Source organism: Bactrocera dorsalis, chromosome 5 (genome assembly GCF_023373825.1).
Source record: "Bactrocera dorsalis isolate Fly_Bdor chromosome 5, ASM2337382v1, whole genome shotgun sequence".
NCBI classification, from domain to species: domain Eukaryota; kingdom Metazoa; phylum Arthropoda; class Insecta; order Diptera; family Tephritidae; genus Bactrocera; species Bactrocera dorsalis.
The window spans coordinates 51,131,740-51,275,918 of NC_064307.1; the positions used below are offsets into that span (position 1 = coordinate 51,131,740).

The 144,179-nt window shown below is 37.3% G+C and overlaps 6 protein-coding genes across 7 annotated transcripts; 2 read left to right on the plus strand and 4 right to left on the minus strand.

The window, feature by feature from the left end:
- Nucleotides 1–5,441: 5,441 nt before the first annotated feature.
- On the plus strand, nucleotides 5,442–6,515 carry LOC105228894 (pyridoxal phosphate phosphatase PHOSPHO2). Its single transcript, XM_011208901.4, has one exon. It carries the CDS (start codon nucleotides 5,580–5,582, stop codon nucleotides 6,357–6,359), a length of 780 nt encoding a protein of 259 aa, XP_011207203.2. The 5' UTR covers nucleotides 5,442–5,579; the 3' UTR covers nucleotides 6,360–6,515.
- A 7,816-nt stretch (nucleotides 6,516–14,331) lies between these two features.
- Nucleotides 14,332–15,060, minus strand: LOC125779011 (uncharacterized). The gene is made up of 2 exons (XM_049459316.1): nucleotides 14,736–15,060; nucleotides 14,332–14,677 (listed from the first exon to the last, which is right to left on the minus strand). Exons 1-2 carry the CDS (start codon nucleotides 15,043–15,045, stop codon nucleotides 14,376–14,378), a joined length of 612 nt encoding a protein of 203 aa, XP_049315273.1. The 5' UTR covers nucleotides 15,046–15,060; the 3' UTR covers nucleotides 14,332–14,375.
- A 20,176-nt stretch (nucleotides 15,061–35,236) lies between these two features.
- On the minus strand, nucleotides 35,237–59,086 carry LOC105228905 (uncharacterized). Its single transcript, XM_049459304.1, has 5 exons — nucleotides 58,085–59,086; nucleotides 57,342–57,976; nucleotides 57,070–57,288; nucleotides 56,071–56,991; nucleotides 35,237–39,154 (listed from the first exon to the last, which is right to left on the minus strand). The coding sequence occupies exons 1-5, from the start codon at nucleotides 58,275–58,277 to the stop codon at nucleotides 38,429–38,431; spliced, it is 2,694 nt and encodes an 897-aa protein (XP_049315261.1). The 5' UTR covers nucleotides 58,278–59,086; the 3' UTR covers nucleotides 35,237–38,428.
- Nucleotides 59,087–67,238: 8,152 nt separating this feature from the next.
- LOC105228911 (uncharacterized) lies at nucleotides 67,239–68,096 on the minus strand. The gene has a single exon (XM_011208927.4). The coding sequence runs from the start codon at nucleotides 67,994–67,996 to the stop codon at nucleotides 67,298–67,300; it is 699 nt and encodes a 232-aa protein (XP_011207229.2). The 5' UTR covers nucleotides 67,997–68,096; the 3' UTR covers nucleotides 67,239–67,297.
- A 769-nt stretch (nucleotides 68,097–68,865) lies between these two features.
- LOC105228919 (alpha-1,3-mannosyl-glycoprotein 4-beta-N-acetylglucosaminyltransferase B) lies at nucleotides 68,866–76,662 on the plus strand. Its single transcript, XM_011208946.4, has 4 exons — nucleotides 68,866–69,265; nucleotides 70,134–70,238; nucleotides 70,290–71,512; nucleotides 71,926–76,662. The coding sequence occupies exons 3-4, from the start codon at nucleotides 70,579–70,581 to the stop codon at nucleotides 72,837–72,839; spliced, it is 1,848 nt and encodes a 615-aa protein (XP_011207248.2). The 5' UTR covers nucleotides 68,866–69,265; nucleotides 70,134–70,238; nucleotides 70,290–70,578; the 3' UTR covers nucleotides 72,840–76,662.
- LOC105228953 (tyrosine-protein phosphatase non-receptor type 23) lies at nucleotides 76,469–83,821 on the minus strand. 2 transcript variants are annotated; one of them, XM_011208983.4, is made up of 12 exons: nucleotides 83,569–83,821; nucleotides 82,287–83,036; nucleotides 81,006–82,227; nucleotides 79,920–80,881; nucleotides 79,194–79,844; nucleotides 78,528–79,136; nucleotides 77,882–78,475; nucleotides 77,690–77,818; nucleotides 77,444–77,625; nucleotides 77,186–77,373; nucleotides 76,992–77,111; nucleotides 76,469–76,929 (listed from the first exon to the last, which is right to left on the minus strand). In XM_011208983.4, exons 1-12 carry the CDS (start codon nucleotides 83,650–83,652, stop codon nucleotides 76,817–76,819), a joined length of 5,604 nt encoding a protein of 1,867 aa, XP_011207285.2. In that variant the 5' UTR covers nucleotides 83,653–83,821; the 3' UTR covers nucleotides 76,469–76,816. The 2 variants fall into 2 exon arrangements, with proteins under 2 accessions (XP_011207285.2, XP_049315260.1); XM_049459303.1 differs by having other exon boundaries at nucleotides 83,555–83,767.
- Between the last annotated feature and the right edge of the window lie 60,358 nt (nucleotides 83,822–144,179).

Here is a 144,179-nt window from a genome sequence, read left to right on the forward strand (position 1 = left end):
GTTTCTAGAGCTGAGCAGTTTTAGATCCCGACGCTTAAAAAACTCTCTTACGAAAAGAGGTTAATTGTTGGGTTTTATATTTTATGTATTGTATGTGTGAAAAATTTGTGGAGCCCCCGAAACTACACGAGACAACCTACGATTTGGAAACAGTAAAAATTAATTAAGGAAGCGTGGGGAGTGTTTCAACTTGAAGGGTCATTAAAATGTACTATTTCTAAGAATATACTTCTTGAGTGAAGTTAAATTTTTGAAGCGTTTTGCTCTTCAGTCATTTGTGTTCTATCTATTTTCAAAAAACTGGTGTTCATCACATTTAAAAACTTTTGATATAAAATATATATATTATTGATAACTATCTACAGCAAGGAAACGTAGACTTCGTGCTAATCAACTAATTAAAAAAATACTTCCCTTTTTTAAACGAAAATAACTTATGAATTTGCAACAAACCTTATTTAAAAGCCATTTAATTATCATTAAATCTTTGGCAAATGAATTTGACTGACTTATTCGCAGCACATTAGTTTTGGTGCCAACATTTTTGTCGCCTAAGTTCGCTCTGAATTCCATATCAGCCGGGCTCATAACAAGTGTATGGAAAATATTTTGAAGGTGATAATAAAGATCGGTATTAACTGAAAACGTCGTTTTCTTTTTTAATTTGCCGTTCAGAAAGAATCGAATAGCATCTATGGAGATACTCGCTTAAAGTGCAATTAACGACACCTAAACGATGTTTCGTGCCCATGTCAAAGTATAGAAGCTCGATTTGATCGCGAGCTCAAGGCGTGCCAATTAAAACACTTAAAAAAGTGTGTATGTTATAAAGTTTTCTGAAAATATTTTCTTGCATACTTTAGATTAATATCAAAAGTAACTGAAATCCGACAAGACCTTTCCCTGTCACTAATGCATACATATATTTGGTCTTACCTGTTGACTTTATATGGCTTATATTGCTAAACCGAAAAAGATAAAGAGCATAACCAACAACCAAAACGCTTAAGTACTACCGCTTCTATTGCTCCTCAGAAGGAAGTTACTAATGTAATACTATGTTCAGACCGAAAATTTCAAAGATTAGATTACATTTAATCATTTCATAACCCAACAGTGTTCTCACTGCGGTTAGAAAGATCAAAAAACAGCTGTTATTGTCATTCAAGAATTCACATGGCTTAATATTTATCAAAAGAAAAGATTGTCATATGGTATTTTGAAATAAAAGCCGTCTTTTTTAATATTTTCCATGTAATAGAAATAATGGATGCATTTTTCATTTGTTAAATCGATTTTCAGGTGAAATTAGATTCATTGCTTTAAAAAAAATTTGTTTGTTTACATTTTTTTCCCTTTGTAGTGTCTAAATCAACTGTGATAACGTAACAGATTTCCAGTGCTGACTAGTATTTTTCCAGTGCTGACAAATAGATTGCGCAAAATCAGAGTCGCACGGACAGATTTAGCGTGGATCAGTTTCAAATCATTTCAATGAAGTGATTTGGAACTGTCATTTCTGTATGGCGAAATCTTGATAAATTTTTAAGATTAGTGGGATAATCCATGCAACAGCCGAAATCGTGTGATTAGGTGTCGGTCTGAACATAGTATAAGTCAGCAATCTGGAAAACCCTCATTTGCCAGCATAATTAAAGGTAGTAATCATGTACAACAACATAATACTATGTTCAGACCGACACTTAATCACACGATTTCGGCTGTTGAATGGATTATCCCACTAATCTTAAAAATTTATCAAGATTTCGCCATACAAAAATGACAGTTCCAAATCACTTCATTGAAATGATTTGAAACTGATCCACGCTAAATCTCTCTGTGCGACTCTGATTTTGCGCAATTTACTTGTCAGCACTGGAAATCTGTTACATTATCACAGCCGATTTAGACACTACAGAGGGAAAAAAATGTAAACAAACAAATTTTTTTTTCAAGCAATGAATCTAATTTCACCTGAAAATCGACCAAACAAATGAAAAAATGCATCCATTATTTCTATTATATGGAAAATATTAAAAAAAGACGGCTTTTATTTCAAAATACTATATGACAATCTTTTCTTTTGATAAATATTAAGCGATGTGACTTCATGAATGACAATAACAGCTGTTTTTTGATCTTTCTAACGGCAGTGAGAACACTGTTGGGTTATGAAATGATTAAATGTAATCTAATCTTTTGAATTTTCGGTCTGAACATGGTATAAGTCTGCAAACCAAACAAATTCAAATGCTATTAGTAATATTACCAATAATTTATCGATAATTCTCAACAAGCTTAATAAGCTAGAAGAGCAAAATAAACTTACCCATGAACGACTTACTCAACTAGAGCGACAGCAAAAAGAAAGTAAGACGCAAAAATGAAACCGGTAAAAATTATGACATGGAATGCAAATGGCTTACTCAAACGTAACAAAGAATCAGAGACATTACTCCATGTTGAAAAAATTGATATTTGTTTTATATCAGAAACCTATTTTACAAATGAGATTTTTGTTAAATTGAAAAACTACAAGACGTATTGCTCGAACCACCCAAATAATAATGCGAGAGGGAGGATTGGGGAGTGCCATAATTATCAGAGATAGTATTCCCCACTACGAAGAAATTAATATAATATATCCCAGAATTCCAAACCACGACCATTTCGGTTGAAACTAGTTTCGGAAAAGTAAGTATTACCGCAATATATAGACCACCTAGACACAATAATTAAATGGACTTATACACAGAACTTATACTAAAACACCATGGGAAATTCATCATGGGTGGTGATTTTAACGCAAAAGACTCCCAATGGGGTTCAAGAGTTACGACACCGAAGAGAAGAGAGCTATTTAAAGCTGCTATGTCCACTGGACGCGACTTCATGTCTACTGGCAAGCCGACTTACTGGCTTTCCGACACAAGAAAATTATCTGACTTGATCGACTTTTTTATCACTCGACAAATATTCAAGACCTTCATTACCATGGAAAATGGATTGGACTTAAATTCGGACCACTCGCCAGTATATCTAACCCTATGTAAATGGCCATCTAAAAGAAATCGACTCCCACCTTATCTCTCTAATAGACATACGGACTGGGAGTTTTTCAAAGTTGTGCTCGATAAAAATATTGATGTTAAAGTAAATATAACAACTCAATATATTTTAGAAGATGAAGTTCATATATTTACGAAAACTATTCAAGAATCGGCTTAGAAAAGTACTCCTGTTCCTAACAAAAAAAACTTTTATACTAAATATCCATTAACATTTTAGATCTTATAAAGAAAAAGGGAAAATTACGTAAAATGGCAAATCACGCGTACAAAACAGAATTGAACAATTTAACCAAGGTTCTCAGTACCAAAACAAAGTTATTCACGAATCAAAATATTTGAAATTATATTGAGAAATTAACGCCAAACAAACATTCCGATTATACCCGTTGGAAAGCAGAAAAAATGCAAGAAAACTAATATTGTCTAATACACCCCTCAGAAAGCCAAACGGATCCTGGGCCAAAAGCGACGAAGAAAAAGCGGAAGTTTTTTCAGAGAAACTAACTAAAACGTTTAGTCTCTTTGTTTTCCATGGAACTGTATCGCAACTGGAAGGATCGCAATAGGTAGGAGAAATCCAACGAGCATCAATTGAAGAAGTGGAAAATATCATTAAATCTAGATTTAAGCCAAAAAAAGATCCCGGCTTCGACTTGTTGACTGCTGATGTAATAAAAAATCTAACTATAAAATCGTTAGAAAAACTTACATCGATAATAAACGCTTGCTTAGATCTCAGATGCGTCCCATTGTCATGGAAGGTATCTGAAATCATTATGGTACAAAAACCCGAAAAAGCGCCCAAGAGGCCTTGTCATATTGTCCAATCTCACTGTTGCCTATTTTGTCCAAAATATAGGGTGAGCCATATACAATTTTAAATTTCGAAGATAGGGCGTAAAAGATTGAGTATAACGTTTGCTGCGTTTTTATAGCGGAACCAAAGGTTGTCCAAGTCTTCCTCTTCAATTTGCTTGAAGAAAAATTCGGTTAACATTGCGCGATATCGCTCACCATTGATGGTTACGGTGGTTCCTTCTTCATTTTCGAAGAAAAATGGGCCGATGACTCCACCAGACCAAACCCGCACCATACAGTGATTCGTTCTGGGTGCCTTGGCTTCACGACAATTACGTGCGGGTTTTCCGTGCCCCAAATGCGATAATTCTGCTTGTTAACGTAACCATCGAGGTGGAAATGAGCCTCGTCCGAAAAGATGATTTTTTGGTAAAATTGACCATCTTCGGTCAAACGATCGTCTGCCCAATCTGCGAACTGTAGAATAGTGAATAGCGACCCATTTCGTAAATTTTAGACTTTTTACTGAATATCTGTCACTTTCCGAATGGTATTTGACATTTCCAATGTCGAAATATAGATAATTCAAATTTAAAACGTTAGATGGCCTATAGGGTGTAATTGTAAGAAGAATTGTAAATGCCCCGTGGTACATACGCAATTCAGATCTACATCGTGATCTCCGCATAAAAATGGTCCGGGAAGTCATTCATGAAACGGCATCGAAACATGCTACAAGGTTACAAAATCACGTAAAGGCTGAAGTCCGACAACTGGGAGAAACTAGAAATAGCAGGCGCAGACTGAAAAGAACAACGTTTCATGACATTTTAAGCAAATAACAAATATTATCATATTTAGTTTTTAATACAAAGTGTAGTTTTTGAATAAAACTTTTAATAGAGCTTTTATTGTTGTACCTTATAAATTATGAAAAATATTGCTTATTAGTTTAAATTGGTCACTAGTTGCAATTTGAATGAAATGTAAAACTATATCCTTGTTTTGTTTCAATAAAAAAAAAATATTGCTCAACATGTAATACATTTTCACGAAATTGCGTAGACATACTTTTTTGATCAGAAAGTGGTTTAGTATCAAAAATGAAGCCAATCCTCCGTATTTGAAGGTATTTTTAAGATTTTCAAGTCTTATTTCTATTTAATGGTAAATATTTATTTATATTAGTGCATTGTGTGAATGTGAATATTATCTTAGAACAATACTGTTCAGTGCTAAAAATTTTTTAAATCAGTCCAAATGTTCTCCTAATCTCCAAGCCGAATACGTTACCAATTATATTGCTAATATTTCTATAATGTCTATGGAAAAAACAAATTACAGTAAGACCTCGCTTTGCATTGTAGATATGTTCCAAAATAATTGAAATAATTGAAACACAATAAATTTAATAGCTATTTTCGATGGGAATCATTGTATATGTAAACATCAAAGATAGGTTTCTTCGAACAGAACTTCAAAGATTAAAGATTTCTGATAATAACCAAAATTTAAAGTATCTTTATGATACTCAGAACATGTTGATGTACCTGTGATTCAATCATACCCCAACGTCGAAACATATCACAATTCAAAAAATAAAAACAATAGGAATTTCAACAATCAAAATTGACGTAGAATTTTCTCTGTCTTTCTCCAGTACCTATAGTTTTCTATTTTAATCAATATTATATACAAAAATCAAGAAAAATGCCTTCACGCCAGTTAATAGTTTTCGACTTCGACGAGACCATCATTAGCGTCAACTCCATGCGTCAACTTTTCCAATTTATACCGAATTATCGGCGTCCTCACAAGTACGACTCGCAGAAAAGGGGTTGGATAGATTATACCAATAAAGCATTTAAGGAACTCCATTCAATGGGATACCCGGCGAATACAATGTGCAAATTTATACGCGCCGTGCCGGCCGTGCCGGGAATGGTAAAGCTGATACACTATCTGTGGAATTCAAGTGAGCCGACTTATGACTTGATCTTGATCAGTGACGGCTATCGCATTTTAATCGCCGATTGGCTGGAACAACATGGGATTTTCCACTGTTTCACTGGTATTTATTGCAATCCCTCAAAGATCAATGATTGCGGAGAGGTTACTGTGAGCGGTTATCACTGTGCAGAATGTCCGTACAGCCCACAGAACTTGTGCAAGCGGCGTGTGATGGAAGAATTCATTTCAATGCAGAAAACTCTGAATATAAAGTACGATCGTGTAGCGTACATCGGCAATGGTAGCGGGGATTTCTGCCCTACATTGGGTTTGGGATCCTGTGACCTCGTGTGCGCACGCAAATACGATATACTGGCTGAGAAAATTCAACAAAATCGCAAAAAATTAAAAATAAAACCGGAAATTTACTTGTGGGTTAGTGGGTATGAATTAATTGCTAAATTGGCTCAAAATAAAGACATAGACAATATTAAAAAATTACCTAAACCAACTTGTTACGGAATGGTAAACTCATCTTAAGAAAAAATTTTGGTGTAATTTATATTTCTTTGCAGGTAATTAAGTCCTAATAAAAACTTTTACGATTGGAGAAGTGTTCCATGATTCATATTATTTGGGTGTCTGAATACGAGTATATCATTTAGAGAATATTATAGGTTTCCGATCTCATCAGTGCATTTTGTAGATGGACCAATGGGTCAAAAAGCTACATAAATTTTAACACAGTCATTATAAAGAAAAAAAACTAATTTTCAAGTAATAATTCAAGAAAAAACAGAGAAGAAAACAACACAGTTATTTACAACCGGAACTACGTTGCTAAGTTTTTCCCGTTATTTTACTCAAAGTGGAATCTCAACTGCTAACGAAAAAGTATTACGTATCCATTTTAGAATTTTAACCCAATATTAACTTGAGAGCAGCGCGTGACACTCCAGAGAATATTAATGCATCTAGCTTAAGTATCAGAGATAATTTTTGGTCTTTATGTTTTTTTGAAGTTTGTAAAAATTAAGAGCAATACCATGTACAAGTATACATACTTGTATATATGTACATTTCTTGTATATACAAGGAATGTTCCAAAGTAAATAGTCCTTTTTGAATCTAGCGCCCCCTGGTGGCGCCGTCTATACGTCGACTGGTGCGTTAGAATCTACTATCTTTATCAATTGTCCAGTGAGAATTTCCAGACATTTCATCTATTGAAAGTGAAGTTATTGCGTTTTAAGTGTCAGTACCTCCAAAACATGGATTTATAGCATTTTGACCGAGCATTTGGCTTACGAAAAGTGTGTGCACGGTTTGTTCCGCACAAATTAACTGACGACCAAAAATTGCTCAGAATCCAACAATCGAAGGACGATTATTTGACCAAAAGTCACATTTTAACCATTAACCACTCCCCGTATTCACCTGATATGGCACCGTGGGACTTCTTCCTTTTCCGACAAATGCATTTGCAATGAAAGGAAAGCGTTATGCAGACGTAGAGGCCATTCAAAAGGCTTGCGCCGGCATACTGGCGGCCATACCGGCAAACTAGCTAAAAAACATGCTTTTGGACCATGCAAAAAGCTGTATTGAAGCAGAAGGAGACTATTTTGAATAAAATAAATAGATTTTGCCGAAAAAACATTTGTTCTGTTTTTTTTTTTTAAAGTCCTGTTTACTGTGGAACGCACCTTGGATGTACATTACGAGTGTATATTGGTTACCTACCAAAGTCAACTGAGTCGGGAGTTGCGATTTTGTGCAATGATCCAGTACTACCTTTTTTTTAATAAGAGGAATGACAACATTAGAAAACACAACCTACAACGAATGGTTTTACGGCAATCAGGGGGATTCTCCTGTCAATGTAAGACTATTCCGTAGTCTTTATTTTGCAATTCGTTTAATCATTTTTTTGATCGACGCAATTTAAAAAGCTTTTACCCCTAATCTAGAACTATTATATAAACCACAGTGTAAGGTAATTATGTATATTATAGTTGCCTGTATACTGGGGCTAGAAACTATGACAATATTTTTCTTTGCAGATGGCTACTGAAGTTAATATACATATTTTGAATCGCATTTAACAACCCTTAGCTTTCTTTTTTGGGAATAACTGTTCGAATTATTAGGCAGCATTGCTTAAACTTTGTCTAAAATCGAAAAATTAACATGATGAAATGAAATCACTAAATTTCTGTGTTGATATTGAATATTAAAGTATTTTAAAATTTATTATATTACAGTTTTTTTTATTATATTCAATTTTTTTTTAAATCTGTTTTATTATTAAAACGACTATGACTAACTTTACTGACAAAAAACAATAATGTCGATGTATAGTACAATGAAAAATATTTTACAACAATGAAGGTGAGTGTAATGGAGGGAATCTCTTTAGCCTTCTACATTATTGACTATGCGCCAGCAGTTGGATCGCAGGTACATAAGTTATGCTGGTTCTCCAATCCAGAGAGGTGACGACAACTATTCAGTTTTGAGCATTTTTGAGTTTCGATGGAAAACGTCAGTTCTAAGATAAAAGGTGCACACACTATAGTGCGAAAAGCTAGAATAACTTTACTATTTGTATCAGCCGAGCTCCCCAAGATTTGAAATTCATACGATCGGATCGATCTGAGTATTGCCTTATATACCATATATACGCTAAGAATAGTTTGTTTTTTTTAGACAGGGACGGGATCTTGACCATAGAAGCTAGTGCAGCTGCACAAACCTTAACCTGAGCTGGATTCTCTTTATTTTCATGTAGTCTCTCTTTGTCTTTTGTTAATTGTAAGTCCCAGATATTTTGCGCTTATGCTTGTTGATAGCAACTGACCACTTTTGGACCTATTTCGTACTGAGGGTACATACCAATTGTATGGTTGCGATATTAATTGTAAATTTCAGAGATTGGGAAATACTTTCAAGTGTTGTCAAAACTTTACAACAAAAAATATTATATTACAATTAAATTTATTATTAATAATTTATAATTTACATATGTATGTATATTTCTGAACGGTAGTACTTGTATTTTGTGTCAATGTACATGCGGGTGTCGGAACACTAATATTTTGTAGGCAACTGTATGTGCCACAGCGTCGTTTGAAGTAGGCAACGCATTGGCGGCATATGTTATGGTACTTTGAATTGTAAATCCGCAAATAAGCATAGTGGCAGGAATAGAGAAACTGTTACTGAGTGAGGTCTGATCGTTCTCTGAAGTACTGCGTAATAATTAATAGGCGCTGTGTCCTCGCAGAATCAGTTCAAAAAGTGACATCGATAGGATCAGAACCAGAATAAAGAGGTGTTTAACTTACAAATACAAGGGCATTAAGTTTGTTAGCTCTCAATTAGTAAAAGTTTTTAATAATTTTCCATTGAAAATTAATGATGCATTACATGACAAAACATTTCATCAAATACATTTATATTTCTTGTTTTCTTTAATTGTCGTTGTTTTACATTTTATTTAGTGATCTACATAGAGCAAGGCAACAAATCCCTCCGTTAACATATTTCTTTGCTAAGATTTCAATCTGGTCATCCCACATTTCAAATTGTTAACGTCAAAATCTCCTGAACTTTGACAGCTGATCGAGTTCAGGAGGTTTTTACGTTTAGCAATTGCTCTCTCACTTCCAATGAGAGATGAGTTGGGCATCTCTTTATCTCTGATCAGAACTTGCTGTGCTATGTTAATAAAAATTAGAAAGTGAAGTTATTGTGTTCTAGCATTAAAAAGTGTAAAGTTTTAAATTATGGAATCATCTACGAACGAAATCCCCGACATATATATATGTATGTATGTCGGTCGTAGACTCATTACTTTCATTACCACTTTTTGGTTCGTGTTAAAATCAACCTAATGTGCGACGCGATTTTTTTGCTTTTTTTTATTTTTTTTTCTTTTTACGCATTTTATACGATGAAGCACGTAATCCTTCAGAGCCTTCAACTAGTCAAGGAGCGAGACGTAAAAGACGAGCAACAGAAAAGCCACTGGCTGTGGTAGAATATTATAAGGGGAAATCAGGCATTGATCTTTCCGACCAAATGGCTTCATACGCAAATACCCTTCGCAAAGGGTTAAAATGGTACCGAAAGCTGGGAATTGAACTTTTACTTCGACTTTCCGTGGTAAATGCCTATACTGTGTATAAAGCAGCTACGAATAGAAACATTAATATACGAACATTCCGTGAACGCGTTGGTAAGGGCCTACTAGATCTCACATCCCCGCAGCAAAACATATTATCACAAAAAGAGTAGATGAAAATAATAAAACCATCCGAAGTGCTTGTGTTTTATGCTACGCTGAAGCAAAAATAAAATTTAGTCGAAAGGAAGCAAGAAAGAATATCAAAAGGACAACTACGTACTGTCCGCAATGCTCCAACACTCCTCAATTGTGCATTGATTGCTTTCCAAAATATACACATCTAAAAAAAATTAATGTAAAAATCAATGTAATTGAAGTTATCATATCCTAATTTTAATTTTTCAATATCTTTTTTATACTTTTTTTCCGAAATATCGAATGAATTCCAATAAATTTTCAAAATTATAAAGAACCTCCGAGTTTTTATCATAAAAACCGCAAAAATGAAGATATCTCTTTGAAACTTGGACCAAAATTTAGGGCAAACATTACATTTAAAAAACCCTGTAGCGTCAACCAAAAACACATGACAATACCTAAGGCCAGACAATGCCTGTCGCACGAAAACGTGTAGCCATGGCATCCCAGGAAGTTTTTGGTGTCGCACGAATACGTGTAGCCATGGCACTCAATGTGTTAAAATATCATATACATATGTATGTATATATGTGTTTGACCAACATAAACGGTTAAGGTTGTACATTATCGCGAGAACATGTTTCTAAGCAATTTTGTAAAGATAACTCACAAACTGGCCGACATACAAGTACATATTAAAATGTTGAAGAAATAATACAGTTACACACTAAATTTGGTTGATATTGGATTACATCTAAAGACGGTCGAAACCACGATCACTGTCCAGTTTTGATACCGGCTCCTATAAAGCGATTCCGTACCATCTTACGTAAATGTAAAATTAAATGACTTATTAGTTTTCATCAGAACCGATATATGGGGAGAGGACTTGGTTATAATTCGAGTCCACCCTTTCTCACAGTATGTGAAGTAGTGCTACAAAGCCTTGTACTTAAGAAGTTTGGTTTATGTAACTGCAGTGGTTTGTGCGTTATGCACATTCAATTTATTAGTGAGTGTTTCCTCCATAATTTTAGTATGCTCTGGGCATCGGTTAATAGATCACCTATGGAGGTTCTACAAGAGTATGCTCCAGTCTTGAAACCTTCTGTTAGTCGCCGCATCTACTAGTATCCCTCTTTTTTTGTCTGCAAATACGTCACGCTTCCCTCTTGAGCTCTCGGTATCTATCCGATCGCGCACGTGTTGTGGTCGATCGTAACGTTGCGAGGTAGCCAGTCTGTTTTCTCTCCGCTGCGACACGGCACACCTCCTCCGTAGAGGCGGGTGCGTATCATGGACGCAACAAGATAGAGGTCCAAGTCGATGTTAGAAAATTGGTGTGTACGCACGTCTAAAACACTGAAGACATCCTAAACATTGAAGACAATTCATCAAAACGACCTTATCTTGGAACAATAGAAATGCACTATCTGTACAACAAACAATAACAACCCAAACATTTATATACCTACTAGTAAACAACCGGCATCTCAATAGAATAAGTAGCACTATGTAAACAAACCTAAACAAATAATATATTATATCCAAACAAATTAACAACTAGTAATAAGTAAACATACTAGTTAGTACTATAAATAGAAGTACGAACCATGTAATAAGTCGGTCTTAAGAGTATTAATAAAGAGTACACATTTCCGTGCAGCTCTAAAATATAATATTTTGACTCATCTTTACTTACGTAAAAATTAAATCGCTCGTAGAAGGCATCTTTGGTCATATCGTCCTTATCTTCTTTGGAGGCGTGGGCGCAAATCAGCGATATGTTGAAGAACTTCGCTTTGATGCGGATTGTGGCCAAACGTTTATCCACCGGAATGAATGACAGCACTCGGCGACGGAGTCTTGGCCACTGTAGTAAATGGCACAAGGACCTACTCGCCTCAGGCCTTGTCCCCTCTATCGCATTTCTTAGACGGCGGTGATGTCAGCCTTCACTCTAAAGAGAACCCACCTTCCCAATTAAGGGACCGGACATTCCAGGTGCATGCCCTTAAATCGTAATCCATGGTCGGCATTAAAAGGGGGGTTTCTCTTCCGCGACTGTTGTTTCATTTTCATTAGGAGCGTGTTTTACGTGGGGGGTCCCAGCTTACAACCCTGGGGAGGGATGCTTTGCCTTCCAACTATAGCTTACCTCCAAACGGTTACCCAGAGGATACTTGGTCAAAGACCGGAAGAATCGTTTCGGGCCACTCCCAAGTGAATGGCAATCAGAGAACTTTCCCCACTTGCGTGAACTTCTACACATGAAGAAAAAAATTAATTGTTTTTGATGATCCTTTCGAAATATCGAAAGCTACATGAGCATTGAAAAGTAAGTATCGCGATTTTATAAGGTTATTATATAGAGATATTTTATTATACTCTTACATAAAACAACTAAAAACTGCGCATTTTCAAACATAAAAATGTGCGAAATATTTCTTATTAAAACACTCACTGTCGAATTATATGTATGTGTATGAAGCAAAAATTATCAATTTCTATAAAAAGTTACATAAAAAGTCTAAAAATAGAAATTTATTAATAGCAAATAGCTTTTAAGTCAAGTCAGTGAAGTATTTGACGGGATCTCTTTCTACTTTATCTTACAAAATTAAATACATTAGCCATTATAAGTCTATACTCCTTGGAAAAATAAATGTTTACTGTTTTAAACAAATGTTTACCCCAAACTCAATTGTAATCTTCACGCATCTTCTACGGTTTTTAAAGCTAAAGGCGCTCTTAGTTTTGTTAAACGTTGGATTAAAGCAGCCTCGACCAGCTCCTACTATTTTTAGTCTTCGTTTTTTCACACCTACAGTTGAGCGATCGTTTTTTCACACCAACATGCCCGAAGCTTCGCAGCAAATTAGACACTCGCTACGGCAAAATTTGTTCTTGCACTGAGCAAAAAAATGGATCAATTTTTTATGTATGAAAATGAAAATAATCTTGCGCAATGTATGTTGTGCAAGCGTACTTTTAAGAGTAAGCGTCTTTTCAATTTAGAAAAGCATTTTTTAAATTCTCATAAAGATATTTCTAATCTTGAAATTTCCGAAAGAGAAAACAAATTAGCGAATTTAAAAAAATGAACATTTACAAAGCAGTTGATACTGAAGAAAAGGGTAAACAAAAGAAAAAGGCGTCGTTTATAGTTGCTCTTTATTTTCGGTGTAGCTGCTTTGTTTACTTTTTGTTTCGCTGCTTGCTTCGCTTCTTGTTCTTCTTAACTAACATTTTTATAATTTTGTGCGTGCGGTAGTTTGGTCGACACTGGTTTAAAGAATTTAGAGATCCGTTTACTACAAAAGTTCTTTGTACATCTCTGATGAGGATTTTATTAGAGTACGCTTCTGTGGTTTGGAACCTTAGTTATCAAGTCCTAACCGGATCCAGATCCCCAGATCTGGGGAATACGGTGGCTGCGGCATCATTAGTGTGTTGTTTTTGGCCAAAAAGTCGCGCACAAGCAACGATGTGTGAGCAGGGGCGTTATCGTGGTGCAATTTTTTTTATAGGTAAAAATCGAAGACGATCCAAAACATGTGCAAGCAAAGCAGCTGTCAACAATTAAATGAACATTCAAAATGGCCGAGCTTGTTGGCATAAGTGAGAGACATGAGTACCAACATAACGCCACAAAAAATTCGAAATTCGAAAATACGTAACCCGCGAAAATTCGAAATTCGCGATACACACCTCGTAGACCTTTACTTTTAAAAATTTCTAGAACAAATTTTCAGTTAAACGAACCATTCCGCCGTATATGTCACGATTTCAATTTTCATGCCAGTACATTTGATCTAACAGACTCACTCTTTCTTCTTCTAACTTGGCGTAGACCATAGCTGTTAAGTTTTGATTACTAATCGTAATTATTAGTAATCTCATTACTTTGTATTTGAGAGTGAAATAATTGATTACATTACGATTATCTTGGTCCCAAGTAGATTACGTAATGATTAAGATTACAAGTAATCAAAAAATAATCAGGATTACTCTGGATTACTGAAAAGAATCAAAAATAATCAAAATAAATAATTGATTCTTTTCAGCGATTCTTTTTGATTATTTTTGATTCTTTTTGATTCTTTTCAATCCAAAACCCCAATCAACTTTGGTCTTTTTGCTTTTTTTAATTTTTAATAAATTTTTTTATTCAATTTTGTACAACAAATAAAGATATTCAAGAGTCTTGAATCAAGACATAATAACTGAATGTAACACCAAAAAAATAACAAGATTCATTTATAACAAAATAACAAGAAAAATATTCATTAACACCATTTAGAATTTGCTTTCAATAACACCAATTTCTCAAATGATAAGTCCGACATTGACTGGCGCCTTGGACTATTCACTATCCCCGCAAAGGAAAATAGCCTCTCTACTGGTGCTGAGGATGTCAGGGGAGTATTAAAGGCAACAAAAGCTTCTTTTAGACTGCAATGTTTTACCCAAGTGTCGTTTGTTCTTGAATTGTCATTTAAGTAACAGAAAAAGTGATGGGTCAAAAAAGCCCGACGATCACTAGCACTTAGCGCAGGAGTAGCATTTGTTCCTTTTTCGTTATCTGTGTCTGTATAAAGATAAATGAATTTAATAAAAATAATCTAAGAATATTCAAGCAATCCTACCGTTGAGGTCAAAATCAAAATGCCCATTATTTGCAAATAATTCATTATTTTTCAATATTTGTGCATTGAAAGCACGATTATCTTTTGCATAGAAATCGCAAATTGTGTTTAAAACCCTGGTACTTATGTCCGCTGCTGTCATCTCCGGTTTTATCCTTTGCAACACCTTGATCCAACTCATTTTAATATCTGGAGTTAGTACAGTTGCCGCTAGTGCTATATTGGCCTCCGGTTTTAAAGTAAAAAATGCGTCAAACCAATCTCTTAAACGCTGCTCCAACTTAGCAACCACAGAGGAAACTTGATGCATTTCTGGCTTGTTTTGCAGCTTATTCAATCTATTGCTGAGGGTCATCAGAGTCGGAATTAATCAGCCTGCATAGAATATACACTTACTTAATGTGAAACCGATAAAAAATACTAATACATTTTACCGTAATTCACGTTATTTTCTCCTTGAAGGTAGTCCAAGGCACGAGCAATAGGCCCCATCAACAACTGGTACATCTCCAGATACTGCAAATCGCTCGGAGAAAATTGTGACAAGCTGAGTCTTTCGCACAAAGGATTCAACTTGTCCTTTGCCCAAAGTAACTTCGTTACTGCGTCAAACAGTGAATTCCACCGAGTTACAACGGGCACAAGCAATGTCGATCCCAAGCATTCCACAATAATTTCCGACGACTTCGGCCATTTGCACTTCCTCCACAAGGCATTGCATTTTTCGAATGTCTGCAAAATATTCTCTTTAGTACATTATAGTTCAACAAAATCGTTAACAATTTTCAGTTACCATCGAATGTTGGATATACAAAGCCTGCTCACTTCTCAAAATCTTCACGTAATCGGCGGAAGCAAGTAAATTCAGCGTGTGGCTGCAACATCGAAGATGCTTTGGCAGCAGCAGCTCGTTTTGGAAAACTGGCAAATCGTTTTCGCTTTCATCTTCAAAAGAAGTTTCAGTTTCCGTACACCCGTACTCCTTGACAGCCTTAACAAAATTGGATCCATTGTCTGTCACCGTCATAATAACATTGGACGGGTTCAGACCAAAGCCGGCATTAATTTCGGCAATGATTTGCGCAATTTTTTCAGCTGAGTGCACGCCGAATATTCTCCTGCAAGCAAGAGCAGCCGATTTGCGTTCCAGGTTCTCTGTGAGCCAATGGCAAGTATACCCTAAAAAGCTCCGGTGGTTCCCAGACCAAATATCCCCGGTTGTACAGAAGTGTTTTACGGAGGCCATTTCCGACTTGATTTTGTGTACCACTTCACCATAATGCTCCTTCAATTTTTTTACAGCTGCTTGCCTGCTCATTATCTTCATGCCACTGGTCTGCAAGAGGTCTATGAAAGACCTTCTTTCTAAAATTGAGACAGGCAGTGCTCCATCAACAATAGCATGCAAAAGCTTTCTATCGAAGGCAGCTTGCGCAGAATTGCCAAAAGGGCTGCCCGACTTCAAACTTTTGTATTCCGCATACAATTCGCTATGTTTGACCCGCAAATGCTTCACAAAATTAGAGGTCACGTCACCAGTAGCTCTTATCTTCCGATCACATCCGACACATTTTGCAATTGTCGACATCTTATTCTGATCAGAAATCTGTGAATTCATATGTATATGAATATAATTTTCAAAGTTCAATTCATTAAACACTTACAACAACACTAAACACAACAATTTAAAAAAACAAACAATACTAAAACAACCCTAACTAATTTGAACCATATGCACATAAAAACTAACTTTTTCAATATCCGTATAAAATCTCGCGTTCAAAATAGTTTTTCCTGACACCTCAAAAGACTGGTTTTTTATAGAGCTTCCAGAATTTTTTTTGAAGACCCTTCTCCTTTTGCGGGGACTTGGCACGTAATTCTTGTCCAAAATTTCATCATCATTTGAGAAGTCGCTTTCTCCAAAAACCAATTGATCAGTATGTGACATGTTATCTTCAAATGGAGCGTTTTTTCACACAAAACACAATTAATAACAACTGACTGACACGTGAAGTATGAAGTATAGATTATATTGTTACGAATTTACTCTTGCTAGTTTACTTTGTTAGGTTCGTATCTCTGGATTGACAAATAAAATCAACACTGTTTAATTTAATTCAACAACTCTTTATTTCACAACTCGTCTACACTATAGCAGTTTACTCTTAGCACTGATTGATTACGTTGGCGCTGCCACGGCTTATATAGCCACGCACTTCTCGCTGATGCCGACGTGTCCTTCTAGAATATCGCGTCTGGAAATTACCAGAACATACGGCTATACGGCGCCAGACTCAGCAATTGTTTACCTAGACAAGCAGACAGTGCGGCGCCAGATGTCTATTGTTTCGACAAGCAGACAGCCGTGGCGCCAGATGTCTACAACAAGACAAATGCTATTCCATATACCTACAGCTATTGTTCATAATCAGGGATGCATATAGTAATACAAATACAACTTAATACTACTTTTGTAACACTGCCCTCCACTAAAGCCTAATCGTCCCGATTAGGCACAAATCCTCTTGAACCAAATGGGGCGAGCCTCTCCAAATGTACTACTTTCATTTTACATCGTGCTTTTCCATTTCTTTGTATGCGGTATACCACGTCATTAAGTCGTTTCATCACCATATAGGGTCCTTCCCAGGCTGTCTGCAATTTCGGGGACAAGCCTTTCTTTCGAAGTGGATTGTACAACAGGACCAGATCACCTTCTTCAAAACCTTTTGAATTTGCCGCTTGATCGAACCGGTCCTTCATCTTATTGCTCATCAGATGCGTATGCTGTCTTACCATTAGATGCAATTCATTCATTTCTTCCTTTAAGGCAGAACAATAATCTCCATCATTTCTTACAGCTGTAGGATTCGTTCCAAACTTAAGATCAGCAGGGAGTCGCAGATCAGATCCGAAAATAATCTTTGCTGGCGTGTAACCAGTTGTCTCGTGCTTCGCTGAACTATACGACAGCAGGAACATCTGGATGCACTTGTCCCAATTCCGTTGATCTTTATCAACGATTTTCCGCAGATGTTCTTCGAGCGTTCGGTTAAATCTCTCTACCATCCCATCTGATTGTGGGTGTAACGCTGTTGTCCGTGTCTTGTGGATGCCCAATAATGTACAGACTTCTTGGAAAATGGAAGATTCGAAATTTCTGCCTTGATCTGAGTGTAATTCGACGGGCACTCCGAACCTTGTTATCCAATTTTCTACAAACGCTTCGGCTACGGTCTTCGCTTCCTGGTTTGGTAAGGCATATACTTCTGGCCATTTACTGAAATAGTCCATGACAACCAGTAGATATTTGTTTCCGGCCGTACTGGTTGGGAACGGACCTGCAACATCCATTGCGACTCGTTCAAATGGTGATCCCACGTTGTACTGTTGTAGCCTACCGCGACTTTTGGCTTTAGGACCTTTAGCTGCCATGCACTCTACGCAATTACTTATCCATTCTGCTATGGAATCTCGACAGCCGATCCAGTAGAACCGTTGTTTAATCTTCTCTATAGTTTTTGTAATTCCAAGGTGCCCTCCACTAGGTCCATTGTGATATTCTTTCAATACTTTCGGGATCATGGACTTCGGTACTATGATCAGCAGACGAGAATGTTTGCCATCTTCGCTTTCCCAGGTACGATGAAGGTATCCATTAACGAGGTTTATGCTGTTCCATTGGGCCCAATATGCTTTTGCAGTTGGACTCTCGCTACTTATTTGTTCCTTTGGTGGTCGTACCCCATTTTCTTTGGCCATTACCAGCTTCGCAAGATCAGGGTCCTCCAGCTGATTGATTCTGATGCGGTGAGGAGTCCAATCATCTTCAGGTTCTATATTCAGTAATCGCACGTCGATTATACCTTCTTTTCCTTCTGATTTAGAGCAATGTTTACATTCCAGTGGACAAGGGCGACGTGATAATGCATCCGCATTTTTGTGGTGAATCCCCTTTCGATGTTCCGTTTCGAAGTCGTAATTCTGTAATCTTTCGATCCATCGTGCAATTTGGCCTTCCGGATTCTTAAACTGTAATAACCATTTTAATGCTGCATGATCAGTCCTCAGCAAGAATCGTTGTCCATACAAATACTTGTGGAAATGTTTTACACATTCCACCACAGCTAGTAGTTCTTTTCGCGTCACACAGTAGTTTTTCTCTGGTTTCCCGAGCACTCTGCTGTAATACCCAATTACTCTTTCTTGCCCGTCGATGAGCTGAGACAGGACACCTCCAATTCCATAAGCGCTCGCATCTGTATCCAGGATGAATTTCTTTCCAGGTATTGGATAAGCCAACATCGGCGCCGTACAAAGTAGTTCTTTAAGCTGCTCAAACGCTTTTTCTTGTTCCAACTGCCATACAAACGGGCGATTCTTCTTTGTTAAATCATGTAAACTTCTAGCCACGTTCGCAAATCCAGGTACAAAACGGCGGTAATACGTGCATAAGCCGAGGAAGCTGCGGAGTTCGTGTATGTTGGTGGGTTGAGGCCAATCTTTAACTGCTTTTATTTTTCCCTCCTCGGTGTGAATCCCCTCAGTTGACACTTTATGTCCGAGATATGTGACCTGCTTCTTCCATAATGAACACTTTTTGGGATTCAAGCGTAATCCGGCTGATGCTATTCGCTGAAAGACTTCCTCTAGATTTTTCAGATGATCATCAAAACTTTTTCCCATGATGATAATGTCATCAAGATACACCAAACATGTCTTCCAGTTGAGTCCTTTTAACACATGTTCCATCAGTCGCTCGAACGTTGCAGGCGCATTACATAACCCAAATGGCATCACAGAGAATTCCCACAACCCGTCGCCCATACTGAAAGCGGTCTTTTCACGGTCACGTTCATCAATCTCGACTTGCCAATATCCACTTTGTAGGTCTAATGTAGAAAACCATTTCGCTCCAGACAAGGTGTCTAAGGTATCGTCGATTCTCGGTAGAGGATAACTGTCTTTCTTTGTGACATCATTCAACTTCCTATAATCTACGCAGAAACGGGTGCTACCATCTTTCTTTTTAACTAAGACGATAGGTGAGCTCCATGGACTTATTGAAGGTTCGATTACACCGTTTTTGTGCATGTCTTCAATAATTTTGTTAGCATCTTCACGTTTTGCTAGTGGAACCCTACGCGGAGCTTGCCGGATTGGTTTAGCGTCTCCAGTATTTATGCGATGTTTGACAATGCCGGTTCTTCCTGTGTTTCCTTCGTTTGCAAATATGGATGCATATTTTTCTAATAGTTTTTCTGCTTTTAATTTTTCATTTCCATGCAGTTCGTTCAGCAAATTATTTAGGAGTGTAGGACTTATCTGCTGTGGCTCAATAGTAGGCTTCTGTTGTGACCGTTCGCATCGTGCTATTGCACTTATATTCTGGCACTGTCCAATTACTGCTCCTTTCTTCAGACTTATAGGCGTGTTGAATTCATTCACTACTCTGACCGGAATGGTGGCGTCTTCTCTAGTTTTCACAAGCGTTCTTCCTACCAATATGGGTGTATCTATTTTTGTTGGTTCCACAATCCACAACTCTTCAGTCCCACCTCCTCCATTCACTTTGGCCCATACAATCGCCTCAGATTTTGGTGGAATACTCTGATTATCATCAACAATCACCCTCTTACTTTCAACGTTGGTCACATATCCGGTGTTTATAGGCATCTCCATGTTCTGGCAAAACAGCATTTGCTTGTTTAAATCCAAAGTAACCCCATGATCAATCATGAAATCTACTCCCATTATAATTTCATCCGTGATTTCTGCTACGATGAAGGTGTGATTAACTTCCAGGGTACCAATCATCACTTCGCAAAACACTTTTCCCGCGACAGCTGCTTCCTCCCCGGTGGCCGTTCGAAGCTTGCAACCGACTAATGGTTCAACCGTTCCTCTTACCACATCCGGTCGGATAACTGAATGTGTGGCACCAGTATCCAAAGTAAGCGTTGACAGTCGTCCATTTACGATGCCGTTGATAGTAAGATTGTTGTCATGGCGACCTATTTGTGATATCGAGATGGCGGGGCAAATAGTTGTGGGAACCAGCTCACGCCCCTTTGAACTGTTCCGTTTTAGTTTAACGACTTGTGAGATGTGGATGCTCCGTCCTCGTTATCTGTTTTTTGTTTCCGTTTTGATGGGTTTACTTTTATATTGCAATTTCGGGCAAAGTGACCCGCTTTTCCACAGTTGAAACATCTTCCTGTTGTATTTACTCGTGGTGCAGCAATTGTCTTCAGAGTCTTCAATATTTCTTCCATCAGCGCCGGTTGTTCCATTTCAACCCTTTGTACTTTGTGTGCTGGTTTACTTAGTAGGGAAGCTGTTTCCTGTGTGAGGGCGTGCGAAACCGTTTCAGCAAACGTTCTTTTTGGCAATGCATATGTGGCGCGTTTGGTGTCCACATCACGAATTCCATTTATGAAACATTGAATTTTTACCCTCTCAATGTAATCCACAGGTGCATCTGCATTTGCCAAATGAGCCAGTCGTTCTATTTCAGTTGCAAACTCTTGCAATGACTCGTTCATCTTCTGACCCCTATTTTGCAGTTCGATCTGGTATATTTGTTTCCGGTGCTCACTGCCATATCGTCTTTCTATCGCACTCATCAATGCCTCATAGTTGTCCCGTTCACAGTCTGGAATAGTCTGAAGGATTTCTGCCGCAGGTCCTTTCAATGATACAAACAAGGACGCCACCTTGTCCGCTGCATTCCAATTATTGGCCATTGCTGTCTTTTCAAACTGAAGTTTGAAAATTTGAAATGGAATACTTCCATCGAATGTGGGTGCCTTCAATCTTTGATTATTTGTTGATGGTGCAGGGCCATGTAGTTGCAGTTCTCGCACACGATTACTCAGTTGAAGAAATTCTGATCTTAAATTTTCTTCGTCATTTTTTATTGTGCTTAATTCGTCTTCAAATTTTGAAAATTTCTCTTGCACTTGTGTATTATTTTCTGTAATCTGTTGCACCAAACGCTTTTCTAACTGCGTATTATTTTCAGTTATTTGTTGTGTAAGGCGAGACTCTAACTGTGATGTATTTTCAGCTATTTGCGTTATTTGCTGTGCCAGACGATTTTCTGCCTGCACTGCATTTTCTGCATTTTCGGCTATTTGCTGTGCCAGACGATTTTCTGTTTGCACTGCATTTTCTGCCATTTGCTGTGCCAGACGATTTTCTGTTTGCACTACATTTTCTGCCATTTGCTTAATAGCCACTAACAACGTGTTCATGTCTATACTTGATGATGTTCGTTGTTCTTCTAATTTTTCTTCTACCTTTGTAGAAGTTCCTGGCCCATCAAATTCGAACTCGTCCACATTAATTCCATCCGCTTCCATTGCTTCACGTAGTCGTGCCTGCAGATCCGCCTTTTGCCCGCTTATCGGCAAATTACGCTCCTCCAGTTCCTTTTTTAATTGCTGAATCCTCAATTCTCCGAATTTAACCATCTTGAATTTGGATTATTTGACAATCCCACTTCTGACACCAATTGTTACGAATTTACTCTTGCTAGTTTACTTTGTTAGGTTCGTATCTCTGGATTGACAAATAAAATCAACACTGTTTAATTTAATTCAACAACTCTTTATTTCACAACTCGTCTACACTATAGCAGTTTACTCTTAGCACTGATTGATTACGTTGGCGCTGCCACGGCTTATATAGCCACGCACTTCTCGCTGATGCCGACGTGTCCTTCTAGAATATCGCGTCTGGAAATTACCAGAACATACGGCTATACGGCGCCAGACTCAGCAATTGTTTAACTAGACAAGCAGACAGTGCGGCGCCAGATGTCTATTGTTTCGACAAGCAGACAGCCGTGGCGCCAGATGTCTACAACAAGACAAATGCTATTCCATATACCTACAGCTATTGTTCATAATCAGGGATGCATATAGTAATACAAATACAACTTAATACTACTTTTGTAACAATATGATTGCACTTTATAAGCTCTTGTTTGACTTGTTAACGTAAGCGTAGCAACAAGTTAACAACCGTTCTGGAATTCTAACACTACTCCCTTCAGCATTGTTGTTTTTCATACAGGTGTAAATATCAGCTACGTTCATTGAAGCTTATTCTGATGATCACAACTGGGAAATTTCGCGATGGGGCTGATTAAATTGAATGGCTGAATTGCTATTAATAATAGCAAAAATATCATCATTTATAATATAATATTTATAATAATATAATATATATACATATAAATGCATATATCTCAGAATCTGAGGCTCAGATTATACAAAAAACAATTTAAAAAATTTTAGTAAAAAAATCTCGTAAAATTTAAAGAGAAAAGTTGTTTGGTATTTTGGATTGAAAGTAATCAAAAATAATCAAAAAGAATCGCTGAAAAGAATCAATTATCTATTTTGATTATTTTTGATTATTTTCATTAATTTATAATAATCCTTATTATTTTTTGATTCTTTATAATCGTAATCATTACGTAATCCCAATATTTCAAACGCACAATTAAATAATCATTACGATTCTTTTTAGAAAATAATCTAACCGATTACTAATCGTAATCATAATTTAACAGCTATGGCGTAGACACCGCTTACCCGATTATAGCCGAGTTAAGAACAGCGCGACAGTCATTTCTTCTTTTCGCTACGTGGCGTAGCCAGGTCCTTCTCCACCTGGTCTATCCAACGGAGTGGAGGTCTTCCTCTGCTTCCCTCGGCAGGTACAGCGTCAAATACTTTTAGAGCTGGAGTGTTTTCGTCCATCCGGACAACATGACCTAGCCAGCGTAGCCGCTGTCTTTTAATTCGCTAAACTATGTCAATGTCGTCGTATATTTCATACAACTCATCGTTCCATCGAATGCGATATTCGCCGTGGCCAACGCGCAAAGGGCCGTAAATATTTCGCAGACAATTTAACTTGAATGTTATGACTGTCAACAGTGACGTGAGTGCCAAGTCGCGAGTGCGACGACTGTTTGTTTGATGACAGAGATCACTCATCCGAGGCTGGTTGTTTCTTTTCATTGGGGGTGTTTTTTTACGTGTCGGGTCCCAAACCCAACGCATGACTCTAGGGAGGGATGTTTCGCCTTCTCACTTTAGCTCGCCTTCAAACGGATCTTTCTTGGCTACCCAGAGGATACTTGGTCTATGACCGTAAGTTGTGAGCTGCTTGAGCCATATGTAAAAGAATCGTTTCTGGCCACTCCCAAGTGAATGGCGATTAGAGAACTTCTCTCACTTGCGTGAACCTCTACACATGACTCCATCCTCCAACAGACTCATTCTTTACCATTAAAAAAATTATTTTATCTATTTTAATAAGTAACATTTAAAAATAATAAACTTACTTTAATCTAATTCTTAATTTGGGCTGTTGAAATTTGCTTCTGTAGCAAAACAGCCTAAGATCGCAACGCTTAATTCGGCTAATTCCGCTCGTTTGGGGATTGCGCCCCTCGGCGTCGGTTGGGCGGGAGGAGGGCAATCGTTTGGTATTATTATTATTAAAAAAAATCGTAGGAATCAATATGTATTACATATACATATGTATGTAGTATATCGGAGTTGGGGAGGGCATTATTCATGCAAAGTTTTGTGACGTAAAATTAATTGCTTTTTGGTTTGTGTACTGGAAAGAGAAATAGTCAAGTTGAATTTAAAAGTTGTTCCAAAAAAAAAACTTAAAACAATCCATTGAAAATAAACGTTAGCAATGTGTATGGATTAATATGGATGGGTGTAATATAAATTCTAAATTTAATTGAAAAAAATGGTTAATTTTGTTTGGCGAACGCTTTTTTGTTTAGCCTCCATTGCTCGCTGCCGTAGCGATCCAAGACTACACAATCAGTTCGATTCAACGTTAATTTCCTCAGGCCATTGTAAACAGGTGCTGAAGCTTTTAATAGCGTCTTCATGTTTAGCTTTTGGTTCATTGTTTTCGACTTCTTCAACGGAGGAATCGTCACTATGGAGGGGCAAATGGTCGTTATCTCCAATAAGCCATTCACTTATTTCAGATTGTGGCAGTTGGTGATTGTTAATATCCATTCTCTGCAACAAAGCTCCTATTTCTGTTAGCTCTTGTGCATCTTCACGCTGTGACGTCCATTTTTCTTTGAGAACAGACAGAAAAACGCTATCATCTGGATCCTCGTCAGCATCGGAATTGTTTTCGGTTTTAACTATATCGTTATTCCCTGTATAGGGAAGAATTTTTTGCCAACATTTTGCTACTGTATCAGACGACAGGTTCTCCAAAGAATTGGTCCATTGGTTGGATAAGAGCTGTGCAGGTAGGGGGAAGAAATACGGTTATAGTTTTACCATCATCGCTCCTAAACTGCTCAACCGATGCGTGACAAGAAGCATTATCAACTTGTAAAATAGCTTTTCCATCTAGGTTGTTGTCCGCTTAAAAATCCTTTACTTGTTTGACAAACGCCTCGTGAAACCATTTTTCGAAAATTGTTGAAGTCATCCAGGCATTTTTTGTCGAGTAATTTTCAACTGGAAGATCGCTACAGTTCTTAAAAGCTCTGGGATTTTCCGCCTTTCCAATGACCATCATTTTAAGTTTATGGTTGCATAAGCAAGAAATGTTACTCTCTCTTTGGAGGTTTTTCTCCATGGACCTCTTCTTTCTACAGCAAACACCCATGTTTGATTAGGAAGTAATTTCCAGAATAATGCGGATTCACATAAGAATGAAACAAAGCGCAAGTTATGTGTACACTATCATCCCAACCAGACACCACACAACAAAATATTATAAATTGGACAAAATAAAAGATTAAAGAAAAACAAGTAAACATTACAAAAAATATAAGATAACAAGTAGAGATAAAGAACATAATGCAAATGTATACAAACATGTTTTGGTCCTTATGTTTGACTATAATGATAACCCAAACATTATCGGGTAAACCCCACAGTCATGTTTGTTTGCATTCAATAGAAAATAAGATTACATTTTACAAATATTGTATTTCATAAGAAAATAAACAAAACAAAGAAATAGATTAAGAAAATTGTAATCACTTTAGTAGTTATATAAGCAGAACATAACTTGAAACATCAGAGAATAAAATATAATGTCATAGAAATAACATCATCGGCATTTTTATTCCTCCGCTCGAACAAACCTAAAACTGGCGCAGTCGGTAAAAACAAACTGCAAAGTTAAGCGATACTAAAAACTGAAGTTTTAGCAACGGGAAGCAAATCTTAAGATTAGCTCCCATTTTAAAAAGATCTCTTATATATACAAATATATAAGTCGGTCGGCACAGATAGCCAAGTTTAAGAAATTTAAGTTTCTACACAAGTTATCTGGAACGTCGGAGAGCGACTCCGAGGACTACAATTTGTGAAGGCGAAGAATAGCTTCATTCCGCCCATCAACATTACCAGGAAGAGTGGGATTAAAGATTAATGCCCCACACACAGAAGACGCAGAAAGAGCGAAGTGCACCATACAAAGCAACAACAACAAGTTCAGTTGTAATAAAAGAGGATACATCAGCAATGAATCCAGGCGAGCAGCAACCACTTCAGATGACAGGATCGCAAATTTTGAAGGAAGCTTCAAGAATCATGGACTTTGACGGCAGAGATTTATCATCATTCATCAGGGAAGTTGACATGATCCTTCCTTTATTCAACCCCAACCCATCAATGTTGGAATTTGTAACGCAGCGACACGTCAAAACAAAAATTAAAGGAGAAGCAGCAAGTGTCATCCGGCCTTTGGGACCTACACCAACATGGCAGCAAATGAGAGAAGAACTCATAAAGAATTTTGGAGTAAAGGAGTCGTACCACACCCTTTAGAATCAGGCGATTGTACTACGAAACTATAACGTAAGTCAATATTTCCAAAATTTAAAAGATATTTTAGATAAACTAAATTTAAAACATGAATTCGATAGGATAAAGCCTATAGAATTTTCCCCAATTAACAACGAAAGTTTAATTCTAAAAACATTTTTAAATGGGATACACCCCAACTTAAGCAGTGTAGTGATTAGTAGAAATATAAGCACCATTAGAGAGGCTTTTAGCGTTCTTCAAGAGACAGGTTTGCTAATACAATTTGATAAAAGACAAAACAATTATAAAAGAAATAATTATAGAAATTTTTCAAATAGAAATTCTTTGTCTCACAATTTTGGCAATTTCAATAATAACCAGTATATGCAAAATTCCAATAATTTTCAATTTGGACAAAATCAGCCGAGAGAATTTCGTAACAATTCTAACCAAAATGACAATTATCAACAATTTAGCTTTGGACAATGTAGGCAAAATAATTCACAACAATCTAGAAGATATAATTCAGTCCAAAGGAGACAAAACCCCCCGAACCGATGGAAATAGATCACGTTCAAGAACAAGCAAATTTTCGGTTGCCAGCCCAAAACAATCGTTACCGATAATAGAAGTGACCATAAAAAATTCCAAAATTAAATGTCTTATTGACACAGGGTCTACAACATCATTATTGAAATATAATGTGTTAAAAGATTATGAATGCATTGAGCTTGATAAACCAATACACTTTAGCACCATTAAGGAAAATTTTTCCCTAAATAAAGAGTTAGTCACCCCAACCCCAAACGAATTCAATGAAAAAAGTTATATACATTGGAAACTAACCAACATAAAAAATAAAAACTTTGATGCAATAATAGGACAAAATATTTTAAAACCTATTAAAGCAATAATTAACTTAGAAAAGGAGTATGTAGAAATAAACGGCAATAAAATTAAATTTATAAACTCATGCCCTTACAATTACGAAGATATTAATATACTTACAGAATGTAAAGAGAATTTGCTAGATATTTTATCAAATAGTGACATGAATGAAGAAGAAAAGCAAAAATTAGAATACATTCTAAAAGCAAATAGCGATTTATTTTTCCAAGAAGGTAAAAACCTTTCTCATACTCATGAAATTCAGCATGAAATAGTTACAAAAACAAGTAGACCAACTTATAATAAAATTTATAGATATCCCCAAATTCATGAAGAAGAAATTATTAGACAGATGAACGAGATGTTGCGCCAAGGTATAATTAAAGAAAGTAATTCCCCGTACAACTCGCCTCTTTGGATTGTACCGAAAAAGCAAGACAATTCAATAAAGAAAAAATGGAGAATAGTTATTGACTACAGGAAGCTAAACGAAGTCACTATAGATGACAAATTTCCAATACCCCATATAGAAACAATACTCAGCAAACTTGGAAGAGCTCAGTATTTTACAACATTAGATCTTGCAAAAGGCTTTCATCAAGTATTAATAAAAGAAGAAGATAGACCAAAAACAGCTTTCTCTACACCCCAAGGACACTTTGAATTTATAAGAATGCCTTTCGGACTAAAGAATGCACCAGCAACTTTCCAACGTTTAATGAATTCAGTTCTTAGGGAATATATCAACAAGATATGTGTAGTTTATTTAGACGACATCTTAATTTTTAGTTCAAGTATTGAAGAACATACCCAAAATATCACCAAAATATTTTCAGCATTAAGAAAACATAATTTAAAGATTCAGGTAGATAAATGCAAATTTTTCGCGAAAACAACTGAATTTCTAGGTCACACTTTAACAACAGAAGGGATACAACCAAATTTAAGCAAAATCGAAAACATACAAAAACTAAAGTTGCCTACTACATCAAAGCAAATTAAATCATTCCTAGGTATAACAGGTTATTATAGAAAATTTGTAAGAGATTACGCTAAAGTAGCACATGGTTTAACAAAATATTTAAAAAAGGATATTAAAATAAACACTCGCGATCCTCAGTACATATCATCCTTTGAAAAACTTAAAAATCTATTAGTAAGCCCACCAATATTGAAATATCCAGACTTTAACAAAAAATTTGGCATTTCAACTGATGCAAGTGACTTTGCAATTGGCGCAGTATTAACCCAGGACAGTCATCCTATAAGCTATGCTAGTCGAACACTTAACAAACACGAAAGAAGTTATTCCACTACAGAAAAAGAACTATTAGCTATTGTCTGGGCAGTGACATATTATAGACCATACATTTATGGCAGAGCATTCGATCTCTTAACCGATCACCAACCACTTAAGTGGCTCCAAATAAAAAACAAGGGAAAAGACATTAACCCAAGATTGCAAAGATGGTTAATTAAACTAGGTGAATACAATATTAATATAAATTACGTGAAAGGAAAGGAAAATAACGTAGCCGATTTTCTAAGTAGAATAGATAGTAACACAGGCGAGATTCATTCATTGGAAGAAGACAACATAAGCACAAATGCTACAATCCACTCTCAAGAGGAGGAACTAAATGATCATTTTCCAATTTTACACACTATTGTAAATCGCTTCAATACACAAATCATTTTAACAAACAAGAAAATTATGGAATCTGAAGAACTAGGCAACACGAAGAAAATTTTTATTAGCGCAGAAGATATAAAAAATAATAATTTCATAGATCTTTGTCGTAAGCACATAAATAGTGGAAAAGTAGGTATTTTTTCTTATTTAACCGATAATCAGTACAATATAGTTCAGCAAAAGCTTATTCAAATATTTAATAGACATGTAAAGTTTTTTAGATGTGAATTCCATGCTAAAGATATGAAAAATGAAGAACAAGTTTATAAACAAATTGCTCAATATCATAAAAATGAAACAGGCCATGCAGGTATTAACGAAAATTATGAAAAATTGAAAAAACTAATATACTGGAAAAATTTGAAAGTTTTGATTCAAAAATATATAAATAATTGCGACGTTTGCAATAGAGCAAAATATGATAGAAAACCTTTAAAACCAAAATTTCAATTAACGAAAACACCATCAGATATAAATGAAATAAATAAAAAATGTTACTTCCTTACTTTTATAGACAAATTTGCGAAATTTGCTATGGCATTTCAGCTAGAAGATAGAAACAGTATAACTATTATAGAAAAGCTTAGATTATTCTTTTCTATCAAAGGTAGACCCAGAATGTTAATATTAGATAATGAATTCAACTCAATTAACATAAAAGATTTTTTTAGGAAAGAAGAAATAGAAATTCATTTTACAAAACCAAACAGTCATACTGGGAATTCAGATATCGAAAGATTTCATAATACTCTATCCGAAAGAATTAGAGTCCTAGAAATTGAAAAACCAAGCCTTTCGACAGCGGAAAAAGTATTTCAAAGCATAGAATGGTATAACAAATCTTATCATTCTACAATTAAAGCCACACCTCTTGAGGTTATAAATGGAAAAACTGATAAGAATTTGATTAAAGACACTATTCAGAAGACTAAAGAAAAATGCATAGGAAAACTAAATAGAAATAGAGAAGAGTTTAATAACACTCAAAAAGAAGGTTACGTAAAAAATTATAAAGCAGTTCGGCACAAATACGAACCAAGGTATAGAAAATTACCATTAGATAATATTCACCCGACAAATATTAAACGTCCAAACAAATTTTTAGGTCAAATACATCTTCAAAATAACATTGATGATAGCAATTGTAATAATTAGCAATGCAGCCAAACTGGAAGTACATGAAATACATACCGACAATGGATACGCAGAAATTATCACCAACACTAAACAGATTGTTACATCATCTGACCTCGTAATTCACATACTTGACCCTCGCGAAATTCTTTACATACTAAATAATATAACAAAAATCTCGCAAACATATTCACATTTACATTACTACACCCTATCTAATGAAATTGAAATCTTGAGAGGTAAAATCAAAACATTAATCCCAAGAAAAGAAGTTAGTAGAAAAAAGAGAGGGTTAATTAACGGTATAGGTTCTGTACATAAATTTCTATTTGGAACGATGGATGATGGAGATAGAATAGATATTGAAAATCACCTTAAGAAAGTAGATGAAAATTTACATAATTCAATTACAGCTCTCGACCACCAAATAAAAATTAATAATTTCTTTTCGAACACGTTTACAAAATTAAAACAAATTATTGAAGACGAAAGAAATAATTCTTTAGTGTATCAAGAGAGAACAGACAAAATATTGATTCTTCATGAACAAACAATAAAGATAAACATTCTCAAAGACGCAGTAAACCAGATTCAGGAAAACATTATTTCAGCAAAAAATGGTATTTTTCACCCAAGCATTTTAACAAATGAAGAAATTTATAATTACAACATAGACCTCAACAAACTTCAATATATAAAATTATGCGCCTTGGAATATAAAGAAAATTTGTTAATGTTCGTAGTCAAAATCCCAAAAGAATTTCAATCGGTACAATTAAAAACTATTATTCCTATACCAAACACAGCAGGTAAAGAAATAACAGCAGAAATCGAAAATGTTTTTGAATACAAAAATGTCACTTATAAATTCGAAGAAGCTAAAACACTCAATGAACTACAAATTTCTAAACATTGCATCTACTTATTAAATTGTGAACTTATCAAAAATAGCATTACAGAAATTTTACAAATTGATGAAGAAACTATTTTAATAAATAATGCTAATGTCATAGAACTAAACCAGAACTGCGACAACAGAAAAATTAAGTTGAAAAACACTACATTGATTCATTATAATAACTGCACTATTAAGACCCTATACCAAACATTCTCAAATACTAAAATTTCATACAATCAGAGATTCTATTATCCAAACTATGATACTCACAATTTCACTAACAAAATTACAATTAACGACCTTGTATTTAAAAACGAAGAAAATTTAAAAGAAATTAATGAATTAAAATATCACAAAAATATCTCTCATATTGGAATATCAATTTTAAGTATTATTGTGATTATAATAATAATTTTAATATCTTGTAAAATTAAAAAAAGAAAAACAATACTATTCGAACTCAGGAGAGTTTTCCATTAAGGGAGGGAGGAGTTATGTGTACACTATCATCCCAACCAGACACCACACAACAAAATATTATAAATTGGACAAAATAAAAGATTAAAGAAAAACAAGTAAACATTACAAAAAATATAAGATAACAAGTAGAGATAAAGAACATAATGCAAATGTATACAAACATGTTTTGGTCCTTATGTTTGACTATAATGATAACCCAAACATTATCGGGTAAACCCCACAGTCATGTTTGTTTGCATTCAATAGAAAATAAGATTACATTTTACAAATATTGTATTCATAATGCAAATGCATACAAACATGTTTTGGTCCTTATGTTTGACTGTAATGATAACCCAAACATTATCGGGTAAACCCCACAGTCATGTTTGTTTGCATTCAATAGAAAATAAGATTACATTTTACAAATATTGTATTTCATAAGAAAATAAACAAAACAAAGAAATAGATTAAGAAAATTGTAATCACTTTAGTAGTTATATAATATATAAGCAGAACATAACTTGAAACATCAGAGAATAAAATATAATGTCATAGAAATAACATCATTGGCATTTTTATTCCTCCGCTCGAACAAACCTAAAACTCGCACGCATAATCATAAAAGCGAATGTAGTGAATAATAAACATGTGATCCGGATTAGAGAATACGGATAGAGAATGTCGGTCCGGATTACAAGGGACATAATAGAAATTTTGAATTTTTTACCCCTGTCCGGATTACAGTAGAATTCGGATTAGGCCGTGTCCGGATTAGCGGGCCTCTACTGTATACATATATATAATTTCTTTCAAAATTTCTTGTTTTAAATATAATGAGATTCGATTCAATTCATTTGCGGTTGAAAGAAATACGTATAAAGTTTGTCAAATAATTGTTTGCAAATGAAAAAGTATACAAATTTATTTTTAAATTCATATTTCGACCTGTCCACGTTTCACTGTGGCTGATACATAGTACTACTACCATCTATATGATTTCTATTAGTTGGATTATAATTATCGAGAGTCATTCTAGTGGACTGCACATGATAAACCGGTCCTCAGGCATGGAAAGACGAAAAGGTCGGCTACAAAGGTTATGACATCAGTCTTTTGGGATGCACGTGGTATAATACATACTCAACGACGTATTACTGAGCCAGTTACAATCTATTTCACAGCATATTTGGTTGCACTTCTTTTCTACTATTCCAAATACTTAACATTTGTATTATTTTTGAGGAAGAATCTGTTTAAAATTGTACGCATATATTCAAATGATTTCTACAAACATGAATTTTAAAATTATTTTTTTAGCCAAATCGATTCAGAAGTAACTGGTGTAACTAACATCAACTTTCTTTTGTATATATAGATATATATAACCCTATGTATATCTATCTCGATTAGGGGCCATCCATAAATTACGTCACACCTTGAAGGGGGGGGAGGGTATCATTCAGAAGTGACATTGTGTGACAAGGGGCAGGGGGGGGTCAAAAGCTTTGTGACATCACATTTCAAAATTTGTGATGTACAAACGTGAAATTTATAGGTAAACAAAAAATATTAAACATTTATAAACACACTCTTTGTTTTTAATACTTAAGTTGTAACGAAGCTTTTTACTGCCCCTGCTTCTTACAAGTATAACTTGCTGAGGTATACTCGTCGTGTCCAGGGTTCGTTACAATAAATTTGTAAACATTGGGGCTCTTCTGCGAATCGTAATTTATTATAATCTTAATCAAAGTTACAAAATTGTCTCCCGCGTTATAGTTTCAGCTTACAACATGTTAAATCTTTTCATTTAGATGCAATTTATATAGCTACAAATGCCCCACGCATGGTACCTCTCAGTCGCGAACTTACTGGTGTACTATTAAGTAATGATTTTGGGTCACATCTTGATTCAAGTATTCGAACTACTAACTTAGATCTAGAAAAACGAAGCTTCGAAAGTGCGGAAAATGTGTTGGCTGACCTTTGGGGCAAGTTAGTCATTGATAATTTTCCAGTCGTTGTTGAATGTGTTGCACCAACTGTTACTGGACTAGATATTGAACAGGCTATGATGTTGAAAAATAATGCTACTTGGTAAGCTAATGTACGTGAGTCACAATATTTTTTAGAAATAGTTAAATGTGAAACTATTGCATGCTGCGGTGTAAGACGTTGTAGTCGTTGGAAATTATTAAAAGAAGGATTTTTACCACCACCTGTGTTAATTAAACAGACATCAGAAGGTTATGGAGTCACAGGGAGTGATGACAACGCTAAGTTTGCTCCATTATTACTACAGATATTATTAAATCTCCAAGCATCACCCCATCTGAAACAAGTTCCATATGATAGTTATTGCCCTAGTGTCGAGTCATACTTATTTAAAAGATCGTGTAGCATATGTGGCCTATATTTTTCTTCATATTAAGCCACCAATCAACACAAACAATCACATAAAAAACAAGAGCTGTTATCTATCGCGAAAATTCGTCCTCAAAGAATTGCGGCTAGACGTGCCCGAGAGATTCTCTGTTTAATGAATGATGGCGATGCTTTATGGGTGGAAGAAGACGATGTTGATACGAAAAATGTTCCTGTCCTCCGAATTCAGAACGAAAATGAAGTGCCTGATTTACCAGCAATAAATGATATAAAGGAGTGGGTCAAAATTCCATGGACCCAACATGATTAAGTTTTGTATTTTTAATTAGCATAATTAAGTATCTATTATTTCTTGATTAGTCATTCATTGTGTCTGTACTTTAATATTTAACTAAATATTGATTTTATTAAAGGTTATTCAATAAATATAAGAATAAATAGAATAACCTTTTTTTTTGATAAATCCATAAAATTGGAAAATGTGTGACGTCACGAAAGGGGGAGGGGCTAGATCAAAATGTGACAACTTGTGACAAGGAGGGGGGGAGGGGTTAAAAAGTCCTTAAATTCGTGTGACGTAATTTATGGATGGCCCCTTATAGGTGATACTTACAACAGTTATGTGAACCAAACTAGATTAGGACATTCTCGTCACAAATTTGGCCTTGAGAACATTAATATCGGGATTTAATACAATCTGATGTATTTAGGACTTCCCATCATAAGTTTTGCCTTGCTAATATTATTAGCGGGTAAAATATTGTTCTACCACAATCATGGTAATCGCTTGAAAGTGTTTAAGCTTGTTAGTTTTCCATTGAAAAATATATACTATGATGCCTCACAGTACAAAATCTTTCATCAAATACATTTAAGTTTCACATTTTCTCTTAATTTTCATTGTTTTACATTTTTTATTAGTAGTGGAACGAAGCAACAAATCCCTCCATTTTCCACTGAAAAACAAACAAAAATTAAAGAAATAATAAAGCTAAGTTATTTTTTAACATCTTTGGTTCAAAAACGCGATTTATTTCGAACAAATACAGACATGATAATTATTGAATGTGTAGCATCAATATGGACAACGATCCAAATATCGCAATAAATATTGAACGTGTGACTGCCCCCCCGTTGTAACCTACCCCCACACCCGCGCCCATAACAATTGAAACAATTTTTTAGGTGGTTGGTTGGTGTTGGTTATCGAAAGTACAAAATAAAAAAAGACTTTTATTAACACAGATGATTTAGAATTTTTAACAATGATTAGTGTCACATAATAATACAATATTTTCGAAACAGTTTATATATACAAAATTTTTCTCACATAAACGTAGTTTGTGTACGTTAAATATATTCAGCTAATTGCATCAAGCAGGAGAGGAACAAAGTCTAAATACTTTTGGAAAGTAATTATGCATGGCGTTAGGACAATGTTAACTTAATATTTCAATTGGTGATAGCTAATAGCTTATTATTACATAAATAAATACATTATAGGATAAATAAATGAAGCTGATTCATAGGAAGGTCATATTTTTCAACAAATATTTTATAAAGTAGTATTAATTAGAACATATTTTTGTAATTGTGACTGGTAATTTTGAATTGTTGCAATTTATGGGTTGCGTCGTTAACTTTAAAATTTAAATACATATGTCTCGTTTGAGTTTTATAATCTCTAAATTTAGTAATAGTAAGTATTAGCTCTTTGGGCTTATCACATCATTGCATGTAATTACGCTCAATAACAACAATTCACTATTAAATAAACGTACTTAAAGCAATATTTAGCACACACTTAAGCTGGTAGATGTTATATAATGTGATTATAGGTAACAAGGTGATGGTGTTACTGAAATATTTCAATGTTGCACATAACCACGTGTATTTTTTACAAAAAAATATTAAAGCATTTACTCCTTCTGCTCACTCAGGTGACAACTAAACTTCCACTATTGCTAATTTACAAGCTTAATTGAAAAGGCAAAGGGTTGCTAACAGTATTAAGAGCTTTGAATCTAAGTAAGCATAATTGTACAAGATATTATTGAAGTGGCTAGTAAAAATATTTTTTAAGTTATAAAAATGGAAGTTCATTTTGACCTGCAAACTAATTAGAAATTTTATTGATAAAGTATATGTCAGGCATTTACTAAAGTGTAACAAATTCGTCTTTTATTTTGTACTTTGTCAAATTTTTGGTTTATTGTTTTAAGGGTCGTTTTGCGTTTCGGATTTGCTCACTATTAAGCTATTGCAGTGTGTTGGATTTAAAGTTTTTAGGTTGGTCAATAGACAATGAATGGGCTGGTTTATTTTGCGTTATACTGTTTGAAATGTGTGAGGAGTGAGCATTTTTTTTTTTTGTTTTTTAAATTTTTTTATGCGCCAAATCATCGTATGCCGGTTGAAGAAACCACTCTCACATTCTATATGTTATTTGTAATTAAAATTCTTTATAAAACTAAATCTTAAAATGTAGTCTTATAACTCAGGTGTTATTGCATAGCATTAACAAACGATATGTTGCATAAATGTATTAAATGATTTCTAAAACCGACACTTGTTATTTGGCTCATTTGGTATTAAATGTGCTTGCACTTTTTACTTTTTAGAACTATCATTAAAATATACACAAATTAAAATATAGTTATTGCATTTTCAAATAAAAAATAGAAGTAGAATTCATTTATATAAAGATTTTTTAAAGAAAATTTTCATATAAAACGTACGAGTAAATGAATTATTATTTTAACCAGTCTATATACTTAAAAACTTAGTATTTAATTATAGCACATGCGCTTAATTTTACGCATGCGTGTCAAAAGAATTAAAATTTTAACCATAAAAAATAAACGTGGTGTAAATAATAAGTGCAAACACAATTAATACCGACTCCCGACATCTTATTCTTCTTCTTCATCTTTTTGCGAACGGATTCTACATCAAAAAATATTCGCACTTCTTTTACTTAAAAGTGAATAAAAAAATTAAATTAAAATTTATCAATTGTGAAAATGCTTTCATTCATCTTAAAGCCAATTCAAGTTACATTTAAAGGTGACTTCAAATTATAATTAAATTTCGTGCTAAAGGGCGCAGCAGTATGTGCCTCTTGTTCGATTTCAGTTATATTTATGTATTCTAAGTAATTTTGCACTTTTAACTCATGTCGAAAGTTAAACAACTAGAAAGGAACTCAACGGGAAAAGTTTAATTATTACAAATCACAAACAAAAATATGTTACGGTAAATAAATTTCTTGTCCAAGGAAATTTGAACATAATTATGAGTAATAGTAAAAAATGCAATAAACTCGAGGTACATTTGTACAATTATTATTTTGCGCTCAAATGCCACATGAAAACAGTAAGAAAATTTGTACTGAAATTAATCTTCAATATTGGTAATGGAAGAGCTTAATAAGAGCATTTTTTATATAGAGCGACAAAAATAGGCATTTCATTTCTGCATACGACAAGTTACTTTGCACTTTTTTTACATTTCAGTACATACATGAGTTATCATTAAAACTAAAAGTAAAATTTATTGTACTATCACAAGGCGTTGGTAGAGCACGATGATGGAATGAAATGATGGTTAAGTTAGTTCTTACATACATATATACCATCAATTTATGGCTACATATACGCTTTGGCCTACCTATGAGTCGTCTAGCGGTTTCTCACTATTTGTAGGTGGCATTTTCATCAACTGATTTATAATTATCCTAATATTTGTTCATTGGGATAACCTAAATTTCACAATGATCTACATGTTAAGGTTTCATAAATGTATTGAAAAATCGTTGTTTTCCAATAAAAGAAAATGTTTTTTGTATTTATAAAGTAAACTAAAATTAGAAGTCAAGCTTAGATTTCGTCTGTACGCTTCAGTTTTACAAAAATTAAGAGAAAAAATATCAAATTAGAAAAAAAAATCAATAGAAATAAAGTAGTAGATTTTCTAGTAGGTACACTTAGAAAAAAAAACAGCTACATCCACGAAGTGTTGGCGCGGTAAAACATAAAAAGCTAAAATTCCCTGTAGCATATTCAAATAAATGATTATTCAATGTCAGTAATGTCTGTTTAATTTTTGGAACTTTATATACATATTGTTGTTTTCAAATATCTCAGATATCACCAAGCATCGCATAGACTCGCTTATCAATAACATGCACTTCGATATTTTGAAAATGCTCACATATTCGTTGTAAAACCGTAAAAATTTTAATACCAAATACAAGAATTTTAACTTCTTATGTTCCCCCCCTCCAATGGATACCCCCTTCGCACACTTAACCTAAAAATCACGCATACAATTCCGCTTTCACCTCACTCTTCTTCAATCAATCTGCAATTCTACTAAACATACTAGTAGATCGATTTGTGTACTTCTAACAAAATATGTTTGCAATAAAATTTTTTGTAAATGAAAAATTTGTCCACGAATTGAAACTTGGTGTGAATTTCAATTGTGCTTGCTGCTGGCGTGGCACTTCATTGTTTTCAACTTCTGGCTGCTTTGTTTTTGTCTGCAGTTCTTGTTGTTCCGTCAGTGGCTGATAAGATGTGCTGCGATTTAGTATGCGCAAATTCGTGCCCGAAGCCACCGAATTAGGGGATGTTGCGAAATGTGAAGATACTGATGCCGGACGGGGTTTCTGGGCCGAATTCGTTGTTGCAGACATACTAGGAGCCGCTGATGATTTGGCTGCAAATGCCAGTAGCTCTGCACCAGAGCTGGAAGCCGATGATGTAGGGCTTGTTGCAACTCTGGTGTTATGGGTGGCAGTGTTGTGGGTGGCATTATTGTTACGATTGCTTTTGTTATTATCATTATTGGCTGTTGCATTTGAGTTGACAATACTCATTGAGATTTGTTTTTGTACACGATGTTTGTTGTTGCCACCATTGCTGTTGGTGTTAGTTTTATTAGTATTTTGCACGCACATTTTATCTCCCTGCGATTTAGCGCGCACCCGTCCGCTGTTATTACAATTGGCATTGCTTTGTTGTTGTTGTTGCTGCTGCCTTTGTGCTTTTGCCGCCTTTTCAGCTTGAGCTGCTGCCTTCAATTGCTGTTGTCTCTCTTTGCGTATCAAATCGAAGGAGCTGACAATCTGCAAGCATATTGTAAGGAAATCATTAGTAGCCTTATAGTGGAAAGTATCACATTGGATATACACTAGGCATATAACTTTTTACAATTTTTGCAAATACGAAAAACGGCATACCATAGTCGAATAGAGAATAAAAAAGTATGAACCCCATTATTTTTTTTTTTTGCGAAATTGCAAAAAAGTTTCCGCGCAAAACGAAATTACTTTTATATCAGAACTGCTGAGAAAAACAAAAAAATTTTGTACACTGTACACGTTTTTCTTCATAATAATAGATATTTATTTAACTAATAATCTTCCTATTATTCCAAACGCCTTTTAATGGACCTAAGGGAAGTGCACCACCCACCCCAAACTAATTTTTCTTCAGAAAATTCTGATTCAATGTAATAATAACACAAAAAAAAAAAAAAGTTGACTTTTTTTAGAAATCCACTTTTGCGCGGAACGTTTTTGAACCGAAATCACCTAAAAAAGTGATATTCATTACTTGTACAATATTTGCCACCACGTGGTGGTATGCCAAATTTTTCGTCAAAATTTGTTATATGCCTACTATACATATGTATATACATACATACAGTGAACAAAAAAAAAACTTGTATCGAAAGATAATTGGACTTTGAAGTCACTTATCTCCTAAACTATTAAAACTTTTGAGTTTTGGATCCAAAGCTGAGAAGAAGACTGTTTCATTAGTTTTCAATATGTAATTGAAACTTGTTTTCAAAAGTTAAGTTTTCTCCAAAAATTTCGCATAAATTGACATTGTTAATACTCAAAACAATTTCTGAGCTGTGAATATTTTCATTATAATTTTTATACTCTGGCAACAGGTTGCTACAGAGTTTAATAGTTTTATTCACCTATTGCTTGTTCCTATCACATAGAACTAATCGAGATGGATGGTAGGGGTTATATATATAAATGATCAGAATGAAGAGACAATTTGAAATCCAGGTGACGAGAAATCAATAACTAAATGCGAGAGATAGTTTTAATGGAGCAGCTGTTAAAATTGGACAGTGATACACATAAATATTTAAACATACCGATGTTATGGTATGAAAATGGGCGAAATCGAACAGCAACAACGCCACAACCTTAAATTCCATCTAATTTTTTACTTCTCCAGTATACAAAGGAAGCACTAAATAATATTGGGTAGTCGAGTCTTTTCGTATTTTGCCAATTTGTCATTGCAGTCGTATATCTCCAGTGCTATCAATCACATTAGGGAAATTCTCTTGCTCTTGCAAGATTGCAGATTGCAAAAATACTATACCAAAATATACAAGGGCACGAGAGCACCCATTGCAGAATCTATATGAACGGCTGATTCGGTAAATTTATTGTAAATGACTATTGTATATGGCTATTGTGACCTTCTGCATTTATTCTTAACAAAAAAACTGTAACAAATTTTATAATTTAAAGAGAAATTAAAAAATCTATTTAAAATTTACTTTCCTCAACAATTTAACGTCAAAATATGTATTTAAGTAAAATGACAGCTAGCATAGGGTTGCAATTATTTTTTTACGTGTCATTGCAAGAAAATAAACATGGGTTTTGGTCTGACATATTTTACAGCCCTTGCAAATATTTTTCTGCGTGTGTTTGTTGTTGTGCCGTTGTATTCGGTAGAAAAATCTGCAATTCGTGCACCGTGCAAGGGTTTTGCAAGCGCCAGAGAATACCCCTATTGTGTCAAACCATATAATGTTAGAAAGGTGCTTCATTTCACTATAAATTCTGGGAAGTTGAAAAAAGGTTACAGCTGTTCAAAAACGAGTGAAAATCATTAAGGAATTCGCTATATTTTGAAATTTTTTGTATAAGAAGAAGAATGCCACGCAAGCCATCAATGAAATTTGTGAAGTTTACAGAGACGATGCTGTATCAGTTCGTTTATTTATTTATTAGTAAAAATATAATAAGAAAGTTGAAGTTTGATAAGAAATACGAAAAGACTTTTTCCACTACTCAATATATCGCGACAAATATTGCCTTTAAGGTACCAGATGACGGAAATTTGGAGCCCAGAGGTTAGAGCTGACTAAAAAATATCAGTCAATGTGTGAGGTATATTTATGAAATTAAGAGTGAATCTTTTGCTGATAATGATATGTCTGTATATCAAAAATGGAATGAAGAGGGTCAATATTTGCTTTAGCGTCCATATACCTAATAGAAAGATATTTTCGAACATTCGGCTGACTTTATACCCCAAATATTACAACGGTACGCTAATGTGGTTATCATGGTTACTTTTTGTAGTTACTTCTTTTAATCGCAATGTAAGGAAATTTTATTGGACAAAGGACATTTGGTTATTTGTACCAACATTCATTATTATATGACAGTCGTGGAAAATATACATTGTTTTGAGTGTAGCTGTTAAATAAAATAAAAATATTTAAAATTTAAAAGATAAGAATGATTTTTGATCTACACAAAAAAGGCAAAAATTCAACACAAATTGCCTAAACTATGATTCGATGTTTTTAAGTGATCTAATTTTGAAAAAAAAAAAACAAATCCGTAAAGCTCCTGCACCTAAAAAAACGGGACATGCTGATAGAGCCAACATCAGAAAAGGCAAGGCTAATCCTTTTAAATCTTCCCAAGAGATTATGGCTGAAATAAATGAGGAATTAGGATTTAGCGTATACAGTAAACTTGTACGAAGGCGTCTATCTAAATGATGCTCAGTTAAACCTTTAGAAAACGGCGTCAAATTTTAGAAAGGTAATTTAGAGCGATAAAACTAGGGTGAATCGTATTGGATCCGATAGCAAACCATTTGTATATCGCCCCAGGTGTCAGACATACATATAACTCCAGATACACTACAAAAATTGTTAAGCTCGGTGGTGTTACCGTGAAGATCTGGGGAGCGTTTTTCTGGTATGGCGTTAGACCACTGATGAGGATAATAGGTAGGAATCATTCGCGTTCGAATCGGTGCCTGTGATATGTGAAAGAAAGTATTGTCATACTGAGCTGGCTAGCGTAAAGTCCCGTTCAAACCCCATTGAAATATTTTGGAGCGATGTTAAGATGAAGATTGCTAAGAAAATTTAAAAAATTCTTTTGGACTGTGATCGAAGAGGCATGGTACGCAATTTCATAAAGTAGGTACCCGACGATGCCAAACAATTTTGAAAAATTGTCAACACACTACAATGTAATAACGTTGTGAATGCTTAGAAGCAATAACACTTAAAACATTTCGAACTCATTTTCCTAATTTGAATAAACTGAATATTTTTTTAAAGAACTATTGATTTTATTGTACATAACTTTTTATTTCTTAATTTATGCAATGCCAAAGAAAAAACTACTCACTATACTTATATACCAACGAAATTAATTCTGATGCTCTTGTAACCACTTCAGTTAAGTTTATGTCAGAAAAAAGTGAGTTCGTAGTCCAACAAAGAAAACAATTTTTTATTATTCAATATAGTTTTAGTTCGAGGGCAATACAACGATTACAGCGATAAAAAATTTTTTCAATACAATTTTTTAAATACATTTGCCTTAAGTCTCAAAATTAGGCTCAATTTCTACGATTACGAGCGTTTTCGGTAATACAAAAAGGGTAATATGCGTAATGCAAACTTTTCGAAAAAGCAAACCTGGCGTCATTACCAAAAATTTAAAGTTCGAAAAAGCATCACTGTCGTTGCTGAAAGTCAAAAACGCGGAAACTTGCAACATTTAAAAGGTAGTTGCACAAATATTTACACCAAAACCAGCTGTGCTAGCTAAAATGGTATTAAATATAATTGTAATATAATGGTTTTGTTATACTTATGGATTTGTTTTTTTAATTTTATAGGATAAAGCATCTGTTTGACTATAAAGCTATTCGCTATGAATAACTTCTTTGCTATCTAACTCGTCAGTTAGCGAATTAAAAAGAAATATGATATGAAAGTTTACATAATGTTCAAGTTCCAATAAAATAAAGAACCGCCCGAGGTAATGAAAATGTTGCTATCATTCACAACATGCCTGATTTTGAGAAAGCATCTGTATAAAATTTTTTTCACTCAAGAACTGAAGCCATTGGATCACCCTAAACGTCGATTTTGCCTTGGAACAAATTAAAAACGATGATTTTTTTTTTAAAGAAAATTATCTCCTCAAATCTGCTCGTTTATTACATTTTGAATTAAAAGTCAATGTCGCCGATATGCAAGATTTGTAATACGAATTTTTGCAAGCTTTCGACAGATATACTTTTATGTCAAAGAAACTTACCACTCATCTCCTCCGATCTCCTCTTTTATTACATTTTGAATTAAAAGTCAATATCGCCGAGATGGAAGATTTGTAATACGAATTTTTGCAAGCTTTCGACAGATATACTTTTATGTCAAAGAAACTTACCACCCAAGGTGGAACTAGTTAACCGACACAATTATTGAGGTGTAATAAAAACCTACGCAATTTGTCTCGCAAACTCTGACGTCACCATGATCAGATAAAATTAACCTTGTCATATTAGACCAAATGGCAAAAACAAACATAAGGAAAGGTTAAGTTCAGGTGTCACCGAACATTTCACACTCTTGCAACTTGCAAGGATTAAAGCCAGGAAAATACCTTAAGGTCCATAAGGCCTTTTAGGTTTAAACAGTTTTTGCTGGATTTGGACTTAAGATAGCATACTCTAAAGGCGTTATTCGTGCAAAGTTCTATCCCGTTATATCAGTTGCTTCTTGATTTGTACACTCGATTGAAAAGAATCAGATGGTATTTAAAGTGGAGTTATATGCGAAGTAAACGTGGCTGTAGTCCGATTTCGCCCATTTTCACACTGTAATATTGTCAAAGGATTGTCACATACTAAATTTTGTTGAAATCGGTCGAGCGGGTCGGAAGATATATGTATGTACATATTCGTAAAAGCCATATACGAACTGGTCCTTTTGTTTGCAAAAGAACAAACATACTAAGTTACATTTAGATATGTAATTTTTTGCTCAAGTTACTTTTAATAATCCTATATCTCTATTAGTTTTAGGTGATACGTACAACTGTTTGGTGAACAACACTATTAGACACTGTAGCAACATGTTGCAAGAGTATAAAAATGTTGCGAAAGAAATTAAATCATAATGAAAGTTATAGACTCACTCAGTTCAACAGTATTTTTCTTCCCGTCTTCGAAAATAATATTGAAATCATCTTAAAATGAGATACAGTTGCGCTCACACAATTAAGTCAAATGAACATTACGATGTGCAAATACATAAAAGTTGAATTTTTTTGATGATTCGAAAAAAAAACTTAACAAAATTCATAGAATTCACTTTAAAATTGTTGTATTTTAAAGCTGAATTTAATATAAACAAGCAACCAACATAAAGCAGCAATATACACAGATACGACAGGCGGCTATCGTCGCCCATTACAAATTCCAGCATAGTCCTTAATTGCAAGAAAGCACTGAGCTCATTAAAAGACAAGCTCCACCTGGACTTGATCTGGGTTCCCGGCCACGTGAACATTTTCGGCAAAGAAAAAGCAGATGAGTTGGCGAAGGCAGAAGCTTTCCTAAACGAATCAGAGGCAGAGCCAATTCCAAGTCCGCTAGGATCGATCAGAAGAGATAACAATATACAATTTCAACAGATTGCAATAACAGATGGAAAAAATATAACAAAATACAAAATATCTAAATAGTTATGGCCAACATATGACAAGAAAAGAACTAACAATTTATTAAATAGGTTCAGGAAAATACCCACAGAGTAACTGCTATCATAACAGGACACTGGCAATTGGAGAACATGCGTCCAAAATGGGTATGCCCTACAACATCTGCTGAGGCTGCGAAATAGTAGGGAACAAGGAAACAATTTTCCACTTTCTCTGTGAATGCTCAGGCCTATCACGGATCCGACACAGAACACTTGGAATGCATCAAGCACCAAACCTTTAATGGATGTCTGCAAAAAGCATATTGGACATTAGTAGCTCCATCGAAAGCACAAAATGGTTTGAAAGAGAAGGTAAAACATGATAGCAAATATAAAAAGGTCTACGACTAGTGCATTGCAATGGCAGAGCCAGTGCTAATTGAGCCCGAAAAACAACAGGGCTGCACTCCTACCTACCTACCTATCACTTCTATTGGTCAATTTGAATGGCCGATAATGCTTTAGTGCTCCGATCAGAACCATTTGTTTAGAGATTGTAGCGTTGCTTTGAAAAAAAAAATATATGCCGAGGTGCAATTATTTTTTATGTAGACTCATTTACAGGACCCTAAAATAATGCAGGTGCAGCCGGCTGGACTCCCATTATTACAACAGAACATAAATTATATATTTTCACTCCAAATTACATTAGAGAAACGATAAAAAATCAAATTACAAATTTTTAAATTGGTAAACGAATCACAGAAAAGACTTTAAATCTTCAAATGAGATATTTTTAAATAACAAAATAAAATATATTTAAAGTGGAACTCAATAAACCAATGCCGACCATACATAGAAAAGAGAAGTGCACCTAAAACGTGTTTACGACAGTTCAGAATTTTTTATATGTAAATTTTTTATTGACCTTTTTTTTTTCTTTTGAGAAGGTTCAGCTTCTAACTCTGATGGAGATTCTGTCCTCTTTTCTGCTAGATCAACAGTTAAACATTCAGCAATATATAATTTAAAGTTCGGCAAGTCCACATTATTTTTTTTTTCTTTTCACCGCAAGCATATTTATTTCTTTTGTACATTACCCATAAGTTTTACGCCGCAGCGTAAACAAAACGACAATATATTCTCAAATACCATTTTTTGGTGTGAACAGAAATCTGTAGTAGCATATACACTAGTGGTCAATGAAATGTTACCACCCCGGAATTTCGAAAAAAGAATCAAATTGGTAGGTAATATAGTACATACGTGCTAATTAGAAGAAAACACAAAGAATCGCTGGCGACCAAGGAGCCTAATTTCATTTAATTTTCTTTGAATTTGGTGAATATTTTCGTGCTTCTGACAAAGACAGGTCTCATAACTGAAAAATAAACGTTTAAAACAAAAGTAGAGCTTTCAGAACAGCCGTAATATTTTCGAGCATACATGCAACAAATTTCCGATAATAATCAAATTTTATGTATTCCATGCTTCATTTATGGATAATTTTAACTCTGCTTTACTCGTTGGGGTTTTCATTGCAACAAGAGAATTAAATTGTGTACAAACTGGAACATAAGTTACGATACCTTCCTGAATTATGTCATAAAAGAGTCTGATTTTACTGTCTTGGGAAGTTGATGAATACAGATTAGACCAATAGATGTTTAGATAAAAGGCATTTAGGTTGACATATTCAGCGTTCTTAAAATCGAAAAATTGCAAAATTACCGGCTTCAGCTAGGCAAGAGCTCAACAGTGCTGTCAAGGGTAGGATGGGATGAGTCCACTGTGGTGATCGACTGAGTGTGCTGAACTTGAATGTTCAGGTTACTTAAATAGAAATCCAGAAGGTGAGCTGTTTGTAAGGCTGAAATCACCAGTGATAAGGATATTGGAGTCTTCGTATTTTTCTTTTAACTATTCAGCGTGTGGAGGAGTATCTGGTAAGCGTCAATTGATGATCTTAAACGAGTCGTTTATTATTTCCCCATCATGGATGACTGAATAAGATATGATGCCTTAGGCTAAGCTCAGCTGGAGTGTATATTTTGTTATTAAGATTCCATGAATTATTATAAAAAAAAAAATGAATTTACAATTGATATTGCTTAGAAGTGTATGCGGTTCAAGAAAAATCGCACATGCATTCGCGGTGTAATCAAATAATTGGACAATTGGACGACGAAAAATGAAATGAATGCTATAAAGTTAGATTTAAAAAACCATATCCTTTTTGCCAATTTAAATAACTCTGACTGAGTTAACGGTCAAAATATTGCAAATTTCCACTTCGATTCATTTGTAAAATGCCACTGTCTAGTTTATTCAAATAATTTCTTATGATCTCACAGCACTTCTGATCATAATTCGAGGGTATTTAGCGAATATCTCATACATATGACGGACGTCATGTTGACCCGGTAACAAAACGTTGATGCTAGTTACACTCTCCAAATCTTATTTTTTCCTTCATCGGTAACAAATTATCAGCGAAATCCATGAATACCAGCATCTCTCCGAATTTGTGTGATAGCTGGATCTTGCATATTCTTGAAAGTATCAAGGACCCCCAACTATGTGACAGCCTACAAGCTTTTTACATTCCGAAGGAGTTGAGTTTAAACTGTGGTTTTTTGAAGAGCATACATATTGCTCTTTTTTTGAAAACAAATTTCAGAATCTATCTTCGAAGTACTCACAGAAATAATTAATGGTTTCCACATCTGTCTACCTTCAACGCCTCATTCATCGTTTGAGCATTGATGAGATTTGCCTCAGATTTTTTGAAACCCATTCAAACGTCTTTGCTGTGCTTGTGATAGAACTTTGGCTTTTCTTCTAAACGGAAGGCGCAATAATATTATTCTTATGTGTCCTTTTCATCACCGGACAGATCTAAAATCTGCTGCTCTGAAAATTTACTTGCCATTGTACTAATACATACATTACAAATGTGCAGCGGTCGAGACGTTTAAAAAAATTTCAGGATAAAATGTATTCAAATAACTTATTAGTAAACATAACTTTTTTGGCAACTCTGAGGGCTACCGTTCAGACGTGTATGTTAAGAACGCTCCGTTAAAAAAACTAAAAATTAGTGAAAAATTATTAAATCATAAGTGAAATCAATAAGTAAACTCATAAGTACAATTTTTTTACTTCTGCCCTTGTTGCACAACAATAGTAATCTACTCACGTCTGTTTGACATTTATATGTAAGTACGAATACATTAATACTCAACATGCCACCTAAGAAGCAAGTTGATACTAGCGCATGCGGTAGCTGTTCAGAACCAGTACGAAAAAATACAAAAGGACTAAGATGTGCATTATGTCAGAAATGGTACCACGTTGAATGTCTGAAACTGAGCAATGTAGAATTTAACGTCATTGCTACTAATATCGAAAAACATGATGTACAGTGGAGATGCATCGTATGCAGGGAATTTGAGGTTAGTGTTAGAGTTAGCGGAGATGACAGAATTGATAAATTCGAAACAATTCTCAAGAAGCAATTCGAACAATTTTCCCAAATATTCAATAACAAATTTGATAATTTAAAAAAAACCATCGGGGAGAGTATCGCTGAACTCAAGAAAGAAGTATACAAGCTTTCCAAGCAGAGCGTTGCCATTGAAAAAAAAAATATTCTAACTTGAGTGACAGGATCTCCTCCGTTGAAAATAAGCTCAACTCCTACAGGAATGTACCATCTCCGGAAGACATCATAAGGGAGATGAACGATCGAAAAAGGCGAGAGAGTAATGTCATTGCCCTTGGCATCTCCGAATCTACTAATGCTGCTGGTAATGACAGACTGGAAGCCGACAAAAGTTCGCTCTCGGCAGTCTTACACCCCGAAATCTCTGCCAAGTTACCTCAATTCAAGGTTCGTAGACTAGGTCGTCCGGCAACCGGCCGTACACGTCCCCTGCTCATCGAGACTCCTTCAGCGACCGATGCTAGGGAGTTTTTCAAGCTTAACCAACGTGATGGAATGACAGTTACTTTCAAATCTGATCAGACTCCAGCACAGCAATCTCTTCTCAGTGAGCTACGATCCGAACTCGACACTCTTGGAAAAAATGACGATACAAGCAAAACCATCAAATACATTCGTGGAGTACAGCAAATAGTGAACAAGAATTTTCGTTCGATCAGTAAGGAAACACCCTTCAGATTTATTACCAAAACACCAGAGGCCTTCGGACAAAGCTATCTAAGTTTATGACAGTATTAGCGGCTAGTGGTCATGACCTACTCTATATCACTGAGGCGTGGTTAAACTCGTCAATTAACGATGGCGAGGTGACTGATAGCACTTATACCATTTTTAGAAGAGATAAAGATCCTATATGCACTGGCTTAGATCGTGGTGGTGGCGTGTTCATCGCCGTCAAACGTCATATCCATGCTAATTTAATTACCACAGACGAAAGAGATTTGGAATTGGTATTCGTAAAAATCAAAGGTACTGTACTTGATATTATTGTTGGATGTGTATACTTGCCGCCTCTTACAACACTAGAAACTTATCGTAAACTACTTATATCAATGTGAAATACAATAACGCAAAGCTAATAATCGTAGGAGACTTCAACTTGTCAAGTAGCACCCCCAGAGCCGATTGCGAAAAATTTGTAAACAATGGACTTGCTTTACTGGAATGCATCCAAATAAACAACATAAACAACCTCCAGAACAATCTTCTGGACCTCTGCTTCAGCAATGTTGAGGGTTACGTGGATAAAACTCTACCTCTCGTTCTTGAGGACAAATATCATCCGGCCTTCATCATAAATTTAAAATTTCAACTTAATTTAGAACATTTTAATCCAGCCACTTACTCATTCAAGAAAGCTGATTACGTCAGCCTCAACGTTTTCTTTCACCGAGTCAATTGGACGGTACTGTATGCACTGGACACTATTGAAAGTAAAGTCAATTGGTTTTACAATACTCTTGTAGTAGGAATATCGCAATATGTACCTGTTCACAAAAAATCTATCAGTACCTATCCCTGCTGGTTCTCCTATGAATTCATAAACAAGATTAAACTCAAAAAATCAGCACACACTCAATACAAGAAAAAGGTAAACCGACACAATTACAACCGCTTTAGTACTCTAAGGAGTGACTGCAAAAGACTCAGTGCGGAATGTTACAGTAAGTACGTATACAAAGTTGAGAACATGGTCCAGTCTGACACCAATGCTTTTTGGAAATTTATAAAAGATAAAAAACAAAATAACATTGATATACCATCCTCAATGTCCTGGATGGACCAAATAGCTGACACCGGCCCAGGTATTAGCAATCTTTTCGCCTCATATTTCAAGACTACATTTTCCACAAATACTAACGGCAATCAGCTCGTTGATGCTAACTCAAATGGATCGTCAACCAACGTTCACAGCTTAGAGGTCCAATACAATGATGTTCTTCAGCAGCTACTCAAATTAAACCCAAATAAAGGTGTCGGACCCGGTATCCCATCGGTATCCCATCCCAACGTTTTCTTAAAAAAACTGCGCGATCGAGCTTTGTGAGCCTCTCACTCATATTTTTAACTACTCTCTTCAATCAAGCGTAGAAACTGTCTTATGTGAGGCCAATACACAAAAGTGGCCTAAGATCTGAAGTAACTAACTACAGGCCCATCTGCATCCAATCAGCATTAGCCAAGCTCTTCGAAAAGTTGGTTCTGCCTCAACTATCTCTAACCTTCAAGGATATCATCACTAAAAAAACAACATGGATTTGTGGGCGGCAGATCAACCGTGTCAAATCTCTACCTGTATGTCAACTATATACTCAACGCACTGAATGAAGGAAAAAAGGTACATTCCCTCTACACCGATTTTAGTAAAGCTTTTGACCGTGTCGACCACATGATACTCGTCTCAAAACTCCATAAATATGGCGTCAATGGCACCGCACTGGATTGGCTTAACTCATATTTAACTGACAGGTTCCTACAAGTCAGGGTTGACGGACATCTGTCTAGAGAATATGAGGTCACATCTGGAGTTCCTCAGGGATCGCAGTTAGGACCACTACTTTTCAATATTTTTATCAATGACATTGTAAACAATATACAGTCCGAATGTCTGCTATATGCCGATGATTTGAAAATCTTCAGAATTATTTCTAATAATTCCAATGACACACAACTACAACAAGATATCGACTGCCTAACAACCTGGTGCCTTAAAAATAATCTCGATTTCAATGAGAAAAAGTGCGCTTTCGTATCCTTCTCACGCTCTTATAACAACATAGTCACCAACTACAAACTCAACAACGAGAAAATACAGGACGAAATGGATAGAGCACCTGAAGTCCTGCAACCTCTCCACCGGTGTGAGTAAGCTTTGGGCTACTGTCAAAGCTTTGTCTAATCCGAAGAGACACGACGACCGAGTTGAAGTTCAATTCAATGGTCATGCCTCTTCGGACCCGAAGAAGTGCGCGAGCTATTTTAGCCGGCAGTTTACACTGCACCCTTCGGTAGACAAAGCTAAGAGATGTGTTAACCGGCGGCTGCGCAAAATGCCAAACAACTGCGCGCCACTTACTTTCACCGGTGAGGAGGTTCAGAGTGTCATCACAAAAGCTAAATCATCCAAATCCATTGGCCCTGATGGAATCAACATGCTAATGCTAAAGCATCTAGGCTCGGCGGGAGTAGGTTATCTCACCAGTGTCCTCAACTTGTCACTAACCACCCTTCAAATACCCGATGTGTGGAAAATCGGAAGGGTGGTGCCACTACTGAAACCTGGGAAACCCGCCAACAAAGGGGAATCTTATCGCCCGATAACTCTCCTCTCCCCAGTAGTGAAGACACTTGAGGCCCTGCTACTCCCGACTTTCACTCACCAACTGAGCCTAGCCAGCCACCAGCATGGATTCCGAAAAGTGCACAGCACCACCACAGCACTTAGCGTCATAAACACCCAGATAGTTCGTGGCCTCAACCAGAAGCCACCCTGTGAGAGAACGATCCTCGTAGCGTTGGACTTGTCAAAAGCCTTTGACACAGTCAACCACACAACGCTTCCTCCAGGGTTAAAGAGGTGGACCATGAACTACCTGAGTGGTCGCCAGTCATCCGTACTATTTCGAGGCGAAACATCTAAACTGAGAAGAATTAAACAGGGGGTTCCGCAGGGTGGTGTCCTCTCCCCACTACTGTTTAACTTCTATATCTCGAAACTCCCACAACCACCAGAGGGGGTCTCCATAACCTCGTACGCTGATGACTGCACGATATTGACGTCGGGCAATGGAATCTATGGCATGTGTTCGAAAGTGAACAGCTACCTCTCCGACCTTTCTCGTTTCCTCACTGCACGGAATCTCCAACTTTCCCCCACCAAATCCACAGCGACTATATTTACAAACTGGACGAAGGAGTATAGACTTGAGCTTGATATTGCAGTCGATGGCGTCAAAATTCCGACTGTCAATAACCCTAAAATTTTAGGCGTAACCTTTGATAGTCTATGCTCCTTCACTCCCCATACGACCGCGATTATCGCCAAAGTACAGAGCCGCAACAAGATCCTCAAGTCGCTAGCCGGCAGCACATGGGGAAAAGACAAAGAAACGTTGTTGGCAACTTACAAGGCAATCGGCCGGCCGGTCCTCAACTACGCAGCACCGATATGGTCGCCTGGATGCAGTGGCACGCAGATGAGGAAACTACAGACCTGCCAGAACACAGCACTCCGGACTACGACGGGATGTCTCTCGGATTTATATCCGGCCAAGGACTGTCAACTCGGCAGAACTCTGCCGCTACAACAACAACAACGGGATGTCTCTTGATGTCTCCCATCGAACACCTCCATAGTGAGACGCGCATGCTTCCTGTAAAGGAGCATAATGAACTTCTCTCCAGGCAGTTCCTGCTGGGATGTTTCCGTAGGAATCACCCTTGCAGCCATCTGCTTGGAGCGGAGCCGCCTCCTAGGAGCATCAAGAGGCATTCCTCGACTACGTCGACGACGTCGTACAGTACGCCGACCGAACTTCGGACGCTACAGACTTCAGACAGGTACTGACCGCCATTCACAGTGGAGCCATTAACACCTTCACCGACTCCCTTCCCGTGAATGGCGTTCTTGGAGTCAAAGCACCACCTATTGCAGATGAAGAGCTCCAGTTGCCGCGAGAAACGCGAGTGACCCTAGCGCAACTTCGTTCTGGGTATTGTAGCAGGTTAAACTCCTACTTATCCAGAATCGACCCCGACATATCCAATATATGTCCTGCATGCAACGAGTCTCCGCATGACACTGGCCACCTCTTTGCATGCCCCACAAACCCAACTCATCTAACACCTTCCTCCCTTTGGTCCGACCCCGTCGAAACAGCGCGTTTCCTGGGCCTACCGTTAGATGACCTCGACGACAACACAGAAGACCCTTACCACCCTAACGGGGATTAGCATATCCGTTAAAACAACAACAGGAATTAACCGAAATCAAGGATCTAGGAATTATTATAGACAACAAACTCACATTTGCAAAGCATATTGACAAAATAACTGTGCAATCTTTTAAAGTGCTTGGACTCATCAACAGAACAGGAAGGGATTTCAACAACCCGAATTCTCTGGTCACTCTATACCGTTCACTTTTACTGACAATGCTAGAGTATGGCTGTGTAATCTGGTCTCCATATACTGATACACTCATCAACAGAGTTGAGAGAGTACAAAACAAATTCTGCAAGACATTGCTGTTCCATCAATCGTTAAGGAAGCAGGGACTCTCCTCTGAGGACATCCACTCCCGTTTCAGACTCAACAGCTTAACCTCGCGTCGGAAGTTTTCTGATGCTACATTTTTCTACAAAATTATCAACGGTCTGATTGACTCCTCAGAAGCACTCAGCAGTTTTGAGCTTACTCCTACTAGCCTCTCGCTCAGGCATAATAGACTGTTAAAAACAACGAAGACTCAACGAAACTACGTATACCACGGACCAAATAATAGGATTGCTAATCTCGTAAACTCATTACACGCAGACATTGATTTTTATGGAGTGACATATCAAGCCTTCATCTCGCAAACCAAAAACTTACTGTTTATCTACCACTAACTCTTTACTTACATTCAACCGATTGTGTATATATAACACTTTCCACATTCTTATCTCTATATCATTTTGTATATTTTTACTAACTATTCGATGTATAAAGCCGATTGGCGTATGGTTTATTAAATAAATAAATAACTAAACATAACTTCGAGTTTTTTACTTTACAAAACCGCTTTTACACTCAGCTAACCACACTTATTTTGCTTTAATGTACAGTGTCGGACAAAACTCATTGGACTAACTCGAGTCTCACACATATTCCGTCATAACTTTTTACATAGATGCATTAGAAGAATAATTTTTTTTGCAAAAGAAAGATCACATATTCCATATTAAGGAATAATGCAATTTTATTTTTCAACTTTTATGTAAGATTTATAAATTATAACAGAAGGGAAAAAAGTAAAAAATTCATGCGACATAACTCATTGGACTTTGGCTAAATATGAAAATAAATTAGTTTTAAATTAATATTTTAATGAGTAGTCGTTATTATTTTTGATTGCAACCTATCTTTTAGGCATAGATGAAATTAAATTATTCCAGGCTTGTTTTAAGGCAATAATAGCTTGTTTTTATAACCCTGGACCTGTGCCCTGTTAATTTGCCTGTTGACAATTTCCCATAAGTTTTCAATCGGGTTCATGTCAGGAGACTGGTCGGACCATCTCAAAATATAAACTTATTATTCCAAAAACCAATCCTTCCCAACTCTGACGGTGTATCTGGGGTCATTATCATGTTGAAACTGCCAATCAGGCCGCATTTTTTTTGATAGCATAAGGTAACATATGGGTTTGCAGTATATTTTTATATTGAAACCCATCCATGTTCCCTTCTATTCTGTAAATAGGTCCTACTCCCTGACCAGAAAAGCATCCCCACACCATTATGTTACCCCACTATGCTTTACTGCACCCTGCAAATATCGACGGTCTAAACGCTTTCCTGTTGGCCTTCGTACACCTGTCATTCATCTGAGTTCTGCAATTAAATTTGGACACATCTAAAACAATATCGACTTCCATTGCTCTACAGACCAATTAGTATGCAGTTTCGCAAATTCCAAACGTGTTAACCTATTTTTTTTTGGGAAATATGTGGTATATGGCAGTACGGAACTTAAAACGACCAGCATCAACGGCGCGCCGTTATACTGTACGCGTACTCACTCTTAGTTGTAAGCTATCTATAACTTTTTTTGCTGATATCTTTGGATTTTTTTTAACTCCCGCATTATTTGCAAGTCATCTTTTACCGAATTGACTCTATGGCGTCCTCCAATATTAAGTTTTTTTAACGATTTCTTCAGCTTTGTTCTTGGGTAAAATATCAGAAACAGCTGATTTTCCTAGAGAATCATTTTTGCAAAGCTCCTTTGCCTCACATATTTTGTGAATTCGCTTATAATTAATAATTTTAATTCAGTTGAACATATTTTGCCTAAAATTTTTGTCTAAAATATTTTTTTAGTAGCATTATTTGGAAAAGTTTATAAATTTCCCAACACACCTATTCCCATTAAAATAAACAATTCGATTTAGTGTGATCTACGATTAATAATTATAAGTACCTGCAAAATTCTTTTCTCGCCAGATAACGGTAAATTAATTCATTGGAAGTGGTTATTTCGATATCCAAAGTGGTAGTCCAATGAGTTATGTCGCACGATTTTTTTACTTTTTTCCCTTCTGTTATAATTTATAAATCTTGCATAAAAGTTGAAAAATAAAATTGCATTATTCCTTAATATGGAATATGTGATCTTTCTTTTGCAAAAAAAATTATTCTTCTAATGCATCTATGCAAAAAGTTATGACGGAATATGTGTGAGACTCGAGTTAGTCCAATGAGTTTTGTCCGACACTGTATATTGCCCGAATTTAAGACAAAATAGAGAAAAAAAACAATTAATATATGCAGCTGGCTGGATGGTCGTTTATGGAAAACGTACTTTAAAATATGTACAGTAGGCTGATCATGAGCACCGAGAAGGTGTTTACACAAATAAAAAAACCCCAACAAATTTCAAAATATATGATTATAAACTTGTATATAGATTATTCATACCGTTTTTTTTCCATAAGACGTGGAAAATTCCTATTATTTCTTGTTATGGATGTGGAAAATAAAACATATTCTTACCTTTTCTCCACTTTGGTTGCAGCCATTTTGACTTTGACTGTGAGACAATTGGCGTTTTGATGGAGTGCAGCCTACACCGTTGTTGTGGGTGTTATTATTGTTATTGCCGGCAGCAAGATGTTTTGCTGAGCTGCCATTGCGTTTATGGTTGGGGGCTGTTCTGCAGTTGCCCGAGTCTCCCACTTTTAATGTTGGTTCGGTTGGCGATTCAACACCATCGGAAACAGCTGTTACGTGAACTGAATTTTTAAAATTGTTATTTGAATTACAATCCAAATCCCCCATAGATTTATGGCGTTGTCTTTTTGAACGATTACTATTATTTTTATTGGTACTTGTTTGTATGGCAAGTATTCCATTATTATTCCCATTATTACAAGTAGTTCCTGCATTAATATTTGAAGCTTTAGGCTTATCATCGATGTTAATTGTATGTTGTTTATTTTTCTTACTACTATTATTCACATTTGTTTGCTTTTGGTTTATATTATTTTGATTGCTTCCACCTAGAGTAGTGGGGGTGGCTGCCGTTACTGTTGTCCACAGTGATGTTGGTGAATTCATTGTTTCGGGCGAGATACTTCTGCCACCACCGGAAAATTTACGTCTAGTCTCTATTCCCGAGCGCTTATCATGTACCCACTTTTTAAGCCGTTTAACAAATGGCATTATCATAAAAAATGAATTGGCGTTTATACCCAATTTGGCTTTTGATATGGCATCATTTTTATTGACCGGCAGCGAGTCGATCGGAAACCAATCACAGCATTTTATCTCATTGCGAGTTCGCGGTGAGAATTGTGTATCAAGTGATACGTTGCGCACTATATACAAGCGTGTATATTGATAATTGAAAACAGCCTCAATGTAGTCATTTGGTACTATTAATTTCGTTATATCGTAGCCAGTCTCTTCATATACCTAAATTTAAGAAAAAAAAAAGTAAGTTTAACATCATATCTAGTTTTATTGCTTATACTCAAATGATATCGAACTTACTTCTCTTGTGGCACAATGCACCGGATCTTCGGTTTCATTGACTTTACCTTTCGGAAAGCCCCATGAACTTTTTGCAAAATATGATTGCACTAAAAGGCAATAATTGAGATCCTCAGATATTAAGATAGCCCCATATGTGGGAACTGCGAGTTTATAATTTTTCCAATCATCTAATATTTTATCGATCGACGGTAAATGTTCACGTAGAAATGGAATATGCTATTAAGAAAATAATTTAGCAAATAATATATGTAAATCTTTCAAATAAATACCTTGAATATCTGTATCGCGAACTGCTTCATACCACATGTTGGTAATTTTCTTTTTTTCAATTCTTCGCTGTGTGGGTTATCTCCAGATGCAGCGCAAAAGAAATCCAAGTAAAACCAATGCGCTAACTCAATTTGAAAGCAAATGCGAATAAGATTGCTCAATTCCATATCAGGAACATTAATAATAAAACGACTTGCCAAATCATCAAGTATGTCGGACGGAATTTGTAAACCATTCTTGGTGACTATACTAACCACAGAATTGTTGCTTCTTCCTGGAGTTCCAGTTGAGACTGCTTTCAATATTGAGCTATGGGAATTCGTTGTGGTTTTTTCTACAATTAAAGATGTTGGTAGCGGCGCTGATGGTGGTGATTTTGTAAGGTTCGATGCATTTGAACTGTTCTGTCGATTTTCATTTATTTTGGTATTTGTATTTGTTATTTTTAAAGCAGCCAATAAGTCAGTCGTAGTTGTTAAAGGAATTGTAGCCTTCTGACTTTCCAAAGGCAGATTACTGTTATTGCACTGGAGTAATTGAAGTTGACTTTCTTGGTTTGCTATCAAATGCCGAACATCAATTTCCTTGTCATTGTTGGTGTTCATATTCAGTGCGTTTTTAAGCGTTATCGCCTCTAATGTATATAAATGGGAATGTTAAATTTAATTGAAGGAAAAATATATAAATTTATGAATTAGGACTGACTCCTTGTAAATACTTATATTAACTATAAAAAAATTACCTCTATCATTACTGAATTTCTTAGGTGCTTCAAAAAAACTTAAAATGCTTTGACTAACGCCAATGACGCCGTTATTTGCTGTATTAATGTTGTTTTTGTTCTTATTACTTTCCAACAATGTCGCATATCGGCCATCTAACAATTGAAAAGAATGCGTCGAGGACGCCACGACCGAATTAAAAGCTACTTCCATCACTTGTCCAATATTTTTTATGTTTCTCTTTCTGCTTTAGATATTAACTCCTTACAGACGTTTTACCAATGCTTGTTGAATTCGCGTTAATTGTTGCTAAAAATTTTTGAGGCAACAAAACAAAAACCGTAATTTTCCGATTAGCTTCTCGTCAAAATATCAGCGAGTTCGATTTGTCCCGACGAATACAATTTTGGTAAGAAACGAGTTGAAATGTAACTACGTTTTTCTTTTGAAGTTCAAGAATTGAACAATATTATTTAAACTCCTTAAGCACTACAACTTTTTTCAATTTATTATATACACTTAGAACGTTGTAGCCCAAAAATTATCAAACTTTAACATTCACAACCGAATCACTAGACTGCTTCTTTTGATGGGATATTTCAGTGAAATAATTTCACTAAATTAAATTTGTTTTTATTTTCTTTCAGAGCCACTTTTGTGGAGAGTTATCCATAACACAGGGTTGATACGAGTCTCCAAAATGTTTCTTCTCTCCGAGTACGGTAACTCCTTGACACCCTCACATTCCACACTCTCCACAATGTACGCACTCTGCCTTAGTGTTGGTATATTTATACACTTTCTAAATGGCGATCTAGAAAACAATATTTCTTCTTCGTACCCTCACAAACTTATTATTATTTTGTTTTAGCACAGTTTTATGTATGTACAATTAAGTTTATTAATATTTTATTTCCTACACAATTATCAAACTTTTCCGCTGCAGTAAAATCACTTTTCCAATTGCAGTAAATTCACTTCCCCGTTTACTAACTGCGTGTCGTAGACTGAAAAAAATAAGCTTCCCAAACTATGATGCCGTTGTAACTGAATTTTTTAACAAACGGCCAACGTTGCCATGCTAAAATACCTACATTACATTTATTAAGATTTTGTTTGAATTAAATGTTATAATTTACCATGATTAAATATTAGGGGTATTCTCTTGCTCTTGCAAAACCCGGTGCACGGTGCAAGCATTGCAGATTTACAACGGCACAACAACAAACACACGCAGAAAAATATATGCAAGGGCTGTGAAATATGTCAGACCAAAACCCATGTATATTAGCGTGCAATGTCACGCAAAAATAAAATTGCAACCCTGTTATAGTTGCCATTTTACATAAAGACATATTACGACGTTAAATTGTTGAGAAAGGTAAATTTGAACTAGATTTTATAATTTCTATTTAAATTATAAAGTTTTGTTACAGTTTTTTTTGTTAAAAATGTATGCAGAAGGTGCGCCAATTCACAATAGCCATGCACAATAGTCATTTACAATAAATTGACTGAATCAGTCGCTCATATATCACTAGATTCTGCAATGGGTGCTCTCGTGCCCTTGTATATTTCGGTGTAGTATTTTTGCAATCTGCAATCTTGCAAGAGCAAGAGAATACCCCTATTTATTCAATACAAGTAGAAATAGTTAGAAAATATTTACTTATCTAGAGTTTTCTTCATAACTTCAATAATTTTTTACTTCAAAAGTTATATCAGTAAAAATAAAAAAAAATTAATATTCGGTTAAAAATTCAATACCACTATATATTACGATCAATATTACAGACCAATATTCGCAGACGAAAAGCTCGCGTTGCCGCGAGAAACGCAACCAGCCCAACTTCGTTCTGGATATTGTAGCAGGTAAAACTCCTACTTATCCAGAATAGACCATAACATACCCAATGTATGCCCTGCATGCAACGAGTCTCCGTATGACACTGACCACCAAACAGCACGTTTCCTGGGCCTCTCGTTATATGACGTCGACGACAATACAGATAACCCTTACCATCCTAATGGGGATTGATAACCGTTATGAAACCACGACAACGATCAATATTACAGAATACTCGTATATACAAGTGTTGAGCGAAAATCGCACTTTGTGCTATTTTAATTTGTTATTTTTCCTTTGGCATTTCTATTTAATACCTCGCACTGATAATTTTTGATCTTCACATAATTAGTAAGATATGTATTGAATACAAAATTGAGATATAAGGAAGCGCAAATTACTTGGATTTCTTTTGCAACTGTAGATTAGATAAGATTTAAAGATGAGGAATGCACCGCGACCTTAGGTCTATTGTGCCCTCTCCTAAATCACATAGACCCACTTAGTCCCAGCACATTGATGAAGTCCAATAGCCTACCGGGGGTTAGTGAGGCTATGCGATCCCTATCCGGATAAATGGATCCAAGGGCCTTAATCCTACTTCTACAGACTGCTGTTCAGTCGATCAGCAGGTGCTCCGGGGTTTCAGCTCCTTGTCGCAGAACCGTCAGTTATCTCAGGACGATAAGCCCAAGTTATACAGGTGCCTATTCAGTTTGCAATGGCCAGTATACAATGCAACCAGTAGCTTAACTTTGTTCCTGGGAAGGTTAATTACAACTTTGAACCTATTCAATTTGTATCCTCCAATTAGCAACTTGGTATGTTTCATGCCGAGTGTTTGTTGACAATGCTCTTTCCTGCCCACTCCTTCTTCCTTGCGGAGTAGCTCCTTTATGGTATGGGGACCTACTTCAGTAAAGTGTTCGGGTCCTACCATCTTGGTGGAGGCTGCGGAGCGGGCGAGCTCGTCCGCCAGTTCGTTACTGGCTATACCTTTGTGACCAGGCACCCAGATTAGGTGTACCTGGTTTTGTTCCGCAAGGCTGTTCAGCCTTTCCCTGCACTTCTGCACTAGTAGCGGTTTGATCTCGTAAGAGGAGATCGCTTTCAGTGCCGGTTGACTAATACTGAGAATGGCTATTCGCTCATTGCGATAGTTGCGATGGAAGTTTATTTCTATACACCGACTTATGGCAAAAACTTCTGCTTCGAAGATGCTCGGGAACTCCCCCATGGGTATGGAGGACTTAGTGCGGGGGCCCACGATCCCTGCACCGATTCCCTCCGACATTTTCAAGCCATCGGTGTACAACCTCAACATGCAATTCCTCAACATCAGCTCGAGATCGGAGTCGTTCCACTCGTCCTTGCTGCCGAGGGTGACCTTAAATTTTTTCTCAAAGTTAACTTATTTGGTAGTGCTGTCCTTCGGGAGGAGGGCTATTGATATATTGCCACTTATCTTTTCCATCCTCTGGGACGAGACTACCTTGCCTTTGCCACACCCCTCTGCCGTTATTTGCAGAAGAGTGTGCTTGGGTACCTAACCTAAAACCAAATGAAGCGGAGTAAATACTAGCAGGGCCTCCAGTGCCGCCGTTGGACAGGTTCGCATTGCGCCCGTCATACAGACGTCAAGAGTCAAGCATGAGACCGTGGGGTTTGACCTTGTTGTTCATCAATTCCCACGACAGCCGGTTCTACGCATCGGAATTGACTCGGATTTCATCCGACCAAGGGCTGTTCTTTCGGCGATCTAACCCCGTTTGGATCGGTGAGTACTAATTTGTGTGAGTCGTCATTGGAGCAACGCCTTGCAGCAGGGTTGCTCCGTATCCTCCTGACTCGTGCTGGCATTGAGTCCAACCCGGGCCCGGAGGAATTTTTCTGCTGCGTCTGCGCTAAAAGGCTCCATCCAAACTCCACCTCGGTCAGGTGTAACACATGCAATGGATGGAGCCATCTTAAGACCTGTTCAGGCCTTAAGACCCACAGGGAGTGGACCACGCGTTACGTGGCCCCATGTTGCCTGCGCAATACTGCGACACAAGCCTCTACGGCTGTGCAATCTGCACATAGTTCGCGCGCCACGCCGCCACTCAATCAGAGTGGCCAACCGAGGACCTCTACGGTCAGGAGCTCAACCAGGCAACATAGCTCCCACTCTGACTGAATTATCTAAATCTGAATTATCTCGATCGAGAAGCCTCCTGATTTCGTTTCTGTGGACAACCGTACCTTCATTAACTTTAAAAAAGCTAATTGGGTCGGCTTCACAGAATTTACCGAGAGCACCTTCAAGGCTCTACCCATTCCTACGGACGTATGCGTTGGCGAGCGTCAATTCCGCAAGGTGATCGCAGCAGCTACCGCTCGCTTCATCCCGGCTGGAAGAATAGCGGAAATCCGCCCCAATTTCCCAGCCGAAGCAGCTGCTCTAGCTAACGAGCGCGACACCTTACGCCATGCCGATCCCGGGGAATCCCGAATAAGTGATCTCAATTTGGAGATTCGGCGTATGGTAAATCAACATAAGCTGACGAAATGGATAGAGCACCTGAAGTCCTGCAACCTCTCCACCAGTGTGAGTAAGCTTTGGACTACTATCAAAGCTTTGTCTAATCCGAAGAGACAGGATGACCGAATTGAAATTCAATTCAATGACCATGCTTCTTCGGAACCGAAAAAGAGTTCGAGCTACTTTAGACGACAATTTACACTGCACCCTTCGGTAAACAAAGCCGCAGGCAAACTATTTGTTACCCAACGGCTGCACAAAATGCCAAAATACTGCGCCCTACTTGCTTTCACCGATGAGGAGGTTCAGGGTGTTATCAACAAGGCAAAATCTTCCAGATCCATCGGCCCTGATGGAATCAACATGCTAATGTTAAAGCATCTAGGCTCGACGGGAGTAAAATATCTCATCAAGGTCCTTAATCTGTCGCTCACCACTCTTCAAATCCCCGATGTGTGGAAAGTACTGAAACCTGGGAAACCCGCCAACAAAGGGGAATCTTATCGTCCGATAACTCTCCTCTCCCCAGTAGTGAAGACACTTGAGGCCTTGTTACTCCCGACCTTCACTCACCACCTGAGCCTAGCCAGCCACCAGCATGGATTCCGCAAAGTGCACAGCACAGCACTTAGCGCCATAAACTCCCATATAGCTCTTGGCCTCAACCAAAAGCCACCCTGCGAAAGAACGATCTTCGTAGCGTTAGACTTGTCAAAAACATTTGACACAGTCAATCACACAACTTTACTGCAGGGCATCGAAAAGACCACTCTCCCTCCAGGGCTAAAGAGGTGGACCATGAACTATTTGAACGGTCGTCAGTCATCCGTACTATTTCGAGGTGAAACATCCAAACTAAGAAGAATTAAACAGGTGGTTCCGCAGGGTGGTGTCCTCTCCCCGTTACTGTTTAATTTCTATATCCCGAAACTTCCCCAACCACCAGAGGGAGTTTCCATAACCTCGTACGCAGATGACTGCACGATATTGACGTCGGGCAATGGAATCGATGGCATGTGTTCGAAAGTAAACGGCTACCTCTCCAACCTTTCTCGTTTCCTCACTGCACGAAACCTCCAACTTTCACCCACCAAATCCACAGCGACCATATTCACAAACTGGACGAAGGAGTATAGACTTGAACTTAATATTGCAGTCGATGTCTTCAAAATTCCGACTGTCAATAACCCTAAGATTTTAGGCGTAACCCTCCATAGTCTATGCTCCTTCTCTCCCCATACGACCGCGATCATCGCCAAGGTACAGAGCCGCAACAAAATCCTCAAGTCGCTATCCGGCAGCACATGGGGAAAAGACAAAGAAACGTTGCTGGCAACATACAAGGCAATCGGCCGGCCGGTCCTCAACTATGCAGCACCAATATGGTCGCCTGGATGCAGTGGTACGCAGATGAGGAAACTTCAGACCTGTCAGAATACAGCACTCCGGACCACGACGGGATGCCTCTTGATGTCTCCTCTGATGACACCTCCACAGTGAGACGCGCATGCTACCCGTAAAGGAGCATAATCTACTCCTCTCCAGGCAGTTCCTGCTGGGTTGTTTCCGTAGGAATCACCCCTGCAGCCATCTGCTTGAAGCGGAACCGCCTCCCAGGAGCATCAAGAGGTCATTCCTCGACTATGTCGACGACATCGAACAGTACGCCGACCAGACTTCGGACGCAACAAACTTTCGACAGGCACTGACCGCCATTCACAGTGGAGCCATGTTGTTTGTTGTTTTAACGGATATGCTAATCCCCGTTAGGGTGGTAAGGGTCATCTGTGTTGTCGTCGAGGTCATCTAACGGTAGGCCCAGGAAACGCGCTGTTTCGACGGGGTCGGACCAAAGGGAGGAAGGTGTTAGATGAGTTGGGTTTGTGGGGCATGCAAAGAGGTGGCCAGTGTCATGCGGAGACTCGTTGCATGCAGGACATATATTGGATATGTCGGGGTCGATTCTGGATAAGTAGGAGTTTAACCTGCTACAATACCCAGAACGAAGTTGCGCTAGGGTCACTCGCGTTTCTCGCGGCAACTGGAGCTCTTCATCTGCAATAGGTGGTGCTTTGACTCCAAGAACGCCATTCACGGGAAGGGAGTCGGTGAAGGTGTTAATGGCTCCACTGTGAATGGCGGTCAGTACCTGTCTGAAGTCTGTAGCGTCCGAAGTTCGGTCGGCGTACTGTACGACGTCGTCGACGTAGTCGAGGAATGACCTCTTGATGCTCCTAGGAGGCGGCTCCGCTCCAAGCAGATGGCTGCAAGGGTGATTCCTACGGAAACACCCCAGCAGGAACTGCCTGGAGAGAAGTTCATTATGCTCCTTTACAGGAAGCATGCGCGTCTCACTATGGAGGTGTTCGATGGGAGACATCAAGAGACATCCCGTCGTAGTCCGGAGTGCTGTGTTCTGGCAGGTCTGTAGTTTCCTCATCTGCGTGCCACTGCATCCAGGCGACCATATCGGTGCTGCGTAGTTGAGGACCGGCCGGCCGATTGCCTTGTAAGTTGCCAACAACGTTTCTTTGTCTTTTCCCCATGTGCTGCCGGCTAGCGACTTGAGGATCTTGTTGCGGCTCTGTACTTTGGCAATAATCGCGGTCGTATGAGGAGTGAAGGAGCATAGACTATCAAAAGTTACGCCTAAAATTTTAGGGTTATTGACAGTCGGAATTTTGACGCCATCGACTGCAATATCAAGCTCAAGTCTATACTCCTTCGTCCAGTTTGTAAATATAGTCGCTGTGGATTTGGTGGGGGAAAGTTGGAGATTCCGTGCAGTGAGGAAACGAGAAAGGTCGGAGAGGTAGCTGTTCACCAGCCATCAACACCTTCACCGACTCCCTTCCCGTTAATGGCGTTCTTGGAGTCAAACCACCACCTATTGCAGATGAAGAGCTCCAGTTGCCGCGAGAAACGCGAGTGACCCTAGTGCAACTTCGTTCAGGATACTCTAGCAGGTTAAACTCCTACTTATCCAGAATCGACCCTGTCATACCTAATGTATGTCCTGCATGCAACGAGTCCCCGCATGACACTGGCCACCTCTTTGCATGCCCCACAAACCCTACCCATCTAACACCTTCCTCCCTTTGGTCCGACCCCGTCGAAACAGCACGTTTCTTGGGCCTACCGTTAGATGACCTCGACGACAACACAAACAACCCTTACCATCCTAACGGGGATTAGCTAACCGTTAACAACAACAACAACTTTGCTGAGAACAAATTCAAAAATGCTTTGTACTGGGATCGAGAAGGCATGGTACGCAATTCCCACAGTAGGTGCCCGACGATGCCAAGCAATTTTGAATAATGTAAATACACTACAAAATACTAATACTATGTTCAGACCGACACTTAATCACACGATTTCGGCTGTTGAATGGATTATCCCACTAATCTTAAAAATTTATCAAGATTTCGCCATACAAAAATGACAGTTCCAAATCACTTCATTGAAATGATTTGAAACTGATCCACGCTAAATCTGTCCGTGCGACTCTGATTTTGCGCAATATACTCGTCAGCACTCAAAAAATACTAGTCAGCACTGGAAAACTGTTACATTTCACAGCTGGTTTAGACACTACAAAGGGAAAAAATGTAAACAAACAGATTTTTTTTAAAGCAATGAATCTAATTTCACCTGAAAATCGACCAAGCAAATGAAAAAATGCATCCATTATTTCTATTATATGGAAAATATTTAAAAAAGACGGCTTTTATTTCAAAATACTATATGACAATCTTTTCTTTTGATAAATATTAAGCGATGTGCATTCATGAATGACAATAACAGCTGTTTTTTGATCTTTCTAACGGCAGTGAGAACACTGTTGGATTATGAAATGCTTAAATGTAATCTAATCTTTGAAATTTTCGGTCTGAACATAGTATAACATTGTGAGTGCTTAAAAGCAATAAAACTGAATACATTCAATATACTCTCTATTTATATTGTAACAGATTACACAGAAATGTTAAATAAAAGTCCCAGTTTAATGTCTATACACTTACCTTTATTTCTAACAACAACTTCACCTTTTATTCAACATAATCTTAACTTTCAACTTTTTACTTCTTTCTCAATGGCACTCTAACAAGAACTCCGTCTTCTGAACAATCCGGCAGCCTTTATGTAGTAGATCGTTAACCAAACATCGCCTCTTGGACATTCTGGCAACTACGAACTTTCCTGTCTAGTTAATTCTGGCAATTTATCGCCGATTCGATTTTGATTTTGCATTCATTTTCGTCACAATATTAATAATAAACGTCGTTTAATAACTTGCTCAAAGTGTGCTATTTCTAAGTCCATGACTGTATGTTTACCGCACAATGAGTTCCCGCATGGCTCTTACAACCTCTTTGCATGCTCAGAATATTAAAATATACACTTTCTTATGGACACAGTTATGTAGTTGTGCAGCTGCCTCAATAACTGTGTCCTTAAGAACGTGTGTATTTTAATATTTGACAAATGCCGTTTGCAGTCTGCCGCGCTCTATGTGTTCCGAGCGTCACTCTAAGACCCTCTCCCTTTTGTGCGACCCCGCCGAAACTGAACGTTTCTTAAATCTACCGTTTTATGATTTCGATTACAATCAACTTAAACCGTACCGCACAAGCGGGGACCAACCACTAAAACAACAACATTAGCATTTATTTTTTGATATGCTCTTCGGCAGTGGTTGGCGAATCGAAAACAGCTTATATAATATATAATAGCTTACAATGGTTCCGCCCGCACTAGTTGCTCCCATACATATTTTTAGTATGAAATACGAAATACTATAAGCTGTGATACATCAAGTCAATTTTTATTTCTGCTGATAGTTATTACTATTATTTTAAATATTCATAATCTTGTTGCAAATGTTTTAAGGAATTGGTGAGGGGGCGGAGGTTTGAAAATAGGTTTGCCTTCTTTATCCAGATAATCTTCATATTTTATAACATTCACAAGGTCCATGTGTAGACGCTCGCAGAGTTTTGCTGAATAATAACTTGTGCAGTCCAAAGTCAACAGTGGATAAAGCAATTGTCGACCAAGCTTTTTTATCTCTTCTATCAGACTTGCGCCGATCGCACGTCCGCGTAGTTTTGCATCTACAGCTAATATATGAATATGCAATGCTTTCAAAACGTTGTATCGTACATAGACATTGGAGTCTCTTTCAGCGCATGCTAAGATTTTTAAAGCAGTACCCCATTTAGTGGGTCCGAATCGTTCGGCATCTTCGAATAAATGATCGGCTTCGTTACTACTCTTTGGTCCGGAAATTAAAACTCCAACAATCCGTTCCTCATTCAATGCCATTAAACAAGTTCCGTGAGATATCTGAGACATGTTAAATTTTTCATCTTCCGGATCTTGTTCTTTTGGATCACTTCCGATTGTCAAAGGCTCTTCCAGATAGTAATGTGATCGTAGGAATTCTAGTACTTTGTCACGATGACATACTTGTATTGAACGAATTTCTATACCATCCCGAATTGATAATGAACTTTTGTGTATATTCGCTGGTGCTTTCTCTTGTGTTTTATCCCCTGCCATGTTCACAGTTGTCTTTTGTCTCTAAATGCAATAGTGAGAAAACGTGATGATATGAAAACATACCGACCGTACTATTTGTTCACTATCAAATCGCACCAATGATAACAAATACAACTATTTTAAGGGTATTCACGATATGAGAATATTAAGAAAAATATACCAAACTGACTATTTTGGCGTTAAATGCATATAAAAAAACCAATAAAGACTATATGTCTATAAGCAAAAGAAAAGGTTTTTTTTTTAAGTTATGTATTTTGTTCTTGGTACAAACATGGCACCTTCATAAAATTGTTATAAACATCTAATTGTATTTTTCTTTCATAAATAGGATGAAGTCTAAACGCGATAATGTTAATGAGCTTTTCAAATGTTTTTGCTCCCGTTTTACACAAACAACTTGCAGAGTGTTGCCACACCATTAATTTTTTTGTTTGATTTATTTCATATTGTCACCTGAAATGCAAAATAACGTAACAACATTTTCAGAAATTTACAGTGGCATGAATGAAACACGAAATAAAATCGAACATGAGTGAAACAAAATATTAATATTGGTTAAGACTGGTTTATATATGACCGCAGAACCAGAAAATGTTGAACATATGTAATATTATGTATATAATTTGAAGTAGTGAAGCGTAATCAATAAGACACTCAATTTCGATTTTTTTGATGATACGTTATTTTGCATTTCAGGTGACGATATATAGATAGTTACATTTTTATTTTTATACAATTTTGTTATTAAATTATATAAGTTCTATCAATATTAAATGATATTTCTCTAATACTTTCTTTTCATATTCATATATTTTTTTATTTAGTGGATTCCTGAAAATTCGATACGAGAACACTGGCAATATTTTTACTGCAACTTGCAATTTGCAATAGTATACGGTTGGTTTTAATCATTCGGGCGAAATTTTGATTTTAACTTTTTATAGATTATGGTATAAATTAATCTCTCCATCGTTAATTATAAAATATAAAAATGTGAAAAATGAAAATATTTTCTAATTAATTATCAAGTTCTATGGAATTATAATGCATTAAAAGTTAGTACCAGCAGGTCTATTTGTTGTGAATGAAGGATATTAAATCCAACTGATGACCATTAAACCAGCAAGAAGTTCCTATTTAACTTGTCGCGTTTAATAAAATATTCTGAAACAATTGGGCTGAAAATGTGTTGATACGACGAACATATGGTACACTAGTGTTATTTTTCCGTCATACATATACAATGTTTGGACTGCGCAAAAAAAGGTACTCAAATATTGTATATAACTACGTGTCTATATTAATTTTATGGTAAATCCATAAGATGGTTTTAAGAAAAAAGTGCTTTATTTACTTTGTTTTATGTTGATTGTTTGGGGGACCATATACTTATATTAAAAATTGACTTGACAGTACTTATCTTGTCTGCGCTGAAGAAGGTCATGAACACTTCATTTGAAACAATATTATTTTGAGTGGGCATACTTATAGCATAAAGACCATGGCGAGTTCATATTATGCTGCATTAATATTTTTGCAAAGCTTTGTTTTTAGTAAGAAGTATTTTAGAATTTAGTCGTCAAACATTAACGCCAACCTGGGAGTATGTAACCTGAGAAGATTTATACAATATCAACCTCACTACAGATAAATTAAGACCACTTGCGCAAAATGATCATGATGGTTCTATTGCACAGCATTTGCGAGAAGGAAGACGATGCCGAAATGACCGTCATGGGCCGGTTATAAATCCTGACTCGTTAGTTTACGTTGCGTACTCCTCAGAGTATTTCCAAAATATCATAATTTACGCAATAACCTAACAAACAAAATATCTTGTGATTTTAAACAAAATTATTCTTTGAATGAAATTCCACACAGCATTGGTCGTTGATCAGGACAGAAGTGGCTCAAGTGCTTTCGGGGTCTGGATACTCTGAAAACATATAGAAATTCTAAAACAATCAGTGTATAACAGAAATTATGAACCATTAATTCATAATATATAATATTTTACTATCAATATAAAAAAATATTTAAATATATTGATATATGTAACTGCCAAAATAAATTATGATAAAAAATGTTGAGTGAATTTATGTAAATACTGCTAATTTCTTGTGCCTCATTACAGAAGACCAAATGAAGTATACCCATAAATTCAGCTATACAACTACGATCGATTGGATGCGCAAAGCAAGGTGGCTTATGAGAACAACAACAGTTGTATCTAACTAAAGTGAGACAAAAACCGACTAGCATAAAACAATTTTACTTAAAATACATTTAGCAATTCTAGCAACGAATTCCGAAAATAAGGAAAGAAAAAAGGATGCAACAGCGGGCAGTAGATGTCATGAGATTTTTTGTACTCAGCAAATTGCAAATTAAACTATTTTGTATTTGTATATATTAAAATTTAAGTTAGCGCTATGCACTATTGAATGGACTATATACATATACAACAAACGCACTATACGAATTGATTTAACTCTTCAACCCTACACTAAACAAAGTCAACGGCAGTGAAGAAAGTCTGTGAATCGCATGTCAAAACGAATACAACTTTTTATTGTGTAATGATTAACGGTGACAAATACACAGATCTTGTTCCACTAGTTCTACCAACGCGCAGCCGTAGAATCACAACGAAAATGTTCAAATTGCGTGAACGAAACTGTATACTAGCGGTCGCCGTGCTGGTGCTAACTCCTTGTCTTATCATCTTATTTATCATGGGTCCAGAACTATCCACCGAACAGTCGTTGTCACAACAATTGGCCGAATGTCGTTTCCGTCTACAGTACCTAGAATCAATGTATCGATCGCGGCAGGAAGATGTGGCTATACTTTCACAGTATTTACATCTTAGTAATGCTACAAAAATGACTTTGGCATCTGTAGCGCCATTTCCGCCAGTAAATGATATGAACACGAGCACATCGGCAATGCCTGCGTCGGGTTTGCCAACTCTACTGAAATCGTTAAGCCCGGAAGCAAGGCAATTAATTAAAAACGCAACGCACTCACACACAACGCAGCGCTTCAGTTCATCTGCTGTAATACGATTGCCGACGTCCTACAACTTTCTTCCACATTTACTCGATGATGCGGCATCACTGCGTCCGGCTTATATACGTTCGAAGGGTCGAACAGATGTTAGCATTGTGCTAGGCATACCGACGGTAAGGCGTGAAAAGCAGTCATATTTGGTGAGCACATTGCAGAACCTCATTGAAAACATGAATGAAGAGGAGCAAAATGAGACGTTGATTATTGTGTTCATTGGCGAATCAGAGGAGGAAACTGTGCATGCAATCGCCAAACAAGTCGAGTTGAACTTCGAAGCGTATGTCGATTGTGGCCTCATTGATATTATAGCACCATCTCCGTCGTATTATCCTAATTTCGACACGTTGCGTATAACATTGCAGGACTCTTTGGAGCGTGTGAAATGGCGTAGTAAGCAAAATTTGGACTTTGCGTACTTGATGTCTTATGCACAATCCAAAGGTAAATCGTTAAAATGTTTTTTTTTTTTTGGCAACTGTTAGTACGTGGAAAATGTATGATTAATTCAAAAGTTATTTTTTTTTTCTGGCAACTGTTAGTACGTGGAAAATGTAGAATTTTCGTCGTTTTGAATAGCACAAAGCACAAAAAATGTGAATTTTTAGTGTTGCTAGTGAAATGTAATCATAATCTTATGTGTTTATATCCTCTTACGGTTTCGTTTTCAAACACAGAAGAAAATATTTTCAGATGTGTGTTTTGTCGCGACTTTTCTAAAACTTTCAATAAGATCCATATACAGTTCCATTTTACTAATTCACTGTAGGAATTCAGACTCCATATTTTAAGTTTCGTTTGATAAAATTTAATATTTCCAGTATTGATAAGAATAAATAAAAATTTTATACTTTTAGGTACATTTTATGTCCAATTGGAAGACGATATATTGGCCAAATCGCATTTTATTACCACTATGAAGAAGTTTGCTATAACCAAGAGTGCCCTAACAAAACCCGATCAGCCTTCGTGGTTTTTGCTCGACTTTTGTCAGTTGGGTTTCATTGGTAAAATGTTTAAATCGGCCGAATTGCCATATCTAATTACATATTTCCAAATGTTCTATAATGATAAACCAGTCGATTGGTTGCTACACTATTTTATGGAGTCGAAAGTATGCCGCTCTGACAAAGACCAAAAGCATTGCAATTCGGAACGAGCCAAATATTGGCTGCACTATCGGCCATCGCTATTCCAACACATTGGTACTAGTTCCTCTCTCAAGGGCAAAGTGCAAAAATTGAAGGATAAACAATTTGGTTCCAAAGTACCAGCATTCCATCCCCACATGCATAACCCACCAGCAAGAGTTCGATCGAATATTGTCGCTTACAAGAACTATTTGCTAAAGCGTGCATATCGCGGTGAAACATACTTTTGGGGCTTACTGCCTCAACCTGGTGATCTGGTGCGCTTTATATTTGAAAAGCCAACACTACTACGACGTTATCTCTTTCGTAGCGGTAATAGTGAACATCCATCGGATCGATTCTACAACACTACCGTTGAAGTTTTACCTGTCGATACTTTAAGCGAAAATTCATCCGTGTGGAGTGCGTACAACTCTACAACGGATGAGTTTCTCATAGTAGGTGCATTCGATGCTTTCGGTGTCGCAGAGGGCGCAGTCGATGCAAGAATTGGCGCCATCAAAGAGATACGTTTACATGTACACGGCGACAGCGAGAATTGGGCACTTTTGAGTGAAATCGATTTGGAAGCGAATAATGGTGCGCGCAGCGGGGCCGATAAATCTTCTACGAACAGCTGATTGTTACAATATCGGAGCTATACCATCGCGGGAAACATAAAAACGAATCCAAGCTAAAAGGCAACATTGGAAAATACTTTTCATAGATAGGCTTACATCAACGAACTTCCACCAAGCGAAATGGTATGTAGAAGAACTGACTAACGAAATGAAATGAATGAAAAAAATATATTGGTTGTTTCACTGATGTTGGACCCAAACTGAAATTAGAAGTAGTTTATGCAAAGCGACATGCGTAAATGAGATAATAAAAATAAGGTTTTGACCAAATAAAATTGAACATAAAGTATGTGCATTAATTAAAGCGTAAAATTATATAGCAACTATTGTAAAACATATAGTTGATATAACTATGATATCCTCTCTTTTATTGTGCGTAACGTGTGACCTTAATTTCACTGTTGTTTATAATTAATTTGATATTAATATACTTAGTTGATAAGCCGGAACGATTTCGTGATATTTATAAACCCTATACAAATTAGTTGTTTAATATATTTTATCTCGAATATTTTTTTTTTTTTAAGTAACCAAAATGTATTTGAAATTTATACGTCTCCACATGCATGAGTGCATGCATTTTCCCAATTTTGTAATCTTAAAGTGTATAGCCATAAGATAAGGATAATGTGGATCTGTGGAAATGCATCAGGCTACGTATATTTGTATTTATTTATTTGAAGATATCCTGAATTTCCATTAAATTGCATTTGCCGGAATCGAAATCAGTTCAAGACCTAAATTTAAATGTTAAGAAGCTTTTTGATTTCGAAAGTGATTGTTCCCATGCTAAAAGTTCTAAAATTTGTTTTTGTGTTTGGCGTACAGAACAAGTCTGTAGTGGAAAGAACACCTGTAGAATTATCGGATTTCCCTAATTTTAATTTATATACATACATATGTACATGTACACACTTAAGATGCGAAAATATTTTGGACTCACTTACGATTTTCACATGACGTTAAAAAAAGATGAAATAACATATGTAAGGCACTAATACATAATAAAAAATATATTTGTATTGTAAAGTACCAAATACTAGATGGATAGGATTAAAGCTTCGTGGAAGTCATTATAAGGGTACATATTTTGCAAGTCCGTGTTTGAATTCTACCATATGTAGCATGTAGTCTAAATATCATTGCAAATGTTAATAAAACAATTGCGAATAAGTGTTATTACACAAGCTTTTCTTTTGCAAAATACTCGTAAGGCAAATCTTTTTATAGATAATATTCAACTTCTTATGTACAGACAATTTTTAACTGATTTCTCAAACCGTTCTGAATTAAATTTATATAATTAATTGGTACAATTGAATTAAAAACATTAACATTCATTTGAACATACTCGTATATAAAAACATTTAATATAATTGAACAATTTCATTTTTACTCACAATTCTCAGAGATAAAGAATATATAAATATCAAGTGGGAAGTTTGTAGCGTTGATTTTGTATTAATGTGGTTTATTTAGCTTCTATTTTACTTGTTATTATCTTTTTCTTAGAATTTGGAAATGAATTTTTTTAATTAATAAATTATTTATTCGACATTTGAAACTCGCGCGAAAAAAACAGAATGTTAATTTTTGAAATTTTTATATAAATCGCGTCCACGTCAGGGATGTACATATTAAATGAAAAATACAATATTTTTGCTTAAATAAATAAACATTGCCTTTACTTTTTTAATTACTATTATTAAGAATAAATCACCATTAATCGAATTAAATATAATTGTATGGATATTTAATTATATTTTGCGCCCTCCAAATTTCTAAGGATTTTTATATAACTTTTCTTCACCCATGAAATACACAAACTAGCGTTGTACGCTTTAGCAAGCGTTTTAAAACATTAAATCAAAAACTATATTACTTTTTATAATTTTTAAGCGGGCAAACTAGCATCCTAATTTTTAATTTTATTGCCACTATATTTAGTTAAGAAAATAATTTCCAAAACATTTAATATAAAACCTATAATTCCTTTCCAAAGGTGCCTATGTTCAAATCAAAGTTCAGAGCATAACTGTTAAAATATTTTTGAATTCTAAAACATTTTATTCATATAATATAATAATATCTTGAAGGTTTGGAGTTTTGTTATGATACTTGTCGAAATAGAGAAACGATATAATTTATTAAAAGTATGTACATATATATGTACGTATTTTTATAGGGTTTTCATTACAATAACGCTCTCGGAATAACCGATCTTCAAGTTAGATAAACTTCCATCATACATTTTCTAATGTTGATAAAACCACTGTACAGAAAGAGCTAGTTGTTGACTTTTTACAGAAAAATGGTATTCAGTGTATATTTCCATAGTATGAAGGGAAAGTGGTCTAGTATTAACTTCTTAGCGGATAAATGTAAAGAGTTTGCTTTAACGCCGAATATATTATCTTGGATTTCGTCTCCGTTTCGATTTCAATTACATTTTTAGCATTTTTGAAAGCAAAATGCATTTAATATATGAACTTTTCACAACGTGAAAATTAATTACGAAAATATAACACCCAAATTTACAAGTAATAGAGAGATCCTTCAACCTAAAGCAGATCTCTACATTTGGCTTGGTCCAAAATAGACTACTCACTGCTACTACATTTCAAAGGTGGTAGTTAGCATTAGTAATAGTATTGTTAGTAGTGTTTTTAACGCTAAACAGAAAACACGAGATTTGGCTGATATTATTTGAAATTTAAAATGTTCTCGAATATTTAAAATAAGCGTATGGAAATATAGAATCCTAAACATTATAATAACTGCTTTTATATAAAATTAATAATTCGTTATTTACAAAAGCATAATTATTTTTTAAATGCTTACATTAAGTACGAAGTGAGGCTGGTAACACTATTGTAGTTTTACAGAAAAATTTGGCAACGAAAGTTTACATTATTTATATAATAACGCGAAAGGAATATATGCGTAAACTAATATTTGAAATTATTGAAATGGGTTTGTTTGTTGAAAAACACGTGTGCAGAGTTCAACTTCGGAACGGTCCACTAATACAAAAATAAGAACCAAAACAATTTAAAATGTATAGATATAGATATTTATTTTTTGAACATTTATTATTATATAAACGAAAATAATTAAACCTTTTGTATGATAATTTATTTTCACTTGAAAGCTTTACAGCTTAAATTTAATTAAGAAATAATAATAAAAATCGGTGTAAATATAAAAATTATGTCATACGCTGTATTGTAAAATAACTCGAAACTTACTCTTAAATGCTGTGAAAATAGGCATATTATTTGTTTTTGATGTCTGCTTCTAGCAACTGTGTAATTAGCTGTTAATGTTGTCGAGTTTCGAGTTAGTAAAGTGCTAAAATCACTTGAGTACAGTTTATATATGTGATTCAAACTTTTTACCAAAAAAAAACCAAACAGCTTTCGATGTATAAAATATAAGAGACATATTCGACGCAGCTGCACATACAGCGGCAAAGAATTAAACAATAAATAAATAAATACAATAGGGATTGTTGGAAAACCCACAAAATTTAGTTTTATTCGGATCCAGAATACAGGTCAGCTGCTTATATTTATTGCAAAAATATCGAATTGAAAATACCACTTTCTAATTTGTCATTATTATTCATATACGTTTTTAATATTTAAATTTATTTTGCATTCGTCGAATATGTTTATAAATATGTATGTATAATAATAGTAAATAGTTTTGAAGTTTATGTAATTTGAAATGTAACATTTGATGTTTAATAACGTCGATTGTAATTAGATAATTTGTTTTTGTTTTTGTTGTTTAAATAAAAATACTTGGTTTTTAACAGTGATTTCCATGGTTTTTTACTTTGCGTTACAAATTGCATTTTTCTTTGTTCAGTTCTAATCGATTGAATCGCATGGGCAAAGCGTAAAGCCTAAAAGTTTGCCACGATCAGTCAAAGCGGCGTCTAGCATATGCAGCAGGAGTGCGCGCCCTTATATCTACTTCATTTTCCACAATGGATCGAGCTCGTTTAGTGGATCTTTAATTTCTTCCTTCTCCTTTGAAGCAATCTGGGGTGCAATCTTCATTTGATAAGAGGTCATTATGCCGCCTGGAATGATTAAAGAAAGTTGAGCACAGGCGTGTGCTTGTATGTACAAATATTTTAATTACGTTTATTGAGTACATCATGCGCATGATTGAGAACAATTTGCATTGATTGCTCCAAAGTCTCCATGTCACGCAAAGCATTCTGCCGTTGCATGCATATACGGTACCAAATATCAACGACATCTGCAAAATTAATTATAATAAATATTAAAATATTGGGAATACTCATGCAAAACAAACTATTTCTATAATCATACTTATGAGTACTGGTCGAGCCGTTTGTAAAGCTAAGATAGCGCAAATTGCTATGGCAATAAGTTCTGATCGTTCAGAACCAGTTAAGCAATTCATTATTAATGGTGAGGTTGGTGTGTTAAATTCCAGGCAACGTTGTTGATGCGCCTGCAAAGCGTTACGTGCAATGCCTATAGTTTGCGAAGGTAAGCTACAGAAGGGATGATTTGGTTCAGATAACATAACTTTACTGGATATACAATTGAAGTTAACTTATCTACCTTTTGGTCCAAGCTTTAATTTGCAGCACAGATAAACTGATTATCGCATCAGCCCCGTGCATCGACAATTTTAGGTTATATTCCACGCAATGCGACAAAGTAGTCACTTTAACACATTTCACAGTAAAATCATCGTAATGGTTTTCAACTTCACATTCCTGTGGCCAGTAAGGATCCAACATCTGATAATATTTGGCATAATTTGATTATATATTGATAAAAAAAAATGTTTTTTCTACTACTCACCTCATTTGGCGTATGCAAACAACAAACTGTACGCGCTTTTTGTGACCAAATCATAGACCAAAAATCATTGATGGTGTTTTGTTGCGGTGTTTGTGCTATTATCAGGTTTGGGCAGCCAGTCCCAAGATTCTAAAAGGATTTACCGTTACATATCTAGATTTTGTTTGAACAAATTTCTAAGTAGAGTAATACCTTGATGTATGCGGCGTTTATATAATCGTCCGTGTCTTTATCCAATTTTACCCGAGCATGATCGTATGGAATACAGTCTAGGGAGCGATTCTTTTCCGGAAATAATTTAGCAATGCTTGTTGTACGCTTATTGGTCTCTTTAGCAAGTAGATCGTGCAGCTCCTTCCATTTCGCTGACAATTGGGTGTTTCCGTTTAGCATTTTCACATTAATACTCTCGATTATCTTCTCGTAACGCTCAACCTCTTTGTGGAAGTATTTCAAAATTTTGTCATCGTTAAATGGATCAAAAGATTTTAACTGGAAGGTTGTGGAATTTGTGGACAAATTGGAATGTTTATCTGATGGCTGTTCGTTACGCACAGAAACCGAGTCCCAATCAAAATTCGTATCGAGCGAACTTAAGTCAGAGCAAATGGAAAGGTTGTCAAAACTGGGTTTTCGTGTAGCCGGCGAATTAATAGGCGAAGCTCCGGTTTTTGCATTTGCTGGCGGTGGTGAATGCTGAGCGGTTGGAATTGTTGACACCTCTGCCAGGTTGGTTGGACTTATTGGCGCCGCTAGTGTTGTTGTGGAGTGTTTCTGAGGGGGTACCTAAAAGTGCTTTGTGTGAGAAAGACTACGTAAAAGGTAAATGTTTAGTTACCTCTTCTTTTGCCTTCACTTCAACGGCCACTTGGCTACTTGGCGGACTCGCTACTATTTCTGGCTTCAATACAGGCTGCGGCAATATGGGCGGTGGTACGGCTAGCCCAGCGCTAGAAAAATCTATATCAGTCAGCAAATCAATATTGGTTGACTTTTTAACGGGTTTCGCAGTGGGTTTTGTCTCAACGTTAGACTGTGTTGCAGTTGTTCCAGACTTTGCATCTTTTGTAGGTGTGGGGGTCTCTATCTTTGGCGTCACTGCCGCTTGTGTTGCACCGAAGGAGTACTCGGAGGCGCTTTTTGTTGTTTGGGTGGCTGCTATGGAAGCAGCACCGCTTTGTATATAAGTGGAATGTTGTTGTTGGTAATTGGTTTGTTGCGGCTTTTGCTGTTGCTGCTGTTGTTGTGCCGCAGCTAGTGACTGTTGTTGATGCTGTTGCTGTTGCTGTTGCAGTTGTAAGACGTAAGGCGAGGCAATGCCTTGGCTCTGATAACCATACGGGGCGGAGTAGTAACTTAAATTAGACGATTTATCTGTGTTCGGCGCATCGGCCGTCGATTCAATAACCGGTGCCACAGTTTGTTTAGTATGGGATATAATGGGTGACTGAAAAATGTAATAGTTTTAATTTCAGGTTTCTAGTAATTGACTAATGTAACTCACATCAAAACCAGTTGCCACGTTTATCTTGGTCGCATTCTCTGAATCAGTCGTGCCAACGGTAACTGATTGTGGTGTGCTTGATGATGTATATTTCCCATAGTACTTATTATTTGCCTGTTGATAACCACTGCCGTATTCATATTGTCCCGTCTGTGGATTGTAGCTATAGCCAGGATGTTTAGTGACCGTAGAATAAGGCTGCATATTAGTTGCAACGTTTGGTGTATCAGAGGTGATCTGAACTCCCGGTTGAGCTGATGCAGGAATTGAAATACTTTCACTATTGGTAACATTAACTGTGCCGTTAGCATGTGGATAAACAGATTGTTGTTGCTGCGGAGGTTGCATTTGTTGTTGTGATTGACTTTGGAATTGTTGATGTAACTGAGGCTGCTGCTGTTGTGGAAACTGCTGGTGCTGCTGCTGGAAAGTATTGTTCAGCTGGCATTGAGATGCCGCCGCACTGCTGTCTGCTGCTCCCAAATAAGGCGATTGCTGCCAATTATTCACCACATACGGCGCTTGTAGCGACAGCGGTGCTGTGCTAGGCACCGCTTGGGCAGCATCCGATTGTGTAGTTGCTACATATAAGGGATGTGACGTGGGTGCGCTTAAGTTTGCTCCTGCCACTTGGGAATACGGTTGCTGAACCTAAAAAAGCAAAAAGCAAAAGCGTGTATTGCAAATAACTGTTTAAATGTTTATGATTATTGCGAGTACTCATACATTGGTCAATTGATTAGTATAGTTATTTGTTTGCTGAGATGCCGCTGCACTGCTTATAGTTTGCGAAGTGGCAAAAGCTCCGTTTGCCGAAGATTGTGCGGCAAAAGGCTTTGTGGCATCAGTGTTAGTATTATATGAGTATGTGTTGCTGGTATGGCCAGCAGCCGGTGGAATGTTTGAACCTGCTACTAAGGTTTGTTGCGTTGACATTAAAGTACTTGCATTTGGTCCATAACCTCTCATAGGATTTAGAGATGACGACTGTTGTCCATAAGTAGAAGGTCCACCGACAGCTTGCTGCATCATCTGATGTTGTTGTTGTTGGAGGTACAGAAGCTGTTGTTGCTGAGCTTGTCCTATCCCGGGAGTACTATTGTAACTACCAGTTAAATTTGGTACATTTGCATTTACATTTGCAAATTGAGAGTTTGGAGATGCTTGCAATTTGTAAGCAGGCGGAGCAATATTTTGTTGTTGTTGCTGGTACATTGGATTTGTATAACCCGCTATGTTCGGATCATAATATTGTTGTTGTTGCAAACTATATGGGGGTGGCGGTTCGTTAGGCGCTACTGCAGGTACAGCTCCGGTAGGGTTTATTCCATGCCCAGTGTACGGATTACCGGAGGAACAAACAGCTTGCGTAGGATTTTCTGAACCTAGAGGATTCGGGCGAACTGGTGGTATGTATTGAGAGTTTTGATGCGCTGTGTTACTTGATATACCATCGGACATGCCGGCTGCAGCTATGCTACTTGCTGTGGTGTTTTTAGATTTCAGATAATCACGCAATTTGGGTGTTATTGATGTTGTTGTAGCAGACGGAATTATTGTTGTGACGGCCTTTGCAGTATTTGTGGGAGGATTGGCTGTTGTGTGCTGGTTTTTAAGTCGTTGCTGACGTTCCTCTGATTGCACATCACGTGCTGCTTTCAACCGGGTCAACAATTTTTGAACATTTCCTGAAAGAAAGCGAAATTATTAGGGCCATGGATTTATTAGAAATGAAAATATAATTAATCGGCTTCAGGTAATACTTTCATGTCTTAGGTCTCGAAAATGAATACATTTCAAATTGCTGCTTACCTGATAACTTTTTATAAAATTCCAAACCCTTTGCAGATTTGGCTAACAAATCTTCGTATACATCGTATGAAGCTGCTAGAGATGAAAAGAATGCTTCACGTTTATGCTTAACATCAGTAAGAGTTTTCAGTATTGGCGCAGCTTTGGCATAGGCTTCTGTCAACGCTTGTAAAATATTCGCTTGGGCGAGCATGTTTTGATCCAAAAGCTGTGTAATACGTTCATGTTTGGCTAATTCGCGGTCAAAGAGAAGTTGGAGACCCTCATCGCTGCCATGTGCAATTACTTTAGCGGTGATATCATCCTCATTCACTGAGATACGTAAATCAGCATGAAATTGTGAACGTTGCGCCTTCATTTCATTAGCTTTGTTTAAAATTAATTTAACATCTTTGAAAAGCTCTGTTGTGTTAAGTTCCGCACTTAATTTCGGTACAGATTGCTGTATCTCGTTTAAAGGGCGCGATAGTATTTTCAAATTATTCACATGTAACTCCATTGCATTCCTTAGAGTGTCATTAGACTCACCGGCGCGCGCATGCGCTTCGGTATATTTTTGAAATTCACGCGTCAGTTCGGTTATGTGTGGATTAGGCGTTCGTTGCACGCCAATAAGCTTTTGGAATTCATTTTCTTGATTCTCTTCTTCGGCGAGAATTGTGGAAATCTCTTTCAGATTTGATTCTACATCGGTACATATCTCAGCTAATTGGGACATGGCGGAAATTAGATCTGGTATTGCTGTTTTATTTGCATTTAACTCTGCACATCGATCAATAATTCCTTGTGGAATTTTGTTGGCCTTTTCCTCATTAATATTAAGATTATCCAAGTTCAGGGAACTCATGAAACTTGCCAGTTCCGCATCTTTCTCCTCTATGCTAGAACCAAATTTACGCAATAATTTAGCTTTTTCTTCACTATATAACGAACTGGCAACATGTGCCTTCATCGGTACGAGGCGTGCAAAGATATCTTCTCCAGCTACCTCTGGGTCGGTGACGCTGAAACTTGTACCGTTTACTAAATTTGCTCCTTGTATTGCGGTTATAGAAGACAATTCCGGAACAGCTTCGTGATAAATAAACTCATTTTCGTTTTTAGCGTTTTTTCGTTTTCCTTCCACAACATCTGCCGTGAATATAAGAGATTCGTTAATTTCCTTTTGATCCGGTAAACCCTTAGACTCTTTACGAGCTTCTTCTAACTTATCCGCAGCAGCCTATAAATAAAGTTATTAGTTATTTATGTTTATTGGTTATAGTATTATCTAAAAATTACATGATAAAGTGTCACTCTTTCACCCATTTTCTGTTGCTCTTCTGCATGTTGTCCTTGATACAAATATAATATGCAGTTAAGGTAGGATATTTTGAAGCGCACATATTTTTTCCAAAGTTTAAATACAGAGCTATCAACCACTTGTGCTACTGGTCCGTCATCACCACCTGTTAGTAGGGCGGCTAATGCAGCGCCATAGTAAACAACTATTTGTGCTGTAACCTTAGCCACAATATTTGGTTTTCGATTGTCTATCAAAGATTTTTCTAAAATACACTCCTGCGCTTGAGCAAATGAAACTTGTTGCATGAAAACCAGCAATTCATTTGCCATGAAATCGCCACCGCCGTTTACATTACTATAACGTTCACGCAATTCGCCAAAAGCCCAAGCCGCACATTGAAAATGTGTACAAGCCAATTTCATGCCGTCCACGTCTCCGCGCGTCACTGATGCACCCATTTGTGTGTGAGAAGCTGCGATGTTGAAAAGAACAGCGGCCATCTCGTAGCGCAATTCTGTAAATTCGTTTACATTGTTTTGGTATAGATCTTTCCAAGTGAAGGTGAACATGCTACGCTCAGCCAATTGGGGGAATCGGTTTTGTAACGAATGTAGTTGACAATAGTAACGCTTTAGGATTGTACATTTATCTTTACCGGGATGTAAAGCTTGGTTTCGAAGGGTTTCTAAAGCGAAAACTTCTTTGGTGTATGCCTCAGGGTCTTCTTGGTAAAATTCTGCTATGTACTAAAATAAATTAAATAATTATATTATAACTTAATTTTTCACTTCGATTGAATAAGTTAAAAATGACTATACCGGGATGTCTTTCAAATATTTTGATATTTATATTTGTAATTATTATATATAATGAAAAGGAAAAGTAAAATAATTTTAGCATTGTCAACGTAATAAATGCACAAAGGCCAGAAACGAATTTTGTTTAGTAAACTATACGGTAATCACAATTATGGCTAGATAATGTTTTGCTGAACAATAATAAAACGTATTTAACTTGTATGACTCAGTCCCTTATACCATCACGATTTTCAATTTTCATATGCACCACCCCACCACACGGTTTCATTGTTTCTATTTGAAAGTTTTCAAATTTTGGCAACAAATATCATTACTTTGTAGAGTAAATGTAAATACTTAACATTTGTTTGGCCTAATCAGTAACTTTATAATTATCATAACAAAGCAATTTCGGTCATTTTGTATCAAATTTTCAACAATAATCTTTTAAATACCCTAGTATCTACCTGTATTTTCTCACCTTTTTTAGATTGGCGAAGGAAGTGCCAGATGGGCTGGTTTTCAGAACAAACCATAACATATGAAGACGCGGCACGGCCTCCATTATTAAAAAATATTGATTCCTCTCTATTTAGCAATAATATGTTGAAATTTCTGTGCTAAAATCTATATTAACAATTTTCCGACAAACTGACAATTAGGAAATAATGACTGCAGTGAAAATGCAATTTTAACCGGGTTGATTTGTACCCATGCAAGGTTGCAATTATTCAGTACTATTTTGTCAGAATTTTTTGACTTACTATACTAATAACACTAGTTTATAGCCTTGACAGACGAGTAAAATTAATACGCATTAAACAACGCTAATGCGCATTGAAATTTTATGGTGACAAACGGCATTTTTTGTGCATTTAGACAGCTGATTGTGAAATTTGTTTATTTATTTAAAAAAAAGTGAAATAAAAATGAATAAGAGAAATTATTAATAGAAATTTTGGTATTTTTGAAAAATTAATATAAATTTAACGAAAAAATTCGTTTATTATTAAATACGTTAAAAGATAATAGAATGAAATTAAAAAAAATTTGTTTTTGTTAATATATGCACTTATAGCCCTGACAGACGACAGTGCTAATATGCATTAGCGGGCTTAATTTACATTTATTTGCGCATTTGACCCATGTTAATGCAAGTTTGTAATGCACAAGAATTCCGTGCATTTGGTTGAATTTACTAAATTTGAGTAGGCAACACTGCTCAAAAATGGCCGATTTTTGCTATTTATTGACAGATGTCGCACTTTTGCTATCCATTTTTCCAATATTCTTAACTTTTTTGCACACTTTTTCCGCATTACAATCAATTATTGCTATTAATTTCACTCTATTATCTTTTAACGTAGATAAAAAGAAACGAATTTTTTCGTTAAATTTATATTGATTTTCCAAAATTATCAAAATTTCTTTTAATAATTTATCTTATTCATTTTTATTTCACTTTTTTTTTTAATAAAGAAACAAATTTCACTATCAGCTGTCTAAATGCACAAGCCTGCCGTCTGTCACCATAAAATTTCAATTCGCATTAGCGTTACTTAAGGCGCATTAATTTTGCTCGTCTGTCAGGGCTATTACACATAATTTAATTATCAATATAAAACTGCTTAGCTCTGATGCTATAACGCAAAGGAGGCGGCAGACTGCAAGCGACATCTGTGAAATATTAAAATACATACGTTCTTAAGATCACAGTTATTGAGTCAGCTGCACAACTACATAACTGTGTTCATAAGAGCGTGTGTATTTTAATATTGACAGATGTCGCTTGCAGTCTGTTGCGCTCTATGTGTTCCGGGCGTTATTGTCAAAAATTTAACGAAAAGCCTGTCAAAACTTCTGTTTGGCTATAATAGCCCTGACAGCGCTAATTTGATTTAACTTGTGCATTTAACCCATGTGAATGCAAATTAGTAATGCACAAAAATTTCGTGCATTTAGCTGAATTTACTAAATTTGAATAGGTAACACTGCACAAAAATTGCCAAGTTATGCTATTGTTTGTCAGATGTCGCTAGAAGTCTGCCGCCTCCAGAGAACGTTTATCAGAGAACGTATAACATAGACAGAGAACGTTTAATATAGAGAAGGTTCACGGCGCCGAGATCGTAAAAATATTTTTGGCTAACTCGGTCGCGATGGTCCAGTTTCACCACATACAAATTATGAGCGTGTTTCACCATATTTAACAGCGATTGAGCGGTTTTTAGAGTCTATGAGCAATAACAAAAATAAATAAAAGAGAACCAATGCAGGGCACTATACATACAAGCGTATTTATATGCAGGTGATTTCTGGTAGGCGGAGAAGTTCCTGTATGCTACATACTTATGTATGACTTTTTCTAAAGCTAACATATACTAATATGTACATATGTTATTAATGAATACGTGTCCAATTTGAATATATTTGAATTACATAAATTACTTTTTCAAAGCAATATTCGTAGTTAATGCGAAAATAAAGCCTATTTTATAATTATTTTTTGAATATATCAAAACATACATGCATATGTATACTTCCTAACATATATATGTATGTATATAACAAACTATCATAATATTATTAAAAAAATGAAATATGTATATTACAATTGTGATATATGTACATTAACCGTAAATTTTATCATTCAAAACTTATGTATATGCACATGTATCATGACCATATATGTTTATGTTCGCTTTCGCGAATTCAAATCATATTATCACTTATCAATAATATAACATGCGCGATGCTCATACAGTCAACTTAAAAGTATAGAGAGACACTTATATGTATGTACATATGTATGTATATTTGTATACACTTCCGAACAAATAATGCACAAGCATACAAACATATGCGTACACATGTGAACATGTCACCAACAAAAAATTGAAGCATTGTTCTACAAAAACAACAACTGCTCAAATAGCAGAAGCATCAAAAGTCAATATGGCAGCCGAATTGGCGAAGCCCAATTGTAGTAAATTTTACAACAAAAACGATTTCATTCATAAACGCAGGCGCATATGCCACAAGCGACCTCGCTTCATTCATATAAACAGACGCCGTAACATCTCCCCGAGCATGCCTCTGCCTACAAGTGTCTTTTCGCGACGATGGCAAAAGCTAAAAATTGTCAATTCTAAAATAAGTATTTTTCCGTGGCTCGCAAAAATTTGCGAGCATATGTATGCAAGCTCATACATATGCATACATATTTACGTTAGTTTGTTGTCGAAGCAGTTACAGCGGCAAGGGAAGCGGTAACAATCGGCGATCCACTGTATATTTCTTTCATGCATAACCAAACCATAATTAGGACAACGCAATGTAAGTGTCAATGGTGGTGCTGATGGTAAACGCTTGAAAAGCCACGCTGAGTACGCGGGTTCGAATCTCACAGAATTTATTTTTAATTGTTGCCTTTTATTTTATGGCAAAAGCTAAAAATCATAAATTGAACATCTTCTGGTGTTTGTTCAAAGAAAGAAGTGAGAAAAGTGGCAACATAGGAGTTGTCGATTTATAATATTTGTCTAAAATATTTTTCCGTGACAAAAATCTGCGTCGATATGTATTCATGCTCATACGTATACATACATACATATTTACGCACGTTGGCCGGCGAAGCTGCTACAGGGGCAAGAGAAGCGGTGACAATCGGCGGCCATTCGTTTATTTTTTTCGGAACAGCTTGGATTTTTTACCAATGTTGTGACAAAGGAGATGCGAAAAGATGCGAAAAGATGCGCGCGGCACTTGTTATTATGAATGTATGTATGTACATATGTATGTGGCTCGCATTTGCCTTCGTAAACATACAAATGTGCCAAAGAAATAATATACATACATATGTATGTGTCATAGAAATTCTATGGGTACAAATATGGAAATGATAACGAAAAAATGCGAATACACACATTTCATGAAGGTCATCAATTTTCTTTGAAGAAATGAAGTTCATTTTGCACATCTTCACTTTGTAATAGTCGAAATAAATATTAATTTATTTAAAAATTAAAAAATAAAAATAAAGAGAAATAAAATTAAAATAATTTTTCATAATTTTTTCCGATTTACATACATATACATATGTGCATATGGGCAAATGTGTGACCGCTTGGTCTTTTAACATGATATCAAAACGATTAATGACCAAAGCAAATATATGTATACTATACATATTTATGTATATATGTAAATATATGTCGTATCAAAGCTAAGTATATGAAATACATATTTAGGTAGTAATAGAAAACTTATTGAGTTATATACATACATATTTGCAAAGTTTTTATTGAATTCATCATAAAATAGGTAAATTTTAATATAACTATGTACATACTTGTGTACTTAGTATATGCTTTGATTCCAAATATATACGGATCATAATTATATAAATTATATGCCGAGTCGGTTGCGCATAAGAAATAAACGAATCTGTAAGCATAAATTTGTTTACATTGGAATTAGCATTATTTTTCTCATTTAACACTGAAAATGCTCAATTCTGCTATTTTCGTGGTGAAACACGCTCATAATTTGTATGTGGTGAAACTGGACCATCGCGACCGAGTTGGCAGTGGTGAAACTGGACCATCGCGACCGAGTTAGCCAAAAATTATAAGCGAGTTTCACCACGAAAATAGCAGAATTGAGCATTTTCAGTGTTAAATGAGAAAAATAATGCTAATTCCAATGTAAACAAATTTATGCTTACAGATTCGTTTATTTCTTATGCGCAACCGACTCGGCATATAATTTATATAATTATGATCCGTATATATTTGGAATCAAAGCATATACTAAGTACACAAGTATGTACATAGTTATATTAAAATTTACCTATTTTATGATGAATTCAAAAAAACTTTGCAAATATGTATGTATATAACTCAATAAGTTTTCTATTACTACCTAAATATGTATTTCATATACTTAGCTTTGATACGACATATATTTACATATATACATAAATATGTATAGTATACATATATTTGCTTTGGTCATTAATCGTTTTGATATCATGTTAAAAGACCAAGCGGTCACACATTTGCCCATATGCACATATGTATATGTATGTAAATCGGAAAAAATTATGAAAAATTATTTTAATTTTATTTCTCTTTATTTTTATTTTTTAATTTTTAAATAAATTAATATTTATTTCGACTATTACAAAGTGAAGATGTGCAAAATGAACTTCATTTCTTCAAAGAAAATTGATGACCTTCATGAAATGTGTGTATTCGCATTTTTTCGTTATCATTTCCATATTTGTACCCATAGAATTTCTATGACACATACATATGTATGTATATTATTTCTTTGGCACATTTGTATGTTTACGAAGGCAAATGCGAGCCACATACATATGTACATACATACATTCATAATAACAAGTGCCGCCCGCATCTTTTCGCATCTCCTTTGTCACAACATTGGTAAAAAATCCAAGCTGTGCCGAAAAAAATAAACGAATGGCCGCCGATTGTCACCGCTTCCCTTGCCCCTGTAGCAGCTTCGCCGCCCAACGTGCGTAAATATGTATGTATGTATACGTATGAGCATGAATACATATCGACGCAGATTTTTGTCACGGAAAAATATTTTAGACAAATATTATAAATCGACAACTCCTATGTTGCCACTTTTCTCACTTCTTTCTTTGAACAAACACCAGAAGATGTTCAATTTATGATTTTTAACTTTTGCCATAAAATAAAAGGCAAAAATTAAAAATAAATTCTGTGAGATTCGAACCCGCGTACTCAGCGTGGCTTTCAAAGCGTTTACCATCAGCACCACCATTGACACTTACATTGCGTTGTCCTAATTATGGTTTGGTTATGCATGAAAGAAATATACAGTGGATCGCCGATTGTTACCGCTTCCCTTGCCGCTGTAACTGCTTCGACAACAAACTAACGTAAATATGTATGCATATGTATGAGCTTGCATACATATGCTCGCAAATTTTTGCGAGCCACGGAAAAATACTTATTTTAGAATTGACAATTTTTAGCTTTTGCCATCGTCGCGAAAAGACACTTGTAGGCAGAGGCATGCTCGGGGAGATGTTACGGCGTCTGTTTATATGAATGAAGCGAGGTCGCTTGTGGCATATGCGCCTGCGTTTATGAATGAAATCGTTTTTGTTGTAAAATTTACTACAATTGGGCTTCGCCAATTCGGCTGCCATATTGACTTTTGATGCTTCTGCTATTTGAGCAGTTGTTGTTTTTGTAGAACAATGCTTAATTTTTTTGTTGGTGACATGTTCACATGTGTACGCATATGTTTGTATGCTTGTGCATTATTTGTTCGGAAGTGTATACAAATATACATACATATGTACATACATATAAGTGTCTCTCTATACTTTTAAGTTGACTGTATGAGCATCGCGCATGTTATATTATTGATAAGTGATAATATGATTTGAATTCGCGAAAGCGAACATAAACATATATGGTCATGATACATGTGCATATAAGTTTTGAATGATAAAATTTACGGTTAATGTACATATATCACAATTGTAATATACATATTTCATTTTTTTAATAATATTATGATAGTTTGTTATATACATACATATATATGTTAGGAAGTATACATATGCATGTATGTTTTGATATATTCAAAAAATAATTATAAAATAGGCTTTATTTTCGCATTAACTACGAATATTGCTTTGAAAAAGTAATTTATGTAATTCAAATATATTCAAATTGGACACGTATTCATTAATAACATATGTACATATTAGTATATGTTAGCTTTAGAAAAAGTCATACATAAGTATGTAGCATACAGGAACTTCTCCGCCTACCAGAAATCACCTGCATATAAATACGCTTGTATGTATAGTGCCCTGCATTGGTTCTCTTTTATTTATTTTTGTTATTGCTCATAGACTCAAAAAACCGCTCAATCGCTGTTAAACACGCTCATAATTTGTATGTGGTGAAACTGGACCATCGCGACCGAGTTGGCAGTGGTGAAACTGGACCATCGCGACCGAGTTAGCCAAAAATATTTTTACGATCTCGGCGCCGTGAACCTTCTCTATGATAGACGTTCTCTGGTTTAACGCTCTCTGTCTATACCTGTCTATACCAGAGAACGTTTAATATAGAGAAGGTTCACGGCGCGAATAACGTAAAAATATTTTTGGCTAACTCGGCAGAGATGGAAGAGTCTCACCACAGACAAATTATGAGCGAGTTTCACCACATTTAACAGCGATTGAGGGGTTTTTAGAGTCTATGAGAATAACATGTAAATGTAAATAAAAGAGAACCAATGCAGGGCAATATACATATATGCAGGTGACTTTTGGTTGGCGGAAAAGTTCCTGTATGCTTTTGTATACTATATACAAGTAGTTAGATTTTTTCTAAGTCTAATATACGTATGTATGCATGCTCCTTATGATACTCCCAACAACAGCATTGTGATATTTTCATGCTTCATGTTAGCTTTCAACCAGAGGATCGCTTGTGTGTGATACATATGCAAATACATACATATGTATGAATGTATGCTTTTGCGTTTTGCCGTCGGCAATTCAATATTGACATGTAAACATAATTATGATATGAGTATAATTTTATATGAATGCATAGTACTATTTACAGTCAATTTGGAGTTTAATATTTCTTAATTTTATTTGATTTTTACATAATATACTATACTAATAAATATTTTTGTATTATTTCTTAGTAATAGAAATTGAATTTATCACAACAATATATGTATAAATACATCGTCTATCATATTAATCTTATTATCTGCTCATATGATTGCATGTATACGCATGTGCGCGTTCAGAAATTCATATCATGATTTTATCACTTATCAATATATTACATGTGCGCGCATTGATCTGCATGTTCATATATTCATATATACTTATATGTACATATATTTGTATACACTTCCGAACAAATAATGCACAAGCATACAAACATACATATGCGTACACATGTGAATATGTCACCACAAAAAATTGAAGCATTGTTCTACAAAAACAACAATTGTCTAAATAGCAGAAGCATCACAAGTCAATATGGCAGCCGAATTGGCAAAGCCCAAACGTAGTAAATTTTACAACAAAAACGATTTCATTCATAAACGCAGGCGCATATTCCACAAACGACCTCGCTCATTCTTAAAAACAGACGCCGTAACATCTCTCCGATCCTGCCTTTGCCTACACGCGTCTTTTCGCGACGATGGCAAAAGCTAAAAATCATAAATTGAACAACTTTCTGATGATTCTTCACAGAAAGAAGTGAGAAAAGTGGCAACATAGGAGTTGTCGATTTATAATATTTGTCTAAAATATTTTTCCGTGACTCGCAAAAATCTGCGTCGATATGTATGCAAGCTCATACATATGCATACATATTTACGCTAGTTTGTTGGCGAAGCTGTTACAGCGGCAAGGGAAGCGGTCAATAGGCGGCCATTCGTTTATTTTTTTCGGCACAGCTTGGATTTTCTATCATCACACAAGTGCTGAACACATTGAGTGCGACAGACTGTTCTGTCAAATATTAGAATACACACGTTCTTAGGGACACAGTTATTGAGGCAGCTGCACAACTACATAACTGTGTCCATAAGAACGTGTGTATTTTAATATTTGACAGAACACTCTGTCGCACTCAATATGTTCAGCACTTGACTCTTTGACAAGACGCCAGTTTCGGCCATTGGTTGATCTTGACAACGGAGATACGGAGAACGGAAAGATGCGTGCGACTACATATGTATTTGGCTGCCATATTGACTTGTGACGCTGCTGATGCTATTTCAAACGATTGTTGTTTTTGTAAAGCAATGTTTGTAGTTTTTGCGGGTGACATATATACATGTGAACGCATATATGTAAGTATGTACATATGTTGTATGTGTGCCAATCTCATACGCACATATTTATGTACATATGAGCAGCGCGCACATGTTATTATTGATAAGTGATTATATGATTTGAATTCGCGAAAGCGAACAGAAACACTCTATCTTTGTTAAGTGAAAATAAAGCCTATTTTATAATTATTTTTTGAATATATCAAATCATACTTATATGTATACTTCATAACATACATATGTATGTATATAACAAACTATCATAATATTATTAAAAAAATGAAATATATTACAATTGTGACAAATGTACATTAATCGTAAATTTTATCATTCAAAACTTATACATATGTATATGCACATGTATCATAACCATAAGTGTTTATGTTCGCTTTCGCGAATTCAAATCATATAATCACATGTATGTATATTGCCCTACATTGGTTCTCTCTTATTTACATTTACATGTTATTCTCATAGACTCTAAAAACCCCTCAATCGCTTTTAAATGTGGTGAAACTCGCTCATAATTTGTCTGTGGTGAGACTCTTCCATCTCTGCCGAGTTAGCCAAAAATATTTTTACGTTATTCGCGCCGTGAACCTTCTCTATATTAAACGTTCTCTGTCTATACTTTACGTTCTCTGGTATAGGGTTGTGCGCTGGGTTTGGGATCCGCCACGTAAAAAAACACCCCCAATGAAAAACCACCAACAGCCTCGGATGATAGACCCCCTTTTGATGACGACCATGGCAAACGAATTAAGGACTACGATTTAAGGGCATGCACCTGAAATGTCCGGTCCCTTAATTGGGAAGGTGCCGCTGCCCAGTTGGTTGATGTCCTCGTGAAAATAAAAGCTAACATCACCGCCGTCCAAGAAATGCGATGGACGGGACAAGGACAGAGACAAGTAGGTCCTTGTGGCATTTACTACAGGGGCCATATAAAGGAGCGCAAGTTTGGTGTGGGACTCGTGGTGGGAGAGAGACTCCGTCGCCGAGTACTATCATTCACTGCGGTGAATGAACGTCTAGCCACAATCCGCATCAAAGCGAGGTTCTTCAACATATCGCTGATTTGCGCCCACGCCCCGACGGAAGAGAAGGACGATGTGACCAAAGATGCCTTTTATGAGTGCTTGGAGCGCACTTATGAGAGATGCCCCCGCCACGATGTCAAAATCGTGCTTGGCCACTTTAATGCCAGGGTGGGCAAAGAAGGTATCTTTGGCACTACGGTCGGTAAATTCAGCCTCCACGACGAAACATCCCCAAATGGGTTGAGGCTGATCGACTTCGCCGGGGCCCGAAATATGGTTATCTGTAGTACTAGATTCCAGCATAAGAAGATACATCAAGCTACCTGGCTGTCTCCGGATCGAAAAATGACCAACCAGATCGATCATGTTGTGATAGACGGAAGACACGTCTCCAGTGTTTTAAATGTGCGTGCGCTCCGAGGTCCTAACATTGACTCGGACCACTATATTGTTGCAGCCAAAATTCGCACCCGCCTCTGTGCAGCAAAAAATGCACGCCAACAAACAAAAGGAAGGTTCGACGTCGAGAAGCTGCAATCACAACAGACAGCCGAACGAGTTGAAGAGGGAAGGGAGACGCATTTACATACAGAAAAAGAAAGAGGCCGAAATGCGTGAGTACGAAGAGCTTGATAAGCTGGCCGACAGGGGAGGAGGGAACACTTCTCCAGCCTGCTAAATGGCAGTGAACGCACAACGCCAGGAGAAGGCGAACCCGATTCTCCAATCGATGACGATGGAGCCGAAGTTCCATTACCCGACCATGAAGAAGTTCGAATAGCAATTGCCCGCCTGAAAAACAACAAAGCGGCAGGGGCCGATGGATTGCCGGCCGAGCTATTCAAACACGGCGGCGAAGAGCTGATAAGGTGCATGCATCAGCTTCTTTGCAAAATATGGTCGGACGAAAGTATGCCCAACGATTGGAATTTAAGTGTGTTATGCCCAATCCATAAAAAAGGAGACCCCACAATCTGCGCCAACTACCGTGGGATAAGCTTCCTCAACATCGCGTACAAGGTTCTATCGAGCGTATTGTGTGAAAGATTAAAGCCCACCGTCAACAAACTGATTGGACCTTATCAGTGTGGCTTCAGACCTGGTAAATCAACAACCGACCAGATATTCACCATGCGCCAAATCTTGGAAAAGACCCGTGAAAGGAGAATCGACACTCAGCACCTATTCGTCGATTTCAAAGCTGCTTTCGACAGCACGAAAAGGAGCTGCCTTTATGCCGCGATGTCTGAATTTGGTATCCCCGCAAAACTAATACGGCTGTGTAAACTGACGTTGAGCAGCATCAAAAGCTCCGTCAGGATCGGGAAGGACCTCTCCGAGCCGTTCGATACCAAACGAGGTTTAAGACAAGGCGACTCCCTATCGTGCGACTTTTTCAATCTGCTGCTGGAGAAAATTATTCGAGCTGCAGAACTTAATCGAGCAGGTACAATTTTTTATAAGAGTGTACAGCTGCTGGCGTATGCCGATGATATTGATATCATCGGTCTCAACACCCGCGTCGTTAGTTCTGCTTTCTCCAGACTGGACAAGGAAGCAAAGCTGATGGGTCTGGCAGTGAACGAGGGCAAGACGAAATATCTCCTGTCATCAAACAAACAGTCGTCGCACTCGCGACTTGGCTCTCACGTCACTGTTGACAGTCATAACTTTGAAGTTGTAAATAATTTCGTCTATTTAGGAACCAGCATTAACACCTCCAACAATGTTAGCCTGGAAATCCAACGCAGGATTACTCTTGCCAACAGGTGCTACTTCGGACTGAGTAGGCAATTGAAAAGTAAAGTCCTCTCTCGACGAACAAAAACCAAACTCTATAAGTCGCTCATAATTCCCGTCCTGCTATATGGTGCAGAGGCTTGGACGATGACAACAACCGATGAGTCGACGTTGCGAGTTTTCGAGAGAAAAGTTCTGCGAAAGATTTATGGTCTTTTGCGCGTTGGCCTCGGCGAATATCGCATTCGATGGAACGATGAGCTGTACGAGACATTGACATAGTTCAGCGAATTAAAAGGCAGCGGCTACGCTGGCTAGGTCATGTTGTCCGGATGGATGAAAACACTCCAGCTTTGAGAGTATTAGATGCAGTATCCGCCGGGCGAAGCAGAGGAAGAGGAAGACCTTGAAATACCATCAGTGGAGAAGGACCTGGCTTCGCTTGGAATATCCAATTGGCGCCACGTAGCGAAGAGAAGAAACGACTGGAGCGCTGTTGTTGACTCGGCTATAGTCGCGTAAGCGGTGTCTACGCCAGTAAAGAAGAAGAAGATGCAGGGTTGCATTTTTTATTTCTACTTTAAAAATTTATTAAAATTTCAAAGAAAACTTTTTAATTTTTAAATTATTAATTTTATTATTTTTAATAAATCTATATATATAAAAGAAAGTCGTGTTAGTTACATCACTTATAACTCAAGAACGGCAGAACAGATTTGGCTGAAAATTGGTAGGGAGGTAGCTTAGAGCCAGGAGACGGACATAGGATACTTTTTATCTCTTTATGTCAAAATTTAATACAACTCATAAATACAAAAATTATATTTCAAATCATAAGCATTTGTTCAAAATTCATGTTTGTAGGAATCATTTCAATATTTCATTTCTTCAAAAAAAAAAAACAATAAAAACAACCTTACATCTTCGTCTATATAAATATGTATGTATGTAAAAATGAATCGCCAAAATGTATGTATGTACGCTCATAACTTTAATACGACTGAACGAAATTTGATAATTCTTTTTTTTTAAATATTCGTTTAGGTTCAGGGATTATTCGAATAATTGCCGGAAAACCCCTAAAAACAGTCCTTTTCTTTTTCTCATACAAACGAATGAATGTTTGTTCGTTAGTAACGCTAAGAGAACGGCTGAACCAATATTGATGAAATTTTAAGAGGTTGTTTGTTGTGGATTAAGGAAGGTTTAGAAATAAAAACATCTTATACTTTTCATGAAAAGTCGGCAAATTGGATAATTCCAAAAAGTAACTTTTTTCCATAAACATTTTTTTTCAATTTCTGTTTTGTTTTTCAATATTTTGATTTGGAAATTATTTGAATAGTTCAGTCTCGATCGCTTGCTTTTTTATTCCGGCTATTCAAAAGAAAAATTATTTGTTCAATTCACAACCTGTCGTAAAGCATCGTAAAATTATAAATTTTTACACTTTTTTTTTATAATTTTACGATTTACGATGCTTTACGACAGGTTGTGAATTGAACAATTGAAAATTATTCAGTGAAAACTTTACGTGTGTTTCACACAAAGAGGTCAATTGCAGATTGAAATTTGTTACGAAGCCACCAAGAGATCGCCCTAATATCGGTCGGTGTTCTTTTTGACATCAAAGTATTGCAGCCCAAGACAAGGCAGGAAGTACTCCCAGGATGCGGTGACATATGTGCGGAATTATGGATCGCGGTCAATCAGTAAGCGATCGTCACGATGGCACAGCACGACTTTTCAAACAACAGTTACGATGTTTGATTGACTTTAGCTAGATGTACTCTGTTGAGTGGCAAAAGAGAGGTTTGCCGCACGCACATATTCTTCTTTGGATGATGGTTACACCAGATCAAATTGATGAAATCATTTCTCTGGAAATTCCTGATGTAGAGAAAGATCCAGTATTATATGAAGTGGTGGAAAGCAATATGGTTCATGGACCCTTTTCGGTTTATATGTCTAACAATAAATGCACGAAACACTATCCGCTTGCTTTTCTTTCGGAATCGCAAACTGGAAATGATGGATATCCACTCCATCGTCGTAGCTCATCAGACGACCATACAACTTAGAGTAGTGAAGATCGAAGTTGACACCATATGGATCGTACTATATTCTCCACTGTTGTCTAATTCACATTCAAAACTCATATCAATGTTTAGTATTGCAGTTTGGTGTAATCTATAAAATACGTTTGTAAGTACGTCACCAAGGGAAGCAACATGGCGGTCAATGGTCTTAACGATACGGTCCATACGTGAACTGCAATAAAGCGCTTTGTAGGATATTTACTTTTGCAATTCATGAACGGTTTCCGATTGTTGTGTGTCTCGCAGTTAATATGGAGATTGGCCAAAGAGTTTATTTCAGCCCAGAGAATACATTACAGCCGGTGGTAACACCGCCAACAACAAAACTAACATTGACGAGTTTTTTTCTCAACTTTCGTCAGTGATCCGCTTAAGAGAACATTGCTCTATTTGAAAATACCTTGCATTCATGGCAAGACCGAACAGTAGATGGACATTCAGGTGTGTTCTCAACTAATGCATTAGGATGAATTTACACAACCCACCCAAAAAACGATGATTGCTTCTACCTTCGGTTGCTACTGATTAATGTACGCGGCGTATTGCGTACTGTGAATGGTATGGTGTGTGCAATTACAATTGCTGGAACAAGATAATCAGTGGAAACAAACGTTGGACGATGCGATAGCTACTTCGAATGCAAATGAAGATCGCACACTTTTCGCGATAATCATTTCACCATATCAGCCTTTAAATCCGCGTCAATTATGAGATACGAACAAAAATGACATTGTCGAAGACATTTTACATCGTATTCGCTAAAAATTGGAAATGGGTCAATTCCGGTTGATGCTTCCGGTGGTTTGATATCAATTCTATCTGCGGTTTATCAATTCACGAAAGATGAACTCATCACCAATCTTCGGACATTGGCCAAATTATCGTAACTATGATTCCTTAAATGCACGCGCAATATTAACTGCCAAAAAATACAGATGTTCTTGACTTAAACTGGAAGATTCAAAGTCAAATTCCGGAAGACTTGCGCTCATACAAATCGACCGATCGTCTTTCCATTGAAGACGTCGCCGTGAATTATCCAGTGAGTTTATAAATTCTTTGGAGAGGCTTGGTATGCCACCGCATCATTTGCGTCTCAAACTTGGATCTGTCGTTATTATGTTTTGCAATCTGCAAGCGCCGAAACTATGTAATGGAACCCGACTGATTGTGACGCAGCTATCGAATACAAAAGGCTGAATGCTTGATTCAACGAATTTCTTTGAGTTCCAACGATTTGCCATTTCAGTTTCCAGCGAAAATTGCATTTGAGATGACACTCAACAGGACACAAGGATAGTCGCATAGTGTGTGCAATAAGTTTGGAAATTCTATGTTTTTCACACGGCCAGATATACGTGGCGTGCACACGAGTTGGAAAGCCATCTTTTCTGTACACCGGAACATAAACCAAAAAATTTTGTTTATGAAGCTGCGTTACATTGAAAAAAAAAAAAATGAAATGATAAATTCAACTTTCTTTTCATTTCAAAACACATAATTTCACGCAGGACAACGGCTGCGGGGCCAGCTAGTATTTACATAAAATTATAATTAATATATTGCTAACATTTCATAAATAAAAATATATTTAATTTAAAAAAAGAATTTCATCTGAAAAAAGATTAATTAAAGAAAAGAATTATTAATAGCTGAAAATAAAAGAGTAAAAAAAGATTATAAAAGACAGATATCTGAAATAAGATTATAATAAAATAATGATGAAATAAAAGATTATTTTAGGAAAAACATTAATTATTTCTCATTTTATTTATTGTTATTTTATTCAGAAAAATTATTATTATTATAATAATAAAAAAAAAACTTAAAATTAAATTTAAAAGGATCTAATTCCTCATATTACGTCTTACATGGCAACACTGGGCTAAACAACAAGTGCTAAATTTTGTGCTAATCATTTATTAGTTGTTTTATTTATTTATTTTCATAAATATCTAAATTTAATTGCTTAACGATTTGTTAAGTTAGGCGAAAGTAATCGGGAGTAATCGAATTGAACAATAAGTACGGTGATTATGCCTCCTAAAAAGTCAACCAGCAAATTTGCTTGCGGGGCTTGTCATAATGTTATTCGCGAAGGTACCAGCAGCATTCAATGTGCTCAATGCAGCTACTGGCATCACGCTCGATGTACCGGACTCAGCAGCGAAGAATTTAGGGCTACAGCTAATAAAATATTAAAAAACAAATCAGTTTGGAAGTGCGACAAGTGTCTTTGCGAAGTTAGTGTAATGATATCAGATGCCCAGCGAGATTCTGAGTTAGTTGACAGTGACGTCACAGACGATGAATCTCTCGATAAATATGAAAATTTACTCATCAAACTGTCAAACAAAATTGAGTCAAAGTTCGATAAATTTAAGCAGTCGATTGAGGGTAACCTCTCAGATATAAGGAGTGAGATAAACAAACTAATGTCGGTATTCTGCGTGAGACGATTGTCTCATGTCTCTAATAGTGACTATAGTAATTTAGTGATTCTGTTAGTCAGGAGTCTTATTTTGGTATTCTGGCAGTTACAGTATAGTAGTATACTGTAAAGTAGTATACTCTATTTGCCAGAATACCAAAATGAGACTCCTGACTAACAGAATCACTAAATTACTATAGTCACTCTTAGAGACATGAGACAATCGTCTCACGCAGAATACCGATATAAATGAGGCTATGTCGAAAAAGTGCTCACATTTAGATAAACGAGTTGCTGAAATAGAAGAAAAATTAAGTTCATTCTCTTCACTTCCTCCAGAAGAGGTTATTACCGAAATCAATGAGCGTAAGAAGCGGGAAGCCAATGTGATCGCATTTAATATTACCGAATCCAAGGCGGTAGACGGTAAAGTACGTCTAGAAGAAGATAGAGCACGGTTATCGTCAGTCATTCCTGAAGAGCTCCATGACAATATGAAATCGTTCAGGCTACGCAGGCTAGGACGTCCAACACCCGATCGGTCTAGGCCTTTGCTAATTGAGACACAGTCTGTCACTTATGCCAGAAGTATACTAAGATCCAAACCTGATCCTGGCACACGAGTCTCCTTTAAGTCAGATCTCACACCGGCTCAGCAGTCACATTTGCAATCACTGAGGGAAAAACTTAAATTGCTGAATGAAAGTGGCGTGAAAAACAAAACCATTAAATACGTGAATGGCACGCCTAAAATTGTTAACACTAACTTTCGCCAAGTCGTCGAGGAAAGGAAATCTAAAGCAGCTACAAATATTCTACCAGAATACGCGCGGTCTAAGGACAAAACTGAACGAGTTCCTAACCTCATCAGCAATTAGTTCGCACGACGTAGTATGCATCACAGAGTCATGGCTTTACTCGTCTATTCAAAATAACGAATTCATCGATAGTTCCTATATCACACTAAGGAAGGACAGAGATACTTCGATAGGATGCGAGAGAGGAGGTGGTGTCCTGATTGCTTTTAAATGAATAATTAAAGCTGAGCTTATATCCATTGGGAACAATAACCTAGAACAGATCTTCATAAGGATCAAAGGTGATAATGCTTGTATCATTATTGGGTGCGTATATATACCACCACAATCTAATTATGAGATATACTATGCCCATACTGAAACATTAATACATTTGAAAGAAAAATTTCCGGATTCAAGGATCATGATAGTGGGTGACTACAATTGAACCAGCAGTACACCGCGCTTTGATTGCGAGAAGCTGCTGTACGATACCGCTGCCCTTATTGAGTGTCAACAATTCAATAACATCTTAAATAAAAATAATAACCTGTTGGATTTATGTTTCAGTAATTTGGATCTCTCAATCAACGACTGTGGATAAATATCACCCGCCTCTGGAGATCTCCTTGGATTTTCAGCCTAGCCTAATACCAAACTATCTTCCTTCTTATTCGTTTAAGAACGCCGACTATGTGAGTCTTAATGCTTTCTTTTTAAGAGCTAACTGGATTGAGCTATACAAAATAAAAGAAGTGGATGATAAGGTTAGTTGGTTTTATAATAAAGTGCAAGAAGGTATTTCTCAGTTCGTCCCTGTAAATTCGAGGAAACCAAGTAAATTACCCTGCTGGTCCCCTAAAGAACTTATAAATAAAATTAAATTGAAGAAATCTGCACATATCAGATATAGGAGGAATAAAACTAAGTCAAACTATAGATGTTTTAGCCAACTCAGACTCGAATGCAAGAAATTAAGTGCAATATGCTACAAGTCATGCATTAATAAAGTGGAAAATCTAGTCTCTTCAGACAAAAATGAATTCTAGAGGTTTGTCAAGAACAAAGGGGGTACCGACATGGGAGTCCCAGCTACCATGACATGGAATGACCTAACCGCTCATTCGGGTGCGGAGATTAGTAATATCTTCGCATCTTACTTCAAAGACACCTATACATTGAGCCCAAGCGGAGTTGGTCATCATCAATCTGCTGAAATTGTAGGAAATGTGGAGCTAAATGAATTTGATGCGAACTTCAATGAAGTTTTTAAGCAGTTGTTGGCCCTGGATCCAAAAAAAGGAGCAGGACCTGATGGTCTGCCCAATATATTTCTACGCAACTGTGCTGTCGGGCTCTGTGAACCTATCACGCATATGTATATTCAGTAAGTCCTTTTATCACGGAACCTTTCCATCGGCCAACTCCTCAACTACATCTTGAAGGCCATGGACAGTGGTATTCCAGTTCATTCAATATATACGGACTTTAGCAAGACTTATGGTGAAGCTAAAAAATTATGGAGTGAATTGCAATGCACTACGTTGTATCAGATCGTACCTAACAGGAAGAAGGTTGCAAGTAAGAATCGATGGACACATTTCAGATGAGTATGATGTCACATCTGGTGTTCCCCAGGGATCCCACCTTGGACCTATACTTTTCAACATATTTGTGAATGACATTGGGAGGAGTCTGCAGTCTGAATACTTATTATACGCTGACGATTTAAAAATTTTTCGTAGAATTTCCACCGTTTCTGATATTCAAATCTTACAAAACGATATAGATAAGCTGTATAACTGGTGTAAGACAAATAAACTTGTTTTGAATGTGAAAAAATGCGCAGTGATGTCCTTCACCCGTGCGCATACGCAGGTACCTTTAACCTACACGTTGAACGACCAAAGACTCACGGAAGTTGAAGACATCAGAGACCTGGGTATAACTATTGACAGAAAACTAAATTTCAAGAAACACATCGATAGAATTACTTCGCAGGCATACAAAGTATTAGGGTTGATTAATCGGATTTGTAGGGAATTTGAGAACAATTGCTCGTTAACCTGCCTATCCTTAGCATTAGTGCTACCTATTCTAGAATATGGAACAGTGATTTGGTCGCCATTCACAGACTCAATGATCAACAGAGTAGAGAGAATCCAGCACAAGTTCTGCAAAGCGCTGCTATTTCATAACAGACACAGAAACGATATCAATTCAACAGAAGACGTCCGAAAAATCCTGAAAATAAATGACCTGAAATCTCGAAGGCAGGTAACAGACCTCATCTTCTTATTCAAAATCCTCAATGGATTAATTGATGCCCCAAAAATCCTCGCAGGCTTTGAAATCGTACCAAATAAGCTTAACCTTAGACAGATGAGGATCCTGAAAACTTGCAGATCGAACAAAAACTATGTAATCAATGGCCCAAAGGAAAGAATCTGTAGATTGGTAAACTCTCTGCACGGTGACATCGACTTCTTCAGCGGATCTCTACAGAACCTCAGAAGGATCGTTAAAAAAGATTTATTAAAATACTAGCATACGAACTAGGTTACGTGTTTAATTTCTAATTTTATATGTTTAAGCCTGTTGTCTTATTTATAATTATAATTGTTATTAGATGTATGTATAGTGCCGATTGGCGTTAAATAAATGAAATGAAATGTTTATATCGATTATGGCTTAAACTTACAAAATGTCTTACAGCTAAAATTTTTTTATCGTGCATGTTTGCAAATACAGCTATATATAAAATATTAATAATTAAAAGGGGAAAAATTAAAAAAGAAAAATTAAAAAGGAAAACTAAAAAGGAAAGAATAAAAATAGATTAATATTTCCGAGAGTTATATGATAATATTATATATAATATAATATATATATATAAAATGAAATATAAATATACAAAACTCTCGTCGGTGAGCATTAAACGCAAAATTAAAAAAAAAAAAACAAGAAAAAACGTTAACTTCGGTTGCACCGAAGCTAAATACTCTTCACAGGTGCATTTTTGTTAGTAACTATCTGTTCAGTTTGTATGGCAGCTATATGCTGTAGTAATCCGATCTGAACAATTTCTTCGGAAATTACATAGTTGTCTTAGAAAATAATCTATACCAAATTTGGTGAAGATACATTGTCAAATGTCAAAGTTTTCCATACAAGAACTTGATTCCGATCCTTCAGTTTATATGGCAGCTATATGTTATAGTGGTCCGATATCGGCCGTTCCGACAAATGAGCAGCTTCTTGAAGAGAAAATGACGTTTGCAAAATTTAAAAAGGATATCTTAAAAACTGAGGGACTAGTTCGTATATATACAGACGGACGGACGGACAGACAGACGGACATGGCTAAATCGACTCAGCTCAACATACTGATCATTTATATATATACTTTATAGGGTCTCCGATGCTTCCTTCTGGGTGTTACAAACATCGTGACAAACTTAATATACCCTGTTCAGGGTATAAAAAATAATCAAAAAGTTCAGTTATAAAACACACGTTCTTTTGCAAATAATTTAAACTAGTCTAAGATCTGGTTTAAGAACAACACCCCTCTTTTCCGTGATAAAATATTTTTTTTTAATAATAAAACTCATTGATTAATCAAATGAGAAATGATTGACAGTCTATATCTCAGCAAGACTATTTTTAATTAAAAATTAATTAATTTCACTTTTTTTCTTGGTTACCGTCATTATTTTCCTTTATAAATTTAGTCTCAATCAAAGTAAAAAAGAATATAGAAAATGCCATACAATGTTTGACTACCTTTTTTTAGGCAACAATACGTGTCAACCAGGTGTAAACGGGTAAGCGGATGGAGTGATTTACCCTCATTCTTTTTCTTTAAAAATTAAATATGTAAATATTCAGAATTTTATTACGAATCCAACGATATATGATTGAGTTTCCAAATCGTGGTAAAGCAAATGATTGACACGATCTAAAGTTTCAATAATTTCATGTAAAAATAAAGTGTGACTGCAAGCGCTATATCTTTTTTTATGTACGGCAGAGAAGGATGTACAATAACAGCTGCGCATAAGACTCTTGCCAGAAAGAGAAAGGCGTGAGTTCAGTTCTGTGTATAAGGCAAAGATAAATATATTCCCCCACTTAAAATTATTTTGGAGCCTTACCACGTTTACAATGCATATAGTATATATCTATATACAGTGGCTGACAAATGTCTACATACACCCCCTATTTCCATTGATATGAGAGTACAAAAAGTTTTTAGAAAAATGTATTTATACAGTTTTATTCTAATATTTATTATAATAACAGTTAACTAAAAAAAAATCATTATTTAACATAAAACAACAAATTTATGGAAGAAAAACTCAAAAATTGCTTTGACAAAAGTCTACATACAGTTCAAATCCTCCTCCTCCTACTTTCTACATTGTAACATTAACAGTAAGGTAACGTTAGACTTTTTCTTTTATTTCAATATGTTTATTGTTTGATATTTATTGAATTAGTTGTGGTTTAAACATTTCAATAGCTATAATGGCTCCGCGAAATGAAATATCAATTGATGTAAGAAATTTGGTGATAAAAGAAAGAAAAGAAAAAAAATGATATGGTGAAATTTCTAAAATTTTAAACTTGAGTCGAGCAACAGTACAGACAATTCTAAAAAACTTTAAAAATAATGGTTCCAACGAAAATAAACGGCAGTGAACGCCCAAAAAAACAATCTCGTAGAGACGTCAGCCTGATTCTCAACGAAGTAGACCAAAATCCAAAAGTAAATGCTCCAAATATAGCCGAACGCATAGTAAGTACGTCACAAATTAGTACACTCAGTCCTTTTTTTACGCGATTATTGGTTCTGCCACTAATCGCGTAAAAAAAAATCGCGTAAAAATGGTTAGTTTTCCTATATTAACTGACGAATTGGTTCCGAATATAAAAAATATCGCGTATAACAAAATATGCGCGCAAAAAAATATTCAAAAACAATACAATCAGTTTCAAATTTCATACATATGATTTATTCATTCATAACAAAATAAAAAATACAAAACAAAAACCATATATAAAAGAGAAGGAAATAGAAAATAGGTAGATTTATTGAAAAAAAAACCGTTGAATGCTGTTCAATCACTGTCATTATCCGTAGTGGAAATTATTCTTAGCCGCTTATTTTGATGGCCGGCGCTGATATATGAATAGTATGAACTATGGATTGATGTTCTGATTGACTAAGCATCTCCGACTAACAAAATTAACTGAATTTATGGTGCAATTCAGTTAATTTTGTTTGAATGCTTCTTTTTGGACCCAATAAATTCCGATGTAGTTCTTTATATCTTAAAATACAGAGACTCAATTCTTTTTGAAAAATTCGTGCACGTTCGGCATCAGTATCATTTGCTACAAAATAATTTTCCTATTCTGCTGCAAGTTTAAAACCTTGCTTAATCGTCTCTGCTTTAATTGGATGATCGTCTATCTCGGTGTCAATATCCAATATCCACACACTATTAGGGTGCGCCGACATATTCAAAAATTATTACGCGTAAAAAATATGTAAACAAGCAAAAAACGAAAACAAGCAATCGCGTTAAAGTGAGAATTTCGTGTAAAAAAAGGAATTTGCGCTGCAAAAATAACCGCGTTAAAGTGAAATAGCGTAAAAAGAGATCGCGTAAAAAAAGGACTGAGTGTATCCAACCAAAAACAATAAAAAAAAAAACTCTAAACGATAACGGATTCCACAGTAGAACACCACGGAAGAAACCTTTTATTTCTGAAAAAACCGGAAACTTCGTTTAAAGTTCGCCAAAAAACACAAAGAAAAGGAAATGGATTTTTGGAAAAAAGTTTCATTTACAGATGATTCTAAATTCACCCTTTTTGGTAGTGATGAAAGGGCTAAAATTTGAAGGAAAACTAACGCCACGCTTGAACCGAAGAACGTAGTATCAATTGTGAAGCTCGGTGGCGGCAGCGTAATGGTTTGGGGAGCTGTTGTGGCCTCTGGAGTTAGAAATTCGGACTTTATTGAAGGTGAAATGTACGGTTATAAGAATAAGTCTCTGTTCGAACATAATTTGAAGCCTTTGGTGGATAATTTAGGGCTCGGTTCCAGTTGGATATTTCAACAAGATAACGATCCGATGCATGCGGCGCAAATTGTTAAGGACTGGTTGCTTTATTATACTCCAAGGCAATTAAATACACCACCTCAAAGTCCAAATATGAATATTATTGAACATGTCTGGGAGATTTTGGAGCGTAGAATTAGAAAGCACCAAATTTCTAGCTCTGCTATACTCTAAGAGCGCATATTGGGACCTTGAAACAGCACGTTTTTATTTCTTTAATATTGAATCTAATAATATATTTTATTTTTTGGAGGATGGAGTCATGTGTAGAAGTTCACGCAAGTGAGGAAAGTTCTCTGATCGCCATTCACTTGGGAGTGGCCAGAAACGATTCTTTTGCATATGACTCAAGCAGCTCACGACTTCCGGTCTTTGACCTAGTATCCTCTGGGTAGCCTAAGAACATCCGTTTGAAGGCGAGCTAACGTGAGAAGGCGAAACATCCCCTGCATAGGGTTGTGCGCTGGGTTTGGGACCCGCCACGTAAAAAAACACCCCCAATGAAAAGGAACAACAAGCCTCGGATAAGTGACCCCCCTTTTGATGATGACCATGTCAAAGGAACTAAGGACAACGATTCGAGGTCATGCACCTGGAATGTCCGGTCCCTTAAGTGGGAAGGTGCCGCTGCCCACCTGGTAGATGTCCTCGTAAAGATAAAGACTGACATCACCGCCGTCCAAGAAATGCGATGGACGGGACAAGGACAGAGACAAGTAGGTCCTTGTGGCATTTACTACAGGGGCCATATAAAGGAGCGCAAGTTTGGTGTGGGACTCGTGGTGGGAGAGAGACTCCGTCGCACTCCGGTGAATGAACGTCTAGCCACAATCCGCATCAAAGCGAGGTTCTTCAACACATCGCTGATTTGCGTCCACGCCCCGACGGAAGAGAAGGACGATGTGACCAAAGATGCCTTTTATGAGTGCTTGGAGCGCACTTATGAGAGATGCCCCCGCCACGATGTCAAAATCGTGCTTGGCGACTTTAATGCCAGGGTGGGCAAAGAAGGTATCTTTGGCACTACGGTCGGTAAATTCAGCCTCCACGAGGAAACATCCCCAAATGGGTTGAGGCTGATCGACTTCGCCGGGGCCCGAAATATGGTTATCTGTAGTACTAGATTCCAGCATAAGAAGATACATCAAGCTACCTGGCTGTCTCCGGATCGAAAAACCACCAACCAGATCGATCATGTTGTGATAGACGGAAGACACGTCTCCAGTGTTTTAGATGTGCGTGCGCTCCGAGGTCCTAACATCGACTCGGACCACTATATTGTTGCAGTCAAAATTCGCACCCGCCTCTGTGCAGCAAAAAACGCACGCCAACAAACACAAGGAAGGTTCGACGTCGAGAAGCTGCAATCACAACAGACAGCCGAACGTTTTTCTACTCGGCTTGCACTCCTGCTCTCTGAGAGCACTCATCAACAATTCGGTATAAGGGAACTGTGGGACGGCATTTCAAACTCCTTACGTACAGCTGCAATCGAAACCATTGGTTTTCGGAAAGTGCAAAAGAACAGCTGGTACGATGAAGAGTGCCGTGTCACAGTGGAGAGAAAACAGATTGCCTCCTTCGCAACGTTACGATCGACCACAGCACGTGCGGGAAGGGATAGATGCCGAGATTTGAAGAGAGAAGCGAGTTGCATTCGCAGACAGAAGAAGAAAGAGGCCGAAATGCGTGAGTACGAACAGCTCGATAAGCTGGCCGACAGGGGTAATGCTCGAAAATTCTACGAAAAGATGCGGCGGCTTACAGAAGGTTTCAAGACCGGAGCATACTCTTGTAGAACCCCCAAAGGTGATCTAGTTACCGATGCCCAGAGCATACTTAAATTATGGAGGGAACACTTCTCCAGCCTGCTGAATGGCAGTGAAAGCACAACACCGGGAGAAGGCGAACCCGATTCCCCAATCGATGACGATGGAGCAGACGTTCCATTACCCGACCATGAAGAAGTTCGAATAGCAATCACCCGCCTGAAGAACAACAAAGCGGCAGGGGCCGATGGATTGCCGGCCGAGCTATTCAAACACGGCGGCGAAGAACTGATAAGGAGCATGCATCAGCTTCTTTGTAAAATATGGTCGGACGAAAGCATGCCCAACGACTGGAATTTAAGTGTGCTATGCCCAATCCATAAAAAAGGAGACCCCACAATCTGCGCCAACTACCGTGGGATAAGCCTCCTCAACATCGCGTACAAGGTTCTATCGAGCGTATTGTGTGAAAGATTAAAGCCCACCGTCAACAAACTGATTGGACCTTATCAGTGTGGCTTCAGACCTGGCAAATCAACAACCGACCAGATATTCACCATGCGCCAAATCTTGGAAAAGACCCGTGAAAGGAGAATCGACACACACCACCTCTTCGTCGATTTCAAAGCTGCTTTCGACAGCACGAAAAGGAGCTGCCTTTATGCCGCGATGTCTGAATTTGGTATCCCCGCAAAACTGATACGGCTGTGTAAACTGACGTTGAGCGGCACCAAAAGCTCCGTCAGGATCGGGAAGAACCTCTCCGAGCCGTTCGATACCAAACGAGGTTTCAGACAAGGCGACTCTCTATCGTGCGACTTTTTCAATCTGCTGCTGGAGAAAATAGTTCGAGCTGCAGAACTTAATCGAGCAGGTACAATCTTCTATAAGAGTGTACAGCTGCTGGCGTATGCCGATGATATTGATATCATCGGTCTCAACACCCGCGCCGTTAGTTCTGCTTTCTCCAGGCTGGACAAGGAAGCAAAACGAATGGGTCTGGCAGTGAACGAGGGCAAGACGAAATATCTCCTGTCATCAAACAAACAGTCGTCGCACTCGCGACTTGGCACTCACGTCACTGTTGACAGTCATAACTTTGAAGTTGTAGATAATTTCGTCTATCTTGGAACCAGCGTAAACACCACCAACAATGTCAGCCTAGAAATCCAACGCAGGATAACTCTTGCCAACAGGTGCTACTTCGGACTGAGTAGGCAATTGAGAAGCAAAGTCCTCTCTCGACAGACAAAAATCAAACTCTATAAGTCTCTCATAATTCCCGTCCTGCTATATGGTGCAGAGGCTTGGACGATGTCAACAGCGGATGAGTCGACGTTGCGAGTTTTCGAGAGAAAAATTCTGCGAAAGATTTATGGTCCTTTGCGCGTTGGCCACGGCGAATATCGCATTCGATGGAACGATGAGCTGTACGAGATATACGACGACATTGACATAGTTCAGCGAATTAAAAGACAGCGGCTACGCTGGCTAGGTCATATTGTCCGGATGGATGAAAACACTCCAGCTCTGAAAGTATTCGACGCAGTACCCGCCGGGGGAAGCAGAGGAAGCGGAAGACCTCCACTCCGTTGGAAGGACCAAGTGGAGAAGGACCTGGCTTCGCTTGGAATATCCAATTGGCGCCACGTAGCGAAAAGAAGAAACGACTGGCGCGCGGTTGTTAACTCGGGTCATCGAAGGGAACTTACGTTATCATATTAATATCAATCTTTCCTACAGTTGACAACAAGCCTTCAGTTTTTTTTGGCCCACTTGATTACATATGGAACAACCATGCAGAGAAGTATGCCCAAGTATTCCGCAAAAAGAGATTGTACCGGCGAATCGCAATTAAAAGCACTAAGCTCACATCGACGATTGAAATTGAAACCTGAATTTTTAAGATCTGTTTCTTCATCTGTTTCTTCATTAAACTCACTTAAAAATTGCGTAATAGAATCTGGCTTGGAACTTTAACGAATACTGATATATCTGACACAGTAATAATCCGAGATAAAATTGTCAACAATCCTTGAACTTAGACATAATGGCAATCTATCGATATTCACATCTACAATAATTGAGAAGTAGTTAGTCAATTTTTTGTAATTGTGTCTTAATACCAATATTTTAAACTCACCCGGGTTGATATAATTTTTGTGGATTTTTTAGTTATGCTTTAAAACAGTTTCTGGACGTCTTCAGCGAGAAGCCATAAAAGTTCAGAAAATGTTTTACGTGACACTTGGTTACGAATTGCCTACAATTTAAGTGTTTCTTGCAGAGGTACATACTTCCGTTAAGCAATTTATTTCAATTGGATGTATCTTTTTAATCTCGTAAACTCTTACGAGTTGGGGAAAAGCTCACAAATCCATGTCCTCTAACCTCAAACATGTTCGATTATTTCCCATTCTTCTAAAATGACGTTTACTTATATTATTCATTTTGTTATTTCTCCTTCTTATATAAGTATTCTATTATTATTCTTCCTTAAAAAATTACTCGCACATTTTTTTGAGCTTCCTCTTTTATAAAGTTTTTATTAGCATGTATGTATATATGTATGTTTGTAATTTGGTAATCTTTTTCATTGGCACTAAAACTGAAGGGCACTGTGTTACAAAAGAATTAACAGTTTGATAGGCGCTGCAAAAAAATGTCTAAAACTATGCTGCTAAAAGCAGCAACCTAGCAGCTGTAATTTGAATAACAAATTTACTCAAAGCATCCTTAAAAAAGGAAGAACACTACGTGTTTAAAAATTATTTAAAAAGTTATTAATGATATAAAAAACTAAAATCTTCACTATCATTTGAAAAAACAATCATTTATTTTTTGAAAATCATCTCATTCAAATGTGCTCCAAGGTCCTTTTTTTGTTTCGAAGGGGGAATCTTTCATAGATACCGTCAGTCCTAGACGGCATGCACGATTCATACTACACGCTAAGGGTACACCTCTTTCGGGACCGCGCTCAGTATGGATGACCATGTTGAACTTGCGTAACAGTACGCCTATGTACTAAACCCCTCCGACTGCATTTCACTGATCGGACTGCCGTTCAGCATTTCTTCGCAGGACCAGGCTCAGCCAAAATTGGCTCTTCGTGGACGCCTTTCTGGACTACTATTCTCTAACTCTTCTGCTATCGATATTCGTTGCCTTTCCTTTTTTCTTAGTACTTGCAGGGCAATTGCGGACCAATTCTTCACTTTACTCCACACGATTTTGCTTTTTATCATGTGGTGCACGGTGTGACTCCAGAGAATAAGTCACACGTTCGTTGATAATAGTTTCTAAGTCTTTTCTTTCTGCTTTGCGTTTTCGCTGCCATTGCTCTGCTTTTTCGCTGCCATTGCCGCAGAATGAACATTCTGTTCCGTTATCGTGACCGTATTTGTACAGGTCTTATCGAAAGCATCCGTGTCCGGTCAGGAATTGCGTCAGGTAGTAATCAGAATCGCCGTTCTTCCTCTCCACCCATGTTTTCACGTTTCTGATTAGCTTATATGTCCACCTTCCATTTTCTGCTATGTCCCAGCGCCTCTGCCACTCACATAAGCTTTCCTCCCTTTCCTTATTTCGCTCCGCTGTTGTAAGACGCCTCCTTGAGCTTCTTGATTTTTCGTAGACTCTTTTGAGCTCTAACGCCATTATGTCCGGTGGTATGATGCCTGATATGACCCCGGCCGCCTCGTGTGACACTGTGCGGAATCCACAAATAACTCTTATTGCATTAAGCCGAGTCAGATGCTCGCTTGCCCTGGCTTGGTCCTCCAATATTAGCCATCATCCATGTGCGTGTAATAAATAAGCCGCGTGTCTATTACAACGCCTAGGTATTTTAACGACTGCTGAGTCGTTATGCTATGGCCATCAATATTAAAAGTAGCATTTTCTATTTTTTTTCTGCTGGTGATTAGCACTGCTTCCGTTTTTTGGGATGCTAGTTGGAGCTTTTTTGTCGTGAGCCAGCTCTTTATTCTTAAGGCGGTGTCTTCACATAAGCTTTCTACTTGACTGATTTCTTTCCCTACCACCGTTACCGCAATGTCATCGGCGTACCCGATAATTTGGACCCCTCTTTCTAATGGAAGTCGAAGCACTCCGTCATATAACACGTTCCACAGCAGTGGACCTAGCACTGAGGCTTGTGTCACCCCTCCCGTCACCTTGTTCTGCTTTGGTCCCTCATCTGTATCGTAGAGTAGCAGCCTATTCGAGAGGTATTTGGAGATAATTCTCAACAGATACTTCGGTGTTCCTTTGTATTCGAGAGCGCTCTTTATGTATGGCCAATACGCAGAATTAAACGCATTTTTAACGTCAAACGTTACGACTGCGCCGTATTCTTTCGTACCATACATTCACCTCGTTCCTTCGATGGCATTGCTTGCCACATTTGTCACTTTTGTGATCGCATCGATGGTTGACCTGTGCTTACGAAAACCAAATTGGTTTTCGGCGAGTCCTGGATATTCTTGCTCCATATGCTTCTCCAGACGGACGCATATTGGAAAGACACCTTCTTGCAAACAGCGGGTAAAGAGCTGTGAGAAGGGACTCGCTTTGTGTGTTATAGCCGTTTTTAGGGCCTTGTTGGGGATTCCGTCCGGACCCGGTGTTTTGGCTGCATCTATCACTTCATCGTCGGTGACCGATGGTGCGTCTATTACCGTATATATATTTTATAACACTTCGTTCCTCTGCGTAGGGAAAATGGTTTCCACTATGTTTTTCAATAGGGTGGGACAGGTTGGTGCTCTCCCTTTGCTTCCTTTGAGTTTTGTCATCACTATTTTGTACGCATCGCCCCATGGATTCTCATCGGCATTTTCGCAGAGCTCTTTGAAACAGGCGAGTTTGCTTCTTTTGATTGTTTTCTTGAACTCACGGCGTTTCCTTTTAAAACTTTCGCGCAGGTTTTCGTATTCTGGTGAACTTCGTCTTCTCTGGCAGGAGCGCCTGGCTTTGTTGCAGTCAGTTCTCAGGCTGTCGATTGCACTATTCCACCATTATGCAGGCTGTCTATAAGCGTTAGCGCCTTGTATTTTCCTGCACATTGCAGCGTCACATGCTTTGCGGACATGCCTCACTAATATCTTCGCCTGTCGTTCTGTATCTTCTACATTTGTGATGTTGTCATCTAGCATAAGTCGAAAGAGATTTTCGTCGAACGTTACTGCTTTCCATCCTTTTGTCTGTACCATCTTTGTGTGCGCGTATGTTCCACTCCTGGGTTTTCCGATCTCCATTATAATAGCTAGGTGGTCACTATGCGTATAGAGGTCAGAAACTTCCCAGCATGTTGATCGTACCAACGGGCTACTAACAAACGTGATGTCAATGACGGATCCACGGCCATTTTTTTCGAAAGTGTTCCTACGAGGGCTGCTATATATATTTCTGGCCTAATAATGAAAATATTTATCAACGAAATGGTTTTATTGTTTATCAAAATATTCTCCATCAAGATTTATACTCTTTTGTATGCGCTCAAACCAATTTTCGGAGCACTTTTTCCACTCCGATTGAGACACATCCAAAATCGTTGACCACGCATTATTTTCTTGATGTGTGGGAATAAAAAGAAGTCATTGGGTGTCAAGCCAGGGCTGTACGGCGGATGAGCCGATGTGTGAGAGCTCGCATTGTTATGGTGCACAATGATTCGTCTTCTCTTGTTCGTTTTTCGAATTTCTCCGAAAACTTCAGGCAAACAAATGGTGGTATACCACTCAGAATTGACCGTCCTACGTTGCTCAAGCGGAACAGTCGCCACATGACCAGTTTTGCCGAAGAAACAGGCGACCATTTGCTTCGAAGTGCTTCTTTCACGAACAACTTTCATTGGATTTGGCTCGTCTTGACCCACACTGTCGATTGCTGTTTTGTTTCGGGCTCATACGCAACGCATAGATCCATGATTCGTCACCTGTGACGATCTGCATAAACGTCTTTTGAAGCACCGCGATCGTATTTTTTCACCATTTCTTTACACCAATCCACACGAGCCTTTGTTTGAGCGATTGTCAAATTGTGCGGGATCCAACCAGAACAAATCCTTTTTACGCCAGGTGTTCATGCAATATCGAATGTATGCTGGTAGGAGAAATGCATGCCTCTATCTGAAGGTATGTTACATGACGGTCTTGCATTATCAGTTCACGTACGTATCGATGTTTTCTGGCACAATGGCTGTTTTTGGACGACCTTCACGGAATTCGTCTTTGAGCGAGCGTCGGCCACGATTGAATTCGTTGTACCAGGTTTTCACAGTGCTATAGGATGGTGCTTCATAGCCATACAAAGATTTTAGTTCATCGATGCACTCTTGTCGTGATAATCCACGTCGAAAGTTATGAAGAATGATCGCACGAAAATGTTCACGAAGTAATTCCATTTTTTGGCCGAGATCAATTTTTTAATTCCCTGCAAATAAAACAATTCACGATTAAATGACAAAACGTTCTGAGTGATGTAATGCTAAAAAATGTCAAACTTTCCAATGGAAATGTCAGATTGCACCTGGCAACACTTAGTGTTGCCTAGGCCAGAAATATATATAGCAGCCCTCGTATTTCCAGTATTCAATAGCACAACTTCGAGCGATGAAAAGGCCTTGAATAGAGCGTCTCCTCGTTTGTTCGTACTAACACTTCCCCAGTCCACAGCCCATGCGTTAAAATCGCCTGCTACGACGTTATTTGTAGTTGTTAGGATTTCCTATACAAGATCATCCAATATCTTCTCAAACGCGCCTTGTGGGACACTCGGTGGAATATAGCAACTATAAAAGTTGATTCCACAGATCTTGGCTCGTGTGAAATAGGCCTTTCCTAACAGTGGTTTTTCTTGGAAAGCTTTGCATCCACATGACCATATGGCAGCTTTGCTGGAGGTGTCTGAGGCCCATGTGGCGTTGTCTACGTTTTTATACTGTTCGCACAGTATTGCTACGTCCACCTTCTCTTCAAAGACAGTTTGTTTAAGCAACTCTTGAGCAGCTTCGCAATGGTTCAGGTTTAGCTGGGTAACCTTCATTTATTGTATTTTTTATATGCTTCCTGATATAGGGGGCCTCTTTTACTACCTATTTGGTGGTTTGAGTTTTCCCTCCCCTTGCTCTTGCAAGCACCACAAGACGGAATCTTGTCGCACGTCTGTGCGAAGTGTCCTTTCTCACCACATCTTAGCCAGCACTTGCTCCTGTCATCCGAATTGCTACATGCTGCTGCCAGATGCCCATATTCCGGACACCTGAAACACCTTTTCAAATTTGGTTTTTCCCTTAGCCTGCAGACTACCCAACCTATCCTAATTTTTCGCTCGTTTAGCAGTATCCTTGCTTCCAGCGCCGGGAGGCTTACTACCGCTACCTGCGTACCCGCATATGCCGCCCTGAGGTTTTTAATCGCACTAACATCAAAATTATTTAGAGCTTTCACCTGCTTCCGTATAGCCTCCGAAATGTCCTCTTTAGTTGTGATTTCGTTCAGGTCCCGAATTTCTACTATGACTTCGTTGGTAAGCGCTTTGATTTGTGCCTGGTCCTCTAAAAGTTTACTTATTTCGCCCTTTAGTTCGCTCGTACTTTCCATTTGTGTTTCTTTGAGTGCTAGCAATATTTCTCCTTTGACTGTTTTCCGAATATGCGATACATTTTGCCCGAGTTTCTGCAGATTTTCTTCTTTTCTCACCTTCATAAGGATGTCTCTATAGGGCATATCTCCAGAGCGCGCTATGACTATAGCATCGGGCCGTGGGGGTGGTTTACGGTTAATCTTCTTGTGGCTTTGTGGCTTGCGCTTGACGCTTACCCAGCCGTCCTCTTTTTGTGCTTCCTCTCTGCACTTATCAGGGCTATTTCCCGATGTCTTTTTGTTTCGCTCCGCTTGCTGGTTTTTCGGCGCCTCTTCATGCCTCGTTTTATTTCTTTTAGGCGGTGTTTTCCGTTTCGGCGGGTTTTCCTCCCGCGGCCTCTTCGGTGTTGTTTCCGTGGTTGCGGTCTTGAGCTGCACATTCCGTCTTGCTTCCATCATTCCTGTGTGCTCCTCCAGGGCTTTTGAATATAGCTTTGCTATAGAACTAAGGATGTCCCTCATGTTGTTATTTATAGACCGCTGAGCCGGATGCATTGCTTCGGTCAGCCTTTTTATGGCCTTTCCTAGTTCAGAAATGTAGTCCACAGGATGTCGTGTCACTTTGGCTTGGGGTGTGCTATATTCTAACACCGTTGGCGATGACCTCGCGTCTGATTAGGCGATCGGGCTATCCTCGATACCCGCTTGAAGGGATCTACTTCCGCATTTGGGATCCTCACAGTCAGATCTACTTCTGATCTAGAATTTTCAGCACGACTGTTCATTAGATGTCCAAAAATGCCGCTTCCATTATTTGTGTTGTTTGTATTGTTATTGTTTCTCGTATTATTTTCCATTTGCTTCTTTTTTAACAGCGCATCGTGTGTAGGGGGGTGGGCCGAAATAAACTGGAACGGGTATACCCTCGGGGACAATGCCCCAACCCCAGTTCCCTGAGGCCAGTCCTTCGCTTTGCCGGTCCCGGAAAACACGTACGGACCGGCGCACACCCGGGGCAACATAGGCTACTACTCCTATGCCCAATGCACACTTCCTGACCAAGGACCGAAGTGGCTGTTTACTGACGCACGCCGCAGCTAATACCTCGGCAGAGTTAAGCTCACATCACCCTCTCTCTTTCGTCAGCGGAGAAGTCGCTGGCGAAGAGTGCAAGAGACTCCCAGTATGCTGCGTTGTGTACCGGTCAGGTAGATTTAATCAGCCGCACCTAACATGGTGAACAGACGCTGACCAGGAAGCTGCCCATTATGGATCCGTCGCGTCTGGATATTTTTTTTATTACACAACATGCCCTTGCATGTTGCGGGAGACACATATTACAAAGGGGCGGTGTCGATTCGCCCACTGTCGCAGGAGTTTCAACGGTCTTGCTGGCTTTTATACCGCAACCTCCACTCCCGCCGCTTCTCGTCGAGGATTGCTTATTCGTTTAAACTTATTTCGCAACTAACCTGCTACTACAGGCCGTCCGGCTATCCACGACCTGCCGACCTCCCCGGTCGCTTAAAGCTCAGCGACGGTAACTATTTCCATGGAAATTTAGAGTCCCACCGGGACTCCAAGGCCTGAATCGAAGCAGGATTGTCCGCATAGACTTTAGACTTTACATATCCTCACAGGAAAAGTTCCTAACGGTGTGATATCATACGATCTTGATGGCCAATCGACCGGTCCAAAACGTTAAAATATGTGCTGCTCACCGAAGTTTTCTCTTATGGAATGGATTTATTGGTTGATGCAATGTGTGGGAAGTGGAGCCGTCTTGTTGAAACCAAATGTCGCGGAGATCACGAGCTTCAGTTTCAGACATCAATTTTGCAGAAATGTGGTCCGATGATTCAATCGGTCTAGAAACCACACCAAACCGTTGCTTTTTTGAATGAAATGGCAGCTTGTGAATTTCTTCATGTTACTCTTCCCCAAATGCGGCAATCAGAAATTTGGCTCGAAAACCTCGGATATTCTTGGAACTTTACAAGAGGCCATATAGAGAAGCAATGTAGCTTTCAATTTAAGGCGACGACGTAAAATGAGCCAAGACGTTCCATGTGCCAGTGTGAGTTGCTGCGTACGGCATCAGCGTGCTGGACGTGGTCTATTCGGTCAAATATTATCCAATAATGAATACTGGGTCTCAAGACGGGTGATGGTGTTATTGAATAGTGCGCTCAGTAGGCCGATTATGTTGACCATAAGGTATGCGAATCGTGCGAAGCAAATTATTTACAGAACGATTTGTAAAGGTTTTTCAGGCGTAAGTCCTTCCATCATGAAATGTCAAACAATACTGAACAAGAATATCATGAAAAAATTGAAAAAAGTACCTCTACTTGGATCACCTGTTATAAATGTTAGCATCTACTTAATATATTTATGTATGTAAAAAAATTAATCTTTTAAATTTTAACTTTTTATTTTTAAATCTCCTTATTTTTATTTGTCGATGCTCCTTCTTCAAGAACCGTTAATGCTTTTCTTAAAGCGAAAACAGTGCTGATTGAGTTTTACATTTAGATAATATATTGCTAAGGTTATTATTTTATCACTATATAAGTAAGAAAGTATGCTACAGCAAATTACTGGAGAATTATGTTGAATCCTTGGTCAGTTTGACATCATTAAGATTATTACTGTAAAGTGAAGCACACGATACTAAGTATATATGAATATAAGTATGTATGCATTTCAATTTTTGGTCCAGTAGAACGTATTTCTTATCTTTTAAAATTCCTTACTTAAACAATATCAAAAATAATACAAGGAGATGATAATGTGATGGAAAGTGAGTGAACCATGGGTGAAATGCGATAATTAATGGTTGGGAAGAAATAAAATCGACACGTGACTTTATTCACCAATGAAATTCCCACAAAGCTTTTCATTGCACCGGTGAAGTAATGATGGTCAAAGCTTTTGTTGCTGATGTCCACCAATTCGCTGGTATGTTTTTTGTACTCGTAGCCTCCACATGCTACTGCTTCCATTTATTTGTTTATTTCTATACACGAACAGTTGCAGCATTCGGGATTTATACCCCGTCATAACTTTAAGATTGCATAATATTGTGCATGAAATGTATTTAATTCGTGGCTGATAAAGTGGTGATGTCTAGCCCTATTTCACGAAACACTTCACTGATACTGCCCTTAAGGTCCTGAATCGTAAATGGATTGGTTACTGTTGTCGTTGGATTAATGATGCAAATCAGCATCTTACAAAACTGTAAAGGTGTCGATTCGAAACACTAAGTTGGTAGTTTAACGCATAAACCGTACAGATGATGTGTCATGATCCAGAACGATAGAACCAAATATTATTAAGGTTCATATTTTTAATGTGCGGGGATAAAGAATTATTTTAAAAATTTAATAGGGAAATAAAAAGAAACAACTATAATGAAGCGGGTTTTTAGAGAAAATCCTTCTGTACGTCCAATATTTAAACTATTCTCTTTGCAGTGTTTCCCAACCTTATTACCCAATTACTTTTTTTCGAGGAGTTATAATAACCTCTAATATGGTTTTCAACTCAATTGCATTTTAGATGAAGTTTTGAAATTCCTTATTATCAATATTAACTCAACCCGTCAAATAAAATTAAGTTGAAGTGTTGTCAAACTCTGTATCTGTGGGCTGAATACCAAAAAATTTGGATGCAGTTGTAGTAGAACCTTCTTTTTCTTCGTCTTTACTGGCGTAGACACCGCTTATGCGGTTATAACTGTATTTAAAACAGCCAATTGGAGATTCCAAGTATACCCAGATCCCTTTTCCATCTTGTCTTTTCAACGGAGTGGATGTCTTCCTCTTTGCTGCTTCCCTCGGCGGGTATTGTATCGAATACTTTCAGAGCTAGAGTGTTTTCATCCATTCGGAAAGAGTTATTCTGCGTTAGATTTCGAGGCTAACGTTGTTGTTGGCGTTAACGCTGGTTCCAAGACAGACGAAATTATTTACGACTTTAAAGTTATGACTGTCAACAGTGACGTGGGAGATAAGTCGCTAGTGCCACGACTATTTGTTTGATAACAGGAGATATTTTGTTTTGTTCTCGTTTACAACCAGAGCCATACGCTTCGCTTCTTTATCCAGTCTGGAGAAAGCAGATCTAACGTCGCGGTTGTTGAGGCCTATGATGTCAACATCATCGGCGTACGCCAGAAGCTATACACTCTTATAGAAAATATTACCTTCTCTATTTAGCTCTGCAGCTCGTTTTATTTTCTATATAATTTTAAACTATTTTGATCAGAGCGCCACAAAAGTGAAAAAAAACGGTTTGGTATATCAATGAAATTCTTTATTCCTGTGAAAGTCCTTCCTATGCCGTTATGTATAAAGCTCGATTTCTTTACATGGCCGCGAGCCCGTGGTGGCAGTAGTCCAGAAGCTGAACCCAATTTTCACCGATTTTCAAGCATAAATTTCACGTTCGATATTCGTATGAAGTTCATCAATTGTCGCTGGCTTGTTGACATAAACCATAGGCTTGACGTAGCCCCACAGGAAATAGTCTAATGGCGCGACCGAGGTGGCCAATTGACTGGGCCATTTTGTTAGATAACATGTTCACCAAACTTGCTTTTCAATAAATCGATTGTGACATTCGCGGTGTGGCTTGTGGCGCTATCCTGTTGGAAACGTAACGTACCGGTCTTGATCATCACAGAAGAAGTACGTCCTAGTGACGCCGCCGGCCCATAAACTGCACCAAACTGTAATTTTTTCCGAATGCTAATGTGACTCATGGAGTAAGTGTGGAATGCTGTCTAACCAATAACGCATATTTTGCGTATTGACGAAGCCATTCAGCCAGAAATAAGCGTCATCGCTGAAGATGATTTTTCGATGGTCTGGTGGTCAAGCGGGTTCAGTTCTTGCGTCAATTTGATCTTGTAATGATGTAGGCCAAGATATTATTGCAAAATTTGCAACAACGACATCACAGAGATACCCAACACTTGAGAACGACGTGTAAGAGACTGATTTGGGACTTTTTCAATTGATGCGCCAGCAATATTCTCGATACCAAGGGCACTTCTTAGTCTCACTGGCACGGGAAAATTTTGTACTGTATCTGTGGATTAAATTTTTTCCACTAGAAGCTCAATTGTTGATCTGACAGGACGATTATGACGACCATAAATTGGACGTAGCGCTCTTAAAGTTGAGGCCACTGGCTCTGAATTTCGGTAGTAATTTTAATAATTTCGACTCGTTTTTGGATCGTATATGTTTCATGATGAAATGGCAAACCTTACTGAATAGAAATTTCAAAAGGACGACCCCTATTCCTATCGATCTACTTTTAGCGTCGTTTTGAAAAAACCCGTTACATAGAAAAACAAACTGAAATCAGGTACGCCAGAATTTGGAAGCAGTAAAAACAAAATTAAGGGGACGTGGGAAATGTTTCAAAGAAAGAATCGGTACAATCTACTATACCTACGAATAATATTTTGAGTAAAATTAAAATTTTAGAGCGTTTTGCTCTTCTTCAGTCATTTGTATTTTAATTCATTGAGCACAAATAATTTGTTGTAATATTCTTTCATCTCATTTAGTAAATAATAATATGCGTCCTCAATTAAACGAAAATGAATGAATACAGTAAACATCATTTATAAAAGAAGCAGTTTAATTTTCAATAATTGGCGTCAAAAAATCCTAATGGATTTGAGTGATTTTTCGTATGTGCAGCACATCAGTTTTGGTCTATTATTCTTGCCATCGTAATATATACATATCAAAATTAATTTCCATTTTATAAATTACTCAACTTTTCATGAGCACTAACTGATTTGTCTGAATGAGCCAATCTCCATTTTCTACGGATTTATATGCCTTTGTGTATGTTGGCCACACCAATGAAACTTCGACTGAAAATAGTTGAAGTTGATCTGAATTAGAATTGCTTTAACTTCAATTCACCTGAGTAACCTTCCGTAAAAATTTACAGCACTAACGACTGTCAATGTCAAAATTACTTATATTTGGCTCCATCCGAAATGGTGCATGCTTACTTGTTTCCCGTTCACTTTGTAACATTCTTCTGTCAATTAGCGAATTGACATTGAGGCTACACTTCAAAGGCAACAGTGGAGTTAGTAAAGAACAAAAGAAGCCTGGCGAACGAGCAAGCGGGTGGCGACAAAGAAAGTTCTGTTGGCTGCTGCTGAACGGGGAAGCTCTGACCTATTAAGTGAACAGGTTTTAAGAGCAGGCGCCGCAAAAAAATGACGTAAAATAAAAAGAAATGTCTGTTAAAAAGGGAGTAGCTCCCGCGCATCCCCGCGTGTGAGGGTTTCCAAATGAAGTATGAAGTGAATGAGTATTTGGAAGTATTGACACGAAATTGAAGTGAAAAGCCAGTATTTAATCCCTGAAATTGTTACATGATGGCGTAGTAAAGGTGAATAATGGCGGTAAAGAGAGCACATATACAAAGAAAATGGATTGGTTGGTGCAAACAAATAAACTTTCTTTGGAGTTGGTAAAGTTTTTTCTTGCAGATGGAAACGAATAAGACATACCATATATGTACATACTTATGTAGCTGTAATATTTTATATATGTATGTAGGTATATCATCCTATTTTTTATTACTTACTTTGATACATTTTTTCGTTTTCGGTGTTCATATGCACTTTTTTAATTACAAAAGTCCTTATTCATTCTCTCTTTGTTTATTTTTACTCAAACTTCTTTATGTACCTACTTATATGTGTATGGTGATGTACAAAATGGCTTCCGACCACACTGAGGAAGAATTATAAGCGTTTGGTGTTCAAAGAAGCATGAAGGTCCAGTTGCAAGGCTTTTGCGTCTTCAACGAGCGTCTAATGCTTTTGAAATATATGGTAACCAACCCTAGGGGAACCTTGGGTTAGGACTATGTTTTATGCTGTTTTGAAACCAACATGTTTGATTTAGCTTATAACGTTGCAGAATTCAATGCTCAACCTGTTACTCGAGAAGTATGTATAATGGTGTTCGTACGAAAAACAGAGATGTTTGATATGTAAACCGCGTGGTTTGAAGACAACTAACGAAGTTGATAATGATGCTTAGAAATGCCCGGTATTTGAATGAAGATAAGAGTGGTTCACATCCTTAAGAAGACAAAAAATAATAATTGACAACATCTACTAATTGCAAAGTTAGTATTGACTTTTGAGTAATAGAGAGACTTCGATGGTGAGTAATAACGTTCACTTCAGTGGAAAATTGGCTTGTTGCGAAAGTTTCCATTTCTCTGATTTGATTTTCCATGTCTATCTCGGCCAATGTTTTATAGGGAAAATTTCCATCATAGATAAATCAGTCCGATGACGCCGACGGAGATCACGAGAATCAAATGTGGATAGTTGAAAAACTGGTACCTGGTAAAATTTACTATATATGTAGGTATGTACTAAGTGATCCTCTTGTATCGAAAAAGCGCTTTGAGCTAATCTCAAATATATTTATTTGACTGATTTCTCTTGCAGCCAGTTCACTCGGATCTAAAAGTAAATCATCCAAGTCAATCTGTCAATCTCGTCTGTAAGTTAAACTCATTCTGCAGTAAGTAAGGTTGAAGTTGCCTCTGCGAATGGTAGTCACCTTGTCGTAGTGCAGTGGCTTAACTGCAATGCATTCACGGCATCTCGGCGCGGCGAACCTTTAAGTTCTCCTACAAAAATGTAGACCCGACAGTTCACTGACAGAACCTAACCAACAAAAAGATATGACCACAAAAAGGCCACGGACCCAAGGATGATGAGAAGGGGGATAGAATCAGTGTAGCTGCAGGTAAGGGGTGTAAAGAAACTAAACGGAAGTTTAGTTTCCTAGATGCGCTCCCGCCGGAGGAGCGGGCGCTTTTTGAGAAGCATGCCAAGGAGAACGATGATGACATGCCCTCATGCAACGGCGCTCTGCAGGCGAAGTCGACTGAGGCCGCTGAGAAGGGAGAGAGCATCAGCAAGGTTCCCTTCAGCAGATTTAGCTGTTCAGATTCGGGGTAGTTATATTGGGTGAACACTGAAGGTACTCCAAAAAGAAGAAGGAAGTGGAGAAGAGGGGCCAATTGCTCCCTTTACCACCAGCAGGCAATTCCGGCGGACACGATGACTCACTTAGGAAGGGCATGGGCGGTGCCAGCCTGAAGTAGGACCTGAGGCCCCTCTGAGAGGGGAAGACTCTTGAGGTGGCGGAGGTACTGGCAAGGAACAGTTTTAAGGGAAGTAGTGTCTCGCCTGCGAGGGAGCGTAAAGGTACAATCGCGTCCGCTTGCAAACACGAACGGAAGAGTGGGCAAAAAGGAGAGACGACATCCCGCCCATGAACGGTAAGACTATGTATCTCCCTAGGTACACAGGCAAGCCATAAGAGTTCGCCCTCTGGCTGATTAAGAATTAGAGCTTAGACGTCAGCACCTCGGCCTGGCGAGTAGTCATCAGCAAATTCGAGGACTCCAGTGGAGACTAAACCTTTGTATCGACGACGTGATGTATAAGTACATTCTGAGAGCTAGCTTTCGTCTGAACTATTGGTTCAGCTCGGAGGTCTTGCCGCCTTATAAGCCTAAAATAGACACCGAGAACCCTTCACACAGGAACTTCTGGAGGGGTTAGGGGAGCGGATGGATGGCAGCGTGGATGACGGTGGAGACGAGGATCAGCTCCTTATTGAACCGATATTTGTGTGGCCGTTATACGCGGAAGTAGCCCAGGTGAATCTGAACCACGCGGCAGCAGCCTCGGCTCCCATCGCAAGTAGGTTCACATCGGATAATCTGGGCAACCTGCTGATTCAAAAGCCATGGGTCTACAGAGGAGAGGTTAGAGGCCTCAAGATGGATTTCAGCAAGGCAATCTGGGATATCTCTAACGAAAGACCTAGAACTTGTGTCAGAGACAACATTGACTTCTTCTATATATCAGAGCTCTTGACACAGGACCTAGTTGGAGTACAAGCCAGCCACAGCGAAGGATACGACTTCGTTCTGGCTTCAGCTTATTTTCTGGGAGAAGCATCCACAGCTCCCCCAGAGGCTGGGTGTTAGGTCGAAGATGCTGATAAATGCACCCCTGCATATGAATCTGCATAATTACAGAGCAGAGAGATCGACCAATACTACTCTGTACCAACTAACCTCGGAGATAGAGAGCTCGCTAGAAAGAGGGGAAATGATGCTCTGCGCGTCTCACAAGAGCTTAGCCAGGGCACTGGAGAAAAGAAATGTGGTAGCACCGGTGCGCAGACGGATAGGGGCCGTACTGTGCACCAGAATAGCTGAAACCATAGAAGGATTCCTTTTGGTACAACAAGCTGCTGCCCACAGGGATGAGTGCTATCCCCCCTGCATGGAGTCTTGTCATGAACGACCTACTAGTAATGCCAGCTGACAATGGGATCCGCTGCCAAAGTTTCGCGGGTATGCCAGAGATAAATTTGAGGACATTGTAGGACAAACCTGGCAAAAAGGTGGTGTAGTGGGGTTTAGTTGAACATCAACCTCTCTGAGAAGATCATTGTCCCGTTTACGACACGAAGGTCCGCGTGCGGCCTCAGTAACCTTGCACTTGGGGGCTGAGTGGTAGAGATCACCAACATGTTCAAATACCTTGGTCTCACGCTGGATTCCACTTTGCGGTAGAAGCAGCATGTTGACCTGATCTTGGTCAAGGCGACTAAAGCACTAATTGTGAGTAGTCGGCTGGCTGGAAAATCGTGGGGCTACAAGCCAAGGATTGTTGTACACCATGTTCGTGCGACCGATAATCACGCATGGGGCGGTGGCCTGGGCCTCAAAAGTTTCGAAAACTACAGTATGGCTCCAACTATCGAAGCTGCAACGACTTGCAAGTATCTGCATGTCGGATGCAATGCGCACTTGTCCGACGGCAGCTCGAAGTCATGATTGAGCTCATATCGCAGGGCCACGCACTAAGTTCTCCATACTTATGGGAAGTTTTTCAAACATTTTTCAGGCCGTCTTTGCCATAAGTCGGTGCTTATAGATAAATCGCCAACGCAATGAGCGTATAACCATACTTAGCGATGGTCAAACCTATGAGATCAAATCGCTACTGGTGCTGGAGTGTAGAGAACGGGTGAATAGCCAAGCGGAACGTACCTCATCGGGCACCAAGGGAGTCACAAAAGGTATAGCCAGCAAACACAGAATCCACTAACATGGTAGGACGTGAACTCTACACTGGAGTGAGTCCCCATACCATAAAGGAGTTGCTCCTAAAGGAAGAAGAAGCAGGCAGAGAGAGGCATTGGCAACAACTACATAGCACGCGGCATGCCAAGTTACTAATGGGGGATACAGTGCAATCAAACTGGCCACTACAAGCTGAAGAAGCTTATACATAACAATGGGCCTAGCTTCTTGCGTAAATTGCCTAAAACACCAGAACACTTGATAATTGACTGCACAACTGTCAGCAGACGCAGGCTTAAGGCCTTTGGATCCATGTTTCCAAATAGGGATCACATCACTTCGCTAGCACCCAGCAGAATATTGGACTTAATCAATATGATGGGGCTAGGTGAATCTTTGTGTTTTAGGAGAGCGCACAATAGACCCAAGGATGCGATGCATTCTTCGTTTAACAATCAATCGAAGTTCAAGTTGGTTGCCATCGAAGCCATTTAACCCCAGGAAACGTGCTGAAGAGGTTGGACTATAGGGAGAGGGGTGTTAGATGAGTAGGGTTTATCGGGCAAGCAAAACGGTGGTTAGTGTCATGAGGGGACTCCAGTATTACTTTATCGGAAATCACTTAGTACCTTGATGCAATTTATAATGAGGGTGATATTAATTTACGAGCATTTTTACGAACGAATAGTCAGCGAGCGCAAGAATATAATTGCCGTCACGCTTTCATGTGCTTACCTCTGTAAAGAGGCTGCCCTTCATAATAGTATATCTTAATACTGCAAATCCCATAGAAAAAATTACCCCCCAATCTTCTTTCAAGGATTCGATCCATCCTTGAAAAAGCCGTGGTAAGAAATGTATAGTATTAGAGAATTTAACTCTCTTTCGGATTATGAAAATTATTCAATCAAAACTTAAAAATACTATAACCTCACATTTTTATCACAAATGAAAACTCGAGCAAAAACTTATGATTGGTTGGCGAATATTAGAAAACTTTATTTATTAACTAAGCATATTTGCAAACTTCTAATATTTCACTAATAAATCTTATAAGTTAAAATACTTCATTTCCAAACTTCGCAAAGAGGGAAGCAAGACCAAGCTCATCATCGTCATTGAAGTTTTAAAACTGTCGAGTTACGCCACAAAGGAAAGCAGAGAAATCAAGTCTGAAGCAAAAAGGAAAAATATAGTAGTGGCATCTTTGGCAGTGAGTAAAATGCAGAAATTAAAATTAAAACTTTATAATGCTGACCATACAGGGTTGAAATTTTAGCGGAAGTAGCTAGTTAATTATGTTTTTACATTGTGGAGCGGGTTAATTTGATGCTATAAAGTTTTTAAGAGGATTTAAAGCAAGCGATACATGATTAAGGGTGAAGTGGCGGTTATGCTATCGAATTTCTCGTATTACTTGGAGCAAAAAGTATGCCACATTATGCAAGGATATGAGCTGTATTAAAGTTCGCGAACAAAAACTAAAATAAAAATGTCCTTCTTTAGTTCAAGGGCTAATCTTCATACTGATAGCGCATTCATACGAGTATATGTAAGTATATACACATATACCATATACATATATGTAAATATTTATAGATATATATCTGTCTGTATTCTAACGATAAAATTAATTAAAATTTCTAACTGAGAGAACATTAGTTACACATGTTTTCTGTTATACTGAAAATTTCGTTGGAAAGACAGTAATTTACTTCATTAATAGCACAACCAGTGAAAAATGCTACTGCCTTCCTTCTTTTTTCTTCCCCATCGGCAAAATGTGTAAACAGTGAAAAACGTGGTAAAAACGCAGAAATAAGCCATCTTTGCTTTGTTTTCATTTGAACAATGTTGCCATTGCCCAATATGCATATATAGATTTGAGCACATCTTTGTTTTCAATTACAATTTTCTACAATATAAAATATCAAAACTGAAAACAAACAATTAAAAATAGTTTATATATTTATAAATAATAGCGTTCGACTCTGATTTTCAGTTATTTTAAGAAAATTTCAAACATATTGAACAGATTGATTTAGAAAAGTTGATAATTATTGCAGTATGTCGATATTAGCAACCCTGCGTTATGAGAGAGAAATCAGCTGCCACGTTATCTGCGGCAAAAATCCAAATGTTGTGAATTCTCAAGTCATCCCACGTCAAAGAGGGAAGGGAGTAGCGTTTTTCACTGTTCAGTTACATTGCGCGCCCATAAGATAGGTCGCGCCAGCTGACTTGGGCCACGATTTTACGTTTTTCACTGGCTGTGCTATTACGTTTTTCACTGGTTGTGCTATTAGTCCGAGATCATGTGCTGCCACTGAAAGCACATATTGCAAAAGTGGAATGAGCGGACATCTTTGCAATAGCGGTCAAAATATTTGTAATAAACGGTTATTAAGTGGAAACCGGACGCAAAGACAACTGAGAAGGGGGGAAAAAAGACTTAGAGACAAATAGAAGTAGCACAGCAATAATGCAATGGCAAAGAAAATATGTAATAAAATTTGTAAAAGCTTTACGGCAATGCCCGAATCTTTAATATACCTTAGTAAAGAAATTATATGTGCATACATATTTTGTGTTGTAATTTTTTTTTCTGTAACTGTACACTTGTTTTTATAGTAGATTGTTCTTGTAATATACAGTTATTATTTACAGTTATTTACAGTGAGCAGGGACGAGTACTAGGTTTGCGTGAAAGTGGTATGGAAATAAAAGAAATTTGCACAGTACTAAACCGACATAAAAATACAATTAGTATTTAACCCTTCAAAGTATGGCACTAATCAACGCAGTGGTAGGAAAACCAAAATAAATGTTCGATGCAAACGTCAAATTCAACGCCTTATTCATCAAAATCCTAGCATAAAACACCTTTCTATGGTGCCACAACCAGACCTTTTGCCTAGACATAAAAGTGCACGTTTAGCATTTGCAGATAAATTCCAATTTTGGGATGAAGAATGGCAAAGCGTTGTGTTCAGCGATGAAAAAAAGTTTAATCTCCATGGACCTGATGGTTTTAATAAATATTGGCATCATACACAAAACCCTCGGCGCACGTGTCTCCGTCGAGTACATGGCAGAGATTCTATAAAGGTGTGGGCAGGGCCCTCTTAAACCAAGCTGCGGCCCTTGGGTACACAAGAATTTGGGGTCCTTTTTGAAAGTAAAAAAAGCGACTTTTACTAAAATTTTTTACATTTAATAAAGGTAATCAAATACAGTATGATATAAATTCCATTAATGATGATGCGTCCATGATGAGGGTGCTATTATGTAAACTTAGACTTATTTTATTCATAATTCCCAAAAGATCATTCCATATTTCCGTTAGAAGAGCAGTCTCAAATTTTCCCATGTTTTTTTCTAGGCTTTAGACTTCCTTTCTAGTATCTCCTAGTTGATTGGTGTCACTTGCGATTGAAGACAATGCGTCAGAAATATTTAAATAACCATTTTGCAAAGCATTAATAGCATTGGCACGTGCAGACCATCTAGTTTCCGAAAGAGACTTTAGGACTCTATTTGCTCCTACATGCTCTGTCAAAATTTTCCATCGTTTTGTCGAAGCCGAGAAAAAATTGAACAATTTTTGTACAAATTGAAAGAATGATACCGCTTCAGTAACACACTCAACAGCCTGAACACCCACTAAATTTGACGAATGTGCCGCACATGGAACGTAAATCGCAAATTCGCAAATTTCTTTTATTCTTGACTGAACGCTAAGTTTTTCCAGTAATATTTGACATATTTTTATAGGAATATCAAGGCTTTCAAAAAAGTATAAAATGGTATCTGCTATATATTGCGCATTGCGTTTATCCATAGGCAGAAATTGAATAAATCTCTTAATAGGCTGTCCGTCTATTACGTATCTAACTATGAAAGTTAGTTGGTCAACGTGGGACAGATCTGGCGAAGAATCTACGCTAATATAATAGAATAGTACTTTGCTGATTTAAGTTCTTTGACAATGGTTTTCAAAACTTGCTGTCCCATTAAATTAATACATAAATTCATTACAAATATTTGCCGATAAATATGTTGTACTTCCTTTTCCAAGATTTCCGCACTTTTGTATGTGATCAGCTAGAAAAGGATCAAATTCATTTATTAGTTCTAAGCATCCCAAATAATTCCCATTATTTTGCGATCCTAATATCTCAGTATCGCCACGAAAAGCAAGACCTCTTCAAGGCAAAAATTTCACTACTGAAACAATCCTCCTAAGCACATTCTTCCAATAGTTAATTTCTGTATTATATTGGGACAACAACTCAGTATCAATTCGTCCAGTTGTTTTCATTCTTGCAACATAATTCATCATAAATTCCCTGCGCTGTAAACTGTTCTCATGCTCTATCAATAAGTTACTTATATTCTTCCAATCTTTATATATTTCTGGCCTAATAATGAAAATAGACATATTTATCAACGATTTTTTTTTCCTCGTTGGACCACACACACAGACCCACACGGTCGATTGCTGTTTTGTTTCGGGCTCATACGCAACGCATAGATCCATGATTTGTCACCTGTGACGATCTGCATAAACGTCTTTTGAAGCACCGCGATCGTAATTTTTCAGCATTTCTTTACACCAATCCACACGAGCCTTCTTTTGAGCGATTGTCAAATTGTGCGGGATCCAACGAGAACAAACCTTTTTTACGGCCAGGTGTTAATGCAATATCGAATGTATGCTGGTGGGAGAAATGCATAGGCATGCCTCTATCTGAAGGTATGTTACATGACGGTCTTGCATTATCAGTTCACGTACGGCATCGATGTTTTCTGGCACAACGGCTGTTTTTGGACGACCTTCACGGAATTCGTCTTTGAGCGAGCGAGCGAGTTTTTCACAGTGCTATAGGATGGTGCTTCATAGCCATACAAAGATTTTAGTTCATCGATGCACTCTTGTCGTGATAATCCACGTCGAAAGTTGTGAAATTTGATCGCACGAAAATGTTCACGAGTTAATTCCATTTTTTGGCCGAGATGAATTTTTTAATTCCCTGCAAATAAAACAATTCACGATTAAATGACAAAACGTTCTGAGTGATGTTATGCTAAAAAATGTCAAACTTTCTAATGGAAATGTCAGATTGCACCTGGCAATACTTAGTGTTGCCTAGTCCAGAAATATATATAGCAGCCTATGTATCCATTGGGAGAACTTAATTTATGTCCAGTACCAGTAGTGGTATTAAATAGACGGCAGCAATAACAGTATACAGATTTCTTTGCTGGTGAATAAAGGAGCCGTCAATTTACGAATAAAATGTTTTTAGTTAAGTATCTAGTTTTCGTTTTACCCTTTGAACATGGAAAACTTGTAGAAGTTTCAGAGAAGTCACTATTTATATTTTGGAAAAACTCTGGTCCTTTTCGGATCCAAATATCACGGACTTCTTCCGGTAAAATGTCGTCACAGTAAGTACCAGGGTCAGGAGACGCAGATACATTCTCTAAGCTTGCAGTTATTAATTCACAGTGGCTTGAAGTCGATGGTTCAGCATCTAATGTATGTTTGTCATTTTCGTCACATGTAACCTCTTTCTCCTGGTGACATTCAGAGAACTTTTGTCTTGCGGTGATTAGAATGTATAATCCCCGCCTTATTTGAGCTTTGGAAGTTTTTCCGTTATTTCTTTTTGAGCTGTAACTTTTTTTCTTTTTTGTGAACCACTTAAATATGTATGTATGTTCCTTTCGACGTAATGAAATAATGTTTAAACGAACAAATCAAAACTTCTGTCTATTTTACTCAATTTTAAATATCAAACCTTAGATAAATAATCCAGTGTTTATTGATCTCAGTATCAAACGAAACAAAATAACGCCACTCACACTCCTATCAGACTGAAAGTTGGGGAGATCCCCGAATGATGTATTATCATTTGGGGTAAGACAGTTTTGGACTGAAAAAAAACGCAATATGAACGAGTTTCTACGCCTACAACGGTAAATTTTTTTGGTATACCCCCTGAATTATTCTTTATGGTCAACAGTTAGGCCAACACTTATCAACCTTAGTAATACATTTTTATACTCTCGCAGCATGTTGGTACACAGCAAAACAGCAAAATAGTATTGTATTGTACTTGAAAGTAGTCGCGATAGATATAGAGTTATCTGAGTTGTAGCTGTAATTTTAGGTTTAATATACTTAGCTTTCAAACTATTCATACTACCATATATCATCCAAATTTTCATAGGACAAATCTTTCCACACTTTTTTCGACAGCGTGAAAAAAAGACGAAATCATATGATATTCCCGCACACTCCTCACATAACTGTTTTTTTGAATAAATTGAGAGACAATAAATCAATAATTAAATGAGTTAAAAAATTAAATTTAACTTAGAGGATGCTACGAAAGGGTTTTATCGGAGCCATTGTCAAATTTGGACGTTGTGCTTGGCACCGCCTATATTTAGGGGCTTTACATATTTCTGAGCCTACTAAACCGATGTCATCCAAATTGAAATTGGAGTTCAAAAAATGGGCTAAGTCGGGTCAATACTTCTCTTAGTTCCATATACTTCCAGCTGACTTTATACTGCATACATCAGTCATTATGTGAGTTCTTCTTCTTCTTCTTAATTGGCGTAGACAAATGTGCTGGAATGAGAATGGAAATCGTGACATATACAGCGGAATGGTTCATTTAATTCAAAATGTTTTTTTAGAAAATTTTAAAAGTAAAGATCTCAATTGCCTGGTAGAGCTTGCGGGAACGTTAAAATGAATATAAGGTAAGAGAGATGGACTACAGACGGACCCATTTATGACTTTTACAAGAAATATTATACCAAGCATTTCCTTACGACTAGTGTAGGAAGGTTTATAAGTTTTAAGTGTTTAGTGGAAGTCCAAGAATCCCAATGCAAATGATTTAAGGCAAAAAGTAAAAATTGTTTTTGAACGGACTCTACCTTCTCCGAATGGACTTGGTAACTAGGGTTTCAAGCCACAACAGCATACTCTAACATAGGCCTCACCAAAGATGTAAAAAGATTTTTTTTTGGTAAGCGGATCTCGTACCAACGTTTAAGAAAACTAAGAGCGCCTTTAGCTTCAAAAATCGTGGAAGATGCACGAAGATTAAAATTGAGTTTGCGGTCCATAGTTACTCCCAGATCAACAAAACTGCATACTTGCTCCAAGCTAAAATTTTGTATTACGTATGAATGTGGACATAGTATCTAGACTTATATTTCATCTCGGACGGAAAATTGGGAATCATACAACAATTTTGAAATACGAAAAATATTATGTTTTACTTTGTTTATGTATATTTTGTTAAGTTCAGCAAATTGGAGAAAACATTATTTAAAAAAAGAAGCATGCAACATATATACAGATAAGTCCCTTTAAGGCGGTATATAAGATAAAGTAAAGTAGATATGACCACTATTAGCGCAAATTCGAATGCTTTTAAATTCTATGAAGTCTACATGTGGGACATCTGAACTTTTTCAGATGAAACAGGACACCACCTCCTATTCTGCACACCCTAAAGGTTTCAAATTCGCTATTGAATATCTCGTTATAAAAAATGTGAGGCATTAGCCAAGTTTCTGTGAAAGCAATGATTTTAAATCTCCAATTAATGATATTTAAATACAGATCAGTAAGTTTTGTATTAAGACCTATAACATTTTGATAATAAATAATAAACAACAACTACTGGGATATCACTTCTATGCTGGAATTCACGCATAAAGACACAAGATGGCCAGAATGAGCTGTCAAGAACCAATGGAAAATTGTCAGGGGATATGTCAATTTTAAAAGACGAAATATTCCTGTTGTATTTGAAATTAAATTTTCGAAGGTCTGCATCGTCAGTTTTTAATTTTGACGAGATATAACAGTTTATGTCATCAACTGTGGTATCCGCAGCAAGTCTTGAGATGAAAATTGACTTTTTCCGCAGTATTACAACTTTATTACCTGATTTAAAGATATCTGGAGGCGAATCCTGAGAAGTTTTTTGTCTACCATGTTCAGTTACAGCTTTCTCTGTATTCTGAGCAGACAATTCTCTCATTGAGGACAAGGAGAAGAAAGAAGGATGAGGTCAATGTTGGGTGGGGGCAGGGCTTTTTAAGGAAGATGCAGTGGTTTCTTCATAGACAGACGCTTAGACGTTTAGAGGAAGGTTTCGGATTCTTTTGGTATATGAAATAAAAAAAATAATTGGTTATTAAAGGTTACAACCAATGTAGCGAGCAGTTCGAGATGCACTGTGACACACGACAAGTAAGAAAAACGTAAACAGCTGTAAACAAAGATGGAGTGAGCCATATAAATTAACACTAACAATTTCACTATTTAAAAATGTAGCAACAAAAACAAATTGACTACGACTCGGCGAAATAAATTAAAATTAGCCAACACATAATTAAAGCAAATTTCAATTGCTTCAATAGTATAATATAACAGTGATACTTATCTTAAAAGATCACTTAATCCAAATATTTTCACAATAAACTTTTAATTATAAATTAAACAAATTTGCAAAATCACGAAATTTCACAGCTGAGTACGAGTAGGTTTGATTGAATCTTTTTTCCAGAAGTGTACGATATCGGACCAGCTAACTAGGCGCGATATAAAACTAACTCTATTTTTGAAGTTTTCTAAACTTTCTTGCCATTAACTTGAAAATAGGGACGCGTTTCAGAAACTTCCAACACTCGAGCTAAATTTAGAAAATTTGACTCATAATCACAAACAAAATGGCAAGGTATGATACCTATATTTTGCAATTGGGTAATGGCCTGAAAAATATACCGATACCCTGGACCAAAAGAATCATTGCGCTGGTACCTATTCTACAAGTTCGATTCTCATCATATTCTTCTAATCCTACAAATTTTATTATACTTGGGCAAATATTGCATACATATTGAACCGCTCCTCCGTGTCTTTTAAAGACACTATGCCTCATTTTCATTTGAGCTTCTTCTGCCACATATCGTTCGTATCGTGTCACTGAACCTCGTTTTTTTCCACCAATTGTCGGTAAAAATCGTCTGCTCCCATTTCTATCGGAGAATATTGGGAGCCAAAATTTTATTATCTTGAAGAATGGGTGCAGGTATATTGGGTACATTAACTTAGGTACAGCAAAGGATATCAACTTTTTCTCTATCTTCATTTCTTTAGAGAAATAGCGCTCACAGGAGTACGAGCAAAAATTTAGGCCTGTTTTGGCCCACACCAAAAAGATTCAGTCATATTTGAAATCCGATGAACAGGATAATTGAATAAATAGCCCATAACCTTACAGTCGTAATTATAATATTTGATTATTTATTACTACATGTCAAAAACCCAACAAACTCGATTTACTTCGATTTAACCAACATTTAACAGCCTAAAACAAACTATATTAAAACTAATAGATATTAAGTAAAATCGACTTAAAGCCTAAAACAAAAAGATGACTACTACTTATATAATGTCTGCTATCTAACAAACTTGTATAATACGTTTAGTACAACAAATACGAATTAATTAAAATTAGCTTAAACCCTAAGACAAAGAAATTCTTATAATATTTATATTATTATTAATATTTACAACTATTTTAACACTTATTAACTAATTAATATTAATTTCATTATAAATTTTGTTTTAAGCTAGCTATAATTTCTAATAAATATTTAATTTCTTACTTGGCTTTATCCTTCTCCTGTCCTCTGTACCCCATAACACACTTTTTTGTTTTCGGCATTTTCCCTATAAAGCACAAATAATTCTTTTTAAAACCATTCAATTTGCTTTTCCTTACCTCGATAATGAAATTATGCACTTTTTTCACCGCAAAACTGCACTAAATTAATATTTTTACAAACTCCAACAACAACCGATATCTATTTCTAAAGAATTTTAACAACGCATCCCGCCTTTTTCAGTAACAGCTGATTGACGGGACCCTGATTGTGTTTTGTTACCAGCTCAGAAAAAAGATCAGGTTTGTGATTATTTTACAGACTGCTATTGCTATTGCGTATAACGAAATTTTCAACCATTCATTTAGAAAATAGGGTTTTCGCCTGGCAAATTTGTTTAGTAGTTTCAAAATTATAACCCAAAATTTTCAAATTATTATATGCTTGAGAGATAATCTTCATTTTAGAACAGAAGGTCGTGTGTTTATATACTTACTGATATTATTATAAAAACACATATGTATACATGAATGTATATGAGTACTTCTATATAAAATTTTTGCAGGATATTTATGAGTATTATACTGCCCATAATCAGGCCCATCATTTGTCCATTGTTTATTCGCGTTTTATTTTATAGCCACATCCAGTTTAAAGACGACGTATTGTCATTTTCTACGTGTGTATGCATGCTCTCAGTCATTGTCCGCATATTAATGCGTGAAATTCGCTCATTTGTTTGCTTTCTCATAAACTTTTTGCTCATTGGCATTATTGCTTCGGCATGTTGTTGTTTCTGTTGCTTCCTTATTTATGTTATTCATTTGCACTAAACGACTTTTATGACAGGCGGCGTATGTGATCTGCAAATTGCGGCTGTTATACTTTTTATTACCCATTGGAGGGGGAAACAGCAGGTCAAAAGGACTCAAGGCATAAATGCTGAAAAATCTGTGTGGGAAAAGGAGTCACGAGGAAAAATTGCAGTAGCCTAAACTCTCATGGAACTGGTCTGAAAAAACAGACTGACTCCTTGAGTTATCTGAGTTAAAATGACCTCGATACGATTGTAGATAAAGATATTTATGGCTGTCTTTAAAATAATCATTACATCCTTCGGTCAACTCTGTTATTATTCGAGTTTAAAATTCTAACGATAATACAAATACATATGTATATACCATGACCTTATTGATGGGATGATCTTAATTGTCTAACATACTTAATTTTCTGATTAGACTAGTCAGCAGCATTTTTGGCAAAGGGTCATACATCTTATAGGTATGTATGTATGTATATAAAAATGAATCGCAAAATGTGTTGGTAAGCGCATAACTCAACAACGCCTGGACCAATTTTGCCAATTCTTTTTTTAAAATGTTCGTTGAGGCTCAAGGATGGTTTGAATAATTGCCGGAAAACCTCTGAAAACAGTCCTTTCTTTTTCCCATATAAACGAATGAATGTTTGTTTATTAGTACGCTAAGGGAACGACTGAACCAATCTTGATGAAATTTTCAGAGAATGTTCTGTGTGAATCGGGGAAGGTTTAGAAATAAAAAAAAACTGTATGCTTTTCGTGAAGAAAAGTAAATTTGTCAATACAATTTTTCTTTTAATTTTTTTGGTTTGTTTTTCAATTATTTGAGTCGTTTAAATTTGTCGTTTAATTAAAAAATTTTTTAAAATTATTCAGTGAAAATGTTATGTGTGTTGCACACAGATTGAAATTTGTTACGATGCCACGAAGAGGTCGCGCATCAACATACTATACATTAGCAGCACAAGGCACACGACCGAGTACTCCCAGGATGCGATGACATACGTGCGGTATTATGGATCGCGGCAACAGCTTCGATGAACCTTATCTTGAAGTAACGTGGAGGATGGAGTCATGTGTAGAAGTTCACGCAAGTGAGGAAAGTTCTCTGATCGCCATTCACTTGGGAGTGGCCAGAAACGATTCTTTTACATATGACTCAAGCAGCTCACGACTTCCGGTCTTTGACCAAGTATCCTCTGGGTAGCCTAAGAACATCCGTTCGAAAGCGAGCTAAAGTGAGAAGGCGAAATATCCCCTGCATTGGGTTGTGCGCTGGGTTTGGGACCCGCCACGTAAAAAACACCCCCAATGAAAAGGAAAAAAACAGCCTCGGATGAGAGACCCCCTTTTGATGACGACCATGGCAAACGAAATAAGGACTACGAATTGAGGGCATGCACCTGGAATGTCCGGTTGGGAAGGTGCCGCTGCCCAGCTGGTAGATGTCCTCGTAAAGATAAAGGCTGACATCACCGCCGTCCAAGAAATGCGATGGACGGGACAAGGACAGAGACGAGTAGGTCCTTGTTAAGTACATTTACTACAGTGGCCATATAAAGGAGCGCAAGTTTGGTGTTGGATTCGTGGTGGGAGAGAGACTCCGTCACCGAGTAAAAGATGCCTTTTATGAGTGCTTGGAGCGCACTTATGTGAGATGCCCTCCCCAAAATGTAAAAATCGTGTTTGGCGACTTCAACGCTAGGGTGGGCAAAGAAGGTATTTTTGGCACTACGGTCGGTAAATTCAGCCTCCACGAGGAAACATCCCCAAATGAGTTGAGGCTGATCGACTTCGCCGGGGCACGAAATATGGTTATTTGTAGTACTAGATGCCAGAGTAAGAAAATTCATCCAACTACCTGGCTGTCTCCGGATAGAAAAGCCGCCAACCAGATCTACCATGTTCTGATAGACGGAAGAAGACACGTCTTCAGTATTTTAGACGAGTGTACGCTCCGAGGTCCTAACATCGGCTCGGACCACGATGTCCGAGTAGCAGCTGAATGGCAGTGAACGCATAACACCAGGAGATGATGAACCCGATTCCACAATCGATGACGATGTGGCAGACGTTCCATTGCCCGACCATGAAGAAGTTCGAATAGCAATTACCCGTCTGGAAAACAACAAAGCGACGGGTGCTGATGGATTGCCGGCCGAGCTATTCAAATATGGCGGTGAAGAACTGACCAGAAACATACTTCTTTGTAGAACATGGTCGGACGAAAGCATGCTCAAGGATTAGAATTTAAGTTTGGTCTGCCCGATCCACAAAAAAGGGAACCCCTCAATCTGCGCCAATTACCGTGGGATAAGTCTCCTAAACATCGCATATAAGGGTCTTTCTAGCGGATGTGTGAAGGATTAAAGCTCACCGTCAACAAACTGATTAAACCTTATCAGTGTGGCTTTAGACCTGGCAAATCAACAACCGACCAGATATTTACCATGTGCCAAATCTTAGAATAAGAAACCGTGAAAAGAGAACCGACACTCACCACCTCTTCGTCGAATTCAAAGCTGCTTTCGACAGCACGAAAAGGAGCTTCCTTTATGCCGCGATGTCTGAATTTGGTATCCCCGTAAAACTAATACGGCTGTGTAAGCTGACGATGAACAATACCAAAAGCTCTGTCAGGATCGGGAAGGACCTCTCCAAGCCGTTCGATACCAAACGAGGTTTAAGACAAGGCAATTTCCTATCGTGCGACTTTTTCAACCTGCTTCTGGAGAAAATAGTTCGAGCTACAGAACTCAACAGAGAAGGTACAATCTTCTACAAGAGTGTACAACTGCTGGCGTATGCCGATGATATTAATATCATTGGCATCAACAGCCGCGTCGCTAGTTCTGCTTTCTCCAGACTGAACAAGGAAGCGAAGCAAATGGGTCTGGTAGTGAACGAGGGCAAGACGAAATAGCTCTTGTCATTAAACAAACAGTCAATGCATTCGCGACTTGGGTCGCATGGCACTGTTGACAGTCATAACTTTGAAGTTGTAGATAATTTCGTCTATTTAGGAACCAGCATTAACCACCAACAATGTCAGCCTGGAAATCCAACGCAGGATTACTCTTGTCAACAAGTGCTACTTCGGACTGAGTAGGCAATTGAGAAGTAAAGTAATCTCTAGATGAACAAAAGCCAACTCTGTAAGTCACTCATTATTCCCGTCCTGCTATGTGATGCAGAGGCATGGACGATGACAACAACTGATGAGTCGACGTTGCTAGTTTACGAGAGAAAGGTTCTGTGAAAGTGTTATGGTCCTTTGCGCGTTGGCCACGGCGAATATCGCATTCGACGGAATGATGAGCTGTCCGACATATACGACGACATTGACATGGTTCAGCGAATTAAGAGATAACGGCTACGCTGGCTATTCATATCGTCCGAATGGATGAAAACATTCCAGCTCAGAGAGTATGCGACGCAGTATCCGCCGGGGAAGCAGGGGAAGAGAAAGATCTCTAGTCCGTTGGAAAGACCAAGTGGAGAATGACCTGGCCTCGCTTGGAACATCCAATTGACGCCACGTAGCGAAAAGAAGACACGACTGGCGCGCTGTTGTTGACGCGGCTGTAATCGCGTAAGCGGTGTTTACGCCAGTAAAGAAGAAGAAGAACGTACATATTATATATATGGCGCTGTTAGATGCTAGATGTACTCTGTTGAGTGGCAAAAGAAAAGTTTGCCGCACGCACACATTCTTCTTTGGATTGTGGATGGTGGTTACACCAGATCAAATTAATGAAATCATTCATTATACGAAAACCAATAAGGTTCATGCACCTTGCGGACACCACAATCCCACTTCGGTTTGCATGTCTCACAATAAATATAAACAGTATCCACGTGCTTTTCTTTTGGAAACACAAACTAGAAATGATGGATATCCACTCTATCGGCGTCGCTCACCAGAGCACCAGAGCACCAATGGCAGAATATTCAGCATTCAATTTTGAAGAATGAATATCGAAGTTGACAACTCATGGATCATACTATAATCACCCCTATTGTCTAATTCACATTCAAAACTTATATGAATGTTGAGTATTGCAGTTTGGTATAATCGACAAAATACGTTTGTAAGTAAGTCACTAAAGGAAGCAACATGGCGGTTATTGGTCTTGAACGCGATGAAATCAGCAAGTATCAAATGGTCGATACGTGAACTGCAATAAAGCGCTTTGTAGGATATTTACTTTTGCAATTCATGAACGTTTTCCGTCTGTTGTGCGTCTTGCAGTTAATTTGGAGAATGGCCAAAGAGTATATTTCAACCCAGAGAAAACAGTACAGCCAGTGGAAACACCGCCCGCAACACAATTAACATTTCAGAGTTTTGTCTCAACTTTCGTCAGTGATCTGTTTGCGAGAACATTGCTCTATTCGGAAATACCTTGATATTGTACGTGGAATGCATCGTCGAAGAAATATTTACGCAGAAAGCAAGACCAACCAGTAGATTGACGTCCAGGTGTGTTATCAACAATTTACACGAATTGTTTCTACCTTCAGTTGCTATTGATTAATGTTCGCGGTTCAACTTCATTTGAGTCATTGCGTATGGGAATGGTACGGTGTGTGCAAGTTTTGGAGAAGTAATCCGAAGACATTTTACATCGTCTTCGCTAAAAATTGGAAATGAGTCATTTCCGGTTGATGCTTCCGGTGGTTTGATATCAATTCCATTCGCGGAACATTGGCCAAATTATCGTAACTACGATTCCTTAAGTGCACGCGCAATGTTAGCTGCCAAAAATACCGATGTAAGTCGGTACTGGAAAGATTCAAAGTCAAATTCTGGGGCCTTGCGCTCATACAAATCGATCGATCGTCTTGACAATAAAGACGACGCCGTAAATTATCCAGTGAAATTTCTAAATTCTTTGTATAGACTTGGTATGCCACCGCATCATTTGCGTCTCAAAGTTGGATCTGTCCTTATTATGTTTCGCAATCTGCATGCGCCGAACCTGTGTAATGGAATCGGATTGATTGTGACGCACCTATCGAATACAAGGGGGAAGAATGCTTGATTCTAAGAATTCTTTTGAATGATTTGCAATTTCAGTTCAAACGTATTCCGTTTCCAGTGAAAATTGCATTTGAGGCGACAATCAACAGGACACAACTTGGTTTGCCAAGTTTGGAAGTGCTATGTTTTTCACACGGCCTGATATACGTGGCGTGCTCACGAGTTTGAAAACCATCTTTTCTGTACACCGGAACAGAAATCAAAAAATGTGTTTTATCAAGGAACGTTACACTGAAAAAAAATTAAATGATAAATTAAACTTTCTTTTCATTTCAAAACACATAATTTCACGCAGGACAACGGTTGCGAGGTCAGCTAGTACATTATAATTGTTGCTTTTATACCTCAAAATACTAATAAGAAGTAAGGAAGAGCTAAGTTAAGCTAATTAGATGTGATATACATACATACATAATTAATTTCAGATATTTTCGGCATTAAACTATAGTATAGTAATATATACATACGTAGTTTTACTAAGATGTTTTACATAATGTCCGATTGGGACGGTATAAAGCCAACCGGAAGTTTGAAAATCTTATATTAGGTATATGGAAGATAAAAGGTAGTATTGACACAACTTTATTTATTTTTTTATTACTATATATTTTCAATAGAAAAACACACTCTTTGACTTTCTCCAACGTCTCCAATATACTCGTTTAACGGCAAGTTTTCACAAGAGCTTTTCCATTTTAGGCATAAAGATACAAGGTCTGTCGCAAAGGAAACAGATCTTTTTAAATGAAAAATGACTTTAAACACTTTTGAAAAATATTAATTTTTTGTTGTTTTGTTAACAGTCCTGCTTCTTTTGCGACAGACCTTATATGTAATCCGTTGCACAGAAAATTATATTCTTCCCACTGAAGAATTTTGTTATTTTGCCTGTTTTACATTTTATCCATTGAAAAGCTTAAATCAGATTCATAAAGTTTTACTGAATTATAACCGGGTTTAGAAAAAGGCAATAATTGGGTACTACCATCTGTTTACTGGTGTAAAGCGCATTAACTGCTTTCTTTACTCTAACGTTTATGTTTGATTTCCATAAAAGCTTTCTGTCTAAAGATAGTCTCAAATAGCTTGCTTTTTACCATATTGTTAGCCTAGTACCATTTATTAATCGCGGCTTACCTTCTTCAGATTCAGTGAAGTGGAGATAAAAGCCTTCCCAGCTTAGGGGCCATTCATAAATTACGTCACACCTTGAAGGGGGGGGGGAGGATATCATTCAGAAGTGACATTGTGTGACAAGGGGCAGGGGGGGTCAAAAGCTTTGTGACATCACATTTCAAAATTTGTGATGTACAAACGTGAAATTTGTTTTTTAATATTTAAGTTGTAACGAAGCTTTGGTATTAACATTGGGCTTTTCTTTCTGCGAATCGCAACTTTATTTTATATTATAGTTTTTAATCAAACTTATAAAATTGTCTCCCGCGTTATAGTTTCAGCTTTAACACATTTTAAAAGATTTTCATTTGGATGCAATTTATATAGCTACAAATGTCCCAGGAAGGAGTGCATTTAACAGAGTTGAACGACGCATGGCACCTCTCAGTCGCGAACTTACGGCTGGTGTACTATTAAATCATGATGATTTTGGGTCACATCTTGATTCAAATAATCGAACTGGCTAACTTAGATCTAGAAAAACGAAACTTCGAAAGTGGGGGGAAATGTGTTGGCTGACATTTGGAGCAAGTTAGTCATTGATAATTTTCCAGTCGTTGCTGAATGTGTTGCACCAACTGTTACTGGACTGGATATTGAACAGGCTATGATGTTGAAAATAATGCTACTTGGTACGCTAATCATGTACGTATTTTTAACAAATAGTTAAATGTGAAACTATTACATGTTTCGGTGTAAGACGTTTCTAGTCTGTGGAAATTATTAAAAGAAGGATTTTTTAACCACCACCTGTGTTAATTAAACAGACATTCAGAAGGTTATGGAGTCACAGGGAGTGATGACAACGACGCTAAGTTTGCTCCATTATTACTACAGATATTATTAAATCTCCAAGCATCATCCCATCTGAAACAAGTTCCATATCATAGACTTATTTTAAAGATCGTGTAGCATATGGTGGCCTAATATTTTTCTTCATATAAAGCCACCAATCAACACAAACAGTCACATAAAAAACACGAGCTGTTACCTATTGCAAAAATTTTTGTCCTCAAAGAATTGCGGCTAGACGTGCCCGAGATGGATGGAAGAAGACGATATTTGATACGAAAGATGTTCCTGACATCCAACTTCAGAAGAAATGAAGTACCACCTGATTTACCAGTAATAAATGATTAAGTATTTTAATTAGCATAATTAAGTATCTATTATTGCTTGACTAGCCATTCGTTGTGTCGTTGTGTCTGTACTTTAACATTGTTTAAACTAAATGTTGATTCTATCAAGAATAAATAGAATAACCTGTTTTTTTATTTTTTGATAAATCCATAAAATTGGAAAATGTGTGACGTCACGAAAGGGGAGGGCTAGTTCAAAATGTGACAACTTTGTGACAAGGACGGGGGGAGGGGTTAAAAAGTCCCTAAATTCGTGTGACGTATTTTATGGATGGCCCCTTATAGAAATTATTGAACTAACTATTATCATCTGTTCAATAAATTTCATAAGAGGTGCGAAGATGCCCAGATATTTAAGCGCCTTAGGCTGGATGTTATTGAGAGTGTCTGTTAAGCTAGGTAGGTTACGAGGGCACATTCGATTACCTCCAGCGATTTTTCAGAAATCTATGTAATCATTACTAAAAACACGTTAAATCAATAACTAAATGTGCCACAGACATTAAATTTTGAGTTTTTTAGGAGCCAAGGGAAAATTAGACAATAA

Excerpts from the sequence above, each read along its gene's own strand:
- LOC105228919 (XM_011208946.4), top strand. The coding sequence starts at position 70,579 with ATGATTAACGGTGACAAATACACAGATCTTGTTCCACTAGTTCTACCA. Across the intron at positions 71,513-71,925 it reads GTCTTATGCACAATCCAAAG|GTACATTTTATGTCCAATTG; the intron begins GTAAATCGTTAA and ends TTATACTTTTAG.
- LOC105228953 (XM_011208983.4), bottom strand. The coding sequence starts at position 83,652 with ATGGAGGCCGTGCCGCGTCTTCATATGTTATGGTTTGTTCTGAAAACC. Across the intron at positions 79,845-79,919 it reads ATACTAATCAATTGACCAAT|GTTCAGCAACCGTATTCCCA; the intron begins GTATGAGTACTC and ends TTGCTTTTTTAG. Across the intron at positions 78,476-78,527 it reads AAGTGAAGGCAAAAGAAGAG|GTACCCCCTCAGAAACACTC; the intron begins GTAACTAAACAT and ends AAGCACTTTTAG.
- LOC105228911 (XM_011208927.4), bottom strand. The coding sequence starts at position 67,996 with ATGGCAGGGGATAAAACACAAGAGAAAGCACCAGCGAATATACACAAA.
- LOC125779011 (XM_049459316.1), bottom strand. The coding sequence starts at position 15,045 with ATGCATCAAGTTTCCTCTGTGGTTGCTAAGTTGGAGCAGCGTTTAAGA. Across the intron at positions 14,678-14,735 it reads TTTTGATTTTGACCTCAACG|ACACAGATAACGAAAAAGGA; the intron begins GTAGGATTGCTT and ends ATCTTTATACAG.
- LOC105228905 (XM_049459304.1), bottom strand. The coding sequence starts at position 58,277 with ATGGAAGTAGCTTTTAATTCGGTCGTGGCGTCCTCGACGCATTCTTTT. Across the intron at positions 57,977-58,084 it reads GAAATTCAGTAATGATAGAG|AGGCGATAACGCTTAAAAAC; the intron begins GTAATTTTTTTA and ends TATATACATTAG. Across the intron at positions 57,289-57,341 it reads TCGCGATACAGATATTCAAG|CATATTCCATTTCTACGTGA; the intron begins GTATTTATTTGA and ends TTTTCTTAATAG.
- LOC105228894 (XM_011208901.4), top strand. The coding sequence starts at position 5,580 with ATGCCTTCACGCCAGTTAATAGTTTTCGACTTCGACGAGACCATCATT.